The sequence below is a fragment of the Amia ocellicauda genome, chromosome 11 (assembly GCF_036373705.1).
Source record: "Amia ocellicauda isolate fAmiCal2 chromosome 11, fAmiCal2.hap1, whole genome shotgun sequence".
NCBI classification, from domain to species: Eukaryota; Metazoa; Chordata; class Actinopteri; order Amiiformes; family Amiidae; genus Amia; species Amia ocellicauda.
The window spans coordinates 18,193,627-18,337,805 of NC_089860.1; the positions used below are offsets into that span (position 1 = coordinate 18,193,627).

Below are 144,179 nucleotides of genomic sequence, written 5' to 3' on the forward strand. Positions count from 1 at the left end.
AAAAATCAGTTTATACGGTTTCAACGTATATCTAGTTTTAAATAAAGGAATAATAATTTAAACAGTAATCAAATATGTAACGGTAGTATTTACTTCCCGGTTACGGTTCATGCGCCGTGCATAGCTGAACATGCGCTGTCTACAGTATATGTGAATAGCGGATGCTTCAATATGCGCGGTGTTAGTATTTCTGTGCGGCTTTTTTGGAAAAGTGACTGGGTTAGGCTTCTTGAGGGTTTTCCTGGCGAGTATTTCATCATAGTGTTTCAGGCAATATGCTTTACAGAAACACCGACTTTCCTCTACTTAATTCATATCATATCATACCATTAAATTGCAAGCACACACACATTTTATTTATATACTGGTTTTTAAGTATATATATATATATATATATATATATATATATATATATATATATATGTGTGTGTGTGTGTGTGTGTGTGTGCTTTGGCACTGTTCACATCTATGTATATCTAATTCAGTCTACATCTCCAATTCTCACACTTGCCATTAACTATTAACACAATCCCTCACGCCGTGTCCAGCAGCCCTTCAGGTGAGTGTAAAACTCTAATGCTAAGGTTTATTTAAGGATGCAGGTGAAGGAGTTTATGATCAGTTACAGTTATGGTTATTTTAGATTCATATGGCCAATTGCATTAATTTAGCATTCAGACTGGGGCTGATAGGGTTATAGGTAGCTTTCCCTTCCCAGAAAATGTAGGCATCCATTAGGTCATGGTTATAATTAGTTTACAAACGAGAGCAGGCCATTCGACCCATCCAAGGATCCAATCCAGTCTATTTTTAAATTTTCCCAAATGTTCAGCTTCAGCCACATCGCTGGGGAGTTTGTTCAGATTGTGACGCCTCTCTGTGTGAAGAAGTGTCTCCTGTTTTCTGTCTTGAATGCCTTGAAGCCCAATTTCCATTTGTGTCCCCGGGTGCGTGTGTCCCTGCTGATCTGGAAAAGCTCCTCTGGTTTGATGTGGTCGATGCCTTTCATGATTTTGAAGACTTGAATCAAGTCCCCACGTAGTCTCCTCTGTTCCAGGGTGAAAAGGTTCAGTTCCTCAGTCTCTCAGTAGGACATTCCCTTCAGACCTGGAATAAGTCTGGTTGCTCTCCTCTGAACTGCCTCTAGAGCAGCGATATCTTTCTTGAAGTGTGGAGCCCAGAACTGTACACAGTATCCAGATGAGCTCTAACTAGTGCATTGTACAGTCTGAACATCACTGTCCTTGTTCTCAATTCTACACTTTTGACAATATACCCTAGCTTTCTGTTTGCCTTTTTTTTTGCTTCCCCTCATAGTTTGGATGGAGAAAGTGAGGAGTCCACGTAGACTCCTAGGTCTTTCTCATGCGTTACTTCATCTAGTTCTGTTCCTCCCATAGTGTAATTATAGTGGACATTTTTGTTACCTGCATGTATTACCTTGCACTTGTCCACATTGAATTTCATCTGCCAGGTGTCGGCCCACAACTGAATATTATCTAAGTCCCTCTGAATAGCCTGTGCTGCCAAGATTGTATCTGCTGAGCCACCTATTTTAGTATCATCTGCAAATTTGACAAGTTTGCTAACTATCCCAGAGTCCAGATCATTAATATAGATTAGAAAAAGCAAAGGCCCTAGTACTGATCCCTGTGGAACTCCACTAACAACCTCACTCCAGTTAGAAGCAACTCCTCTAATCGACAGCCTCTCTTTCCTAGACATCAACCAGTTCATAATCCATCTACTTACATTACCCTGAATGCCTGTAGCTTGCACAACACAACACCAACCCTAATGTAATGCTAATAGCAGTTTCCATCTTTAATTGTTTTCCAAAATGTCCTTGGAATTAATTCAAGTTCTTCTATTAGTATGCAAAACTAAACGCCACTTAATAATAACTTGATTTAGCTAATGTTTTTTTTTTTTTTTTTTTCCCCATAAGGGTGATGTAAAATAACAATTTGACCTTGGATGTTCCCAAGTAATCTGCCTAGAGTAATGCAGTGAGGTAGCACACCCTAGAATACCTAATCTCCTACATGGGTCGTTCAAATTTATTATAGCATGTATAATACACACAGTAAAGTACAAATAGAGTTTTCCTGCTACTTAACATTCTCTGGGGGGAAATTAATTTTAAATAAGTTACAAGTATAGATATTAATGCAATTTAGAAAAAAATACTGACATAGTATTTTCTGAAAAGCAACAGCACTCACACTCCAGCAGGACACGAGTAAATATTAAAGTATTTAGGAAGGGACTCTATCTTTAAGAACAAAAATGCACGCAAAAGTCTTTATCGAGGCAAAACTGTCCAGAGACCACATATTATGCTTTGAACTTTGCTATGTAAATTTTAAATCCAGAAAGATGGAGTCTGCTAAAGCAGTCCCTTTTATCTCCACTGTGTCTCCTATAATTGAATGTAAATTCGGGCTCCATGACTAAAGCACTGCACATAGGCTGCATGGGATCTTCAAAGGAAGAGGAATTAAGTGCCACACTTTGTAAGTTAAATAAATCATGTGCCTGGTTTTCGTGGATAATGAACCATAAATTATCATTTTTAATTTAATGTAATGTACAACGTAACATTTAAATGTATGCCAGACACTAATTACCAAACTTATTACATTAAACACTTACTGAGAATGTCAGCCACCTATGTGTCACATGAGACAGAAATTAAAACCAAAGAAAATCTAATAACTAGTAAGGGAGTAGATTGGAAACACTTATTTTGTCAACGTTTGAAATTTTTTACTTCGATATACTGCATAAATGCACTTATGCACTTATGTTGTAAGTCGCCCTGGATAAGGGCGTCTGCCAAGAAATAAAAATAAAAATAATAATAATAAAAAGAGAGTAGTAAACAAGTTCTGATGGTGTATTCCCAGAGACATTAATCTTTGTATCAGGTATTGGAGAACACAGGAAATGTAGACATATGAGATATATACACACTGCAGAGCACATGTATACAGAAGTAGTTTCCCCAATGACTTTAAATGTACCTCTGTTCTCAAGAATTATTTTTATATATATATACACTCACCTAAAGGATTATTAGGAACACCTGTTCAATTTCTCATTAATGCAATTATCTAACCAACCAATCACATGGCAGTTGCTTCAATGCATTTAGGGGTGTGGTCCTGGTCAAGACAATCTCCTGAACTCCAAACTGAATGTCTGAATGGGAAAGAAAGGTGATTTAAGCAATTTTGAGCGTGGCATGGTTGTTGGTGCCAGACGGGCCGGTCTGAATATTTCACAATCTGCTCAGTTACTGGGATTTTCACGCACAACCATTTCTAGGGTTTACAAAGAATGGTGTGAAAAGGGAAAAACATCCAGTATGCGGCAGTCCTGTGGGCGAAAATGCCTTGTTGATGCTAGAGGTCAGAGGAGAATGGGCCGACTGATTCAAGCTGATAGAAGAGCAACTTTGACTGAAATAACCACTCGTTACAACCGAGGTATGCAGCAAAGCATTTGTGAAGCCACAACACGTACAACCTTGAGGCGGATGGGCTACAACAGCAGAAGACCCCACCGGGTACCACTCATCTCCACTACAAATAGGAAAAAGAGGCTACAATTTGCACAAGCTCACCAAAATTGGACAGTTGAAGACTGGAAAAATGTTGCCTGGTCTGATGAGTCTCGATTTCTGTTGAGACATTCAGATGGTAGAGTCAGAATTTGGCGTAAACAGAATGAGAACATGGATCCATCATGCCTTGTTACCACTGTGCAGGCTGGTGGTGGTGGTGTAATGGTGTGGGGGATGTTTTCTTGGCACACTTTAGGCCCCTTAGTGCCAATTGGGCATCGTTTAAATGCCACGGCCTACCTGAGCATTGTTTCTGACCATGTCCATCCCTTTATGACCACCATGTACCCATCCTCTGATGGCTACTTCCAGCAGGATAATGCACCATGTCACAAAGGTCGAATCATTTCAAATTGGTTTCTTGAACATGACAATGAGTTCACTGTACTAAACTGGCCCCCACAGTCACCAGATCTCAACCCAATAGAGCATCTTTGGGATGTGGTGGAACGGGAGCTTCGTGCCCTGGATGTGCATCCCACAAATCTCCATCAACTGCAAGATGCTATCCTATCAATATGGGCCAACATTTCTAAAGAATGCTTTCAGCACCTTGTTGAATCAATGCCACGTAGAATTAAGGCAGTTCTGAAGGCGAAAGGGGGTCAAACACAGTATTAGTATGGTGTTCCTAATAATCCTTTAGGTGAGTGTGTATATATATATATATATACACTATAATTTCCATTTCCAGTCCACTAAAGGTTTCCTGCTTTGATTGTGTTTAATGATTATACTGACTAAAGCATTAAAGCTGTCCAAATAAGACCGGAAAATGTTATTAATTTATACCCATATTATTTAATTTTCTTTAGGCTTGTATTTGAACAGTTAATGTAAAATCAACATTTTAACATGGTTAACTTGTCATACAAGAGTCAGGTAAGCCATATTTTGAAATGTGTTGTATACTTCACTGGGGAAAGCTGACTGTCAAATGCCATGGGATAACAACAGAATACACATCTAAAGGTCAAAATGTAAATGTTTTATTTACATTTGAAAAATCTTCAAGTTCCCCTTGATAATATTCAGTTACCATTTGCCAGGAAAGGGAACATTGAGAGTCAGTTTTGCCTCCTTGCAAGCTCACAGCCTGTCCAGATCAACACGAGGAAAACCGCATAGCTGGCAGTCCATTAACTGTGAATTTTACGGTGACGGCGAGAAGGGGTTCGATTGAAGAAAGCTCTTCCACTAGAAAAGCACTAAGGCTGACTAATCTGAAAGTGTGGAGATTAGAGTCTCCATAAGAACTGCTTAAAAAACCTACCGCTTACTAGATCATTTTACACCGGCTTACTGTCAGTCATCCACTGCCTGATATGGAGACAAAAAACAAAGCAAATCCAGATGAAGATGGCAGCTTTGAAATGCTGGGTCGTCTTTAATGAGCCTGAGACAGTACTGCCACTCCTCACCTGGCAGACTGTCTTCGGTATCTGCTGGGAATGAAGATCTCTTAAGAGAATACTTGATGTCATCTGTACATCTCGTTATTGCAATGCTCAGACAGGGTATATTCATTTGTGTATTCCATTTTAATATTTGTTGTAGTTTCTCAGATTGTTTATGATAGTAGATAACAAAACTAAAAGAACTAGACAAAAGTAGCATGGGAAAAAATATAACTTGGACACAAGAATACAGACGTGCTCAAATGTGTTGGTACCCCTCCACAAAAAACGAAGAATGCACAATTTCCTCTGAAATAACTTGAAAATGACAAAAGTAATTGGCATCCACCATTGTTTATTCCATATTTAATAGAAATCAGACTTTGCTTTTGATTTTGTTTTTCAACATAATATTGTAAATAATAAAACAAATGAAAATGGCATGGACAAAAATGATGGGACCCTCAAACTAATATTTTGTTGCACAACCTTTAGAGGCAATCACTGCAATCAAACATTTTCTGTCACTCTCAATGACACTTCTGCACCTGTTAACAGGTAGTTTGGCCCACTCTTCCTGAGCAAACTGCTCCAGCTGTCTCAGGTTTGACGGGTGCCTTCTCCAGACTGCAAGTTTCAGCTCTTTCCTTAGATGTTCGATAGGATTCAGATCAGGACTCATAGAAGGCCACTTCAGAACAGTCCAATGTTTTGTTCTTATCCATTCTTGGATGCTGTTAGCTGTGTGTTTTGGGTCATTATCCTGTTGGAGGACCCATGACCTGCGACTGAGACAGAGCTTTCTGACACTGGGCCGTACGTTTCGCTCCAGAATGCCTTCAAAGTCTTTAGATTTCATTGTGCCCTGCACAGATTCAAGGCACCCTGTGCCAGGCACAGCAAAGCAGCCCCAAAACACAACCGAGCCTCCTCCCTGTTTCACTGTAGGTATGGTGTTGTTTTCTTTGAAAGCTTCATTTTTTCATCTGCGAACACACAGACTGGCCACAAAGCTCCAGTTTTGACTTATCTGTCCAAAGGACTTCTCCCAGAAGGATTGTGGCTTGTCAATATTCAGTCTGGCTTTATGTTTTTCTTTCAAATGTGGAGTCCTCCTGGGTCTTCTTCCATGGAGGTCACTTTCACTCACAAATCGATGGATGATGTGACCAGAAACTGATGTACCTTCACCTTGGAGTTCAGCTTGTATCTCTTTGGCTGTTATCCTTGGTTCTTTTTCTGCCATTCCTTCTGTTCAATCCGGGGTCGATTTTCCTCTTGCAGCCGCGCCCAGGGAGGTTGGCAACAGTTCCATGGACCTTGAACTTCTTAATAATATTAGCAGCTGTTGTCACAGGAACATCAAGCTGCTTGGAGATGGTCTTGTAGCCTTTACCTATACCATGCTTGTCTATTATTTTCTTTCTGATCTCCTCAGACAACTCTGTCCTTTGCTTTCTCTGGTCCATGTTCAGTGTGGTGAACACAATGATACCAAACAGCACAGTGACTACTTTCCTCCATGTAAATAGGTTGAATGACTGATTACAAGATTGGAGACATGTGTGATACTAATTAAAAAAAAATAATTGGTTTGGAATATCACTATAATCCAATTATTTATTATCTTTTCTAAGGGGTACCAAAAAATGTGTCCAGGCCATTTTAGAATACCTTTGTAGAATGAGCAATAATTCATCTCTTTTCACAGCTTCTTTGCTTTATTCTATGACATAGCAAAGGCATGCAAGTATACATGATGCAATAGCTTTTAATGTCATCATTTTTCAGGAGGAATGAAGCATTATTTCAATGAGCTGTAAGGGTACCAACACATTTGAGCACGTCTGTACTTCATAAGTGTGAGACTGAACAGTCAGTCTTTCAGGAACGATTGTTTGAATGGTTACTAATACAGTAAAACAAGTCCAGGAATCATTCAGAACACTAGATTCAATAGATCATTCATAAGAAATACAATAAAGAGAATATGTATTACTCATTCAAATATATATATTCAAGTATATATATATATATATATATATATATATATATATATATATATACACACACACACACACATGCACACAAGTATATAATATGGATACATTTAAATTTATTTCAATTTTGTAATTCCTATTCCTCTCAAATTGCATAGTTTGGATCATCAGAATAAAGTGGAAATAATTAAGCCTTATATATAAATGTCAAGGAATACGTGTAATTGCTATTTAAGCAAAAGCAAAAATTGCAGTTTCAATTAGAAAGAAAAAAACAATTAAGCCTGCCTGAAATGAAAAGTGTTGGAATCAGAAATGGAAAGAAGAAACAAAGAGACAAACCTGTCCGAGCATAAAGAGTGGTTTCAAGTGTAGTGACAGCTTCTTGACTTTGCTTGTAGGCATTAACACATTTAATCTGTACAAACAATCACTACTAAACCATGAAAAAGCACACAATGTATTCCGAAATGACATGCTGTATTATTTATTTAATAAAAACATGCATAATGACAATTAAATTCTATTCTATAAATTATATTGCCACTTGTCTTTTAAAGCTTCACCCATTGTAAAATGTTGATAGTGTCTTTATTAATAATTTATTCCTGTATTTGATTTATTTTATTAAACATTAATCCTACATAGCTTTTAATAATGAATCTAGTATGGACAACTTGCATTTCTTTATATGAAAGCACTAAGAAAAATCCAAGAGCCTTGCTTTAGGGTTGAAGTGCTTTTCCTCAGTTTCTGACAAACATATTGTAGTATTATAAATATTTTACAGAAATTGTATGCTCTTCTAACTCGGCGAGCCACATTGTTCTGAATTGCAGGGCTACCCTAAAGTTGAGCCAGATGCAAAATGTTACTCCAGACAGGAGGATGCTGAAGAAAGCTGCACACGCAATAGCACAGGACAAAACAAGGCATTGTAGCCTTAGATTCAGAAATCCCATTTTAAACCGGTCTTGCCTAGAGATGCATTTGGCCACACACTCGAGTACTGAGTGTCTCTATTTTAGCAGCCATGACATGTGTACAACAAACCAGATCAAATCTATACATAAACTAATATTTTAGCACTACTAAAATAGGAACTTCACTTTAAATGTCTCTCATTATAATGAAAATTAAGACTTTTTAAACTACAGTGTTAGGTTTAATTTGTTTTAACTTTTATATTTTATTGAAATGCATGATATAATCTTCACTCTTTCAAATACAATGTCTGTACGAGTTTGTTGTAACAGTGTTACTAGAGAAGTTAAAGTAGAAGCTCTTCGAGTCCAAACCTTTTGTTCATCTTCAGGTGTTCTTCTACTGAAAAATATTGAAAAAAACCCCAAAACAATATAATAATAGTAAAAAAAAAAAAAGAAAACACAGCAGCCAGGCTTTTGCTCCAATGTCTCTTTAGTCAGTTCTTAGTCTCTATCCATTTTTTAAAAAAAGGAAATAAAAATAAAAAAAGACAGTGGTGTTTTTATTTGTAAATTAAAATCACAAAAATATTAGTTACACAATAAAAAATATTAACAACAATTACAGTCTTTGATTGTACAGTCCAGGTGATTATTACCGTCATTATCATCATCATTATTATTATTAATTATTAATACTCAACATTAAAATACAGGACCTTTAAAAACGCAAAGTTGGCAGTGTGCAGTGTTCAGGGACTGTGAGGAGGGCTAAGGGTTGAGAAGCTAAAGATGAGACCAGAGGAGGAGCCGAGATCAGAGTCACTGACTTCTCCCTCTTAACCCCCCAAACCTGGTCCCTGACTCTCGAAAGTCTGCTGTTCCCCTTGGATGTCACACTTGGAAGAGCGGCAGCAGAAAGCAGTCTGTTCTCTCCGGGTGCCACAGCCCTGCCGGAACAGATCACCTGCTGCCACCTCTTGCAAACCGTAATGGAGACTTTACTGAAAGACGACAAGATCCAGAATAGAAAGCAAGCAGTACTGTCTAGTGATTTTCCAGGGTCACCCCAGTGATTATAAACTTCTCATAAACACACACAACTGTCTAAACCAGTTGAATGTGCTTTTAGAGTAAAATAAATAAATTAAAAGGGGAAAAAAGCAATAGTTTACCAGACGAGAAGCTTTAAAAATGAATATAAGCAAACAAGACTTGCAGGTTATTTTTGATAAGCAGATGTTTGTCCACTATTAATACCCAGAGTTGATGACACCTCATACCATGACAACACTGATGTCGTACCACTGCACATTTCTTGCTACACTCTCCCCTGTGTAATAGAAGTGATCATTGATGTCATAAGTATAAATAGGTTTCACTGTTATTTTATTTCCTATGTAGCATACACAGATAACTTGACATTGTAGGATTTTGGGATAGCTTATTTCCCCTCTCCTCCAGTTCTCCGAGGTTCAGGTTTTGAGGGGTTACATCGCACATAAAAGTAGCACGGTGCCACCTCTTGTCGTTTTTAATAACTTAATATTCTAAAAGATTAAAAAAAAAAAAAAAAAATCAACATGGATTATCACATTAAAAAAATACTTTCCTATTGAAATGAGCAGCCGTTCACTGTCGACGCAATACAATGTTTTCAGGCCAGACTTCCTGGCACACACAGAAAGAATGCCTTGTGTTCTTCCATCAGATCAATGAAATTAGTACCTTTATACACAGTGGAACTTACTTTTGCCGTAGTAAGAACCCCGTTAATACAAATGTAATGAGACGGTGCCCGGAGCTCGACTCTGCATTACACCCTTTCCTCTGCACAATCGGGACATCCAGTGGTGTCGAGATTCTTTGCATAATCTAGGTCTCAAACAAGGTATCGGATTGTATTTAAAGAAAAATACTAAATAAAATATGAGCATCTCTTTTGATATATGAAAATGCCAACTCGTTATGTATCCACAAGGTTTTGGTTTCATTTTCGCTAGAAGAGCAAGAGCAATTAGCACAATTCTTTTGTCAAGCAACTTTGAAGTGCTCTTTCAACTTGGTTAAGAGCAGAGGGAAGGGGAAATGGTTGTCAGACTCTGGGCAGCACAAGTATGTATGTACAGATTAGTCCAGTAATACAGCAAAGAGAGGTTTAACTTCCAGTCACTTTCAGCTCATTATCTGGTGCCAAGTTGTTTTAAGAAACACTGAAACTAGTTCTCATTTTTGTCCCTTAACAGCAGAAACAAATAAAAATAAAACATTCTTCAAGAAGTAAGAACCCAAACACATGCTTAGAGTTCTTTGTGGGAAGATTAACTTCCTTGAACTTCTTACAGCTTTAAATCCAATTAAACCTCCTTTTATTTTGAAACATCTTTGTAGAACAAGCAGGACTTTTCATAATTGAACCCTTTGAACAACGTTGGGCCACACAGAAAGATACTGAATAATTCATTCGAAAAATTAGGAACAGAGAAGGAGAATTCAGCTACTTTTTACAGAGGGAGATAAGAGAGCCTTTACCCATTGCTGGTTCAGCTACTAAAAGAGCCAGTGGTTTGCTTTCAAAGGGCACCTTAAAACCATTCTACACAAGTCAATCTTGGGTACAGAAATAAAGCTGGATTAACATATACTTAAAAGTCCAGTCCATTTCCATGTTGAAATAAAGTAGAGCTGCTGTGAAGATAAAACATCTTGCCTCCTCAGTCTTCCTTTCCTAGTTTGTTCTTAAATAAGCAGACAGCGATTTGTTTTCCTCACCAGGTCGGGCATGGCAAAAAAGCATCTCATTATTCTATTCACACACACGTGCAAAGATGCTCCGGCAATTTTCCACTTTGGGGTTTAATTTACTGCCCTCCTTTTGTCTGTGTCTGCTTCTTCTGAAGATACAATTCAGAGCATTTCCTGTCTGTGAAGAGATGCCTGAAGTAGCCATTTCTGTCCAATTCACTTCAGCTACAGGTTATTATTGCAGTTTACAGAGCATTTACTTAAACATCTCCATCTCCTCTCTATAATCTACTTGCTCCGCAGTGCACAGCTGCACTTCAATTCTACAGATCCAATAGTGAACAGAAGGGGGCAGTATTTGTGCTGCAGATGCGGACGGTAAAATACACTTAGTTTTCAAACAGGCCTTCTGCAGATGTTCAAATCAGACAAACGTGCAGTGCAGTGGTGTGTAAAACGCATTAGATTACTTCAGCACATCACAGAATTAAAACCGTTTTGGCTTGTTTTAGATATGACATTAAATTCAGAGTATTTCCTACCATAAATGTTGCCCTTTCAAGGCACCGTTGCTAAATTCCCCATTCGGTGAGACGGAACAGGATTGGCGGTGGGCACAATGACATCACGTGTTCTGCAGGACGCCTAGTTTTGTTTTCTAGTTATTTCATAGTCCATCACAACTGTTATACTGAAGAGTGCATTACTTAGTGTTGCACAGCAATCTGCACTGCAATTTAGTATTTTAACTGCAGGGAACCAATTACCTAAATTAGTCTGGCTAAGTGCTGCCAAGCTTATTCTCACTGCGAGACGGCAGAACCGAGTAAAATTAAGAAAGGAAAACATTTGAGTGGTTCTGCGGAAGCACATTCTGAAAACAGCTCCCTGCTAATTGCAGTGAGACTCACACGTGACCCACAATTGTCCAAATGAATGTGATAAGATTCTGGAAAGCGTTACGCTAGGCTTGTTCAAACTTTTATGTAAATGTTCTTTATCCAACACACTACACTGTCCTTTAGAAATGTAATTTGAAAGTATAAATATAGTTGGTGGTCCTTCTCTATTGCATCATTGCATCATATCATCTTATAACTTCAAGCCTTTTAAATATCTGTGCGCTGCAGAACCTCAATAAAATCAATGGAGAGGAGAAAACAAAGGGAACACAAAACTAGCTCTGAAAGAAATGATCCTGTGGATAATCCTAATCCATTTAGTTGAAAAACTATAATTTTTGATTAGAATACTAATAACACAAATACACTGTGGATGTATCCCCTAAACTGGAATTGCATAAACGCCTTCATTCTTAGCTCAATTATTCACCCTATTTTGTGCGTTTCATAAATTGCATGTTTATAATGCATCACAACACATTTTGTTATGCTGACCTCATGCAATACCTGCACAACCTTTACAGAATGCTTGAACAGTTCCTCGTTTGTCTGAACTTGATACATATTTGTCCTTCATGGTCAAAACATTATGCTTGATGGTTAAAAACATACAAATCCATCTATGAACAATTACTCTAAGCCACTTCTGTCCATTTTGTGAGGACTTTATAGATCAAACAATGTCCTTGGGAGAATTGTTGAAATTGGCTTTAAAACTACGCTAGACTGTGCCTCGGTGACCACCACAGTGACCAAGGCTACAGCCAGGGCAGGCCGAGGGTGGCACTAACCGATTCTTCTGCATAACAGTGATATACTCCAGGCTGGAGATTAATATTACACACTTCAAATAATGTCTGCCGAAGCATGTCAGGATTAACTCCTGACAGTATTCCTTGATCCCGACTCCCCCCCCCTGCATTTTACGGTTACTGAAACTCTCTTGGATCATCACTGCTGCGTTTCATCTTTTGAAGTCGTTCTGCAAAAGTGCCTCCTGGGGCGTTTTGATGTGCTATTATATAAAACTCCTGCCATGCATTCTGCCACTTCTTGATAATAATAATAATGATAATAATAACAATAATAATAAAAACTACAACTTTAAAAGTTGAGGCTCTTTAAGGCGTACAAAGATTCCTTGAATAATTGTGACCCTGGGGCGTCATCTCAGTATTCCCATGGTAGCTCTCTTGAAACACTTACGAATGTTTTAAGTCCTTGTTTCATAACTAGAAGTGAAGACACAGCAGGCCCCCTCGCTGGGATCTGTTTTCCAATCTCATCTCTCACAGGCGATGGCACCGAGATACAAGCCAATATTGTTCAATACAAATTCTCCCCAATATACATACTTCCCTAGTGATTAATGTGATTAGAAGAGACATGACTTCCTCAAGCCTGAAAACACAGTGTGGGTTCTGCTGTACATGCTTGTAAGAAGGAATACAGTATAGGAAATAAACCTAAAAAATCCCTACACAATACGGGTTAATTCTCAATGTGGTACGAGTGTAGGGAAGATTATAATCCTTCATGCAACAGATCAATTATCAGGTATTCTTGCCTTTTTAATTATAAATTCACTCGGAGGTAGTAATTTAATTTCCAATGATATTAATCAGAACCTCTTTCCTGTTATTACAGGGATTAAAAAAAAAAAAAAAAAAAAAGACAGACTGTGCTAAATGTTTTGAATGATCTGTGAAGATCAAAGTCAGATTTAAAAAAAAAAATCTTATCTTAATAAAGGGAAATTAAATTCGGAATCTTGTGTTTTTTGACCGTTTTCCAACCTGCAAAGACTGGACCCAATTTTCACTGTAGGCAAATTAATCTCTCTGTATATATCTACAATGCCCACAGTGAAATTTACAGCCCGTTTTTTGGCTGTATACTCAGATAGGCTTCGCCCAGAATACTACTTCAAATATCAGTGTCTCTGAAATAAAAAAATAATCCAAAATCAGTGGATCACCAGGTGTTTGGTTGCATTAAAACAGTCTAGACTGACTCTCTTTGCAGTATCACCACTTCCCATTCCTCTCATACATGCACTTTTGCTTTCCTTTTTAATACTCTATAATAAAAATATTCTCATATTTAAAAAACCCACTTTTGAATTATCCCGTTTCACATTGTGCTGACATTGCTATAATTTTTTAAAATCTTTTGTTGTTGTTGTTGTTGTTTGCCGTGATAAAAAAAAAAAAAATGCCACTTTAAAATCTTGTTTAAAATAATAATAAAAACTCACCAACTTTGTTTTCCAGTTACCTGAATACTCTATGGTACTGTACCTATAGCACTACAGGCTTTGATAATTAAGAAAACAGAACAACAACAACAACAACAACAACGCTTAAAAAAAACCTAAAATAATAAGAAAAAACAAAACAAAAAACCTCTTATTGTCAACATTATCAGGGAATGAACATTCCATCCTGGCACTTGTAGATCCTTAATGGCTAGTGTATATGCTAGGCTGGCACTCCAGAGATGAAGATTCAGTTGCTCTGCTGACTGAAGAGGGTAAATGGGGGAGTTTGGGCTGAAATGCATCCTCCACTGCCCTCCCCTTGGTCTTGCCTGCTCCTGTGCTATCCAGGTTGTTTGTACGTGTGCCTTTCCCCCCCATCGCAGCTCCTTTACACCCCGGGGAGGAGAAGGAGGAGGACCGCAGCTCTACAATAGTAGAAGTACGACCGAGTTCTCAGCTTGTTCACCAATTGCTCACTCTCCCCCTCATCGCCATTCCCCCAGCGGCCCAAATTGTTCCGTCACAAAGCCAAGGCTTTGGGCCAGTCCTTGGTACCAGCCTGTGTCTCTCTCAGGTCCTGTCAGTCAGGTATATCAGCGTATGAGTTCAGCAGCTGGCAGATCAAGTACCCGCCCCCCTCTCTCTCTCTCTCTCTCTCTCTCTCTCGCTCGCTCTCGAGTGTCCGTCCTTGCTACCTCGCATTCACCAGCTCCTCCCGAAGCCAGCTAGGCAACGACTGTCCCATTTTGTACAGCAGCTTCGACAGCTCAATATTGTGCTCCCGGTAGTGGTCTCTCAGGAAAGCTCGGGACTGGGGAGAAAGGAAAGGAATAAAATAAAATGAATAACCTGGCATCCAGAAATAAAGAACCTACAAGAATGCCGATATTGTTCATCTCGTCATATCTGGGTTTCTCTGAATGCCTCAACATGGCATGCATTGTTTTCATGTCTGCATTTCGCTTGTAGAATTCATCTCCATCTTTCTGAAGAATTAAGACCTCTCAGTTCAGCAAGCAGACTTTGAACAACATTGCTGCCTGAATTTGGAAAGCTTGATTGACAGATTGACTGAGAAGTGATTCCACAGGCACTGCTTTGCAAAATGGTCCAAAGAAATGATTTCTGCTCTCGATGTCAGACCTCCCTAACAGAGAAACCTTGCTTTCAGGTCTAGTGAAGATGCAAAGCAACCCCTGGCTTTGAATGACTGCGTGGGTTCCTGTGCAGGGAGGAAGAGATCACACAAACCCACAGAAAAGCTCCACAGCAGCCGAGTTCTGATGGAGAAAACAGGCTGCTGGGACTTGCAGGGGAGTGTGTCATCAATTTACTTAACAAACCTAAAAGGATAAAAAGGAGCATGCCAATCCACTTATTTTCTATGTTTTCCAGCTATTTTATATTATGTGAATCATTACAAATTATATTTTAAAAGACAATTTCAGAAGTCTTGAACTATTTCAGCAAAAAACAAAACAAAAAATCATGGGGATGTATGTGGAGGCCTTCTACCATTTGTTATTAATGTTCTTATTTAAAGTGTATGTGTAAAATGTAGGAATATTTATTAAGAATAAACCAACAGTAAAAGCCTTACAGTTTGCAGAATATACCTGCATCTATATGACAAGTCTCATTTGAGGAAGCAGTCCTCCTACAGTTATAGCACAGTAATACAAATCGGCCAGATCTTGACCCTAATTAACTGGTTTCAAGATAGCCAAGAACAGTTGAGGTAATTCCAATGACAAAGGAAAACAAAATGTCCTAAGCACCCTACACATATCAGGAGTCTGAAACGTAATTCCTGGAGCATTGTGGTGTCTTTGGGCTTTTTTTCTTCCCAATCCAGCAAAAACTAATTCAATTGGTCTGATTAACTGATTAAATGGATAAAAGGAATACTTCTCTACGGACTGCAATTGTTATTAGTTGTGCATCTTGAATCAATTGCATATGTTAAGCCATCAACTTTAAGGAACTTTAAAACAATGCGTCATAGATTAAGCAACTAGAGTAAGTAGTTGGGATGAAAAATAGAAGATGTTTCGACCCTTCAAAGAACTAACTTTGAGAATGCATAGTTCTGGTTCACAGAGAGGTTATATATAAAGATACAAACATACATCCAAGTCCATCTCGGGATACTTTCTTCCTTTGCTCTTCCCCAGACATTTGGTCTTCCCTCCTTCTAGAAGTTGACACCAAAACCCTTTCTTGGGATCAAACCTAGACACCACCAACAAAATAAAATAATGTAATACAAAAATGAATTACTGTGGAAATATTATAGTCAGAAACTCCTTAAAAACTGATGCAACACTAAGGTCCACAAGGGTTTGAGCAGATGGATGGCAATTTACATAACTCTTCGAACAGATGTTACTGTTTACAATGTGTAATTGCGTGGTCTTGTTCTCTGTGGCAAGGATAATGTTCACAAGCCATACTTTTGTTTGTAAAGAAGACTGAAAACCTGTGCAAAGTAGGGCTGCAGCTATCGATTATTATGATAATCGATTATTCTATACATAAAACAATCGATTATTCAAATATTCACAACAATAAATTATCAATGCATTCTCATGGGGTCCTGGTGCCAACATGGCATCCTATTCTCGAGTTTGCTGAAAAAAAAACTCACAGCCGGGGCTTGCCCTGAGGAGGACAAGAAATTATACATTATACTTAATCACTTCAACTCCAGATGAAAAAACAAAAACCTTCTCAGGTACCACATTTTGAAAATAATGATAATTTAATTTCTGAAATTGCTTTAAAATGTAAATACTGTATATGATGAATGAAATACAAATTGTGTTTTTCATTACCCCTTTATGCTCCTGTGTACTACATATCCGTGTTCAGTAAAGAGATAGGTACAAGTTTGTTTTCTTATGTTTGAACAAACAAAACAATGCAAATGCATTTTAATATAATATTTTATAATAACGAACTTTTGTAATAAATACAATACACTAAAAATAAAAATATGAAACAATACACTGAAACACTAATAATATGCAATACACTGAAACTCATATGAAAATAATAAACAATGAACCGTAATTATCAATTAAAACTCAATCTCTATTAAAACTTGTGCCATCAGCGGCTTGTTCTGTGCAATGTCTTGAAATGTTCAATACAATAAAAACACGGATAAAAACATGGCATGATCGCCGTCATTCAATTCACATTCTACAGTATCATCACTGGCTTTGGGAATGACATGAAACTACATGGTATTGAGGATTTTCATTTGACGTGTGTGTGTACTTCATGGTATTGAAGTGGTCAAATGCTCAGTCCTGTTGTCCTCCATAGCGCCCAGAGTCTACGTTTCAAAAGTCTACATCTAAAATTGTATGTAGAATTTGACATGCCTGAAACATGCACATAATCCACGTGTCTTCCATTGCGGCACACATATGTTCAATATCCCACGTCTACAGCATAACTGAATAATGACTTTACACGGAAACCTGAGTTTCCCAGTTTAAACCAATTCATTTGTTCAATGCTGCGGCTGTCGGTGCACAAGCATTGGCGAGAAACCAATTAATTTTAACTGGGAAATTCTGGTGTGCTTGTATTCCAGGCACTTTTAAGTTATTCTTTACATGTGGCAAATTGCGTCTATGTGTGCCATGACTGATGACAAGTGTAGGGTTACGTGCATGTTTAGGTATGTCAAATTTGAGTTCTAATTTTGGATATAGACTTTTGCATACATTAGCATGAGAGAAAGCTTACATCGGAGGCAAGCAGAGTAAATGCAACACTTTCGTCGGCAGTTGCCATATTCCTAGCAACGTTGCAAAAACTTAGCATGCGTTTTGTTTCTGAAGCTCAAGCTTGTCGGTTGTGCTCTTTTGGAAAGCTAATTCTGATTCACACAATCCACAAAGCACCGTACGGTTATCATTCTCTCGCTTATAAATACTCCCACAGTTTTGATGCTTTCACCAGAGTTTTGTTTTGCGCGGTAGGCTGGCTGCGACATGCAGGTTCAGACATTTTCCCAGTGAGACGCACAGGTGGATGACAAACCAAGTGATGCATTACTGCCACCTACTGCTGTTTGGCATGAAACCGTTGCTCTCACACAGAGCTAGGAATACAGGCCAAGGATATTAGGCGAAAGGGCTCAGATCAAGGATATTAATAAGAATGGCAACATAGCTAAATGACTATTCGACGGCTGAAATAGAAGTCAACTTATTTTACTAGCCGGATTAGTTGAATAATCGTTGCAGCCCTAGTGCAAAGAATTAAATATTTGGTGAAACAGTCATATGTTTCATGACATGAAAAAAGTACAATACACATAAAACAAGAAATATGTTCCCATATCATTGTACCTTTAAGCCTTTTTAAATGTCAATATTGGTGCCAGTGAACACTTGATTATCAAGGTCTTGATATAGAACATGTAGAAATAATGGCATATAGCTGGATGTAAGCAAACAATATAAGAAATAGATAAATGAATGGATAAGCATTCATATTTGATGTGTTGTGCATTATGTAGGCCAAAGCCAATGCATGGGTAATACCTCAATAACCTTTAAAAATGCTCTACGCTTAAAAAAATGCAGTAGGTGTGTGCTTTCACAGAGATGCTGTTCAGAAACATTTGAAAAATGCAAAGCCACGTCCCACAGGATTCACAAGAGGCACTTGGCCTGCTCTAGGAACACTGAGGAGAACATTCATAAGTCCCACAGTCATCTCCTACAGCATTTCTGTTCAGGTACATTTTTAAGCCCATCTCCTGCAGAAAACTGCTACTTACGCCAGGATTTTGTGGTAATTAATGATATTTGTCAACCCCAGAAATTTCTGTATTTTATCCATGATCAGTGCTGGCTCAGTTCTCAACAGCTGTCCATCCAGGACCAGGATCTAAAAACAAAGAATAAAACCAGCTGAAATCCCTCCTCACACCAAATCAAGACACAAGAGGTAGGTGCAGAAGTACAAGTCTGGGGAGATTTACATATACAGTATAAGTAAAAAATGAAAGACTTTTGCACCAATTGTGAGGTAATCTACAGCAGCTGAAAACCTATAGCACAGCTAAATTTAAAATAACTGAAGTTAAAGAAATTAATTGGACAAAGCCCTACTGCAAGTTATAATTTAATTCAGTTATGGAGTCTGGAAATTAATGATTCATCAACATTTCTCTGAGGAAAACCTTTATGACTAGCTTGTTTACAGTATGTTATAACATTAGAAAGATATGGATCTGTACACAACACACACACACACACACACACACACAAGATGGCAGGTCAAGTGCAGGCAATAACACACACCTGGTTGGAGTGGTAGTAGTTTAGCCATCGCTCAAGGTGGGTAGCGTACCAGCCTGGCACCAAGCAGCGGTTCTGTAGGATGCGGAGTTTGAGGGGGGCATCGTGGCCGGCCGTGATTACCTCATGGAAAGTGTACTTCAGTGCTACTGGGTCGTCATGAGCGCGCTGGTGCTGCAGACAAAGCAAAAGCCGGAAAGTGTGAGTCGGGCAGACCGAGCCTGGAGCGAGTGGGTAGTCAGTGACAGCTGGAGCTCAGCCACAGCACAAAGCAAGGTAACAGCACAACAATATGGGAACCATGTGGCATGCCAACTAATCTCTAGTGCAGCACTTGAGGTTTTCAGAAATACGACTGTGTTGGTGTGCACAGACTGGGGATTGGAAATAAACAGATGTAGATTGAGACAGAAACAATTGGAGCATTTCAGTGTAGCGCTTTATGGTTAAGCTGCAATCTCAATGCAATTAATATATTGGCACATCGTGACCGTTGATCACAGGGGACATCTTCTGTCAGCAGTCAACCTACTAGGTCTTGGTACGAGGAAGCCTCTCATTTAGAAGGTTTGAAAGGTTTTGCTTCCCTTCTCTTAAAAATCTTTTCTGTGCAAAAATAAACTATTTCCATAGTAACAATCATAACTCAGTCAATCATAACACTTAATGACCTTGTGGGTTTGACAGTGGCTTACCTGGTACCAGGAATAGGCCCGGTCTGCAGGGTTGATGAGTATAGTGATGACCTTGGCCTTGGGTAAGAGAGAAGCTGCCCTCTTTGGTGCCACCTCCGAATCAAAGTAATTGGCACTCTTCTCAAAGTAAAAATCTGAACTGGTGTTGGAGGGAAGGGGAAAGTATTCCATATACCTACAGGAGGACAAATGCAAAATGTGATGCATTATTATCGATTTATTTTAGTATTTATTTTATTCCTGTTCAGAAAACATAGTAACGATAGTAATTAAGTAAAATGTGTTTTGTTCCAACTGAGGTCATAATTGCTTAATTGAATCCTTAATTGAACTAACAAAGCAATATACCGTTAAAAATCTAGTTAAGACCTCGGTTGGAATAAAAACCAGCAGGGCAGGGGGTACTGCTGGACCGGTTTGAAAACGACTGCTCTGCATCTTTCCAATGCTTCTCTGACAACTTGTATATGATTCCAGCGTGTTACATCCACTTCTGAATCCTGCTTGTTCTCTTGGTTGGGTGAAGTCCAGTGTGTCTTGAAGGCGATGTTAATATCTCTAAATACTTTGTATAAGATGGGCAGTAGACTAACGGGACAATAATTCTTCAGATCTTCTATGTCTCCATTCTTGTGAAGGAGAATGACTGAGTTGTATTGTTCCACTCATCTGTATATATCATCAAGATATATACATTTAATATTGGATAATATATAGGTCAACCTATGAATGGTTATGCTCATTTTGCAAAGGTCTTACAGTTAAATCAAAAATACTCTCCTAGTAATATAATTACCAAATGTTCTCAAAATTAATGAATCGAGAATCAGAAGCTGCCGACATTAATGCTCATAGCACGTTCAATGCTAGGAGAAACAATAAAACTTTCTAATTACTGGATGCAGTTACTTGAAACATTTGATAAATTGAAGATTTGGACTTGCAGAGATAAACTGTGTCCGTAAAGTGAAATGACTCAGCCAAGTGAAGCGAATCAAACACTCAAAATCATGAGCTGTCGTTAATATAATTACAATTCAGATTATTGCTAGTATGAAATGCTTTGATCCATCTGCCAGGGCTTCCTAGTTATTATGGAAAGCCCAGATAAACATTATCTTAATACAAGTCGTGCAGTTTTAAATGTTTATTAGATTTGAATGGAAGCCGTTTATGGTATTGAACTGTACCACATATGTACGTAAATGGACAAAAAGGCAGCAAACAACAAACAAGTGAACAGTTTGCATTTAAGCATTGAAAGATTGCCCCTAAATATCTATAGATGCATATACATACACCTATTATATATCTGGGGCAACAAATAGCGTTATTTTTCCATCCTTTCTTGCTCTGATCTATCCCAAAATGAGACTGGATTATATTGCTTCTCTTGCATCACTACATTAGAACAACAAAAAAGAAAAGGCCGTCCCTGATTAATTTAAAGTGACAGATATTAAGTCCAAGTCACTGGCTTCATGGTGCAAGTTGTATTTATTTTAATGGTTTCGTGCCACATTTCACAGCTTCAGCACTCCGAAGCACTAACCCTTTAGAGATGGGTGATAAATACTATTTATTCGCATTAGAACGGAGGAGAAGAGGAGAGTGCAGCTATATATAGGACTGGGATTCTTCACTGGGGAGTTCCATAGTGGAAAATGCTCACATTCCTTTATGGTGCAGGGTTTCATTAGTGATGAATAGCTAGGCTGAGAGGATGTCAGCCCATTGTTAGCTGGAAAACTCAACATGGCACATTCTGAAACTGTAGAAGTGTCAAAGACTTTACGCCCCTGCTTTGAAATTTTAATATTTGATGGTCCTCTTGTAAGGCACTAAAAAGATGAGGGTAGTTATTTTTATATTATTTAGTACTTTTATACATCTTTATTACTGCACATATATTTGAACCTTCTCCTCCTAATCAAATCGCCTCATCACAGTCCCTGTACACGGCCATGAAATTAATGTAATAACTATAGAGCTCATACCAGTCTATTCCTTTGTGGTAGTTGTGTCCATTGAAGAACTGGATTTCTTCAAAGGTTTCCTTGCTTGGATAATTACTGGTGAGATCAGGATGCATACCCAAGAAGAGATAGAGAGCTGTGGTACCTTCATAAACACATTTTAAAATGAGTGTTAACATTAGTGGAAGCAAATAGTAAAAAAAACAAACAAAAATAACTACTAATAATATGTAACAGAAAATAGGGAAAACAATCATAGTCCTCTATGGCAGGAATTTAAAGTTTTAAACACTAGCAAGTTCAGGGTCTAATACAGAGAAAAATAAATCAGATTAAATCAGTTAGAACATTCAGATTACAATCTTACACAAGCAATACATCGTGTGGCCTGCAGAGGGCGCCTGCTCCATTTCATACCTGTCTTCTGTGGACCGATGACGAGTAGTTTTGGAAATCGGTCACAAGTTTTTTCTTTTGACCAGATATCTTTGTGCCTTTTGTCTTCACAAGGGTCCTGAAAGACCAATCAGAGACGTGCAAAACAAATAAATAACCCACAAACTACAGGACAGAGTTTTTCCGTTGGTAACCAACAGCTCTTTATGGTTAGGAGCGGAACTGCATGAACGCACAAATCTCAATACCCTCCAACCGACAACGGGGACTGTATGGATTCCTGCTGGTTCAGTGGACAATTTTATAAGTGGTAGGCCTCCACAGCAATTACTCCCAAGACAAAAACTGCAACTAAATTGTGCTCTGTAGACGGGTCTTACATGTTGCCAAGCTTAGCGTAATTATCAGCCCAGATAAGAATGTGAGCAGCAATCACAACCGATTACAAAAACAGGCCAGAGGAAAGACAAATCTGGAGGAATCGCCCAAAGAAAAGAGATCCATATTACAGGTTAGGGATTTCAAATAAATAAATAAAAATATGGAATGAAAGACTTAAAACTTCTCTGAATTGCAGTGCTGACTCATTTCACATTCTGGTCCACAGCTGCGGATCCATAATTACATTTATTCTGATTACCCTACGACTCATTATATCTCTGTGGTTCCAGGCCGGCTGCATTAACTGTAGTTCTCTTTATTGCCGTCCTTGCATTGATCATTCTTGTTTCATCCTCTGGACAGTAACTATCAAAGTGCTTTGGGTCAGAACAAAAAACACCTCTGTGATTCAGTGTGGTTTCATCTGCTCTTCACTTGTCAGATGCCCTCACAAAGAAAATTCTACGTTCATTTGCATCAGCACGCTACAGATACAACAAACGATCAAAGATGGGATTTCATGTTTAATTCTCTCGTGTTACAAGGGTCATCATCCGTTTACGGTTAAACTGTACTGGATTCAGATCAACAGATTATGAGCGCAATTAATACAGGGATAATAATTAACTTACATTGCATAAGCCTTTATAAAGAGCCCTTGTTATACATCACCACTGATATTCTATAATGAGTATGATTAAAGTATAGTGCAATTTGCAATTTCGTCCATCTTGTGTAATCTTTGGGTTTCAATATAAACAAATACATACATAAATCCGTATCATTTCATTCTATTCGGGGACAAGAAGGTAAATGAAAAGTAATAAAGTAGTCGTTTTTGATTTTTGTATTCAGGAAAGCTTAAGGCTTACAAAACAATTACAGACCTTGTCAGGTAATGATTATTACAGCATACTGGACAGATGGAGAAACAAGAACAGAGATGCACAGGGAACGGGAGGGTCAGGCAGACAATAGGGCGTTTGTGCCAGGAGGGAGAAGACAAGACTCGACCTGTTTGCCAAAAGACAGGGCAGCAACATCCAGGGAGGCATTCACAAAGCAAACCATAACCCAAGGCCAGCGGGCAGGGAGGAAAACAGCTGTGTGTTATGTGGAGAGTATTTTAATGTATTAAAGAGTTTTCTGCTTGTTTTAAATCAAGAAAAGAAAATCACAACTTAAATTATATGTGAAGCTTGACAGTTACAGATATAAAGGTTATTTAATAATACAATAAATAGCCCCTCCATAAGTATTTTCAGCGATGATCAGCAAATTCAAAACTGGAACCTCTTCGGGTTGTGCAGTCCATGAAGAGACCATGACATTTCTACAGTTATTTTGGTTTTATTTGTATGTATATTAATCTGTATTATAAGAGAAGTACCTGTGGAAATGTGTGCTCAAATATCCTGCTGCATTTAGATTTTAAATAACTTAAGCAAAGGTTACTGCATTGTCAGTCAGGAAAATACCAGAACAAAGTGTAAAATTACAGGCCATCAATACCAATAATTGTAGCAGGGAAAGTTGTTTTATGGTTTTACTGGACTTTACGGTTTTATAGCTTATTTGTCCACAAAGTTAATAAGCTCCAACCTATTGATTGTTTTGAATTCTCGAAACGGCAAATCGATGGTGGATGGCAGGGGAGAATGAGAGGAAAAAAACATAAAAAACCTCTCTGCTGCAGAGTGTAAAAGTGTACCTCTTGAAAATCTTGATTGAGTCTCATCATGCTTGTCAGATCACTGGCTTAGTGGTTTAGGAATCTCTCTGGTTGCTTTATACTTGAATCAATGTATAGCCATTGAGCCTCTGGAATTTATAAAGTTTCCTTCAAGAAGTAGTTTTATAACCTTCTATATCTAACGACATCCATGAAAGCATTTTTTTTTATTGCCGAGACTTCGTAAGTAAAGTAAAGCTTTCTGGCAGAAAGAACATGAGAGTCCATAAATTATGTACTTCACTCATAAATAAAGAACAAAAAATAATAATAAAATAATTCCCCTCTGAACAGACAATATCAAATAACATGCAAATCCTGGAGCCGACTTCTAGATTTTCGATTTTTAAAAGACTATCCTAGATTTGCTAAACTTCCAACTCTACATTTGAACAATACTTCGGTTTCTTACTGTCTCAGATTTCCCATCACCACATATCTTATTGTGTCTCACGCTTACCATACTTCCAGGAATTGCCTTCTTCACAAACCCAGTGCTTTTAAAACCCTCTTGGCTCCCAATAATCAAGATGGATAAACCAGAGAACAGCCTTGTATTTAGATGATACAAGTGTTCTACATTTACTAGGAAGAGGTACCGAATTCCTATGGCTGAGGGAACCCCAACTGAATCGATCAAATGAGCCTTGAACTATACCTTTTAATATTATATGCTTTTATATTCTATAATGTAAGACCTTATACTGTATCTCATATACACATGTCAATTGTGAATTTGTAAAATGTATTATGCCTGAACTGCACTGTATTATTGCACTTTGTATTGCTCATATATTTTGTAAGTCAGCCCCTGGACAAGGGCATCTGCTAAGAAATTACTACTACTACTACTACTACTACTAATTATTAAGAAAAGAAAGAAAAAGAAAAACTGCAGGGCAAAAGCCCCACAAGCTCAGTCAAGGCAGTCTCTTAGTGAGTCAAACCCCCACAACTCAGAAATAGGGCCAACACTTCCTGGCGTTGCCCAAATTGTCTCTGATCTTACCGAAGAAAAAGTACACACCTGTCACTCTTGATTCAAGTGTAACTGAAACATTTAGAAACTTGGAAATGGGTGAGTGCCGTTTTTTTACGTCCAAATCTATCAACTATTAAATTCAAGTGCAAAACCACACAATTATTTTTTCATAGTCCAAAACTGAAACAATGGCTGACTTACTAGCTTACCTTATGCATACTATAATTCATTAGAAAAGGACTGGGTTCATCTGTACGAGCTGCAGTACATGCGTTTCAGCAAAGGAGCTTAAATCGCCATAAATCAACACAGTTTTGGTTATCATTCCGCTTGTTATGGTTCAGATGTGGATTCATTCAGTGCAAAATGGGAGCAGTTTTTTACCTGCCAGAGGGGGTCTCTCTCCTCAGGGAAGATCTGGAAGTAGCGTTGGGCGAGCTGGACGGGAGGCAGAGTCTGCAGCTTCAGATTGGTCCAGGACTGAGTGAATTTGATGAGGTTCTTGAAGGTGTACAGCCCGAGCCGATCATTGCCATAGTTAGACAGGTGGGTCATGAAAATGCTAATCTGAAAGGAGCAGAAAAATCTATTGTTTACAGTTCTTGTGCTTTAAGGTGTAGACCACATACCCCAGACATCCCCTTTACTGTATTTCAGACACAATTTAAAGTATAGAACTTAAAATGTGTATCAACATATACAACATAAAATAGAGAATTTGTTTTTAACACATTTTCATAGCAGCGCTCTGGGCAGAACATTGATCTGGCTGATAAAGTTTGCTGCAAACACAGATCACAAGAAAAGGTTTTAATAATTGGAATAGATATAATGATACCCTGAAGGGGATATGGAAAAAAGAAATGTATTTGTGAAAAGCACTCAGTGTACGTCTTCCACACAGGAGCCAAATGGAACTGAAGCTCACAAGGAAAAGTCATTCCACAAAATAAAGAATGATCGAACAGATAAATAGTAGCTGTACACTTTGCTGTACGTCTTTGTTCCCTTTCTTGGTTTAACAGAAAGTGAAAAAGACATGCCTTACAAGACGCAGAACTGAGGCAGTCCTGTGCACAATGTATTCAGGTGTAACTAAACCAGTGATTGAGTTACAATGATGTGAAGGGGCGTAGGAAGGGAGAGGGGAAAAAAAAAAGGCACTTTCAATAGAGCACATAGAGAGCAAAATAATACAAAGAAATAAAAACACCAGGTGTGCTCAGCTGAAAGTGATAGAAGGAGGTTGCATTAGAGAGTTGGAAGGTTTTCATGTTAAGGGGTGGTAAAAGAAAAAAGCTTCCACAACAATGAAAGGATGCTGTGTTTAGTCAGCTGAGCAAGAAAAAGAGCTGTAAATGGAAAACGAAAATGGAACAAGCAGCTTTTGTTTGCTATTAACATTTTCACTATGTCTTTGAACAGAGAGATTTTCTTCATTTTTTAATAGACCACATACAAAAGTACCAAAATACCTTTCTATACCATTAAAACGTATATACACACACATACACACTTACATCAGCCTTCCATTTGTAGTAAAAGTCAGATTTTCCACAATTTTCATGATTTTAAACTATCTAATTGTGACACAACCCATTTTATTTGTCCTGCATGGTCCTTGACAATTGCTTCTGCATGGATGATTTGTCAAATCAACTAACTGTTAAACAAACACAAATGACTGTTGCCACCTCTGTTGGTGCATTTAAAATACATGTACGTATACAATAAGTTAAAGCATCATGGTAACTTACAGGGTTCAACAGGACTGTGAGGAAGAGTTCCCCACCATTAATGATTTTATCGAGCTCCTTGGGGCTGCCTGGGTATTCATTGTAGAAGATCGTGTGTGTGAATAAGCCACAGGTCTGCCTTGGGAGAACCTAAGAACAGAAAATGTTGGTTTAGATGCAGGATATGATAAACACAGATGGTAGCATGGTCTGAAACATGCATGGAACAATGTCTTTAGCTTAACTACTGGAGTATAAACCTTACATAAGATTTATCTGGGATAAGTTAAAATCTCATTAGTAGTAGTAAGATGTACAAACTACGCTAACAATAATTCATTAACGAGGTTTGAGTTTGTAAACATCTACATCTCTCAAAACGAAGCATGGTGTGGAGCATATCGGCAGTGAATGAGTTAATTGTAATGGCTAGGAGATGAGATGCGGAGAGACTTTTCAAAAGACAAGAAAATGCTTAAAAAGTTAAACTGCACAGTTGCAAGGAGAGCTGTGAAATGCTGATTAAGGGCAGAGATATCGATCTTAAAACCTTGGAGATTTTACCACTAAGTTACAGCTTCAGACTTTCATTAGGAATATTTCACTAGGAAGTGTCAAGGTTGCTGCAGATGACGGCATCACTCTTTAGCCAAGAGCTTCAAATGTGGAAATATTAAAAAGGCATAGAAGGCCATATTTCTTAAGGGAGGAAAAAAATAATGCAAACTCACCCCGTTATTTTTCTCAAAGGGAAAGAATAAAATAAAATGCACACGGACCATTCTATTCTTAACTAATACATGTAGGAGCTCTTAAGTAAACCCTTGAGGTTATTCATATGAAGCTTTCCAATTTCAATGTAAAGCTTCAGAGTCGAATTCATGTTGTGGCAAGTGTGTTGTGAATATGGTTCTACATCCACTGAATCACTTGTTTGCCAGACACAGAGCAATATCCATAATGCTTTTTCATCCAATTTGTTCTTAGCACAATTTATTCCCAAGGTATAAATAGAGCCATGAATAATACAAGACTTGTCAGAAGCAGCTCTCGAATGCCAGTCCTGAGATAAACTGGGTTATTCGCTTGTGCTCTGTAAAATATAATGCGTGCCTTTCTTCCCAAAAAAATAAATAAAAAACGGAAATGAATAAATAAATATATATGTAAATACATTCAAACATAACTCAAAGTGCAAAAAATGCAAAACCAAAAAAAATGCATTTCAATCTATAAGTAATGTTCGTTACAGGCTTACATGGGTTCTTCACAGGAAAAGCAATGTCTTAACCATCAAAACTTTTAATGCCTGATAAGTAGACACACCTGGCCTCTATTTCAACAATGCACTATCTTTAAGTACACCGTCCAAGGGTTTAAAACATTTCAACCTTGCACACTTTCCAGCTCAAAAAAGAAAATCAGGAACATACCAGAACAAAGTGTTTGGAAAACAGCTATAGTTTGAACTCACAGTTTAGTAAAAGGGACTTGGAAAAATGTATTAACACAAACAATTTCAACAAAGCACTCTAGCACTTCAGTGGAAGGCTGAAGTTCTCCTAATAATAACAACTCCCAACTGGCAATGTGCTACAATCTCTTCATTTTTACGGTCAAGTTCATTCTCTCAAAGCCACATTTTGCACTTCTTAAATCAGGTTTACTTTAGGAGGTAAACATGCATCTGAACTCCGGCCCTTGTGATCCACTACAACCATTTTAAAGTCCTCAGGTCTTAGGAACACAATAGAAGAGACTAGGCCCAGGTCACAAATGAACCTCAAAATGATCGTCGAGTCTTTCAGGACAGCTACAGTACCAATTTTGGCAGATGTCCGTGAGCTGCAGGGGTACAGTGGCACAGAGTGGGGCGATGGCTCTTACACTTATTCCACTGTGGATGAAGCCGCGGCGGTAGCGGGCAGGTTTCAGGTGGGGGTATTCCTCTGTGCTGGTCACCTTGATCCCCCAAACCTTCTTCCAGGCCTCATAGAGCTGCACATGGACAGGATACACTCCAGAGTGATGGGGGGCCACTGCATAGCCCATATTAGTGGGGATACCATGCTCCTGAAAGAGGTAAAACTTTATATTTAAAGCATGTTATAGGTATTCATGCTATTTAGAGAATATATCAGGTGCATAGTGATGTGCATGTTTGTGCAGTGAAAGGATAAATGATTTTGTACCCTGGGGTAAAAAAAAACATTGTGCCATTTAGTTAAGAAAAATAAAGTAATGAAGTAAAATGTAGGCTAATACTTTGTTTGGGATGATCATGCCGCCTGCATAGGTTTCCCTTCTATTAATTGGCCCTGAAGAGTTTGTTGTTGCTTTCATAATTGGGATTAAGAAACAAGGTTATCTTCTTGCTACTTAAACAGCTTGTTGCATGGTGTGTGGTTTTAAAATATCAATGTTGTGGTGCCACTTGTGGATAAATTGCTAAACCTCCACAGAAAAAAATAATGACTCAGCTATAGAAGATAATTTCTCATTTCATTGAGTTACATTTTATTCTTCACTTGGCAAAAATGCACTCTTCCTTTTGTTCTGAATGCTAAATTAGGCCATTCAGTCAATAGTTGATATTTTGTAGGAGCAGAGTTTTGAGTATTTACATCAGGTAATGTACAGACTAGCTACTTGAGTTGTCACCAGTCTTGAACACCATTCCTTTTAGTAATGGTGCAAAGCATTGTAGTCACTCTGTAAACACTCAACTCACTTAAATGATTTTGAGGATGAAAGGTTTGGTCTTTTGAAACGTGTTTCTATTATTCTAAATCTGACAGAGACATTTGTCATTGTTGCTTGACAAGTTATACCTTTTTTCATGAGTGACTTTTCCAGGGTACCAACTGGTGTGATTGTCGTTTATTATTTTGTTAGAAGCTTAGGTGTTTATTCCAAGATTTTATTATTTATTTTAAATCAAGCTTGTCTGTCTTATTCCAGCTCTGACAGCACTGTGAACAGCAATCTGTTAAACAACTTAAACACTCCAGAAAGAAGTTCTTGAAAGAATGAAAGCGATCAAGTTGCTACTTAATATTCCAGGGATACCCATAGATGTGTGATCACGACTTCCCCTTCACAACAGGGAGAGCAACAGTAGTGTAAGCATTCTGCAGCCCCAGACTTACAGTGGCAAAACGCTTGTTGAGCATCATTTGTTCTGCTAGCACGGTCTGATTGTGGAAAAGATGTGGCTGCATGTGACTCCACATGTGCGGGAACCACCAGAACTCCTTCACATAAGACAGCAAAAGGTCGTCCCCCTTGTCCTCCTCATCCGTACCTTAAAACATGGGGCAGCACAACCAAGAGGTTACAACCCCCTTACACAGATGAAACATTCATTACATTTCTTTCTACATTAATTACACTCATACTGACTTGCCATGCAATGTTACAGCTCTCACCGTCACTAAGAATGTCCTAAAATCTCAGTCAAAGGTAGACAAACTACAATTTCTGCCCCTCGCTCTCTCTTCGGTTATATTTACAGAAATACCTGTCATTCTGAGAAATCTTACTTCTGGGAAGATGAATCACACTGTACTTCCACCACACAAGGAAGACTTTGAGACTGTGCACAGAGATGATTGTGTGTAACCTGTACACTGTAGCTGAATATACAGAAGCTTTGACCACTCAGAGACCTCGCATCTCACATCTACTAACCACAGCATTAAAGATATAGTTCGGATACAAGTTATAATCTCATGGACTTACCAGTGTGAAAAAACTTTCCTGAGAAGCCAAGATTGAAGGTAAAATTGGGAACATAGGTGCGTAGCTCATTCTGAGTCTCCAGCAGAGCCTTGAAAATACAAAACACATCTGGTGGTCAAAGATACAACAAAATGCATATCACAAAGGAAAAGCCCAGTGCTCCAAACAACCACTGTTATCGTGCCAAACCACTTCCGTCAGACTTCAGTCAATAAAATCACTATATTAAATAGCCTGGCTTCTGCTTCAAGTTTTTTTTTTTTTTTTTTGTCTTGATTGTTCCGCTTGATCTCCATAAGGATGTTTGCAAAATCTGCAGTCTAAAGCACATTTTATTTCTGTCCCATCAAGGCATAATTCATATTTAACATCGAGAACAATAAATTGTCAAACGGTTTGCTTTGATTTTTTTTTTTAAACCCGACTTCTTTCCCCTCTTGAACATTTATTTCTGGGTGCTACAAAATAGTTTAAAAAAAAGCAAAAGTACTTAAAATATTCATGCCCATGGCTAAGTTTATGAATATCTTTGAGCAATAATATTATCCTCTCTGTCAGATTCAAACATTATGTTATAGGTGTCTAAAATTCTTTCAAAGGTAACAAATACAAGGCATGCATCAAGGGCATGAACTGATCAATAGCTTCCCTGTAGGGAAATGCATTTTTTATTTTTTATAAATGGGAGTAAGAGGTGAAATACGATTTTAAAAATGTATATATTAAAAAAATAAAACACATGAAAGCAGCCAATGGATTCATGCCAACTGCAGTGCACACTTTATACAGTAAACAACACTGATTTAAAATGTTGTGCAGAACATTTGTTTTTGTTCTTTGGTCAGAGGGGAAAAAGGCATTCTGGGAGCATGATACAAAGATACCTGGAATCGTCAGGCATCTTTGTATCATCTAATTGCTTGATATTTAAGCCTGTCAGCACAAAACCAGGCAAAAGAATACCACTGCCCTCTGCAGAAGGACTTTATCATCACCACTTGGCATTCATAAACCTGGGGGCTATATTTATATAAACAAAAAATAATTCATTTTAGAAAACTAACTGAAGTTCTTTAATGGCTACAAGGGGAGAGGAAAAAAAAAACATTTCCCCCCCACTCTGTTCCATGTTCCCCCCCAAAAACATAGAGAAACTCAAATACCTTTACATCCGGGACCTTCATGCGTGTGCCCTCTTTGCCGACAAAGATATCATCAATGTCCACCAGCAGGTAGCGGTCCAGAGACAGGGAGAGACGCTTGCCTGTCAGGAAGGACACGGCGTCCACAAAGACCAGTTTGTGCAGCCAGAAGTTGAGGTTGTTGCCGAAGAGGACACGCTGGATGCCGTCGTGGAGCCCCAGGTCCTGCACCACGGAGGTGTGCAGCGCGGCACTCACGCCCAGCTGGGGGATGCTCTCTGCAGACTTGGTCTTGGCCAGCAGCACGGGCTCGTAGGTGGAGTGGTTGGACTGGAAGACGGTCCAGTCATCGCCAGGCAATAGGCCCTGCTCGACCTCGTGAGCTTTTGTGATGAACAGGAGGGGGGACTTGGAGTTCACACTGCAGTCCTTCAAGCCCAGGTTGGAGTGCAAAAACAGCGGGAAGCCCTTTAACTGGGCACTGAGCAAACTGTTCTCATTGGCCTACAGGAAAGCAATTTAAAAATCAAATCAATAGGGTTTCAATCAGACACAATTTCCAAAACTGGCATATTCAAACTTTTCCCAAATAAAAAGAGTTGTAAAATAAAAGGCTGTTCAATTCTACTAATATTTAATTAACAGCTCTTCGCTTTGGGCTAAATAGCAAGACAACATATTATCCATTTTCATTTTCTGCAACATTACATCCAATAGTGCTTGTAACTTTAGGAGCGTGACGTTTTTTTAAATGGTAGTGGTACAATACTAACATTGTCACACTTCCAGTAAATTGAGCTCACATTTCAGATGCACCTTCAAATGTGTGAATTTAAATATAATGCATAGTTTCAAGGAGACAGAGAGAGAGAGAAAGTAAAAATCTTCCTGTTAAAAAAAATATGAAAATTCCCATATAAGGCTGCAAACCATTTTAAACAACTGTGTGTGTGTATGGGGGAGGTGGGGGGTGATAAACTATTTTCGCACTCAAGATGATAAATTGTGTAGGGAAAAATAAATAAACGGTCTTCGGGGAACAGATCATGATGCTTTTATGTTCTCAGAAATATTTCACTTTTCTCTCTTCTACATTGTTACAATTGTTCTGTGTAGAACTAGAAATCATGACTTTAAATCCAATTTGTTCAAGTCACTCGCTTCACTGGTACTACACTAGGAATGGAAAAAAATCATTATAAGTGGGACAACAATGACAATGTCTAATTTGTTAGAATTCAGAGGACTGAATTAAACAGTTTCTCACCGTTATTGTAATTCAGTTTTTCTTCACGCAAAAATGGGCAAAAGATGGTGTATGAAAGTAAAAATGCAAGACATTGTTTGATTTATGATAGTCAAGCCAAGCATTCACCACAGAATAGAGGTTTCTTTCTGCAAATGACATGGGGTCCAAATGTGAAACTGAAATGTCGTTTCTTTCTTGAAAACTATAGCTTATTCAGCCCGAAGAATCCTGCTTCTACCAGCGATGACACTCCACTGTTCAGTCACAATTACAAAAACTCTCACAGGAAATCATGTTTCTTTCAGCCATGCTTTTTGAGACTGCAGTTTTTCAAGCCTTACAAACTTTTGACACTACAGTCCAGAAGACGAAAAGCAGCATCACGTCCACGTCACGGGAGAAGAAACAAAATGAGGGAGATTTTAACCTAGTTCTGCACAAAATATTTGGAAAGATTAAACATCAGCTTGCAACTAACCAGTGTACAATGTTTCCCGGAGAGTAAATTCGATTTTATAGGCTAATCAAATATAATAAGAAGAATTGAAAATGTATGCATTTCAAGATTGGTGGAATTACAGTAGTAAAAAAAAAAATTACTTGATACACACTGTTATTTGTCTTCGAAGGACTTCTCTGATGTTGTTGCTGTAGATAAATGATATGCCAGTCTGATTAAGTACTCCAGGAAAAAAAAGGCTATTCACAGTTGATTGCAGGAAAGTGTTGGGGGGGTCATGTTAGCACTGCGCAAGACTATGAAATTCTTTGGTGCAGCACAGAGGGAGAGAAAAAAAGCATTTGGAAATGAAGCACCACTGGAAGAAATCAAAAGAGCTTCCAAAGGCATGTATCATATGCGATCGTTAAAGTACATCACAGGAACAAACAGTGTGTCATCTTTAGACGGCCAAGTAGCTTTCCACTGGCTACAACACAAACAATACAGCGCTTCATTTAGTACTCATATTTTAATGAATATTTTTGGTCTCTAGTTAAACTAAAAATGTGTGGTATGTCACTATGAAAACTGAATATTTACAGGTAGTCAGATCACTGTGATTTAATAAAACGGAGCATGACTGAATGCTTATTATAGGTGTCAAGTCTAGTAGAGAAGATGGCAATAAAATATGGGAAAAAGCCATTCATGAGGAAGTTAGAGACCCCTTTACCAAACGGATAGTAAAGCCAGGAAGGGGGCAGGATGTGAAGTTGATGGGCTTGTGGAAAGCAGACCAAAAAAAAAAAAAAAAAGAAAGGGGTAATGTAGCTATTTTAAAGATTTTTGGCACAGACATCTCAGCAAATGGAAAAGGTCTGATACAGCAGTCACAACAAGTGTCTTGTATACCTCAACAAAAAGCACATTGTAGTATGTTGCACATGGACTGTGGGATGCAGTAACAAAAAACAAAACAAAACTGAGACACTGTTTGAGAGGGGCCCAATTTATCAGCCTACTCCGAGGTAATGATACAGAGATTTGTACTTCTGTATAATGGAGTAGAAACAGCCATACAGTCTACAGACACTTTCCTATGGTCCATCAACACCTTGTGTATGATTATGTTGCCACAAAAAAAATGTAAATAAAAAGGTGTCAGAGCAATCATACATTACAAAATTAAATTATAGGTTATGAACTGGAGTGAAAGTTAGTGTGTGTGGGGGGGTTAAACCAAGTGCCGCATCAGATAATTGGACAAAAGTTACCACAGCAAACCACCACACCGCAGTCAGTTTCTCTATTGTGCCTGAAAGCAATTATGCAACGAATCAAGTGGCAGATAAAATATTTTATTCCAATAACACATCAATACAGATATGGGATTAAGCACAAGGACTAACAGAAAGACAAGTAGGCTTAAACATGTTTATACTTGCATGTGTAATTAAAGCGAAAGTGCTCACGATTGCTTTAAAGCTGCGATACCCCTTGTGGATCTTGTAGGAACGAGGCCACTGTGAACAGAGGATTGGAACCAGAGCTGCGAGCCTGGGCTTGAGAACAGACCTGCAATTGAGCTGCAGAGGGTCCATGTGTATTCTCAACAGACAGCTCGTTTGCATTACCACAGGATTCTAGGTCCATTATCACCTACTGATGGAGTCGAATTCGGCAAAGGGATCACTGGAGTGTGAAAGTCTTTTAGGTTGTAATGGGATTCAGACAACTATACAGCAAAGAACATTACACTGGCGATGTTGATGTTCCTCTCCACTGAATTCCCACAATGTGTTTATAATATTCCTGATTAAAATATACAGATTTTAAGTTACAGAATGGAGGCTTGCTGAATAACACCCGAATTTAAGGCCACCAGCTCGGAATCCGGTTCTTGTTGTTCCAGAATTCCTTTTGCTAAATCCATTTCCCTGAAACATTCCCGTGCCTGGAATGTGAGCATTACACCCCAGCTCAATCTGGTCTGAGGTAATGGTACTGCTTGTGGTACTGTCAACTCTCACCTGCATTAGCCAATAGGATTTTCTTACAGAGAATAATTAAACTCCTGGCCTATGCTCATCTGTTCCTTGAGGTTTTAAAATATTATAAATGTATTTTTGGAAATCATGGCTCTATGTGTTGCCTTATGTCCTCTGGAGCTATTAATGCGACATTTCCCTTTTCTTTGATATTTAATTGCAATAACAAGCATGATAAAACTATCAGTATTTCCAGGCAATCAATTTCAGCGTCTGATGCATCAGATTAAATAGGACTCAACTCAGTTTAGACTCATGAAAAAAGGCATGCAGCAAACTATCTTGCGGTGTACGATATAAGCCACAAAAGAGCCTTACCTTGAAGAAACCGATTATTCCCACTCCGTATTCCACACAGTATTTGTCTAGTAGCTCTCGGTTCCAGGCATCCAAGTTAACGTATTTGAGGATGTTTTCGTAGATGACCAGGGTGAAGCGGCCCCTGTCCTTGTCCGTGAGGGTGGGCATGTCCCCCTTTCCCGGGGAGATCTCGGTCCTATATTTGAATCGGCTGGATTCCAGGATGGCCACGATCTCCTGGCCAAGTTGAGAGTACAGGCTCTCCACGAAAACCAGCACCACTGGGTCTGTGCGCGAGGTGTCAGCCGGCTTCATCGTCTTCAGGGGGAGCAAGCGTGAGGGGGTGACCTTGGGGTCGTCGCAGTCTTGCGGCGGCCCGTCCCCGGCCGGCTCCAGCTCCCGCTTGACCCCGTAGAGGAAGTAGGCCGAGACGAAGACGCTCACCATGCAGAAGGCAAAGAGCAGCAGCAGGCTCGTCTGGAGCGTGAGCTGCCGGAAGAGCCGCCGCACTCTGCCGCAGAAGTTCATCCTCCCCGCTCAGTACAGAGTCTTTAAGATGGGCTAAAAAAACCCCAGCAGCAGCAGAAACAACTTGGAAAAATGTTAAAACACAGCTCGCCCCACCGCATGCTCTTCATGTCACCATTGCAGACCGATGGTGGGTTGGGCGTGGGAATGGTAAATCATCAGCTTTGGCGTGTGGATTCAGCGAGCCTCAGTGTTCGCCCCACCCGCCCCCCACTTCCTAAGTTCTTGATTTCCTTGCAGATTTTTTAGATGGGCTCGTCTGATGGTTATCTGCAGTTTGCTCTTGCAGGTAACTGTAGCCTTCAAGCGGACACAGGATCTTGGCTCTATCTCTGCAGGTCATCGCCAAAGCATTACGGTCTGTACTTCCTGCTGATCTGGAATACAATAAAGACAACAGCAATTAGCAATTTTGATATTGTATTCTAGCAGGTCTACGCCACCTTCCTTTTTCTCTCTCCAATTCCGTGACATTTGGTCGGCAAGAGTGGAAAAAGACTACCAAGAACGGAGTAGGATAAAGTAAAAGGCAGATTCACCAGATTCCCTAGGGTCAACGCCTTAGTCCTGCGAGAGGCAATACCTATACACTGTAAATAGCACAAGCAGCATCTACTAAAATGAAGCCCATGTCCTTGATGTACCCAGAGACTTAGAATTAAAAGCCAGCAAAGGATTATTCTAAAGAGGCATTTCAAGGAAGATTTAAAGACGAATTCTAAGTAGATAACATGGCCTGTGTGAATTTTGTGTAAATGCTGTATTCCCCAACCCCCCCGACCTAATCAAGTCATTTACAGAATATGTTTTTATAAAATAAGTGTACTGCTTGAACATAGTCCCATTGAATTATAGGGCAAAGAATACGAGAAAGAAACATGAAATAGTTTCCAAAGACAATGCTTAGTGTATCTGATAATGCTAACTGGTTGTATTGATCAGGCAAGACTTTAAAAATAAAATTGATCTTCGTACCCATCTATTAACTTCAAAGGTACAAAATCTTCTTATCTTTCATCTCTGAAGGTAAAGCTTTACAGACAAGTGTGAGAGAAACTTAAATAGAAGGGGGGGCGATGACCTCTGACAAATTAAACTGCTTGAGGTATTTGGATACAAGAGAAGGAGAACTCGCCACAATAATAATGGAAAGTATAACCAAAGGTAAAAATTTCTTGATAAAAAAATACTTAAACAGACGAGAAACAGCTACATATAACCAGACATCAATAGAAGATTAATGTCTGGAGAGCAGATGCCTCTTAAATTGCAGTCCTGTCATTTTATTGAAATTGGAATAATTTACCTCAGTTTAACTGGGATATTCTCCCTTTTTATACAAGATGGAAAAGAAAATCTGACAATACCGCATATCACGTGAAGAAGTGCTGCTACTGCAATTATTTCTTTCTAACAAAGAAGGCATGGTGTTGGATTATAATACACACATCAACCATTGTGGAACAATGCTGTGACTTAAATGATGATGGGGGGAGATGAAAAAAAAAAGTAGTTTGGTTTTACAATACTTTTATACAAAGGTCTGCTTATTCATGTTCTGTCAGCATCACCATCAATATGACCATTGATATCAGTTATCTGAGCATGCACCAATAAAACACAATACAAAAGCAGTCAAATGGATTTAACCACCCTTAAACAAGCATCATTTAAGGAGTAATAAATAATCTAAAATGGAAGACTAAACAACTCAAGTTTTTACCAGAGAAAACAATCCATTATTTAATTTAAAAAGCCAACCATAGCTGTAAGAAGCAGAATGCACACACAAGGAGACTGTATTCCCTCAGGAATGAACAGATCTAGAGTCTCATTTGCTCTGAGGTGTGGGTTAGTGGCAAGCTAAGGCAGGTCTGAGGTGTAATACGAGCAATTCTTCAGAACAATTTGATATGGGGGGGGGGGGATGGACAGACAAAGAGAGAGACAGACACTCACAGTCACAGTCAGAAAAAGGGCAGAAAGGACAGAAAAACCATGAGGTTAAAGGAAAACAGGAGTACAATATAACGGGGGGAAAGGATTTTAAAGCTTCAAAAGACTAGTGCTAAAGCACATGAAAATCGACACCTCTTGGATCGTTGCCTTTAACTTGCTACAGTCTATCCGAGGTATCCAATATCCCCCCAGGAATTTGAGGAAAAAATGTTTTATGAAGTGAAACAAAGCCAGAAAGAATTCCACAGGGGGTTGTCAAAATGAAATGCAGAATCCCAGTCCCTCCACCACAATATCTGTCATTTCAGTTCTATTGTTTAGAGAACGGTTTGCCAAGAAATAAATAATAAATAATTAACACAATGAATCAAATACTTTTGGAATATAAATTTAGATACAATTTTATTTTCCAGAACACAAATTATGTGGGAGGGGGGTGACAGGTTATGAAACAGATACAACATTCAAATAGTTTAATTGAATGACTCTACTACACCTTTAGACATCATTCAAAGCCCTCCTACAATTAAATTTTGATCATCTCATTCCTTTAAATTCAGCTTTGCCACAACATGCAAAGTGTTAGTAATGTGGTATGCCCTCAGGAACAAACATATGTCAGCATGTTTTCTGATGTTTTTAAACTCTGCCCTTTTTGAAGAAAAAAAAATACTCCCTTCATTTTACTACATGATCTTCGCTGATGTCTTAAATTTATTAACTTTGAATTATTCTGCAGCTAAAAGCTCCATTTCAACCCACATCACTGTGCCATATTAAACCTGTCCTGGGGTGGCACAGTCCTGCCGGTTTTATATGGAGATTATGACACATTTATTACATTTATTCAACCGGGTACTGAAGAAGCAGAAATGGAGTGAGAAGCAGGCGCTGCCCCTATGTCACACAGGTACTGGATATGCTGTTGTATGTGATGGCCTTGTCAAGCACCCTGCTTTATGTGTATCTAGCTGGATCTTGTCGATTTCAGGAGTATAATACTCACTCATGCGTTTCTATAAACTCTTTGTCTATGCATCCATGTCAGCTTTTACAATACCTTGTATTCGTTACAGATTTTCACTTTCACAAGAGAATAACACAGTCGATTGTATATTTCTTGGTTCCGTTATTAAGTAAAAAAAAAAGTCACTGATCTTGTTAAATCCATAAAGCCCCAACAATTTAAAACTGATCTCAAAACCTCTTCATATCTCAGCAGTGGAAGCACTGGCCATCAGCAGATGAAGAGATCGCCACACAATCTGTCCCAAACAGAATGGGTAACCATATGGGACTTGGCTTCAGCTCCCCTTGCTATAGTAAGCATACTAGAGCTATTTACAGCTGCGTATTCGATAATTACAGAATGACAGGGTGCAAATTACATTAATGCAGAATGACATTAGAACGGTTATACAGTAAGATGTTCTTGCCAGTTTTTCCACCAAGTCTGAGCTACTATGAACTAAACAAAACTATATACAGTAGCCTATTATGCGTGAACTCTCCTACAGTAATGTTGTAGAGATGCACCCAAAACATAATAAGACTACATTTCTGGGAGTTTAATTATTCAGATGCATTTTTCAGTTGGGGATAGACAACAAAAACAAATCCCCCCCTAAAAATAAGCTGTAGAGCCAGCAGAATCCACCCTGTGCTGTGGTTGCTGCAGCGCACTGACAGTAATAAATGATGCCCCTCCATATTCTAGACAAAACCATGGCAACAACACACTCTCCATGGCAACTCCATAGTAACAGCTCTTTCCATGGCAACCGCGTGACAACATTACTCACCCGGCAGCGAGACGCACGGAGCTGCACAGGGAAGCACTTTGAGTAAAAGGACTTAATAATACATTAATAAACAAACAACGCGTACAATTCTAAAATAGTTCAGATTTATTCTCAATGGGGATTGCATGGTTTTGTTTTTCCTCTTTTTTAATAGCTTGCATCTACCTTTTTGAGAAGAATCAGGACAATTTGGTTCATTGAGTGGAATGCATGGCTGGAGCTCCCACTAATCCATACTATCAAGTCAGCTAACAAAATATTTAATGCTAGAGACTTATATAAAGTGGGTCAAAACCATAGAAGTGAATAATCTGAAATCAATACTTATTTTGATGTAATATACATTAGTTTTAATGAAAAGCTTTTATTTCCCCACTGCTTTTATATAATTATTTAAAACTATAATGATCTACAAATAGTTAGTTCCATACATTTGTGTCACTGTCCAAATTTGTTATAATTTTGGCTCTGTACGCCACCACAATGGATTTGAAAGGAAACAATCAATATGTGCTTTAAGTGTAGACTTTCATCTTTAATTTGAGGGTAGATCCAAACTGGGTGAATAGTGTAGGAATTACACTTGTATATGAGGTCCCCACAATTTTAGGGGCTCAAAAGTATTTGGACAAACTAACAATCATGAATTAAATTGTGAGTTTCAATACTTAGTTGCAAATCCTTATGAATCCATACTGCGAAAGCAACCCAAGACTTTTTTAAGGCGAAGAAGTGGAATGTTCTGTAATGGCCAAGTCAATCACCTGACCTGAATCCAATTGAGCAGCATTTCACCTGCTGAAGGTAAAACTGAAGGCAAAACGCCCCAAGAACAAGCAGGAACTAAAGACAGCTGCAGTGCAGGCCTGGCAGAGCATCACCAGGGAAGAAACCCAGCATCTGGAGATGTCTATGGGTTCCAGACTTCAGACAGTCATTGACTGCAAAGGATTTGCCACCAAGTATTGAAACTCACAATTTAATTCATGATTATGTCAGTTTGTCCAAATACTTGTGAGCCCCTAAAATTGGGGGGACCACATATATAAATGGGTGTAATTCTTACACTGTTCACCCAATGTGAACTACCCTCAAATTAAAGTTGAAAGTCTACACTTCAAGCACATCTTGATCGTTTCCTTTCAAATCCATTGTGGTGGCGTACAGAGCCAAAATGATGACAACTGTGTCGCTGTCCAAATATTTATGGACCAAAATGTATAGTACCTTAAACCAGTACTTTTTTCAATTTTATTTTATTTTAAAGTACCTGGCAGTGAACAAATAAAAATATTGGGCAGAATGTCAGATGTTTGAGTTTCTAACTCGTATTTTGTTTTTGGCAACAAGACATCATGACTGTCTTTTTGTGTATAGAAGATCAAAGCGTTCCACAATGCTTTGTAGGATTTACAACCAAAGTCTTGCTTACTGCAGCTGTGTTGTGTGATGTACATATCAATGCAATTATTTTCGTCCCAAACAAAACAACAGTTGTTTGGGTATTTCTGTTTACATGGTTTGAATTATTAAATATTGGAGTTAATGGGGTCATTCCTTAATACTACAGTCACATTTGATCTATTATAAAGAAAGACTAATAACATAGAAATACAATTTACTTAAAAGACTTGAGTCATGTGTATGCATTTACTTTAAAACTATACAAGATTAAGTTTGTCAACTACTGTATTGGAAATGTGCATTTCCAGATAGCTTTATTTTCTTATCAGATGCTAAAAGAAAAGTGATCCACAGCATTATTATTATTATTATTTGTATTATATTTCTTAGTGCAGTATTCCAATGCTGAATTCTCTCCTGCTTTTTCAGTGTATTATAACCACCAGAGTAGAAAGCTTTCAGACGTTTCCATATATCAGATTGAACAGTCCCTGCTATTCTACATTTTCCTCATCTCTACATGAAAAATAGAAATGTGTCAGTACACTTCTTTACTGCTTTTTCAAATAAACAATGTAGGTTGACGTTACTCCCAATACCCACAAATAAAGCTTGTTATAATTTAGTAAACTTCTTATATTGAACACAGATATTGTAATAAAAAAAAAAAACCTGTCCTCCTTGGCCAAGATCTTCATATCTTTAATATCAATCTCTCAGGTGTTGTACATTCAGCAAAAACACTCACACACTCTAAAGAACACTCAAGAAGAACGACACACAGAATACAACTCACATGGGATTGGGCTGCAACTCTTACAATCTGGGAAGGTCGTGGAATTGTAATCCTAAATCCATAATCCTGTTTATCTGGACTCTTCCAAATGCGCAAACAGCCAAAGACGAGCTTTTAAAACTCATGACCCAGTCTGACTAGCACTGCCACAGCTTGCCTTTTCTGACATTAATATCTAAATAACTTAATGCTCATTATATTTAGATTACTGTGTCCACAGATGCAGAAGTTAATTGGCGTCTATAAAATACCGTATAGGCCTATACAAATTCATCACTCCTAGAAGAAGTTTGTTTCACACCCTCCCCCTTCTTGTCAACATTTTCTATACTTCATGAAAAAATAGAAAGAATAATAATTAACAAATAAATAATGATATGAAGATTCTATGAAGAGACCTACATTCATTCTGACAAGAAACAGTTGTCCAGCCTTTACATATCAAAAAAGCCCCCAAGTACTGAAACGCTAATTTGGCAAAGATTTGTCCTGCAGTTTGGGCATGGGTAGTAGCCAATGAGAGTGGAGCACTCCCAATTCCCATTATCTAATATCATCAATTTCTTTAAGGCACTAATCTCTACTGCACCGAGACCCCGCAAGGTCTGTCTGCCCCCTGCTATGAATGTAAGTGGATTATCGATGTTTCAGCTGTGGAGGCAACTGGCGGTCTTTGGCAGGGGAGGTGTAGGGGGCAGTAGGGTAAGTGCCTGGCTTTTTTGAGATAAGAGACCGGCAGGTTCCCTGAGGGCTTGTACCCCCAGGCAGCTCCAAAAGCACGGTGTCTGAACACTGCTGGGGCCAGAGAGAAGGCTGTGCAAAGCAACATCAAAATGTCACAAAACATAAACCGTGCATATGCTTTATTCACTTCAGAACCAGGGCCTAATTTGTTTTATGTCTTGGATTTCAGACAGCATAACAGTATGTCCTCTCTTTTTGATCCCACCCCCTCCTCCTCCCTGAGGACACTACATGAAAGAATAATAAAGGTGATGACAGTAATGATGACCATAATAATCACAATAATAATAAGTGTTTTAACAGATTTTATACAATGTGATTTATAAAGGACTACCGTGTGAACCATGCATCAAAATCAGCTGCTGCAGTCTTGTATAGTCAGTTTTTGATCTTATCCAAAGGAGGGAGTACAAGGGGATTATGCAAAATACAATTAGTCAGTGACAGAGGCAGAAGTTAAACTAGGAACCTCCTCCTAGTAACAAGTCGTTTTCCTCAGCTGCTTCACCATTTCTGGTTTCTAAGGATTAGATATGTGTGGTCTTGTATAACGTATGTGAGTCATTCTTCTCAGAGGGAATGCTTAATCACAGAGCTACATGTTACATGTTCGAAATATGACAAAACATCCACTACTTCAAATGGTCAAAGTCGGACAGCTTTGTGGCCCTACAGGATACGTCACTAGAGTTAAAGCTTTTTACCTCTGAAAACAGTAATAAAATCTACCTCAATTCATTCATTCATTCATGTTTCTCCCAACTCAGCTTACCCCCGGCAGACATCAATTCACAGCACAACCCCACCAGGGATCTGAAGATGAAAAAAAAAGTTCCAGCTTTTCACGCTCGCTGACAATTACATCTTGTGTGTTAGAAAACACTTCACAAACCCATCAAAATAGCTCAAGAAAATCAAGCATTCTTTACTCTGTACTATACTGCTTCACCTCCATTCGTTTCTGAATACAGAGCATTTGTTTTGGACCACATCAATGGTTTGGACCACATCAATGGCTGCAAGATTCATCATTAATTTCCAGTAACCCTTTCTTCCAGTTGCCTGAAATACTATATTCATCTATTAGAGCATTTACTGTAATTCTGTATTTCAAACTGATTGTTTTTTTTACTTCAAATTAAAATAAAAAAAAAAACAAAAAAAACAAACCCACATTATTCAAGATGTTCAAGTCTGCCAGAATTAGATCACTGGTATATAGATGTCATTCTTCGTGCCTCTGAATGCATATTTTACAGAGGAGGGTGCTGTTGAAATGCCTGGATCTCAAAATGGGATGCAAATTAAACATTATCACTGTTCACTGCTCCTCCATGGACTCCGAGTTGCTAATCAACTATAAAGGTTTCCACAGATTGCTAGGCAAAGATTTGAAGCAATTTGCTCAGTGGGTTATTGTCAACCTGGATTATAAAACAGCAGGGCGCCCATGGCAGCAGGTTGGTGAGAAATAACCCTTTTATTCCATCCCCTTCATTCTTACTGCAAAGCTGCATCTTCTAGAAAGCGGTTGGCAGTTTGGCTCAGGGATTAAAATAAAACAAAAAATAAAAGTAAAAATATAAAAGAACAAAAACATGAATTCATCTGAAATGGAATATCACATTTGCCTGAACAATTTGTGCCTCAGTTTTGTTTTTGCCAATGCCAGGCAGTAATAAATCTTTATCTACATTTAGAATTCTGTTTCATGCATCTATTGTGCTCAAACGATTAAAAGCTTAAGTCATGAAACAGCGGAGTGCCATCTCTCTTTTTCTTTAATTTTTTTTCGTGCCCAATCAGAATGTGAAATGTGATCTTTTAAGCGGCACAGCAAATATTTACTTTAATTTACTTTTCTTCAATTGATTTCATGCTTGTGAAGGACAGAGAAGTCAGATGAGATTTATTTCAAGTTGGATTCTCTTATAAGTGACTTTCACACTTTCAGTGTAACTGTGGAATTATCTTTTTTCTTTGGCTCACAAAAGACGCAATGAGTTCTAAGACGACAAACATCTTTGTACTTTGATTTAAAAATAAATAAATGTACAGCCCAATTCCGAGGAATACTCCCCTCCTGCCCATATCATATCCAACTGAAATTTCACTCCATAAAAGGACCAATTAATTTTAACAGGCTTTCTCCAAACAGTTACTGGTGACTTCCTCTCTACAACTCAAACAGCTGGGCCTAACCCATCTGATCTTCCCTTGGCTTTAACAGAGACCATAAAGTAATTTAGTGGGCCACAGTCATAGTCTTCTGACAAGAAAACTACTTTTTTAATTATTCTCTACAATGTCGTTAAGGGAATAAAATGTAGAAAAATACTTCTCTGTAACACTGAACTGCAGGATTAACCCATTTCCAAGTTTTGCCTGGCACAAGGGATCTTTTAACAATTCACGGGGTGTGTGTTACAATGCAGAGGAATGATACAGCGAGTCTGTAAGGAATTGTCAACATTATGTAAATTGTAAACGATTGACACAATATAAGAACCACTCATTAAAATCCCTGAGCTGGGGCAGCTGTTACAGTGAAATACCTTCATTTTCAAGCTAATTAGGCTGCCTACTGTAGGAGCTGGATCTATTTTTAGACTGTTAAGAGTATTTAAGAGGCAGCAAAATATCACCAATTTGTTTTGGAAGCATTTCTTTTTCTCCTCTTCTTGGAAGATAAGAAATCACCAGTGGGAAAGAAACAAGAGATTTGATCCAGTAAAATACTGAAATTTTAACTGACTATGTAACTTTAATTAAAACACACAAAACACCCACAATTATTGATAAATCTACATTTAGAGTAAAACTACTGCCTTACATGTCCTAATCATCTTCCACACTAAAAGAAACTGAAAGCTCTTCAGTACACTTGCAGCACCATGCTGGACTTAACCTGCAGTTTTCTGGGCAGTAGAAGTATTTTATCACCTTTTGTACCTGTTGTATACACAGCTTTAATATTTATCTCACAGACAAAGGAAAAAAACCTGCAGTTGTGCAATGGTGAGCACTCAGGCAGCTCTCCACAGCACCCTGAAAGGTAATCATTAGAGGGGCTTGGTTTACACAGCTTGATGGGGCCTTCAGGCAACAGAGAATGGCATTCTAGAAATGTGGAACCCCAGAATTCGGACGGCCTCCATCGAGCCCAACTCAAAAACATGTCAGGTCAGGGCTGGGGCAAGTGAACTTACAATTTATATATATGAGGTGAAAATGGATATAAAATAAAAATAATAATACGAAAGCCTCCGATCTGTACTGGGTATCCATCCAGCCTGCAAATAACACCGGCTAAACCATTTTCTGCAGCTGCAGCACTGCTTGGTTTTATTAGATTTGATTAGATTAGATATAATATGATTCAGACAAACCGGATTTCTCTTAGTGACTGTGTGCTTTTCCACAGCCTTCCAGCATTACAGACTAATAGGCCTAGGTTTTAGAGAAAAGAACTGCCGGGGCCGGATAATAAGCATATTAAACAGAATTCCACTCCACTTCCAAAAGGGGAGTTTCCTTTTCTACCTTACTGTCTATTAGCAACGTCACCGTTTGTTTATTTTTGGACAGTGGGGAACTCTCTCGCCACCAGGGCTTAAAAAATGTATCGAAGGCTCAGCAATTTCTCCATCGGCCAACGCAATAAGCCCGTTTAGCATAAGCTCTTTATATCTTTAGCGTTGTGTAAATACACATTTTTATCTAACATTGTATTATCCAGGGAGAATACAGAAAAAAGGGATGTTCCATTTTCACTTCTTTACCTTCCGTATATATGCTTACTAGACACGCCACACACAAACGCAAAATGAAAGTGTTCGTCTGCATGTGGGTGCATCTCTAAGAGTAAACACACTTGATACATTTAAAATACACCGCTACCTTACCTGTTATGTTTCTACTTTCTCATTGGTATGGCTTGCACTGAAATTATACACTTTTCCCCTAAAACCTAACCTTATACAAGGAGAATCTATTAACCTCACTGCCTTCAGTTAATACCCAAGCCTTGCAAACAGAAGGTTGTATTTGTCTATTTTCTGGCTTTTCCACGCTTCAGTTGTCCTTAATGACACATCTTCAATCTAGATGTGAACAGTAAATATGCACTCTCTTCCCCACTGGCTTAATCTTGTGTTAAAATACAACTAGAAGACCAACATCACAGTGTGCCATTATTTACCTTGAGCTGTATAATTTTCTTCTCAATATTTACTTTACCTTTTAAATTGAGCACTCTTGAGAAAAACAGAGTAGAGTTTGCTGCCAGGGCAGAACCTTGTCTTCACACACACAAACCCCTACACCCCCGAGAGAAGCTCAAGTGTCTTTTGGGAACAGAGATCTGCAGTATGAGGCCCAATAATACAGCTAGACTCAAGATTTTTTCCCCATAAATTGTTTGGGGGTGGGAGGGTGAGATGTTTATTTATTTCCTCACAAGAAAAAAACACTGTCACCATTTAGAAGGTTTGCACACCTAGAGATAAAATTGTAAATACAGTAAATAAAAATAGTTGATTTGTGGAACATCATATTCCAAGACCTCTTACACAATGGAGAGAAAAGGTGAGCTTAAAGCAATGCATTATCTGCACACACACACACACACAACCCAGCAGGCAAGTTCATTTAGATTTAAAGGGAAATAAATAGGTTCATCCCACCACCATTTATCTAATCACATTTCATTGAAGGGGCAGAGCATTTGAAGTAATCGATCTTTTTTTGTTTGTAAAAACTCTTCTCTTTATATTAATCAATGTTTTAGACAGTACAGAAACTGTTGTCAGAAGAATATTACATTATTGGCCAAAATGTCACCAGAATAAAAGTACAAAGATAAAATGTCAGTGTTAGGAAGCTAGTGCCAACTTTAGACTACCATGTGATTAAGTATTTCTGAAAGATATTTGAAGGATTTATACGATAAGCTACTATTTTTCTGCAGTTAGCTCACAGAAAGAAAAAAAAACATCTCCAGTGAGAAATGGATGGATTGTTCCAGAGTGCAAATGAAACATTTCCCAGGATGTTAAATTGACGAAATAGAACCGACGTGTTTAGGAGGGGAAAGTGTATAACATACATACATACATAGTTAATTGTGCTCTGGCCATAGAAACCTTCCTGTATCTCCTGGAAGTCCTATGAATCTCTATAGCTGTAATTTTGCAAAAAGTCCAAGTCTTTTTTTTTTTTTTTTTTTTTTACTTAGAAATTTAGACACACACAACAGGTAGAAGTGCACGTTTTCCAATTATGTATAATATCTTATAATACAAATCCTTCCTTTGTAGACTAGATGTTTTTCTTTCCATTCCACTTCAATTAGACAGACAGTGAACTATCTGTTGCTTTTCTTTCAGCATTTCTTTGATTTCCTGAAAGGAAATGACAGTATCTGTAGTAGCTGCTGGGGTTGATAAGAGTCACCTACAATAGCACGGATCCTCAGAGCTGAGTGTATCGAAGGGACCCCTGAAGCTCTCATTTTTGAGCACCAAGGCCCCGTGACCTTCATACTTTCAAAGCCACTCGTTCTGAAACCTCACATCTTATCTTCCGTTTTTAAACACAAAGTTTTATCAAAACTTTGATATGATGGTTCTCCCCCACAAGTGGTTTTCAAAACTGTACAGCACAGACTACAAAAGCCAACAAAAAATGTTTTTCATTCCAACTGTATTTAAGTCTCCATTCACTACAGTCTTCAATTATTGATTTTAAACAATAACAGAGACAATGCCCAGTCAAAGCATTTTAGCATTATTGCCTCACTCCTTTCCAGGAATCTGAATGATTTCATGTGGGTGTCATGGTTCACCATCATGAACTTGCACTTCAACATATTTCCACACTAATGTCAACTGTTCTGAAAACAGCTGTAACAGCTTTACTTTAGTCCTTGCATGACAGTGGCAGGATAGAAGCGTATACAGACACGTTGCACAGTATAACATGGCATTTTTTTTTTTCGTGGCCAAGGAACAGTGCTCACACTCCAGGTAACAAAAACCATGGGGTATTATCTTTTATTATTGTTGTTCCAGCTGAGTTCTTAGCTAACTAAGCACGTTTATTTAGTTATAGAAATGCAATCCTCCCCCCAAATGATTTACCATTAACAGACCCCCTCAAATAATAAAATACAAAATTAAAACATCTCTGAAATCCTAAGGAATAGCTTATACTCCTACCTAGAAAATAATTAAAGATCACACAGCTGAGAAAGATGAGATCCTAAACATTTAAAAAGGGAAAGTATAAATATTGTATTGAATTAAACATTTCTGGTAAAACATGTCCATCCACCCAAATGGCAAAGGAAGTATGAATGGCCCTTTCACTTGAGAACACTCTAAAGGTACAGTATGGACCAAATGGTACCACAAATGCATAATTTTACAAGACTGATAAAGAAACAAAAAGCCATAAAGCCATTATGACCAGTACACAAGCACACACATTATTCATCATCATGTTTCCTTTGTAAAATGGCATGATTGTTTTCAGATGAAAGCGATACAATAATGGCCATATAAGGAAGGCAAACTGAATAGTTCGATAAGACTATTGTCTCATTCTGGTTATTTGTGAAAGGGCTAGTTTACCCATGACAAGATGTCTGGCATTCTCACACCTAGACAAAATTCTTCATATTTAAAACACTATATTTGTGAAAGTGTTTCTAGTGATGGCCTCCACTTGGAAATTGTATTAATTAATTTTTTCCACCTTGAACAGGCTTGGTAAAGGCATGTAAGGTAGCATATTTCCTCCATCAATTCAACTGCAGACCAGAAGAAAAGTCCCTGATGCACACAGCACTTAGTGGAATCCAATTGCAGACTAGATTAAAAAGGGCCCATCTAATGTGAGAAAAGGGGTGATACATTTCCTATTCCCTTGACTCAGTAGTCTATGGGCCATATGTAATGCACTTCCAATTCTCTCTCTCACTCACACACACACACACACCACTTAATTAGGTACAGTGACCTAATAGTGAGTTGCTCCCTCTTTTGCCCTCAGACCAGCCTGAATCTGTCAGGGCGTGGACTCAAAAAGGTGTCAAAACCATACCAGAGGGATGCTGGCCCATTTTGACCATTACTCTGCACAAGGTGTGTCAGTCTCCATGTGCCTCTTTCTGACCACAGGGCCGCCATGTCTGGATGTTGTTTGGGTGGTTGACCAGTCTCAATACACCCATAACACTGCCTTGTGTAATAATACCAACAGGGTTGCCATTTGTGACACATTCAAACTGGTGGCTCTGTCCCATTCAAAGTCACTTAAATCTTTTGTCTTTCCCATTCTCCCTCTGAATTGCACACACACAGAATCCCTAGGTACCTGCCTACCTGCTTTAAATAGCACAGTCTGAACACGTGATGCTGTCACTGACTGCACACTCTGTTTTTCATGGAAGGGGGAGGTGTACCTGATAAAGTGGCCACTCAGAACACATGCACACACACACCTTTACATCTTCTAGGCCTCAGATATAGATGTATTATTATTATTATTATTAATAATAATAATAATAATAATAATAATAATAATAATAATAATAATAATAATAATAATATTTTTATTTCTTGGCAGACGCCCTTATCCAGGGCGACTTACAACATAAGTGCAAACAAAGTGCAAAAATACAGCGAAGTACAAGGCATGTAGCCCCAATATATATGTGCAGTCCGCACCCAGGGACTTAGTGCAAGAATAAATGTATTTAGTGTGTAAGCAATGTCTCCATTATATGAACAGCAACTAATCTGGAAATGTTAAACTTAAGTCTGGAAATGTTTCCACTGGAAGGAGTGAAGAAACCTACTATAATTCCAGTCCCTAAGGAAGATCTGTCTACTGGATACACCTACAACCCTACTGACCCCCCCCCCCAACATTAAAAATAATAACTATAATAAACTGGCTAACTATGCCCCAACCTCTGTCACTGGAGAAAGCAGGGCCCAAAAGCAGTCAGTGGATGCCTAGCTCTCAAGCTATGACACACAAAGCTACTCCAGATCTAATTTGATTTACAGTGTCTATTCAGCATGTGATAGAATGGACTTAACCCTTTCATCGCCGTCTTTCTAGCCTGAAGCCAGCTGTTAACACCACAAGCACACCCATCAATCTTGAACCGCACTCTCACTGGGGTGAGGTAAGAATGCAGAAATTCTGATACTTTCTAATCCAGGGATCTGATATTCCTGAGCACCCTTCACATTCATGTGCTGCTTTCTGATAATAAAAACATCATGTAAATGAATGAATAAATGACAACTGTGCACCAGAATGCTCCAGATGGTTAAGTAAAGTAATTGCTGCAATGAGAATAAAAACAAATTATGCAAAAAACAAATGTGTTTCTCACCATGAGCTTGTGCTCTTATCAGTAGAAAGAAAGGGCAGGCATAAATATGAACATGCCAGCAATACTTTTTATACAAAGTAACATATTATAGTTTTCTTTACAGCATGAAGACAAGCTCTTTAGGTCCATCCGGCAAACGATTCCCATGATATTCAATATTTTGTCAAGCACCTCCAAACATTCAAACATTATGAATATGCATGAGCATCCATATTGCTTTCAACATATTAAAAGTCCTTGATTCTGCATAAATATTAGATAACAGGTGATACATACCAACCAAAATAAGAGAATCTATCTGGTTTAATATACATTCTGAGGTAAAATAATTGTAAGTTTACATTCAGGCTGTATAAATCAGAATTCGGAGAAACCATTTTCCTTTAATCATTACTCTTCATTTTGAATGTTCATTAATTTAGATATCAATGCTCAAATATGTGGTCAGAAAGAGAAGCCTATTGAATAACTACACCAATTCTAACAAAAGCAGGCAAATATCTGCTTAATACAAACTATTATTAACTTAATATATGTTTTTAAGAATGCAGGGAATTCCTTAATTCAACACAACATTATGAACTTTGTTGAGACAAGTCAGTGATTCAGATAATTGAACACAACTGCAACAAGAGGATAGAAATGTGAAATCTGAGGCGGATTCACATTTTAAAATTCAGCTTATTGAAAAATACAAAATAAATGATATACCACACTACTTATGTACACTACATAATATTTGAACATCAAACACATGCTATCAATTGTGATATGGGTGTACTTTAAGCAGATCGAAAATAATTTTTAAAATGCCTTTGACTCAAAACGATAAAACGTCTCAAACGTGGACCAGTTTCCACTTTGTACACTGTTTTTACAGACACTAATTAACCAAGGCAATAAATCACACGGGAAAATCCCAGCAACATTAATATTAAGCTAGGTGCTGGCATTTTGTATCTGCTGCTCAAAGCAGACAGTCCTGTATGAAATCAAAGTCAATCATAAAATATATGCTGTATGCTACTGGGGAAAAAATAGTGAAGTATTCAAAATCTTTACCCAAAAATAGACATGATATCATATTTAATGCCCACCCACAAATTAGTGCCCATGTATTTTGGTCAAGAAAATAGGCCCTGTTTTTGTTCAAGGTAAATTAAACATAATTATTTCACAATGACATTTTATTTTTTTAAATGTCAAAAAAGTTTTCAGATAACAAATTAAGAGACATTGTCTAAGGATGTAGTACAGAAAACCCTAGATCTTCGTCAGTGTGTATATGATATACACTCACCTAAAGGATTATTAGGAACACCATACTAATACTGTGTTTGACCCCCTTTCGCCTTCAGAACTGCCTTAATTCTACGTGGCATTGATTCAACAAGGTGCTGAAAGCATTCTTTAGAAATGTTGGCCCATATTGATAGGATAGCATCTTGCAGTTGATGGAGATTTGTGGGATGCACATCCAGGGCACGAAGCTCCCGTTCCACCACATCCCAAAGATGCTCTATTGGGTTGAGATCTGGTGACTGTGGGGGCCAGTTTAGTACAGTGAACTCATTGTCATGTTCAAGAAACCAATTTGAAATGATTCGACCTTTGTGACATGGTGCATTATCCTGCTGGAAGTAGCCATCAGAGGATGGGTACATGGTGGTCATAAAGGGATGGACATGGTCAGAAACAATGCTCAGGTAGGCCGTGGCATTTAAACGATGCCCAATTGGCACTAAGGGGCCTAAAGTGTGCCAAGAAAACATCCCCCACACCATTACACCACCACCACCAGCCTGCACAGTGGTAACAAGGCATGATGGATCCATGTTCTCATTCTGTTTACGCCAAATTCTGACTCTACCATCTGAATGTCTCAACAGAAATCGAGACTCATCAGACCAGGCAACATTTTTCCAGTCTTCAACTGTCCAATTTTGGTGAGCTTGTGCAAATTGTAGCCTCTTTTTCCTATTTGTAGTGGAGATGAGTGGTACCTGGTGGGGTCTTCTGCTGTTGTAGCCCATCCGCCTCAAGGTTGTACGTGTTGTGGCTTCACAAATGCTTTGCTGCATACCTCGGTTGTAACAAGTGGTTATTTCAGTCAAAGTTGCTCTTCTATCAGCTTGAATCAGTCGGCCCATTCTCCTCTGACCTCTAGCATCAACAAGGCATTTTCGCCCACAGGACTGCCGCATACTGGATGTTTTTCCCTTTTCACACCATTCTTTGTAAACCCTAGAAATGGTTGTGCGTGAAAATCCCAGTAACTGAGCAGATTGTGAAATACTCAGACCGGCCCGCCTGGCACCAACAACCATGCCACGCTCAAAATTGCTTAAATCACCTTTCTTTCCCATTCAGACATTCAGTTTGGAGTTCAGGAGATTGTCTTGACCAGGACCACACCCCTAAATGCATTGAAGCAACTGCCATGTGATTGGTTGGTTAGATAATTGCATTAATGAGAAATTGAACAGGTGTTCCTAATAATCCTTTAGGTGAGTGTATTTATATAATATAAAAATGATTGAAACCTAAATACATGGAGAACTAAGGTCATGACTGTCATACTCAAACTGGTGTTTTCTCCAGCTTTGCTCAAGCTTAAATGCGGTATGATTAATTTAGAAGCCTTTATGCAACTGTAATAGCAGTGCTGCTGGCTGCAGAATTTCTTTCTACATCGTCTTCAACCTTTCCTGCATTGAAATATTAAGCCAAACAGGACAGGAACTCACAACCATAGACTGCAGCCCCAGCCTCCTTTTTGCTGCCCTGTTTTCACTTTCAAACAAAAATAGGGATGTGAAACTCTTGATGTCAAAAGACGAAACTCAAGTCTTTGTCTTGTTAAGATTTAGAATTAAGTTATTTATTCTATTACAAAGGTTCCATGTCACAGGTAGCAATAATTATTGTACTGTACTGTGAAATGAAAGATTTCCAGGACTGATAGACTCTAACCGTCACGGTCGTCAAAACACTGCAGACAAAGTTTGCTCCTCTTCATTTGTTAATTAATGCATGCCATGTGTACTGGAAAAAGAAATAGGCCCATTTACTTAATAATGCGTATTGATTTAATAAAGAAAGCTGCTTTTCCAGAAGTTTCTAAAACACTACAGCTGATCTCCAGAACACATGGGCCAGTTGCTGTCCCAATTAAAATAAACCAAATTAAACTCTTTGAACTTGTCACGTTTGTATTTGTACACCGTGCTTAAAGCTTTAGATTTTCTGTTGTTTTTGCATATCCATGGACATGGGCACCAACAATTAAAAGAGAGAGGAAGTAAACTAAATCAATGCTGATTAGCAGCCCAATAGAGGAAATGAATACATGGGCATGATTTATTAAGCCATGGCTATATTAGTTCTTGGAGAAGCAGAGTCAGAACACAAGTCCACTACCGTCAGGTCAAGTCTTTTCATTTTAATGAGGACCCTTTTTTTGGCAAGTCTGAGGATCAAAAATGATCAACCAACATCTTTTATAAATTATCTCCATAGGTCTGTACATTTCAGAGGAGATCTGTGATTTGTCTAGGCGTAAAATAGTCAGATTTAACGTAAAAATCATTTGGACCCATTTAGAGTTAAATGTTTTACATCAAAACATGAAGAATATTTACATCAAGTAAATAGGGTCAGGACCATTTATTGGACCGTTTATAGGTTATGTTTCTAAATGCATTTACTCAAGGATGAGAATATGGCCGATTAACAGATTAATGACTTGGACAATTTGCAAAGCAAAAATAGAAAATAACCTTCTTAAATAAATACAATCTGTAATAATTATTTAGAAAAAATAGGATGCATACTACAGGGAATTAATTCATAGGAAAACAAAAATCAAGGTTGAGTAAGTTTTTCCATTGCGTAGGCATGCAGATGTGAAGAACAAGTCAAGAACTTCTGAAAGACTTCCACTTGATTTATTTAACTAATTCTTGTCCTGCCCCACATTTAAAACATTGAATTTCTCTCTCTGCCAATTTCCTGGGTGTCAGACTCCAGTTCCATTTGAGGGGCATCAACACCCTAAGCAGAGGATGCTCAAAATCAGTAAAATCGGGTGACCATTCTAGTTAAAAAAATAAAAAGAACCTACATTTTTTTACAGTATCCCTGTCCAACAAAACAGGGAAAAAGTGCCATGCCTTAATAATTAATTCCTAGCTTTTGAACGGTATTAATAATTAATGAAAGTTTTAAATTACCCCCCTCGAAAAACATACATATAAAAAAAAGAAACACCCAATCTGTTTTTTTTTTTTTTTAACCATCATTAAGATATGAAATATTAACTTTCACTCTAATTCAAGATGGCGGGTTAACCATACAGCGTCCAATAGCCAGGGACCTGCATTATTCAGAGGTCTCTTCCAGCTGTTTTCCCTGATCTGACTCAGTGTAAGCTGGGGACAGCTTCTCTGTCAAAGCAGTTCCACTCCCTTGAAATCAGAGCTGGCGTGAGCTGCAGCTGACTTGCTGAAACAATGAAGGGGACCCACAAGGGAATCCATTCCATCATGGACAGTCCTTTCTTATTTGTCAAGTGAAAATGACATTTTTCCACCCCATAATTAAGGGAAGTATTTATTTATCTTAAGTAAAGGCCTCATACTGCATTCCCTCATCTCATCGATTGCCAACCCAACACAGTGAAACCAAGAGACAACCCTGAGACCATCTGTAGTCCGTATCTGCCGTATAATCCGTATGAAAGTATTGGGAGTGCCAGGCTTTATCCAGAGATGTTGCCAGCAAGCTCCTGCATAACAGTATGGGAAGAGAAGGGAAAAATAATAAGCAATGCAAAGTGAAACATTTTGGCTAAAAATGTGGAATTTGAAAATGATCATAATTGTTAACATAAAAACAAGCCAATTGGATATAGCATCATTATATAAAAAAAAGTCAAAGGCCACCTCTTCACTGCCATTGTTTTTAAGACTATGTTCACAGATTCCACACGGAGAGCCCAATCCATCTGAAAACCAAAGAGTCTCTCATTCACACAGTGCAGATCCACACACACACACAAATTCACCTAGTAGTGTCATTTTGTATCGCCCTGGCCTCGTCTACTACTCCACTCAAAGGTATGAAAAAGAAAGTGCCGGTTGTTTGGTTTCCCATAAATGCAATTACATTTTCTTAGTCCATCACCTTTTCGATTATTCTGAAAGGCTAGCTTCTCAAATGAAGAAAACAAATACATATATCTAATGTTGACATTTAGTTTTAGGTTGCGCCAAAATTGCGTTGTATGCAAATCCAAAGTTTAATAAATATGAATACTCCATTAAAATAACAAAATCACAATGGTTGATCCTTCCCCCTGATATGAACAAGTTGGCAAATCTGAATTTATCAGAACATGACATGATAACACTGCTTGTGGATTTCCCTATACATGTGCACATTTTACTGAAGCTTTCCCAATGCTGTAACAGTATTTTCAGAGTATTGGCACGAACATTAGCACTAGGTATATAGAATTACATTATGGAAATTCTGCATAGTACTGTAACTCAGTAGGGAGGGATGGGTGGGCTAGATGTGAACATGTTGGCAGCTTTCTGCACTTAGCCATGAGATCAATCCCAGACTTGAGAGAGGGCAGCGAGGGGTCAGCTCCCAAGGGAGGATCCTCCTTGAGGCTGAAATCGCAGTTTTCAGTGTCTGTAGTGGGCCGGAGGGTACAGACAGTCAGATGAGGCTGTTTCCCTGCAGTGTGATCACGCTAGCTAATCTGTTCTTTAGGAACAACATCCAAATGGTTTTAGACAAAGCTGTAATAAGGTTATGAGACTAACAGTACTGGGGGGCAGTAATAAAAAATGTTTACTGTCAGGCTCATGATATAATATCAAATTCAAAAATATCCTTGAAAACAAAAATCGATGCATGATGCTATATTGTATTACATAAAAACTCCCCCCTTGTTATCAGGTTTCTAATGTTTTCTTCTATGCTAACCCATTTCCCATAGGTATAGGTATTGGTAGCAGGACAGAGAACCACAGATGAACAAATATTAGGTTTACACCATGTACATTTTTTGGAAAGGGAGTCTTTTTTTTTTTGTTCGTGACTGGTCCGAATATTGTGTTCTGAATCTGCAACAGCCATGTTACAGAAAATACCTCTGGATGCAGGCATTCTCCACATAATATAACATGACAAACAACAAAAGACAACTCTCTCATGAGTATGGAAGGGGAGAGAGGGCAATGCAGCAGCTTTGGAGGTAGACAATCTTTTTCAACAGCTGTCAACTTAAGACCATGGGAAAAATACAGGAAGGTTGGGGGAAAACAGCCAATAATAATAAAGTTTGACTGCTCAGATGAATGGCTCCAGCCTGTGTCAATAAGGGAACAGGTGAACCGAAATTCCAGAAAGTTTCTGAAGAGCTGACATTTACCCTTTGGTTTAAGGTTTAAGTTTAAAAGTTCCTACTTCTAGTAATCCAACTAATTATTTGTGATTGAAGGATGGGTGCTCAGAAGAGGAGGAGGCTGAGGGCTTTATGTGCTACACCACATAACCCTGGTCCTCATGTTTGTTCAAAAAGGTCTTGATTGCACACAATAACATCAGATCTAGAATGACGGGAAGTTTATGGTGAGGAAATAAGCTGAAGGCATCGTTTCCTAAACACAAGTAATCAAATTATGGCTTCCTTAGCTGGTCTTCTTGGGTAAATCTTCCTAACAGCATTACTGTAAAAGGTTTAATTGTAATGGCAGATGGAAAGATAAACTTACGTTAACTGGAAGAAGACCTTGAGTAAATTATGATTTTTTGCTTTTTAAATGTTTGAAATTCAGAGAAAACTTTTTTTTTTTTTTTTTTGTTCTGAGGTATTTTCCCTGAGTAGCATTGACAGAGGTATAAAGGTACCCTACAGTCAAGGTAGGGGGTTTTAAGTCAGCAAGGACTTCCTCAAATTCTCTGCTGCTTTTCTAAATCTCAAAAAATATTAAAAATGTTTCTTATAATTTCTTTATGTGTAGACTTAAATATGAATAGCATATGGTATTTCTCATCTTTGCACTAGTATGCAGATACAATTCAAGAACTTACTTTTCAGTCAGCCAAGCACGGAGACCAGACATTTGGAACCACAGGAGCATTTTACAAACTGTCTAGAGGGAGATCACTTCCAAAACGGACTGTAGCCTTGTTGAATCCATAGTCGTACGGTGGGCTTATTTTTATTTTTTCTATTTTTTTGCAGCGTTATGGCTTCTTATCTATTCCAGATTGGATTCTGCTTTCCAGCAAAATGTTCAGGTTGTCTGAGCCCCACTTTATCACAACTAACCAGACCCTTTACCTCACAATACGAGCACATGGAGCAGAATGTACAGAGCGATTTGCAGGAGCACTCAGCTGGAGAATTTTTGTGCAGCTGTGAAATTTATACATCCAATATTGGAGGGGGGGGGAGAAACCCCACGAAAACAGAACTTCTGCTCACAACAAAAAAAAAAATCATATTAAGCCAGAAAAATACTTTTAAGAGAAACCAGCCTCTGAGGAAGATTTTACAGCCATATTTAACACCCAAATGCAACAGCAAGGAGAATCAGAATATGTAGTATGTATACTTTTTTTTTGGCTATAACAAATACAACTTATCGCAATTGTATAGTGCACCTTCTCAAAATATGACCACTTCCACAAATCCCTTTAGTGCAAGTCATGTTGAAATGTATAAATATAAATGTGAAGAAACAAATGTATTCTTTAAAATCTTTCACCATACTATTTTATTATCAGGAAGTTATTTTGAGATTTTAGCTTGACCTTCTATGATTTAGTGCAAGAAATAACAGAGGGCTGATTAGGAAATCTCCAAGATAACCTCACCCATAGATTTGCTAAATATTTTCATGTGGGGATGAAGCCTTAAAATCTCTGTCATGCTGGGGATTAAGCATGATTCTCAACAGCGGGGGGAAAATCCTAATTATATAAATAATGTGATCTCTTGGTGCAAAACAATCCCTAGCCATGACTTCCAAAATTGTAACTTGTGAAGTATGATGTCAAAGTTCAGAAAGATAATGGCACAATGTGTTCCATCAGTGTGCAAGAGAGAAGAGCAATGGCACTGTAACTGGGCATATATAATATTATTATTATTATTATTATTATTATTAATAATAAAACCCACATACATAATACTAAGCAACTAATCAGGCATCTAACAATCTGCAAGATGTACACAAGCAGGACGAGGAGGAGGAGTAATTTAACGAGGAGGCAGGAGGTATGTTGGAAACTAAATTTAAGTGCATGGATGACCTAAGAAATAAATGTGCTGCATCATTAAATAAATATTATATTTGTTTTAAACCCTTAGAAGAATTCAGACCAAAACCAAAGGACAATATAAACATCCAACTGAACTTGCATTACAAAGCAGGAAAACCCTACAAAACATACATTTTGTTTTATAAACAATCTAATCCCAAATTTGTTCTTAATTTCCCCAGTGTTTAACACCTCAATTTTAATACTTCCTTCCCACGCACACACCACAATTTAATATCCCCCAAATGCCTGCGTTTTGTATTTGCGATAAAGTGAAACATTATAAAGACAATTTCACACTCAGTTTTAGCAGACCAGGACAATCAGAGGAAGTGTGGAATGGTCAATTACATCCCAACGTGGTGCTTAAAAGATTCAACATGACAGGTGGTCCTCGTGCTAATCGAGACATTAGATATCTAATCAGTCTGGTTCTGACATGTTTGAATTCCATTGTGTCAGCGTATGTCTCGCTATATAGGTCTAAGCAAACTAAAACTCACATCCAACAGCAGCTTTGCCACTTTCCACAAACTGCACTTCCATTGCCTACAGAGTTCATATCTCCAGATGAGTGGGTTGCAAAGATTCAAAGGCCATCAATAATTAATATAAAAATAAAAGTTCAATAACCATGTACTGTGTCAGCTCGATCATTTTCTTTATTTTTTTCCTCTCTCTAGAAGTACAATATTCAGTTTCTGGGGAGTAATGCAGCAATCTATATTAAATTAATAAAAAAAACACCTGGAGTGAAATTGGTTTAATACAAATGTTTCAATTGGAGAATGTGTAATTTTTCTATAAGTCGCCTGAATATACACTCAATGGTAAAAGTGGAGCCTTTTCTTGCTAATCCACTTGGACCCCTCCATCCAATCTCTGGATTGTTTTAGTTCAATTAGCAATGAACACATCATACCCACTTCACCAGCACTCACACAGAAGAATCTGTCAGCACCATCTCCCAGGGGACACTTCCTACTTACTATGTGCAGATCAATTATCCCATCTTGTCTGCTGCTTACAAGTCACTATCAGCCTGTGACAAATTATAGACATTAGTTGCCAGCCCAGTTAAGATCTGTATCATTGCCCACTTTTAAATGGACAAAGGAATGTTCTTGTTTTAGTTTTTGCAATACCTCATTTCCCAGCTTCCGATGGAGGCCAAATGTTTGGCTACACATCTAAATTCCATCATCATTTTTTTATTTTTTTGATGTTGACCCACAAAGTGAACATATGGAGCAGTCATTGTGAAGTCATAACAACTTCCATATTACCCGTAGCTATGTTATGACCTGAAGTAACAGGCTTCTCTGATTGAAGACATTTGCCATTTTAATTGGTTGCTTCTGGTCTGTTTTGCAGGAGTTAACCTTTCAGTTAATATGAACTATTGCTGTAAGGTGCGTTAGCAATCTTTACCACACATTGCCACATGATTGGCCAGTTCCGTGTCTGTGAGAAGCAGTCTCAGCAATAATGTTATAATGTTGCAATTGATTGAGCTGGTAAATCAGAGCAATCAACTCTGGAACGCGTGAAAATCAACTGTGTGCTGGAGAACAAGTTACAAAGGGATTTTAAAGCAGGACTTTCAATCTATAGACTAAGAAAATAGCCAGGCTTTTGCATACAAATGTAAACGGATAACTCATTATGGAATGCTTACTCAAGGCATCGAGTATAGTGAGGTATAACCTTGTGTATTTTCCTGTATTTAGTTCTGCCCTCTTCCGCTACAAAGTATTATGTAGTTCTACAAACAAGATAATTCTTCCTCTTGCTGGAAAACAGAACCCCCCTCTTTATGTATACAACAGAGATAATTGAAGTCAGTATCATTACGATTTATGCTGAGGCCTAGACACCTACACACCGACACACTGGAGGGGGGGAGGTAAATAATTATGAAATCTTAGGTTTCTCACTGCGAGGCAAATTAATGAGTGATAAGTACAAAGTGAAGAGATTCCCATCGTGAACAGTGGTTGGCAGCCAACACTTCCACCAACTCTTCAGGTCTTTCTTATGTAGTTCCTTTGTAATAATTTAGCTAGAGGAGACATGAAAACAGTGTCTATAAACAGCTATAAGGAAGCTTCTATGGGTTTCATAAGCATATTGAAAACACATCCTGCGTGTTAAAGCCCTACTTTAATTGCATCTCCCTAAAATTTGTCTACCATATAGTCAACGCCATATGTTTATGACCAAAAATAAATACATAAAATAATTTGTAGTTGGTGGTTCAAGCTTTTGGGCAAATGCAACTAAAATAATTATACGGACACTAATAGTTTAAATAATGTCTGTACAGAAGGAAGGGTCTTTCATTTACAATCTTAGATATTAGAGGGTTTTACAAGTTCATACAAAGATGTTCCCGACCTGAACGATAATTAAGAAGCAGAAGTACAATTTTTCAAGCAAAATTAATTACACTTGGAATCCATGGAATGCAATACATTCAAACTGAATTAGAAACAATAGCCTCCAAAGTGCACACTGGTAAATTTCACTCCATTCCCATGCAGATGTCTGAATTAATAGAATCCACCCATCTTCAAAAATAACCAAGAGGGAAACTGGTTCCACATTTGGGTGCATTGCCCCCACCCCAACCCACTCCCACAATAAGCACAGCCTTAAATGTTATTGTATTTCGGGAGACTTCTCTAAGCGTTTCTCGACTTAATTGCACTGTTGCATTTAATTTATTTTACAGAAAAATAGTTTATAAACGCATTTTATAGTATAGGCAAGTTGTTACAATGCACTGCTTTTGTGGGAAAGAAAGAACATAGCCTTATTATGTTATTTGACGATAATGATGTCACCATTTTCCCCTCTCCCTCATGTTCAATTATTGATTTCAGATTGAAATTTGCTTTAGTTTTTTAAAATCAACTAAAAATAGAAATCTGTAGCAACAAATATTTGCAAATTCAAATGGATAATTGGTTTATTTGGATGTTTTTGCTAACAACAATTTAGGCACATGGTACATTACACAATGAGCACGCTTTACATAGGCTAGGTTACGAACATTTGAATATCATTTTGAATTGAATATTGAAATTTGAAAATGCCCATCACTAGTACTGTCCTGGTCTGCTAGTACTGTAAAACTAGACTGTCATTGTATAATAAAGGTAACGTACAGTATTAAGAATGATTTCAAGGCTGTAATTTTCAATTTTCAATTTCAATCTTTCACTAGTATGGGTATTAAGGGATCCAACCACCAACCTTTAAGCTCTGTTAGTCATTTCAGATTTCCCACTGCAGTATCTCTGGCAATAGTTAAACAGCCTTTTGAAACTACAGTCTTTAAAATCCCTTCAGGGTGGTCCCAGCGAAGGACACAAAACATGTAGCTTTTCATTCTGTACAGTGTTTATCAGGCAAGAATTCTTAAAGAGAAAATGATTGAATATATTGCGTGAAGAAAGAAAACAAAAAAGACCAAAATGTAATTACCACTTTGCTATGGGTTTGGATAACTTCCATGAACTTCCGCAATCTACAGAGGTCAAAATGCAATGCAAATAATTCTGATTAAGAAGGATGATAACAATGAAAACAATTATATAAAATTGCAATTTTCATCAAGGGACTTTCTGAATGATAGCCTTTATCAGATAATTCAAAGTTTTCATGGTTGCTTTTCTCCCAATTGTGAAATATCACTTTGCAATTCTTTTTTTTATTGTATGCATTTTACCCCACTCCATCCAACCCACATTTACCCCATCCATTCCACAAAATTGGAACCAAATAAAAGCTATAAAACAAAGCTATACATAAAAATAAAAATAAAAGCTACACAAAACAACAAATGGCAGGTTTAGATTTAAAATAAGTCATACCAGAAAGAACAGCATCATTTTAGAGGCATACAATCGTTAAATTAAAAGGTTACCTTACTATTTTATGCTGGTCTATTTCTTAACAAGGAGCATGTTGAGTTCATTGGCAATGCCTGATCTGAGAGATAAATACTGGCCTCCACACAAACAGTGTAAGGTCAAAGATGACATCCAAAGGTAGTGCAGAAGAGAAGAAAACCTACAACACTGATACAGGGTCAAAGTCCATTTTACAATTAGTGATAAATAAACAACCATTTGAAGTGAATTAACAGGGACTTGTAACGGTAGTTACATATCAAGAGTGTCTATAAACCGGTTTGTTCAATTAGCTAGAGCTGAAGTGGGGTTCAGATTGCAACACAGTAAAAAGCTTAGAAATTTGTCCTGACAATGCAATGAATTCAAACTTATTAGATATGCAGGTTTCCATAATACCAAACCAAAAAATATCTAAAATAACCAACAACATAACGTCAATACAGACAGTAATTAAAACCATTACTCACATTCATTCACAGCCTGAAGCAGTTACCTTTACAATGTATTAACAACTGTTTCATCATATTGACACTCGCAAGGAATGCTGACAACGAACCAAGTAATGCATCACTTCCTGTTTAGCCTTTGCTCTGCAGTTTTTAGGCTTAAAATAAAATATTATTATTATTATTATTATTAATAATAATAATAAAGTAATATTATAAAACAAATATATGAAGCATTTTGCATTCTGTAGGAAAATGGGGGCACACAGTTTATACAACTCCCTTGGGGGAGAAAGGTTAAGATCATCTGCTTACTGACATTTACATTAATGCACCAACAGTAGCCTAAAATTGAACCCTGAAATATTCAACACAGAGTGTTTGTATATGATAATAATGGCTTAAATATGACAAACAAAATATTACAAAACCACTGAAGTCCTTTGTTGCAATCCCTTGTTACAGAATGCACAGCAGATCTATTAGTTGTTCTGTTGTTTCCCTACTCACCCATGCACAATGCCCCTACAATTGTAACCAGGCCAGTCTGGACCTCTTCAAAATGAAAGTACAGTACATGCCCAAGGGACTAGAAAAAACAGAGAAACCTATATTGTAATTACCCTCATTCAAATGAGGATCTAACTGGTTGTGTTGGGGCGATAGTGCTGCCACAGTTTGGTTGCAGTCAACTGAATATTTTCCTGGCAGGCTGAATATGATAAATGGGCTCCTTTCTGACCTTGACTTCCAGCCAATATTTTAGGAGGTGTAGAATATATAATATAATATAAAATAATAGTACCTTTTGAAGTTATAAGTTATTTTATGAAGGAATTTCTGAAAACAAAGCACGGACCTCACTAAGACCCTCTGAGCCACCTTGGGAATCTGGCGCAAAGTTTCCCACCTGTGCACCCTTAGGGGACAGGAATTAATACCTTGGAAATGGCTTTTTCTGCAGCTCTTTTGTAACCTCTCAGACAATGGGAGAATAAAAAAAAAAAAGCAATTATGTTTGCACGGCTGTGTAGTACCCCACTAAAGAATGCCAGAGACAGAATTATGTCAGCTGAGGTATTCATATACCACAAGAAATACTTTAGAAAAAGGCAAAGAAAAACACCCACACACATTAGAGCTTGCAGCTTGCATAGGACCAAAGAATTGAGAAGATAGGAAAAACGGGGGAGAAAAAATAAAATTTGAAGTGATTTAAATTCTGAGAGGTGCATTTTGTGGCTTAAGAGCTTTTGTACCTGCCTGGATTTCCAGTCCCTATGTTGAGATTGTCAATTCTGAATTTTCTGAGCAGCACATGGACTTTTAGATGCTCTCGGGAGACGTGACATAAAAAAATATGCTCGAATGCTAATTAGCATTAAAACACACACACACACACACACACACACACACACATATATATACATATACAACACAACACAACACCTGGGAATTACATATTGCTACAGCCAAAGAAAAACAGAAATTATACACTTTCAAAAAAGCATAAAACAAAACCCCAAAATACACCATTGCCATTAATCATATTCCCTCCCTGCTGTTTTTAAATAAGCACAGTGAAATACAAATGCTTTTCTTTATCTCGAGTCAGATGTGAAAAATAACTTGAGCAAAGTTACAACTTATTTAGGTATTTCCAAATATTTTGAGGTCATGACGGCTGTACAACACATTACATCATTTAGATCTGTTGGGTGCTATATTTCATGGGTCAATAGCTTAGAGTCAAACACAAGGCAGTAACTCAATAGTCAAGTTGGAGATGACATCATCAACTGACCGGCCCAAGGCTGAGTGGTTTGTGGACTGTTTCCAAAAGCCTGGAGTTAAATTACTACCTTGCTTTTTATCAAGCCACTCATCAGTGGTTTATGCATCCATCAGTTATTGTGAAACAACTAATAAAATGCAGACTAGAGACCTCTGAACATAACATTTCAGCAGTTTCCAAATCAAACAGAATAGTCACGCTGCTTTTGGTGTCAGAAAATGACAAGAATCCTGTAGCCCAAGCATAACAGAATACAAAGTGTAGTCTAGCTGAATTAAAGCTGGTGCTAAGAATACTACAGTCAATTAAATTCTGCAGTGAATTAAAACAGACAACATAAAATCTAGCAGAAAAACAGTGTTATCTTATCATGGCACAAAGCATTATGAAAATGATTCAAAATCAGTAGATTAAGTTGAGATGTAAACTATTGTCTGATTTCCTCTCACCCCACACCTGCAGGAGAAAATGTAAATAATCATCATCATTATTTGAAATGTAGACCTCTGAAGTGTGCAATCTACAGCATTAAGATAAAGTTATCATTGGATTGAAAAGAAAATACAGGCTTGCGGTTTATGTTCAGCTTGTGGTTACCTGTATAGAACTATGTTTTATCGGTTGTATTTCCAAGCCCATCATTAGGTATGTAAACCCTATTTTTCACTGCAGCTGAGCAGTTTGAGAACACAAGGTTACCGCACGTTGCACATTGCATGCATAGTTATTTCCATTTCGACTGAAGTTTTAATAAATCATTGTGAATGAGGCTCATTTGTCGGAACAAGGCAGGGGGTCCTAATTCCGGCATTTGTTACTAGTGGTTTCAAACTCCAAAACAGAGAAGACTCAGTAAGGCAGGAAAAACACAAAAGGTCAAAAGGGATCTTAACTGAATTTGAAACCTTTAGTTCACCATGCAGACAACACAAGCCACCTTTGACATTCTGTGACGTAAACTGTCCTTGCACCTGTGTCCCATTAACTCACATTAAAGGAGAGATCGATGGTCTTATCACTTCAGGGAATCTGCGCTGTCCTCATCCCCCAAACTTTAACCCATCGGTGAACTTTTCATATCAACAGTTAGTTGCACGCAGAACAGGACAAAAATGCAGTATAAAGCGGATCGACCAGTGGCTTTGTTGACCGAGTTCCTGTGTGTACACTAACCTGCAATCTGTTCTTAAATCAAAATTATATAAAAAAGACAAACATAACTATTATGATAAGTTACAAAGAGAGGAACTAAATATTTAAACATGTCTGTTTCACACCATTCTAGAAAACCACAGTTGCATTTACATTACATTAAATGCATTTCAATTGCATTTACCATCCCAAAGATTACACGGACAATCAAATTTATTTTTCTTCGAGTAATTAATGGCAATATACAAATGTCAGTGCTTTATTTTAATACTTTTATGCTACAGTGACTATAGAGATTCACAAAGGTGAAACACAGTGGCTGTGCAACGATCGTTTCTATGCACAGGAGTCATCGTTTATTCTTTTCCCCACTGTGTTTTTACAAATGTATATATGACAACCTTTGGAATAGTGATACAATGGATACTTTGCATCTATTTGACATTTAATCCAATATGTGCATTTTATAAGGTTACCTAGGACCAAATAAAGTTTTTACTGTGTCTATATTAGGGGGATTAATTAGTAAAGTTCCAAATCTAATTAGTACAATACTAATACTAAGCGACTTCCTTCTACAGCACTATAGGTCATATATTGCAAGTGACAAATTTAACAGCACATGCATTCCAACAGACGTAAAGGGACTCCGCAGGGCACAATGTAATTTCGCAGCCCTGCTCAGGAATTCACCTGGGTTTACATCACATGGCTCTTTATCCTTATCGCTCTGCTCTCGCTGCCTGTCTAGGACTTACAGTTAAACCAGGGCACTCTCAATTCAGAGTGCATTAGCTTTATGAAGAGGGCAGCTTATCAATTGTTTCTCCCGCTGTCGTTTAACAAGCTAAACAGCGAGATAATTCGATATACGTGTGGCACAAGCTTTCGTTCATTTTTAACGAATGCCGCGTGGGCCTGGTAGTGACAGCCGAGCGCTCGGGAGCAGCATGTCCGGGCACCAGCAGAAGGCACTGCATTGTTTCCAGCTCTGGGAGCCAGCAGTGCACGCCTCTGCCAGAGACAGGCCATCCATCTTGGCACTCGGCTTAAACAGTGACAAGAGGGCCGCTGATGGCACCAGGAACAGGCGGTAATGGAGCGCTCTGCCTTGGCACTAGATCATCACAGTGACAGTGTTGTTTTTGTTTATTCAAGGGCAGTGGTTGTGTAGAGGACTAACTGTAGTGGCAAAAAGTTAAACACACAACAGAGATTTATTTTTCCTACTACTGCTCCAGCAGAACTGTGTTGTACTACCAAAAAAAACTAAAATTCCAAGCCAAAAAAGGGATCACAAGTTCAAGTCTGATCTCCACCAATGGCAAAACTAGAGGATTCCCGGAAACCCTTGTTGGTATTAGTACCTGTTGACAAAATATTCATCCACTAACCCTTTACGTATGAGGCTACGAAAGCAAATGCATGCTAATGAGGGGGGAAAAATGGCGGTGAAGCAGTATTTGTTTTTTCAGATATTTACCATCCCTTACAAAATATTTTAGGATTCCTTCGTTGAATTATTGAATTTGATAAATTACTGCCAAGGCCTTAAACAAGTGGGGGGAAAAAAATATAAATATATTATATATATACACACACACACACACACACACACAATTGGAGGTGAAAAGCATATACTAAAAAAAAAAACATTTATCCTGCTTTTCATAGATAAGATTATTATATATAATTATTATTATATTATAGGATTTCACATATAATTAGGAACTTAACAGGATCCTAAAGTATACAAATACAAAAACATTAAACAGACTTGAAAGAATAGAAAAACTTCTTTCACCACAGTCCCCAAAGAGATCCGATTTAAGATCACAAGACCCTGCCTTTCATTTACAGTTATCCCAATTAAATTTAAAAAAATTAAAAATACCATGTCTGAACAACAAACCAATGTTATACCCTTTCTCAACCAGTGAATCTTAACAGCTTTCTTCCTATGCCTACTTAATTAATATCTGCAGTACGGCTTTGAAGCGTGGAACCTATGTAATACAAATGTTACCTAAACAACCTCTTAACCCTCCTTAATACGATTACACAGCAGGGGTTAAAGTTCAATCATATCGCGGATTCCTGTGCATCTTGGTTTTCAAGAAACAAGATGCATGTGATATCAGACTTAAATAGAAGCCAGCAGTACAGTGAGCGAATATAAGCTATAGACTATCACTGAAAAATAAAAGGACAGCTTGTTCTGTGTTGGCTCCAAGAAATGAGCAGAAACAGGACAGGCAGCCTTGGCACTACCCACAAAGAAGACAAATTATAATGCAATACTTGAAACTGGCACAGGAAAACCAGATTAATTAATTGGTCCTCCATGCGTGACAGAATGAAGCTAAAGAAAAATGCCTGTAATTGAACAAATCACGTGGAAGGCTACTATGCACTAAGTATATTACACAGGTCCCCGTGTCACTGCTAAGAAGGGGCATGTAAAATGACAGTACTGTGCACGGGCACAAAGCCTTCCCGCAGACAGATTGCTTAGGGTTGGCAATCGGACACAGATTGGGATTTTGCAGTTGGCGACTGACCTGAAAGTGAACAATTATAACTTAACGCTAATAAAACAGCAATCATTTAAATATATTTACAAATAATTCAAGAATTATACATTGCAAGAAGATGTAATTTAGGTTCCTTCGATCCAGATTTGCTGATGCACCTGATCATTCTGCTTAAGTTGTGCAAACCACCATGGTACTGTGCACAAACAGACAAGAGATAAGTAAACCAAAAAAAAAAAAAGGTACTATTTACACAACTGAGGAAATAGCCAAACAAATACAACTCCTGTAGGTAGGCAAGCAGAGGCCAGTGACTGGAATGCATTCTTCAGTTCAGCACAGGCCTTCATCAACTCATGCTCATTCATACATGCCTCTTTCAAAACATTAAGAGCAGACCGCTAAACCCAGTTTAAACATTTTACACATTTTAATGCTAACAGTTATCACTGAGGTTGCAGCCTCTCTCAATTTGTCAAGTATCATCTCCCTGTGGTTTTCTTTTAAGTAGATATCAGAGAGCCATCCGTGTGCAAAGGATTGCATTGGAGTTGCATGCTGTAGAAGTCTACAGACTATTCACAAGTTCCCTATCCACGGTATCCTTGCACAAGATCTACCCAACAACAGACCTGCAACTGAGGTGGGAGGCCAGATAAGTTGAAATCGAGGCTGATGGATAATAGATCCAGTATGTTCTTAATAAACCATTTTACTAATGTAGTTTAAAAATCTGTGCTGCCTTTTAGAAGATAATACTACTATATTAGAAAGTCTAGAGCACAAAATGCATTAAAAGATTACTTAAAAAAAAAAAAAAAAAAAAGATTACAACATAAGTTCTCTTTTCTTTTAGGGTTACAGATATACAGAAAATGGCAAAATAAAACGGATGCATCTGCTAGCTCACCATGAATTACTGAAGACTGCGAGACAAACGTTGGACTAAATGATTTAATTCAGGTCTTTGATATGCACTCAGTGATTAAGAAAGGCACTGCCCCACACTCTTCCCTTTACTTTTAGGTTCTTGTCAATTTTAAGGTTTGAAAATCAATCATTACACAATGATTAAGAAAAACTAAAAATCCTCAGACACACAATTCCATACACGTTGTGATTCAGTTGCTGTAAATTACAGGCAAAGAAATTAAATACATGTGTATTAGAATCTTTGTCATTAAAAACTACCATGATACATTTAATCAACTATATATTAAATACTCCAATCTGTAAATAAATCTCAGGGATACCAGCTCAAAGTTAGGATTGAATGTTTTTGTGTCACTGTAAGACTTTCTTTTATAGATTATCCCCGCTGCAGATAATCTGTGCTGCTTCAGTTGTACCCAAGGCAAAACTGCTCCCTAGTGAGGTGAGTGTTCATAAGAAGTAAATGCTCCAGGTAAAACAGTATTGAAATTCAAATTTGAACGTAATGGATGGTATGCCTCAGTCTTTCTGGGTCACCGAACACGCATGCTGTACATTCAGTACACTGGGACCCTCTTCCCAAGCTCATTGTGGAATCCCAACGCTGCCAGGCTGGTTAAGGTTTAAGCTCTACCCAGCGATGCGTCAAAATTCCCCATCTTGCTCACGCACAGCAGCAGCAAGAAGGGCATTGTTTTGGCTATGCTCACTGAGAGGGCGAGGGGCTGAGAAACAAGTTATTTTGCTGTGGCACAGAAGATGCATACCACAAGAGTCTGAGCAGGACTCGGCTCAATGCACATGTAAGAGAACTCGATCCTACACCTGTGAATTCCCCCACCGTCTCTCTCCACTAAAAAGGACCAAGAAATCAAGATTCTGTCTACATCTTCCATGACTACTCACACCAAAGGGATCATAATAACAACGACTATGACTATAACTCTTTGGGTATTACAGTATGTATATACAACAAGCTTGAGAAAGAAAGAGGAAAGAGGGAAGAGGAGAAGGAAAAAATATCAACCCCTTTCCTCTTACAGATACACACAAAAGTATCACAGTCAATGCAGAAATTATTCATGGTTTTAATTATTTTTCATGTAATAAAAAATAACGAGAGTTTTGGGGGGTTGAGGGCAGGAAGCGTTCTCCTTTCTTTCATCAACACTGAAAACAATGAACTTGATCAGAGAATCAAATAGATTAATTATAGGACAAACAAGTCCCCAGTTTAAACCTGTACGAGTTTAAGCCAACCTTAATATGCTAGACTACTCAGCCAAAATGCTGTTTGTACTAGATTTAAACCCTTAAATTTAGGATAATATTGAGGGAACCACCAGTAGAATATTATTATTAGTAGCTGGATCTACAGGGCAACAGTTAAAATATGCCAATGTCCAACAATTATAGCCATTTCCATAAAATTACTGTAAATAACTACCAAGCAATTAATTTGTATTTATGTCATGCAATCAAAACGCCTTGCTTAGGGAAGCATTAATTTAGAAACACAAAGACTAAAACAGTTTTACAAAGAAGGTCTTGCTTCTAATTATAAGAGATCCAATACTGCTCAAGTCTAGCCTATAACTTGACGTGTCTGACCGCTACAGAGAATACCCTAATGTGTGGTGTCTAGAAGGCGTTTTATTGCTTTTGTAATCACAGAATCCCCTTCCTCCTCATTAAGAACAAGAAATAAGTTTTGCATCATAAAAAATCAAATGCACAGTACAAATTACATAATGTAATGTATATATTTGTTCCAATTAAACAAATACCTAGTTCAATGTAATAACTAATACTGAGCAAGAGCAAAGTTTAAAAAACAAAGCCTTTACTAGCATTGATTGGAGTTGGACAATTTGTGCATTCATGGGAAATTAATTAATTATCATATTAAGCAATGATTCATCAAGGTAGACCATCTAAAACACTGTACACTGCTCTTAAACAAGACTATACACACTACAGTTTAAACAGCAGAGTAAATGTGTATCTGGGAAACACAGATGCACATCATATGCATTCCAGTTTTCCTCCCTCCCAAAAAACATCGGAGAAAGAACACAATCCTTACCTTTATAGACATGAAACTGCCATAACACTTCTCCGGGGGACCAGGGATATAATCCACTAGTTTATTCAGTTATTCGTAAACGGTACTCAGGAGGTACCAGCTATTTAAGATTGCTTTGCTTCACTCATTTTTTTAAACACATAGTTCATTCGATTGCGCGCTGCTTTCCAAATGGAGAACACTGCCGATTATGCCATTATAATCCCTCCTTGAGAGTTTGCATTCCACTGTGAACACAACACAATCAGCAAGTGACCAGTCAATAATGTTCAGCTTAGTAAAGCTAGTATAATAAAATAAACAAACATCAAACGATATACTGGGTTAAAGAAAAAAAAAAAATCTACAGTTGCTCACAAAGACTCGATGGAATTTCAAACAGGGAACACCGTGGACTCTTGACAAGAGGGGAAACCGAGAAGCTCCCAGGGGTGCTCATCACACTGCAGTCTGAAGTCTGGCTTTCTAGAGGTGCTTCTCCAAGTCTGACTGAGTCTGTTAATCAAACTACTTGAGCTCTGCAGCCAAAGAAAAAAAAATCAAGAGCTCTGCACTAGCCTTTAATTGCATTTTCCACAAAAAAATAAAAAAAGTTAAGCTAAACAAAGAGAAGATATTTGAAATAAATTTAGAATATGAACACCTTTAAGGTACTGTTTTTACAATGCGGGTTAGTCTTGAATGAAAAGCTAAATGTTTCCCAGACCCTAAGAAATGTTTTTAAAAAAAGCAGTGATCACAAGGTAATGTGTTTTATTGTATTGTAATGTGGTTCCAATATTTATGTTAATTGTCTGTGATTAAGTGATAGGAACCAATTATATTTTTTGGAATCACTGGTTAAATGTCAAATCCCTATTCTATTAAAAAAAACAATACATGAATATGGTCCTACTTGTACTTCCAAAGTACACTAAATTAAAGTGTTGAGCCTCAGGGTATGTTTGAAATCATAAAGTGGAGTTGATTAACATTGAGCAGTTTTTAACCCATAAATAAAGTAAGGCCTATACTTTTAAAAGACAGATCTTTTTACAACTGTAGTGGCTTTAACTATAGACACAGACACATACCTATATGTGCATTTATACAAACACTATCTTTACTTTTGATTACATTCAGCTTTTGCAGACCTGTCAAAAGACATTTGGGCAATCTGTAAATCACTATGGTGTATGAACATGTTTTTAAAAATAAGATTACGTGCAATGTTCATAATGGTTTAATTAAAACTGACAGAAAAAACAAACAAACTGTCAGGTAAGCAAGGCACGTCAAGTTTAAAGACAGCTCACAAATTCCAATTCTATAGGTGTATTTTCTGGTATGCTTTAATGCTCATTGGTTGATTCAACCGAGAATGGTACAGTGTTGTCAGCTAATTTTGTAGCAAATTCAGACTGATGCTACCCTTCATCTAAACTAAATTTTGTTTTGTACTGAAAGTACCATTCAAGTAATATGAACAGTTGATAACTGGTAAGTAAGCTTGAACCAGACAAAGCATTCTCTGTCCTCAATGGAGGGTTGAAGATGTAACCTCAACAGAAGAGGGTGAAGTGGATTTCTCCATTGGGCCATCACTCACATCGAAATGAGAGCCAGAGCTTTGAAGGCAAAGACACAAAGAGGTCAAAGAACCATCAATTTGAAGTGAATGTACTGATGAACAAATCACATCTAGTTTATACACTGAAAAAGTTTAAAATGCAACAGCAGTCGGTGTGTCCAGACAAAATTGGCCGCATTCTCTTTGGAAATTAATATTTTACTGGTGCTGCTCCTACACTTATACAGCAATTATTCACTGCTCTTTCAATTTTCTTTTTTGGCCATGATTTCAAAGACAAAGCAGTCAGCATAGTTCACACTGCAAATGTAGTTATACACTCCCATAAATAAAAACCTTATGTTAAAGCCACTCACCACTCCAGTCTATACAGCAAACGACTAAGTGGTGCTGATCTCAATACAGACAAAAAGCACAGCCAGGTCACAGACTTAAAAATCAGCTATGGAACCTTAAATATGTATTTCTTAATTTCAAAATAATTGGGATACACGTAGAGAGCCAGTATTAGGTTTTGCGACTTCACTTGTCAGCAGATTAATTAAGCTTTCTGCTTGTCTTGTTAAATCTTACAGTATCTATTTATTTCGCCAGCGAGTCAATGGTATTGATTGAAGATTCACCAGGCAAGAGCACTGGAGAGCACAAGGGATTTTTTCTTTTTGGTTTAAATAAAAAAATTGAAGGGTACTGTACTGTACAGAACATATATCTTCATATTCATTATGCCTTAACCAAGCAAGGCTTTTCCATACATAGAGAGCAGGGTTTTTTGTTGTTTCTGTTCACTCCATTTTGCAGAAGTGACCCCCGATATTAATAATACACTGTATAGTACTGTACGCATGTTTGCATTTCTGCATTAAAGCTCTACAAGGACTTCGGCTTTACAGGCTGTAACTAAAATTAATTAAGTAAACCTTGAGACGTTATGAATTGTTAAATATGAAGGACAGGTCCAAGCTGAAGATTAAGAGGTCTGCTCTTTTTTGGGATTATTCCTATATGAATTCAGATGAATAATTTCCTATGCACATTTTCTTTTGGATCTAGTGAGAATGACAAAGACTACGGGAGAATACATTTGAGACCAGAATAGTAATTATGTTTCTTCTACATATATTTGTATAATGAATTTGTGATTTTCATTCATATGGGGTACTAATAAATCATATTTATGTTACTAGTTTTTACTAAAATAAGCTATAGTTAAACACTTGCAGACTATATATCCATAATTGAATCCATAACTTATTTCAAATACAGATGTGAATTTTACATAATTGACCTTTTCCTGCTCTGACCAGTCACCATCCTTTCATTTATTCCCCACAAATCTGACTACAATGTGATCCAGCACCTTCAGCAATAAACGTACATATGCATACACACAAACCCACACATACATACACACTAATTACTCAATTACTAAACTTCTATAGCATCATACTTTTCTTTTGGTTGGTTTTAACCTGAAGTCATATATAGGGACTGTGACATATTTTCCCAGTCTTTGATTGTGTGTTATATATATAAATGCCATTTACAAAAATACATCTACTTTAGCAGTATTGTAGCAGCATTGTAACAATACCAAACATCCTTGTTCTGCATGGCTCTCATTCCATATACCTCTCATATCAATGAAGGTAATGTGTAAAATTATGTAAAATCTAAATTCATATTCTGGAACATTCATAACACTGAATATAGATAAATAAATAAATAAATAAAATCATTCAATTTCCCCACAAGAGATGATCAGGAGAATTAGATCAAATCAGGTTCCCAGGCATAAAAAAAAACAAATTACTAATCCATTTCAAAATGAATTTGTAATGCCTTTCATTTTAGAAATTAGAATCCATATGCTTATTCATAGATTGCAAAGGCACGATGATTAAAGCGACCCAAAAAAAAACATCCACAGAACCTCTATGGTTTTGGGATCAGACGGAAACTTAAGCGCATTCCATTTCTCACATTCAATTTACTTGAGTGCATCTGACAGAATCCTTCCCAATCTGGCAAACCTATGTAGCACAGCAGAAACTAAGCAGGGTTAGAAAGCATCTGAATTGGAAAGTTGCCTTGGTCCAATCTCAATCTAAAGAAAGGCTTCCCATCAACAGAAAAGTCAACATCTCTCCACGGAACCACTATGGAGGAAACACAAGGCTTGGCATAGACTTCCATCAGCCTCTCTCAACTTATCAACTGAAGACATTATAGAAGTGCTAGCATGAGAAATTGACAAGAGACCAAATAATTAGGAAAAAAAAAATACTGCAGTTTTTTCAAGCACTATTTTTTTATTTATTTATGTATTATGCGTAACTGTGCCAGATCACTGCAGGGGTTATGAAGAGAACAACAATAACTCTGCATGTCTAGAAGCCCTTGAATCTAACTTAACCTTAAACTCTCATTGAGGGAATATTACAAACATCAACCTCTAGTCTGCTCCAACATCCATCAAAATCAATCTGAGCCTCTTGAGGAAGACAAACAAAACAAAAACACTGAAATGAGACTTGCAGTACACCCGATTACAATGCCAATAGCATTAGAAACAAGCCTCACACTATACAAGCTAAAAAGTCAACTTGATTCCCCATACATATTTTTAATATAACCAAGAGCAATGGCTGGGGCAGGACTGGAACTTTTCTTTTCCCAGCTAAGGTCAACTCCATGCTTTGCACTGCATAATTCAGACATGCATGGTACCAAGGTTTATTGAAAACAAAATCCACTATTTCTCTTTATAAGAAAGTCAGGGGCTCCTTTTTTGTTTTTTTGTTTTTAATATTATTAAAGAACTAAACACTTTACATTATGATAAAGGCACTATTGGTCTACAGAAAGCGATGATGTTTATATACTACTCCGTAAATTCTGTGGTAAAGTCTCCACACACACACGATCCCATACCCATTTATATTCTTAAGACCGAATGCACATTAAGTTTAAAAACTTTTACCAACTAAAAGTTGAGATAGTGGTCTCAAATGTCGGAACATGAGATTTGTGTTACACTGCATAATTACGGGATTATGATGCATTTTTAGAAAAGGGAAGACCAATGGAGAAAATGTAAAGTCCTGGGGGCTCCTACTTTACAGAAAAAGACATGTTCTGACAACGGCACCACACACCTTCTGAAGAGGAGGAGGAACTTCAAACAAGAAAAGCATATGCTGACTATATTTAATCCAGATATAAACTGTATAATAATATGTAATATCTACAAATTATGTACTGTGTTATGTACACAAATACTCATACTGAAATGATCGAACACTCTTAACAAAACTGGTTTATGGGGAACTCAACTGGTGACATTTAATGTCTCCATATCTTGTTATTGCATTATAAAACTCCATTTCAAGTTCACCTGCCTGTAAAGTGCATGCATGTATATTTCCATAACAATTTATATGACTAAGTGGTAGAGACTCAGTTTAAATCCTGACATCCAGCAGAAGAATGTTAATGTAGCCTAGCTGTAAATTTCAACCAAGCTTTTAAATATTTTAGTGGTTGTCTTTATGGAACAAGTTCTGAAGTTTATATAAAAAAAAAAAACACTTTAGACAGCAGAAAGCAGCCTAATTCATGGCACAATCCCTTTATTCGTTTCGCATCAAATGTGCTTGTGAAGTTTGTGGAGCTGTTTGGGATCAAGACCTCCAAACTTACTGTTATAACAAGTTATAAAATGTGTTTTTGGAGCTAAACATCACAAAATGTAACACATTGTTTGGATAGATTGCGTCTTGTGTGGCAATATAAAACATTTCATTTCACAAAAGTGTTTTCGAAACAAGAAACGCTAAATAGGCTCTAGTTAATCGTGTCTCTTCAGACAACCCCAAAAAAGTAAACAATACCAATCAAGAAGCAGTATGAATTGTGCCATTTTCTAAAATTACAAGACTGCATGGTGGAAGGACAAAAAAAACACCCAACCAGAAAAGTGTTTTGGCACCCGCTGCATAGTGGTGTGTGGGCAGAAACCCTTCTTACAGCGGGGAGATCACAGTTTGATTTATGATGTGAAGTCCTCAATCTCCTCATCATGTGCACTGTTATTAGTAAGCAACTATCTGAGAGTTTCCCCAAGAAGTCCATGGTGGTAGGCTCCACTATTTCAGATGCTATTCAAAAAAAAAACATTGATGTCTTTGATTGTAACTCATCACCACAATAAGCCCCGATTAGAATAAGAGATGAAAGATGTAATTTAGAAGTTACAGGTTGACTGATTAATTTTCAAGCTGTTGGATATAGTTCTGCTGTTGAGTTGGGGGAGGGTTCTTATTAAATCCAGATATTTCGTTTTTCTTATTTTTAACTTGTTTGTACTTTGTTTTCGTATATATAAATATTATTATTATTATTATTATTATTATTAATAATACAAACAAGTGTGAGATCAAGTTATCCAATGACTTTGGTAAGACTCACAGACACCAACTCCCCCCCTCCACATACCTGTCATGAGAAAGTCATTTTTACCAATTAACCAATTAGTTTTCCAAGAAATAGGCGGTTTCTCTTTCTTCCATGATAGCTGCCAAACACGGACACTTTTGTGGCCATGTCCACCTCTGATGTCAAAAAAATAACAACACACCGTGTTCAGATCCAGCACCCAAAAGTTACACTGCAGCCATTCTTTCGAGTCGGGCTGATTCCCTTGCAGAAGCAGGAGCGAAACCAAAGACCCGCCTGCCTGGGCTTTGCATTTCTTTTCACCGCTCTCCAAAGTAAGCATGCCATTTAAAATGCTCCCACCACACATTCAAGCCACGGCTGCCGTCAATCCGTGGGCTGCACGACTCCATTGGACCCCGACTCGTGTTCCCGGTCGATCTGGGCGACAGCCTCCCTTCAAGAACCCCAGAAACGGGGCAGCCCAACCAGGGGAGAAACTCCACTCGAATTCCAGGCTTCGGTTTCTCTCCAGGAGTCTGTCAGGCCGGACGATTTCTCCATCTCGGTCACACACACGGGCACAATCGGGGCTGGGGGGGGACTCGGCGCACACTAGCATACAACAGAGCCCAGTCGCTTCACAACAAAAACAACCGCACTTATGATGAATTAAATACACTACTCACCCCCTTATCTTTGTCTTTATCTACACCGGAGACGGGCTTCCCCTCACGTAAGCCGACTGGGGCTTGGGGGTGCCTGCTGCTTTTGGTAGGAGCGAATGGGGCTGCCGCCGCCGCTGCTGCTGCTAGGTCCCGGTTTTGTGTTGCAGGCTGCTCTGGTGGGAGAAATGTGAGAAGGTGTCTTTTTTATTTCTGCAGCACGGAGCAAGACAGCAAAACACAACACTCGCTAGAGGGCACCGGCGCCACCGAGTTGGGGGTGCAAACGAATGCAAAAAAGAAAGGGAGGAGTTTCTTTTAAATGATCTCTCCTGTTTCACCCCTCCCGTGTGGTTGTGTAGCACGGACACGCCGAGGAGACAAAGCATGCCCTCTTCAACACACCCCGGGCAATGTGTGGAGGGTACTGCATGGGCAAAACCAAGAGAGGTGCCCGTTGCCCTACAGTGTTGCTTGCGCCAGAGAGGGTGCTGCACTGAGACGTTTCCCCTTTGGCACATGCGTTTAGGTGTTGGTTGACTGATGTGTGGTAAGCCCAGGTGTCCTTATGAACTTCCTGCGATTCCCTATGTCTTTCAAATGCATGCATTCAAATCTGAAATGTTTTGTTTAAACTTGGCCTGATGCAAATCAGTGCTGCCTTATTTGTTTAACTGTTTGGCCGTTTTTCAACCATATCTGTATTTGCTGAAAAAGAACCATGGATGTGAACTGGACTTTGGATTCGGGCGAGGATCCTAAATCTTACAAAAGATCTATAAACAAAAATATGGGATATCAGACTCTCTCTCTAACACACTAACACAATTTACCTTTTAGATCCATCAGGTGATACAGTTCATGGACTATCTGGAGTTGAATACTTAATTGAATGAATTATTTGCTTAAGTGGAGCCTGTTAACATTTTTTTTCCAGGTCATAAGCTGTTAATGAAAAGTCTAAAAATGCTGGATTGCCAACCCTCTCTTAACCTTTCACATAACAGAGTGGTGCATACCTTTAATGACTTTGCATATATTGAAAAAATATGTCCTATAAGACAAAAACATCTGTAAAAAACAAATACTCAAATGTACATATACATGTATTCAGTGTTGACTACGTTATTTTGGAAACAGTAATTATTTTACCGACCTATGTTTGCTTTATATTTGCTTCATTTCAATTAACACCTGGTGAAAATGTTTCTAAGAAATCTACTCTGGATTATACATCTGCCTGATTAATTGTTTTGAGAATGCACATCTGGCCCAAAATATTTGTCTAACACATCACTAGATGGGAAAATTAGTTGGAAAAAAGGATTAAAAAAAGCAGGGTAATAGAGGAGGGTTTGTATGTGTTTCATGGAAACATTATATTTTTCAAATGAAGAAGAAATAGACCATGCCAGTGCACTGATACAGGTGTAAGATTAAACATCTACTGAGAATCGGGGTCCTGGAAATGAAGAAACTGTATTGTTACCAGCCCAACTCTCTGACTCGTGGCCAATTCTAGAATGCTTTTTGACACTACTGGGTCAGGACTTCCACATAATTCGTAAAAGCCTCAGGGTTTCTTCTCCCCACATAATTTGCAAACCTTACTTGCATTAAAATTGCATGCAACCAATCTGCTCTCCACCCTGCTCTGCTGTTGGTGGTGCACTGCACATTGCCCTACTTCACAATTATGTCTCCTATTACTCTTTTGCTTTTGTCAGATATTGTAAGTGTTAACCAACAGTGGCAAAATCATATAAATGTATTCCCCCATCCCTCCCTATCTAATGCGAGCTGCTTGTTTCTGCTATAAAGTGCATGGAGGAATACAGCATGACCTATATAGCACCACAACCCTCTGCTCCAATTAATCATGTTCCCCAATACAGGAAAAATAAAATTGACAAGGGATGGCAAAACTCTGCAGTTCCCTTATCTATGCAGCATATGAGCCTAAATGGGTTCTGGTACAAGCTTTTTCATATGGGAACAGAGCATCTGTCTTTAATTGGCCTTTACTGCCAATAAGTCAATGAGACCAGTTACCCTTCAACTCAGTTCAGACTTAAAGGAACTTTTTAATTAAGGTTTTGCTGGTGCATTCAGATTCAAAGATGTCGTACATGAATAAAAGCTGATTCCGTTTCTCAGTCCTAAAGTTTTATAAATCCGTTAAGGTGGCAAAGCTTTTAAAGTTTAGCCATCAGTAGTAAGAAACTTCTTAGACAATAATGTTTTTCAAGCCAGTTCTTCACAGTGAGTTCCAAAAGCAAAGGAAACATTGCTTTTAATTCTATATGCAACCTGACCTTTTTTTTAGCCACACTTTGTGTATTTAACAGAAAAATATATTGTATGACGGGAAGAAAAACCTTGAGGATTTTTATCCTTTTGAAATGTAAAACATGAAAGTTGCACCGACCGTTAGTATTTATTTATTTATTGTTTGTTTTTTAAACTATTTTATTATTTTTTTCTATGTATTCTTCTATAAGAGATTTCATGGAAAAACAAATGCCATGTGTCTTATGGTGTGTTAATGAATTGTCAACCTTTATTGAATAATTTTTCTGTAAAACCTTTATCAAATGCATTTTAATTTATTGAATGCACACCACGCAGGTATTTAAGTGTATATCTCCCATGAGATTAAAGGATTGTTTTTTCCCTCATCATTTTTTTTTTTTTTTCCTGCAGCTCCTGAAGTAACATTTGTCTGAGCTGGCAGATAGAATGAGTCATTTTTATTGGCAGGCTGTTTTAATGAAAAGCTTTTTTACAGAGCTCAGAAAAATCTTTTATGTGCTTTTTTCTAATAAGCAATGCTTAATCAGTATTGCATCGCAGCATAATACGTTTTAATTGTATTATTGGCATTATGACTATTCTGTAACAGCTCCTTTTATATAGACTGACAACTCCACATTATGTATGGATTTTTGTGATTGATCACCAAACCTTTAAAGCCATTAATGATCCTGAAATAATTTCTGAACAGGAGCCTATAAACAATGAAAAATCACATTCAGCTGTTTTGGCAGGACTGAAGATTTCTATTTGAGGACATGATGTTGTGGATTAACAGGAAGGAAACAGGAGAAGTTAAAAAGTACCGCTTGCAGTAATCCCACCTTTTTCATGTGACTGCATCACTCTTTATGTGGTTGATTCAATTTAAACAGCAGCATCTGAAGTAAGACAAAGGCCCTTTCAATTTCCAAGCTTTTTAGAGGGGGTGGTTATAAGCAGTTTTGATAGCATTACAGACAAAAGTCGGTGTCACATGAGGCAGAATAGCCAATAATATAGGAGGATTATGTTCCACCAGCACAAATTATCTTATGGATGGTTCATCCATGGATGGAGTCAAGACAAAGAAAGTAAGGCACATCTGAGCTCCATTTCCCTTTATGCTTGCATTGTTTTCTCATTTGGCATTCTTCTAAAATCTTGTAGTTTTAAAATAGCAACAACTCTGAATAATATATACCCATAGGTATTTTTCCTCCACCATTTAGACAACAACTAGACACCTAAGGGTAAAAGTGATTTCTAACAGGTCATTTGTGAAAAATGCTTATCAGGATCCAGCCAAAAGTATTTAAAAAAAAGCATACAGACTGTTTAGCCATTGTACTGAATTGTAGAGAAGTGAGAATCAAGGGATGAAGGGCCTCCTTCAGCCACACTTGCCATACACAGTGAATTGTGGGGGCAATTAGCCCATAGTTTGCCAAAAGGGAAAATAATGACCATAGTCTTATAGTATACAATGCAACGAGAGGGCTCTACTGATAATGAAATCCTATTTTATTTTGGACATTTTTATCAAGATACCAGCAGTGGAAAGAGGCCAGATAAATAGTTGAGTCAAGGGATGAGATCTGCATTGAGGTTACTCAGCTCTTTGTCCTAGAAGGGATTTAGGCGCTGTTATTTATGTTTTTGATGTTCTAAAGGGATTGAAATAGGTCATCCATCCTGTCATTTCTTGAAAATCACCATAAAGAAAGGGACTAGAGAGTATTTATATGAAAACTGAATGAAAACAGACTTTTAAATGAAAAATATGTAGTCCATAAAGGACGGTAGGCTACCAATAACACATTCATTTGAAACATTGCCATTTTGTAAGTGAAAGTCATGCATTTATAGATATTTTTTATTCCCTCCAGCCTCCAGCTCAACATTTATTGAAGTAAAATAGTCAAGAATGTTATATCCTCACATGATGACTTCAGTGAAAAAACCCTGTGTGCATTAGAGTTTATCATAAATGTTTATAGCACCATGCTTGTAAAATGACCATTCACGAGCATCATAAGTGTATAGAGATGGTTAGTCTAGAAGACAATATATAATAAATAAGGATGTGTCCTGCTTACAGATTATGGCTGGGGATGCCTACAGCTTTTTCGTATGTTTTTTGTCATACAATCTATAAGGAGTGGAGTGGCTATCGTAAGTGAAAACATCTGCCACTAGGAGTAACTCTGGCAGCAAAATGCTGGTGATAGGCTGAAGGAGAACACAACTGGACAAGCATGTAAACCACGACAGATGGCAGAGATTGTCCCATATGACTTTGCCTTATGGAAACCATGCTAAACGAACTGCTATCCACTTTTGCTGAAAATGGTGGTCCAACCTGCTGTTGGGTATTATTTCTTCTCAGCAGATAGTACACATTCGTCAACAAAAAAGGCACGGGTGACTTGTGATTCATAAAGGGGAAAACTGTAGGTAATACTAATAAAATATATTTTTTAACTTTTCTTTCTCAATGTGTCTGTAAGCCAGTGTAATTCTATTTCTTGTCTAGTATCCATCTCCATATGCAGTTTGCCAGGAATGCATTCAAAATGATCACATGGCTTTTCTCCCAGTCTTATCTTTTGCTTTTTTTATATGATGTGTTCTGTGTTGACACAGAGTTGTGTCAAGAGGCAAGAGATAAAAGGCCCTGGTTCAGTGCACATGACAAATCTCAGTGTTTCAGCAAGTTTGGGAATCTGACACATCTCAACTACAGAACATTTGTATTCCATGAAGGCATTTTATCTCCAAATCTTAATTCAGATCTTGGTTTCAGGTGACATTATGGTGCAATATAGTGCTAGACAGATTCCACTTCTTTCATTACACTTTTATTTTGATGGACCTTCTTTGGCCTTTTAACAAAATAGGCATTTCTGTAATTCATAATGTGTATTATTTATAAGAACACATATACACAAATGAAATAAAACAACACAAAGAACAAACCCATTTCCAAGTAACATTCCACAAAACAATGTTAAAAGAAAAGAGGAATAATAGAAATTTAACTCTAAACTCTACACTTGCAGTATGAATTAAATGAACTTTGTTCTTCTAACTACTTATATACAGCCTAAATTGTTTTATCTAAGAAGTAGCACTTTATAAATGTGGGTCAATATATAGTATTTCTGTACAGTTCAAGAAATTGATTTGCCTTTTCATTACCTTTTTAGAGCGGTATTTGGCTCACTGGGGAAACCTTGTTTAAAACATATTATGTTTCCCAATGTTTCTTAAGGTGGAGAGCGGGCAGTTTGTCCATACCTCAATAACTTAGAATGCAATGAATGTACTATTAATCATTTTTTGAATCATTACATAAGTAAACAGGTTTACTGTGTTCTGTGTCTTTCGCCTGGAAAAAGCTTTTTTTTTATTTTGTTGAGCGCTGGCTGTACCACACAGCCATCTAATGTCCAAGTAATACTCCCACTCTGCCACATGCTTCTGTTCAATAAATGACCGTCTCAAGACTTCGGCAGTGATAATCCCTTTCTACTGTCACTCTTCATGTTGTTCATTGAATTTAAATAAACTTAGAAGGCTTATGCCTCCATTAGTGTTGATCTCTAATCTTTAACATCATCAACCTGCTAATTGGTTTTCCAGAACAGTAGTGTTAGGAGCACCAATGTTGCTAATCACATGCAATGTAAACTAAACGAGATCCACTTAAAAGCAGAATGCGAGCACCAAAGGGCCACGGTAATCCTAGGCTTTTCTTTAAACACTTTACTCTGTGTGCCCACACCCATCTTATTTCCCCCTGGGCGTACAAACTTGATGCCTACAGTCTACTGAATGGACGCTCTGAGAACAAAGTTGGCATTGTTTGTCCCTATTGTGTGTGCACCCATTGGGTAAATGCAAGGCCCCATTCTCCACTGGAACTAATCCCCAACAAGAGTTTACAATTTAACTCACAACTGAACAGTGAACAGGCTCTTTGGCCTTCCTGTCTGGAGAATAATAATGAAAAATACTTGTATTAGTCCAACATGTAATTGCTAATGGCACATGTATGTTAAATGTTTTAGGACTTCTGTGATATAGTGCAGGTTATGAAAATTCTTCTGCAAAATCAAATTACAATACTCCACATAAATTAACATTACAGAATCCAACTGTGCTAATTTTGCAAATACTAATAAGAAGAGAAGATTTCAGACAAGCTGGACTAAATTTCTACCACATACACAATCACATTCATCTGAAAATCATCATAAAACCTGAAAAATATCAATGTTATTTAAAGCAAAATATATATGAAATCTGTTCTAACCTTGTGAACTAGAAAACCCACATCGTGAATGGAAAAGATTAAAATGTAACCTAAACAAGCTTAACAGTACTTATATGGATCATAGATTTATGCAGATCTGACGTCCTTTAATCTTTTGAATTGTACCCAAGTTATGTGGTCTCAGAAACCATGCTAATGATTATTATGTTAGTGCTTTTGTCTAAGATATGCAGGAAAGTTTCAGGTTTCAGCAGGACGTGTTTATGCGCGATTATACCACACCGGTGAGACAATGCTGGTGAATTTCGCAACGCTTAGATGCTAATGTTAAGCTTTTTTTCTTGCTAGGATATCCGCCTCTTCTCGGCCTGAGTGCCGCGGTGGCTTCTGGGACACAGCAGGCTAGTTGGTTCTTTTCCGGTGCATGCTGGGACCTCAGTTTTCAAGATGGCGACGTCTCTGGGAGCTAATACTTACAATAGACAGAACTGGGAAGACGCGGTATGTTTAAAATACAATTAATTTTCTTTACAGGTGATATGTTAAGCTTGCTTTCACTCGTATACACAAACAACGAAAATAAATGTGACAACCGTTATGAGGCCAGAGTTACCTTTGTTCTCATTAACAACATGCTACGAGAATTGGCTTTCGGCTTTGCCATTTCCCCCCCTTTCTCTTTCTGATATTGTTTACGGTTTGTGCTGTTACGGGAGTAGATACTCCAGCTTTATGTATAAATATGTGTTGCTCATGGTTAGCAGTAGTATACGGTACCACATTGAATACTTACCGATGAAGAAAAGTTTTAAATTGTGTTTGGCCTACCCTGCTAACACATACCGTTTCCACTGGGTTCACACTAATGTTATTACCAGACCACCGCATCATACATTAATGAAACTTAATTTATAAAGGTGCCTGATAATGAGCATAGATAGACGTTTCAGACGCAGTTCAATTTAGTTCAATATATACGGATTTGTGACGGAGCTGACCGAGATCCGCATCTGTCGAAAGCATTCAATCCAGACGCCGATGCGGACGTAGCGTATTTAGTTGTAGGTTAAATGAAATATTTAACACTTTATTTAAATGCTGTAAATGTGAAATAGTCCTAAAATTGAATGTAATGGTGATCTGCCTATGATTGATCAAGACTATGTTTAAATGCGAAAATTATAACTCACTAATTTCACTGCTGAAACGTCGTTACAAACGTACACTGTCTAACCAATGTATTGCAATGGTGGGATGTGAAATTTTGGACTTGATTTGTAAGAGCCAAAACACTAACAGTTGCATGTTTGTTTTTAATTCGCCACCATATGCGATATAAACATCTTGATGAGCTGTTGAAGCGTTTTGTGTCCCCCCCCACACTTACCTTCCCCTCTGACACAGTGGAAATGTACATCTTTCCATTGTTAACCACCCTAACTATAGCACAGGTATGAAGAATGCTCAAGGAACTTTCACATGAATGCCATTAAAAACCAAACACATCCCTGTTCATAAATCATATTGAGTTATGCTCTCAACGTGATATTTAAAAGACTGCATTGCTTTCCTCACAGTGACCAAAGAACAAGAATGCAATGATATAACATGGCTAAAAAAAACTTTATAGCTTGCAATATATTCACTTTAGTTGGGTGTGTAATACACCACACATAAATCAAGTCAATCACATCCCATAGCTAGAATCACAAGCATAGATTTATATTTAATATTCTTGTTGGTTTTAGAAATGCAAGGACTCTGTACTGTCTAGACTTTCTACTGCCACACTTCTGTTCTTTTAAAATAAGGTAGTTTTATATGAATGGTTTATGTATTATATTATTAGCAGTTAAAGCAAAGAGGTAAGCTTCACCACCTGTATGGTGAATAAGAATTCAATTAAAATCAAACAAAGCTATGTAATTACACATTGAACACACACAATTGTAGCGCTTGAAAATGTGCCCTTCATTTTTCAGTTGCTGTGTATGTTGCTTTCCTCTATAGATTGCTGCTTTGCATGGACTATATTTTATGTAATTGATTGCCTCCGTCTTTTTATATAACAAAAACATACTTATGTAAGCTTTCAATCTGAAGTGCAATTGAAGATGTCATCCTCATTAAACAGCTCTGAGAAAAGTATTAGTAAGATTTCAGAGAAATATGCAACGAGAATCATAATTCCAGAGTTTGTCTTCGTAGAAATATGACTTGTTCCATCGTGTCTTGTTTCTGGTACTGCAAAGGTTAATGTATCATGGTAACTAAATCTCTGAACATGGTCCTTCTCTCTATAGGATTTTCCCATTCTCTGTCAGACATGCCTGGGAGAAAATCCATACATTCGCATGGTAAGTTTAAAACTATCTCCCTATTGACAAGAGATGAGTGATATATCTGGAGATATTTTTTTCCTTCCCTCTTCATTCTCCAAGTACTGTGATGCTGACAATGTATTTGCCATCTTATTCTGATTGTATACATCTTGGTAACTTTTAGATTTTGTAGCTTTTTTCACATTTGCCTAACCTGATAGTGATGTTATGAAACAGACTACAGTATTCCAGAAAGATCCTGTTTGTTTTTGGTATGAGATCTTATCCACTTATTAGCATTAATCTGTTTTATATTGTTTACAATGTTTAATGTTTTCTTAGCCAGACAAGTTGACTTCTGAATGTTCCACCTGTTACCTTCCCATATACTATTATATGCCCTGTGCAGTTTTGTAGAAATATTTTCCATGATACCAGCAATGTAATTTCTCGCTTCTCCTTGCTGTCTAGCATTCTCTGTATTGGTTTAATTGATGTATTTCTTTATTTTCATAGACCAAGGAGAAGTATGGCAAAGAATGCAAGGTAATGTGGCATTCGTAACCACGTTTTCCTTGGATTTTATATTTTGTCTATAGTTTGACTTTTTTTTTTTATGAATTTGTTGTGCTTTGTGTAAATAAATGCATAGCACTAGGTCATAAGGAAAACTACATTACCAAATTCCTTGAAATTGCTTTTTGCCGTTCCTTTTGAAACTGTTTTTGAGTAGTGTTAGTCAGTTTTCTATCCTAGTTTCTGAACTCTGGCACTAAGCCTGTTTGAAGGATGTCCCCGTTGTACAGTTACAGAAGCAGTTTTAATGACTCACCCTCAAGGCTCTCGTTAACAAGAAAATCAGAAAAGGCTATTCAGAATATTTATGTATACCCTTTATATTTAGATTAAATGTTTCAATTTTGATATGGCAGAATTAGACCTTGAAGAGAACAACAGTGCACTGAAGCAAGTTTTAAACTATTAATCTTGATCTTCTAATGAATCTGAATATAGAGTGGGCCCATACTTCATTATACATCTTACAAAGCATTTTTGAATAAGGATTGGCAGCCTGAGATAACCACTGTAGACATTAATACTTTTAAAATCAGGAAAGAGTACATCATTTTATAACTGTTATCTCCAGCGGAAATATCTATGTATGTGTGTATATAACGATATATACCAGGACCTGAGCTATTGGTACATGGGCAGTTTCTCCCATCTCACCATAGACTGCTGTTCCCTGAGTTGTCATTGTCCTCTTGTTGGCTTTACTGACCAATGCCCTTGTTACCTGGCTGCTCAGTTTGTGAGGATGGCCTGATCTAAACTGATTCTGGATGCTGCCGTATTACTTCTCACTTCTTTCTATAGGCACTAAATATACTAAATTATATATACACTATGATGTACATTTTTTTAAGCATGTTCTTAATGCCTGGTAACTTTGTTAAAACTCACACAGCACAGGTTTAAGGAATGTGCCTGAAGCTTACATTTACCACGCGTTTGTGTGTCCGTCCTCTCAGATCTGTGCCAGGCCCTTTACAGTCTTCCGCTGGTGCCCAGGTGTGAGAATGCGCTTCAAGAAAACGGAAGTGTGTCAGACGTGTAGCAAGCTGAAAAATGTGTGCCAGACCTGTCTCTTGGATCTGGAGTATGGTATGTATTGAGGAACTATTTTATTAATTTACTAAGCAAATGAGTGATTTACAATTTGCTAAATTTAAAGAGTACACTTTCTTAAACACTTTTTTATTTATTTTTTATTTTAATCCTTTCAGGTTTGCCAATCCAGGTTCGTGACACTGGATTGTCAATCAAAGATGAAATGCCGAAATCCGATGTGAACAAAGAGTATTACACTCAGAACATGGAAAGAGAGGTATAGTTTGTTTTCTTTAGAGTATATCCTAATAAAAAAACAATTCCTTAACTTCAGAAATACACATATTGAACAGCAATGTAGTAGTTCTTTGATAATGTGCCTTTTTGGGTGGAGGGATCAGTGTCGTGTCTTTCAAGTCTTGACTGTGCTCAATGATTGTCCTAACTGCTTAGTTGTTCCTGTGTGCTGCAGATCCAGAGCACTGATGGGACAAGGGCAGTTGGACTGTTAGGCAAGGCTCCAAGCTCCAGTGATATGCTGCTGAAACTGGCCAGGACCACCCCTTACTACAAGCGTAACCGCCCTCACATCTGTTCCTTCTGGGTGAAGGGAGAGTGTAAGAGAGGAGAAGAATGTCCCTACAGGTAGCTTTGATCTTTCTATAATAGACTTCTAAAAATCATTCTTTCATTGAAGGTCAAATGGTAAATGTAACTGGAAGCCATTATCTAATCCTCGATCCTCAAGATACCAAAGTAGAGCTAGAGGAATGGGAACTTACTGATGAGCTAAGGGTACACCATTGAATCGATCACCAAGGCCATCCCAGACACGAACGCTTTTTGGACTTTTTTTGTTAATCTCCAATGTGATTATTGCTGAAGAGAACTGTAAAAGTCTTGCCTTTTGCTGAGATGTATCCCGTCGGCCATCTAAGAAGCTCATTTTGTTAGAAATGTTTCTGACAAGACCATATCCAGACTTTAAGACTTTTATTTTGTTCCCCCCCACCCCCTCCTGTTATCTACAAAAACCACAAACACAAACAAGGCGTGTTTGGATAGAGGGCTTCAGCTGAGGCTTGAAGCAGGCGAGTGTGTACAATAAGCATACTTGTATGCTTGTATGATCTGTGTGCTGTTTCTGTTTCCGTTCAGACTAAGGGTTTGATTTGCAGTACCCTTGAAATTAACACAGATGGTGCTCTTGTACTAGAAATAATCAATTGCTGTGGGCAATTAATGTAAAGTAATCCTTAGGTTACCGACTATACTGTATGTTTGTGAGTATTTTAGCAAACTTTGAAAACCAGCCTGCTATTATTTATACCTGCATTTTTAATCTATTGCATTCAAAAGGTTGTCTTGTAGATTAACATAACATTTAGATCTAGCAGTTGCCAATACAATATAAATGCTATATTTGGAAAATAAACTCTTCTTGTAACCTTTCAATACTGTCTCTGAAAACAGGCACGAAAAACCGACAGACCCAGATGATCCCCTGGCTGACCAGAACATCAAGGATCGTTACTATGGGATAAACGATCCAGTGGCAGATAAGCTTTTGAAACGGGCCTCTACCATGCCCCGTCTCGACCCCCCTGAGGACAAGACTATCACCACACTGTATGTGGGGGGACTGGGAGATACGATCACAGAAACCGACCTCAGGTGAGAGACGAAGCAAGAAACGTGCGTCAGGGTGACTCTTGACTAGAGATCATTGTAAAATGTCAACAAAAACTAACATGAATGAAACGGGCCAAGCTTTCTATGTCAATTTATAATACAAATTGTAATATCCCGATAATTCTCTGAACGGGATGACATTGATGCACAACATGTGCGGTATAGAAATGTTAGAAATGCTGCTCTGTTGTCGGCTGGTTTCTCATAGGCGATTTATAATTACAGGAATCATTTCTACCAGTTTGGGGAGATTCGCACCACAACAATAGTGCAGAGGCAACAGTGTGCGTTCATCCAGTTCGCTACGAGGCAGTCGGCTGAGCTGGCTGCTGAGAAATCCTTCAACAAGCTCATCATCAACGGCCGCAGACTCACAGTGAAGTGGGGCAGGTGAGTGATGGGCTTTGTGTCAATACCTCTTCATTCACTTCCTCTTATAAAGCACTTTTTTTCAGTACCAGGCATTTCTAAAAGCCTTTAATACAGTAAACTCTAGTGTGTGTGTGTATATATAATGTGTGTAATATATATTAATTATACACGCACAACAAGGGCAATTGTGTATTCACAAGCTCTGCATTTTCATTCTCCAAGACAATCTTTTTCAAATATTTTTACTGGACGTCTTTGTTACAATTAAGAGATTGATTGCTAGACCTACATTTAAATGTTATCCCTTTATTTCACTTGTCCTCCAGGAATTTTTTATTATAATTCACTCAGTGTTTGTTTCCCCCCTCAAGGTAACTATTCTGCATAAGTGCTGATAGCTTACATAGAGAAGCTCCAGGCATCTGGACTTCACTTGAGCTCATCTAATTATCTAATGCTAATTTCCCTCTGCTACAGGGAGGACACATGCTTTGATCAAGAGTGTTTGTTTTTTACTGTTAAAATCTGAATGTAGCCTAGTAATGGTTTGTTTATATAAATTATTTTTTTATATTATTCCATTCCTTTCTTTGCAGTAAAAAGTTTGGTATAATTATATCTGAGACAGTTGTATTGCAGTTTGTATTGTAGTTTCATACAGTACAGTACTCTCCCAGAACAGGATGTGATGTTTCACTTCTGCTTGTGTTTCAGGTCTCAGGCGGCCCGAGGGAAGGAGAAGGAGAAGGATGGAGTGAGTGAGACTGGGATGAAGCTCGAGCCGGTACCCGGCCTCCCAGGAGGTAAACTTTTTTTTTTTTTTTGGTGGCTATTTGTTGGTGTTCCACAAAGCAAAGTATAAATATCACACATTCACTTTTTAATTAAAACAGTCAACCTGAGTAACATTGAAGATCGCTCCTCTGTCTTTTAGAAACCGTTCATGAGTTAAAGGCAGAATTAAGGTGGCAAGTGTTCAGAAGTCCTGAGTTTGTTTTTCTGTCCCAACAGTGCTGCCTCCTCCGCCTGTGTCAGAGGAAGAAGCCCCTGCCAATTACTTCAACCTGGCTCCCAGCACGTCCCCTGCAGTCATGAACATTGCCCTGCCTCCCCCGCCCGGCATCGCACCCCCGCCTCCCCCCGGTAAGTGCTGCACGCCTTTCAAAATTCATCTGAGCTTAATCACTAGTCTTATGAGAGAACTAGTGTCTTAGAACAGTTTTTTTTTTTTTTTGTCCTTATATTTTGCAAAGGAATAAAAGCAACATTTTCCTGTGTTGTAATTATTATTTTCTCTGGTCAGGTTTTGGACCTCCTATGTTCCACTCCATGGGCTCAATGGGTCCTCCCCCCCCACCTCCGATGTCAATGAGGGCACCTGGTCACATCCACTACCCTTCCCAGGATCCCCAGCGCATGGGTGCCCATGCTAACTGCCATGGTGGTTCCTAATTGCTCTGTTCTGTTTGTGTTTTTTGTGTCTGTCTAGCTGACGGGCAACTCTATGTACCTTATGCAGCACAATTACTGATTTGTGGTAATTATTCAGATCCCCGTTTTAACAGTTTGTCAAATAAATCAATAATTTGACTTCAGCTCTTCGGCCGTAACATGAACCTTGTTTTAATGTGGTCATGGTAATGGACATCTAAGACTTATGTATTTGGTGCATGAAAATTCATGGCAAAATGACTGGATTCTAGATGCACATCTGTGTTCTACATTCCCTGTAGTTTTCCTGTAATACCACTTCCTTGTGGTGTTATGTACCGATTGACACATTTTAATTTGAGCAGAAGACCATATCAGAATGTCACAGCTTTGGACCATGCTGAAATTGACACTTACTTTTTAAGTAATATAGATCCCTTATTTAAAACCAAAAATAAAACCTAAAACACTTACTGTTATCCATGTTTCTGTAGTTCAAGTGAAATGGTTTGTATAATGATTGAAGTCCATGGGGAGAAGATTGTATGTTTCCCTTGGGCTGAAGTAATGGTGACACTTAATCAGTAAACTGAAAACAGTATTTTAATGTAAACCATTGCTAAAGAGATGTCTAATTTTAAGTCGGGTATTAAACCAAGGTTAGACTAGAGATCTTGTTGTAAGGGCCTGATGTAAGTAACACAAAAGGCCCTAAGCCATTGCTCTGTACTGAAGAGCACAATTTGTGTTTATCTTGTGTCAGATCCATTTTTAATGTCTTATTGGCTGCTTAGGTTTGGGAAAATCAGACCAATACGTCACTGTGTAATGAGATATTGACCTTAATTATTGGCAATATTGTCCTCATCAGGTTAGTTTTTATTTTCAGCCTTTAGTGTCTAAAAGGAAAACACCTCTATACCTATATTTACAATATATTTAGATGGTTCAGGATCAATGTGATCTGAAGGTATTTTTTTACAGACCTAATGCAGTGTATATTTCTATGACTTGTTCTTTTTTTTTTTTTTTTTTTTATCAACCAGCTATGGATACAAACAAGATACTTTATGCTTTTTTATTTTTTTTTGTTACATTGTACAACTGGCAATTTCATGTAGTTTCTTCACTTATAACATTAAAATTAGTTCCCATCTTCCATTTGACCGATTTTGCTTTGTCCTGAATTTTCTCACCTTGAAGCAGAGGGTAAGGTAATTCACAGTGGATATAACATTAATATCACTGCTATCATTTTCTCTGTAGAACAACATAACAATTTAAGTTTTAAACTTGTTAGTTCATATTTTTCTATTGTCATGCAAATGCTATAGAGGTTTTTGGGAAGAACAAGTAAGTTCCCAAATCCTTGTTAAAACTAATACAAATATAGAAGTATATTTCATATTTAACCTGAAGATTATTTTGGCTGATGAGTGTAAACATTTGTTTTGAAGCTACATTAAGAATTTGCACCAAAGTGGGTTTTGCATCAGTACTGTTTAAGTGACTCTTGTCATTGTGCACTTTGCACTTGCAGTCAATAGTCTTTTATCTGTCAGTTTTGGAAGAAGTATAGCTTTTTCTTCCCTAGAAGGAGAGTGGTACTGATGGTTGCCCCTCACAGCTCATTAGACTCGGGGGAGTACTTCACTCCCCAGCCACGAGGTGCTCGATTGAAGTTGGGTCGGTTACTGATTCGCATCCAACTCAGGCTGGGTTCTGTCTGTGCTTGGGAGAGCTCGAACCCAGGTAAAGGGAATGTCCTCTCACTGCCAGCTGTTCCTCCAAATGGTATAGGTGCTCTGAAAAATAGCAGTGATACAAGTTCTTATTTGTCTTTGTCAGTATAGATTTGTACACATTGTCAAAATATAAGTTTAGTTTTAGTTTTAATTTGACAATTTCCATTTTGGTCTGTGCTGCTTATAATTTGTGTGGGATACTCTATATATTAGTCTGTCTTAAGGGCTTGAAAGCCAAGGAGGGTGTTGAAGTGTCAGCTTTCTGTCCTGAGGTTTAAATAGAAGCTGGACTCAGAGGCAGGAGACCGCTCTCAGTGCTGAGATCATTTTTAAAAAAACAAGGGGAAACTTAATGCACCCAATGAGGGGCTAGTGGTGTGTACTCAAATTGTTTCTTATCTTGCTAAATGGTTACTTATCCAAATGTAGCAGAGAAATCTGAAAAAACTATTCTGAGGCCCAGTACGTAAACCTGTACAGCCAAACCATACCATGCTGATCCCTTTAACTTTGATCTGCTGTTCTTAATGGTGGACTTATTAATACATATTTCAAGATTTCTTTGCATAATTTGGATACGTAACCAAGATAAACAAATCTCAAGTTCACACCACTAGCCACTCATTAATTGGGTGCATTAAGTTTCCTCTTTTTTTTTTTTTTTTTTAATGATCCGTTTCCCCTTTTTTTTTTTTTTTTTTTTAAAGGGTCTCGGCACTGAGAGTGGTTTCCAGCTTCTATTGCCTTTTCTTTATTTGCAATGCAACGGTATCAGTTAAGGTTTTCTTTGTATCCAGCATGCTGTCACAGTTGCTCACCTGTTGAAGCACCGGAAGGTGGTGGCGCCTGGCTTCTGTGGGGGCTCTGGCAGCTGAATATTTAATGTAGCAAGGAGCTCGTTTTGACCCGGTGCGTCCCGCCATGGGGACCGGTACGATTTGGGGATGACCGTTACGTTAAACTTCTCATGGGGGATTTCTTTCAGTGGACCAGCGTAACCTTGGAAAGAAAGAAAATTATATATCTGATCTATATATCAGAAAATAAAGATTAAGTTGTTCAGAATTATTACAACCTGCACAACGGATGTGTATTTATGATCAAATAAATTACAACACAACAGCATGCAGCCAGTGCTGTGAATTCATACGTCTCGCTCTTTGCATTGAATGGAAAACTAAGGATTTAACATTAGCTGCAGTCAGTACCATCAAAAAAACTGCTAAACTATAAACTTGATTAAAAACCTACTTTTTATTGAATGCATTTTTGTTCTAGCAATATTGTACCAAAATAAAATATTTCACCATTAGCTCCTGTACCTGGGGCAATGAAATTTGGGCTCCCAGTACTTTTAAATGTTGTTTTTTTCAAAGTTGGATGGAGATGTTCTTTCCCAGGCTGAGGAATGAAAATCTCAGAGCGAAAATTTTCTTTACCGCCCTCTGGGGTCTCCTGGTTTTTTATGCTGCTGCTGCTCTGCACCTTGGGAATGGGACAAAGGGAAACCACAACAGTACATCAAATCCTGATTGTAATTGGAAAGTGTTTACCTGTGGTTGACTGCAATCAATTAAGAAGTTAACTGTTTTTAATTGATCTCTTCCTGATCAGTGCAGTGATACAGCCTAGTGTCTTAAAAATCCCAGTATCCAACTTTTCCCTTTCAATTTTTTTATGGAGCTAATTCCTATAATCAGAACAATAGCATACTAGTATTTGAGCTTACCATGATCGGCCTGTCTCTGATGTTTTCCAGGGTGAATCTATCTACCCTTTTCTGTCTCTCGTGGAACATCCGGGACCCCTTATTCGAGAGCAAGCCCAGCTCTTCCATCATCACATCCTGAGGGGTACTGATCTTCTTTCCCAGGTCCAAGTGCTCTGAGAGGCAAGGAACACATTCATGTGGCTTTAGAAACTTACAGACCATCTCGTGGTCAAAAACTAGAACAGAAAAAACACTTATATTTATAACAAAAAAAGTGATTTATGTTGTAACTCACGGTACACCATTCTGAATGAACTACAGCAGCACATTCATATATACAGTGAACTCGATGAGCTCAACAGTTACTGTACTTCAGAAACGGTTTCATTCCTCCTCCGTGACATTCTCTATTTACATTTTGTCAATTTATGTTCCCTCCCCACTGCTTTATTGTGGCCTCAGGGAAGCCGATTCAATGTATTACAAATACAGAATTAGAAATTAATAAGATTGAGATATGCTTGAGTAGCATCCCTGATCAATAGAGAGATGTAAATGACAGGAGAAAAAATGCTTTCCATCTTTTATTTTTGTATTTTTATTGATATCTTAGTTGAATTTATGCATATTAGCCACAATAAAATCTTATGAATACACCTGCTTCTTAGTCAGAAGCCACAATATACAATGTGTATTTGTGAATTTATACATCTTCAAAATATAGGGTCTGAATTAATAAGCTGTGCACTGCAATTACCATCTTTCTATTTGGTCATATTATCTATTCATATGTATTTTTCAGATGATTATTTTTAAATGTTACTGTAGTGCTAGAAACCGGGCCTTTAATCCTGACTCAAAAGTATATAGCCAAGGGCTTCATGTTTGTTTCTGAGTGGTTGTGATGGTAACATGAGTAAAAATAGAAATTTTGTACGCACCCTCAGTTCTCTTTAAATAAGGAGTGGTCAGTGATAACATATTTTTGCTTCTATGCAGCACATGTTAGGCATGGCCTCAGCAGTCTGATATAAAATTCTTGTCTGGGTCACATTTTGCTGAGTTAAGCTAACCAACGTCCAGAGGGGTATCAGACTCAAAGGAGATCTATGAACACCCAACTAAAAAGGCTGAACGGTACCAGTATGTTTCTGATTTCTAGTCATCAAAAGGTAAAAAGCACAGTCAGTAGAGTATGTCCTTGAGTAGGAAAAGAAAAAAGCATGACTGAAGCTCTTTATTCTTGCTTTTCTAATTAAGAAATGCAAATGTAATTTTGGGTAAGCTTCAAAAAGTAGTCAGTTTAGAGTATTCAGTTCAAAATTATATTCAAATTATATTTTGTATCATTTCACGCATACAGTTGTTTATGGGTGGTGAGTCCTACCTCCCATTGCCTCCATGGACAGTGCCAGGGCCTTTGCTTTATTTTCTTTGGCCAGGGTGGAGTAAGGTACCTGTATCATCTTCCTTCCTAAATATGTCTACAGTCCTAAAAGAAAAAGCAGAGTTGACAACATGAGTAGACCCACCATTCATATATGAACCATGTATTGGCAGGTATTACCTGTAAGATATGAACTGAAAACGTGACTGCTATTGAAATATGTGTGTTATTTTGAAAGAGAAAAGGTTATTTGTTTCCATCAGGTCAAGAATGAATAGGAAGGAGGTGCTTCTTACAAGAATGTGCATGTGTTGCCAAGAATTAGAAATATTCAATGACAAAAATATCAAGAAAACAAACAAAGGCTTTTTAATTCCTATAATGTTGGGTTTTACAGCTAAGATTTTGCAGTAAGGAATAAATTATTGTTCTAGTCCATATGTTTGTCATGTCTGTATGAAATTTACGCAAAACACAAAATTAATAATCAGCAGTCAGATGACATCCCCAGCAAAAATGCTAGCTTCATTACATAAAGTATTACACCTGTTATAATTGTTTATAATTGGTTATAAGCCAAATTATAACCATGTTTTTCAGCTTTATGTGAAAACTTTGAAGCAAAATGCTCTATCGGTCATGTTTAGCATGTAGAATGACAATGTACCACTGTTTCATCTTATGGACTGAAATTCAACGCTGATAGGCCATTAAAGATTTTCGTGACAGGAGTTTTACTCACTTTATGGAGTGTAGGTGAAATCTGTGACACCGAAATTAACAATGTTAACAGTGATGATGTTAAAACTAACACATCTTTCAATGCCATAAACCGATACCAAAAGTCACCATTTCTTAAAATAATACATATACATTTTGTAATTGTGAACACAATAGTTCCCAGTGAAAAACAGTATTAAACATATAATGTGATGGTATTTCAAGATAAATAAGTCTGCACAATACAAAAACAAAACAAAAATTATTTAAACAGTAAAACAATGTTTCCAATCATGAAAACTAAATAAAAATCTGAAATCTGAAACAGGACATGTGTTGAGATGTCATCACCAACACATTTATTTTTGCATTGTATCCAAATTTGTCAAAGAATCCAAAATTAGCTGTATTCTGGATCACTTAACCTTCATGTAATCTTCTCAGGCACCTTTAATCACCCGTGTGACTTTTGTTTGGATCATGTGATGGGTTTTAGAGCCAAAAACAGTTTGAATAAATCACATCAGCCAATTGAAACAAAGACAGTTATTAATTAAGTATCCTGCTAAAATCCACACATGCTTACCTTCTGCTTCAGGGTAAATATGTGTGAAGTGGGTGTTCCTTATTAGCTGCTGTCCCTTTGGTCTACTTCACGTCCCACGTCTTGCTGTTATCCTTTCCTGAGACCCTCTTTCCATTGTGGAACAGCTGAGTTGAGCGAACAGTCTTGGGCATCTCCACATTACATCACTGACTTAATTTAGCCAAGCTTGCATTGGATTGGAAACTTGCAGGATGCTATAAGCAGAGATTTACAGCACTCTGGCTCCATAACCTGCATAATAAAAATATGATCTGCATTCTCTACAGTGTCGGTGTGGTGAGAGCTTCTGGTAGCAGAAATGTTACTGTAATGCTAATTGCCAAGCCAAAACACCAAAACATAGTAATTATTACGGCTACTTTTGCTTTTTCCTTTTACTTTCCTTTTTGGTATTCTTAAATTATCAGTGTAAAACAAAAATGTATCCACTCACTTTTCAAATATTTTGACAATGGCCTTCTAAAGTCTTAAATCCATATTGCCAAGGTCTGACATCTATTTTTCTACAAATGTTTTAGTCATATAGCTACATTTATTATTATATATCTTTTTTTACACAAATTAATCTTAGTGTCCAGATCAGAGTTAGGACCGTACATGTTTAGGGTTAGGCGAGATATATGTATGTATATTTTTTAGCTCTTGCTTATTATATATTACTACAGTACACTATAATATCTGAATGACACACGAGATTACCACGTAACTATGTTTATCAGATAAACACTTGCTAAGTAATAACTCCCTGGGTCTAACACTTAAACAATTGAATGGCTTCCAAAGCTAATTATAATTCTCTGGAGCTTACTTAAGAAACTATTTTTGCTAATAATATACACTTAGGTCATGATATACTCTCAGGTCAAACCTTCCAAATGTTTACAACGGCTAAACCGCTTTTAAGCCTGTTGCAAAATGTGAACTCTGAGAAACACCCCAACTCCCATGTACTTAACAGAGCAGCACTTGACCAGCATGACATCTGCATGTGAATGTTGACTGGCAGTCTGTTTGTGTCATATGGGACTATAAGTGAACAATGCTCTGAGATAAAGGGGCACCAGGTAGTGACAGGTGACATGTGACAATGACTGAGTATTGCTTCTCATGTGTTTATAAGTGTGATGCCTCTGAGCAGCCCGCAGCTGCCTCCCTTGTGATGCATTATCCAAATCAGCGACAGGAAGCAGCAGACTGTCTTCTAAAGGTATTTGTTTAACTTGATTTTTGGGCAACATTTCTTGGAGAAATTGGGGTCTGGTATATGTTTTTCTTGTCAATTTAAAATGACTTCTTAATCTTTAATGTTTGTAGTGATACTAAAGCCAGTTAATTCCAAATTAGCTCTTACAGTGTTGTTAATATTGAAGGTTAAGTGTGGCTTGGGTCTCAAGTTAAATAATTTAACTGCCTCATGGAAAGACCCATTGTACACAACAAAAACACAAGCCAAATGAGCTGCTCTACGGCAGCCGCTGGGAGATTCACTCACAGTTATATATGTGTTGAAAGTGTGAGTTTTCTCTTTCCAGGGTGAGGCAGAGGGAATTGTTGGAACCGATTCAGGAGCTTCATGTTGCTGCTGTCTGTAGTTTGTATACTTGGTGGATAAATACAGAATCAGTCTCTGGCTGTATGCTGCCAGAAACTTTCTTGAGCACAGCTACTAGTTAAATGTATCAGATACGTAAATAAAACAGATAATAAGACAATTGGGCAGTAAGAAACACAAAAAAAGACAGAAGCAAGCTATTATAAGTTAAATACTTGCCAATTGCAAGTTTGAGATTGTTTGCCACCTGCCAAGTTTCAAAGCTGTTCTCAGTACAGTACAGTAAAGTGATGTGATTTCTATTCAAAGACAATTTACAAGGAACGTATTTGGGGAATTTAAATAGATCTTTAAATCTTTAGCTGTTCTACCCTCGCAGCCTTCAAATAAGATGGGCTTCTATTCTATTAAATAATACTTTTTCTTTTTGATGATGTTTACTATATGCAAGGTCATTTGCACTTCAAATAATTTATTGTGAACATTGACATGTATCATATATATATATATATATATATAGCTCTGGATTTAAAAACAAATTGTAAAAACATGCTCAGAATAGTGTAACACTTTCCTTGCACAAAGTATACATATTTATTTTGAACATCTTTCCTTCATTTTCTGTCCTGACATTTCTGTGATTTGTTTAATTCTTTGGCTTTAGCCTGCTTGGCTCTTCTGCCCTGATTTCCAGACCAGCAAGTGTCAATGATGTATGGACTGCTTTGTGAGAGTCTGCACGACTTCATTAAAGAATCCTACGGGGATGATGTGTGGAAGCTGGTCCGTGAGAGGGCCGATGTCAGGCTGCATTCCTTCGTCACCCATCAGGTGCCTTTTGGGATCAGGGCTTTGAGAAGTGTGACAAGAAAGCTGGCCGCAATCAAACTGTGTAAAAACAGTGTTTGATCCGTGCGATGAAAGAACAATTTAAAACAATAAAAGAGCTGTAACTGCATTTTAACCGATGGACAGCAGCAGCTTCTTTGAGCTTACAAGGCAATTATCTGACTCCCAGTATTGCTGATTTCAGGAGCCTGACCCACATATTGAACACTATTATAAAACAAGTGCAGCGGTATAAAGGCTTGGGTGAGATCTAGGGTTTGAGATGATAAATGATAGATGGCTTTATGTTGAGGGTGCACTTGTGCAGCCTGTACGTTGTTTTTCTTCTTTAGTTTCAGGCATGGATTGCTTATAGCATCTCAGTCAAGTGCAAGAAAACTCTCCGTGTTCCTGTTGATCGGAAGCTGTTTCTGTCACTCAGATTTCACAGTAATTCAGATTTAGCAACATGTCCAGCAGATTGGAGTTAAATTACAGTGTAGCTGCTGTCTCATCCCAGTTCTGTGAATGTCCTGGTTGATTGTTGTAATTTCCCTGTCAGGTTTACAGTGAGAGTGTCATTCCCCGCATCGCCAAAGCTGCCAGCGGAGTAACAGGAACGCCATACAATGAGCTGATGAACTCCTGGGGTGTCTACTTCCTGGGTTTTGTAGGGAAGTACGGCTATGACAGAATTTTAAAGGTGGGTGGAGCATTCAAGAGTTAAAGTAAAGCATAATTCAGTAGTTGGTTTAAAAGGCAACAATGCACAGTTCTAATTACCTGCCACTACAGGCTTAATTACTTTTTTTCTTCCAAATATAAATGACAGATGGCTCCTCTACAACACAGTTCAATTACTTTCTCATTAACCTTTTCAAACTGAAGCTAGTCTGTAAACGAAGGGCTGAGACATGGTATCTGTGTTGCAGGTGTTGGGTCGACATGTCAGAGACTTCGTCAACGGGCTGGACAACCTTCACGAGTACCTCCGCTTCAGCTACCCCAAAGTCCAGCCGCCCACGTTCTTCTGCCAGGAAGAGTCGGCCACTGGAGTCACCCTGCACTACAGGTCTCCCACAGGCAAAGGGCAACTCCGCTTTATCAAGCAATCTAGGGGTTTTGCCTTACATATCTGTTTGCCCCATGGTTTTTAAGTTGTGACTCACCAAGTTTTTGAGAAAACTGTGGGGCACCAGGAGGCATTTGTTTACTGTAAATATTAATGTTATTTTACAGTGTCCTATTTCATATTCTTTTCCCTTAAAATGTTCCCTTAAATTGTAAGTGATAGTTTAAAGCAGTAAATGTACATTAAGATATGGGTAGAAATTCTAATATAAGAAAATAATTGGAGCCACATTTTGCTTTTGCATACTTTTGCGTGATACAGATAATTATTTCCTGATTCTTCTTATTATTATGATGATACTTTTCTTTAATCAAAGGTAAGAATATCATAACTAAGTACCTTCATCGTTTGTTTTATGCTAAATTATAGGTAAACATATCTTCATCATTATCAAATATTGTTCTAGCTATGCAATCGTGATATGTGTTTATTGACGAAGTCTGTACCCCTCTGCAGATAAAGAAAGGTATCTTTATGAAAAACTGAATGCTGTGGTTTGCTTTCTGCAGGAGTAAGCGCAAGGGTTACCTGCACTACGCCATGGGTCAGCTGAGGCAGATGGGAAAGCAGTTCTACGACACGGACATCCACGTGGAGGTTCTGTCGGAGCAGCTTGTGGGAGACTATTCACACGTCACCATGAGGTAATTTATTTATTGGGATACAAATCTGTTTCCCTTTTCCCTCCATATATTGGAGGTTGTGATTGATCTCGGCTCCTTTTGCATCACTATTTATTCTTAGGTTGAACTTCGACAACTCTGCCTATCGTTACATCCAGAAAGAGGACGAGGAAGAACAAGAGATTCTGCCAATCACCAGCGACTTCTTCTTCGAGGTTTTCCCTTTTAACATTGTCTTTCGACAGGTGAGCGTAAAACTGAGGAGAAATGTGTTCTGCCAGTGCCTCTCTGGCTTCTTGTTATCTTAATCCTGTATTTTTGTTGGAACAGGTCTTTATAACAATATATTAACAGTGAGAACTTGTTTAAATGCTCCTGAATGTAACCCTGATGACAAATCTTGCAATTTCTTCTGACTGTGTCTCCTTAGACATCATTGTGAATCATCTTCTCAGTCTCCCTCAGGATTTAAAAACCAAGCCTTCAACAATGTGCTAAAAAGATTCTGTTGTACCGTGATGAGCCAGCTCACCTCATATTCATTTTTTAGTCTGTGAACCAAATCATGCCTCTCAGAGCAGTCCATCAGCATCTTACACTTAATTAATTACTACACTTAATAATTAATTACAAGATCCTTCATTGTATTTTGAAGCAAATGAGTGAAAGACTTTCAGAAACTAAATTTAAAAAGCCCTCTTAATGACTGTGAAAGATGTATTGCCTTCATGTGATAACTAGTGATCGTGTGTAGTGATTATGCAATGAGGAGGAGAGTCTATTATAGCGGATTGATTTGTAGCAAAAAGGTAATCGATAGCTTTTTTGTGTGCTACCTAAACCTCTAATGACATTGGCACAAGCAAAGACATGCTAAGCAGAAATCCACTATCTGCCAAAGGTTCCACTTTCCATCAAATCCTATCCTTATTAACTCAGTAATGCTGAACTCTGAGCAAAATGATTACAATGTACAGTAGAATACATTTTAATTACCAAACAAAAAACAACAATTAAAAAATCACACAAATTCAAAATCCAGTCCCACACCCAAGACTTATATAAAAATAGGGAACGACCAGGGCCATATGACCATTTCAGAAGTGGCTTCATCAGATATTTTAATTGGCTAGCAGCATCAATGTTGACTGTGGATGTTTTCTGTTGCTCCTGCAGGACATGGTTGTCCACAATGTGGGCTCAGGGCTGGCCACAGTTTTTCCAGATTTGGATGGAAAGAAAATCAACGATGCATTCCTGCTTGCCCGTCCGCTGGTGGAGTTCACTTGGAATATGGTTAGCCAGAGTCCTCAAAGTGCTTCTGAAAACATACATGGATTCAGGATCAACCTATTATCTCTTACATAGATATCTCTTAAGACTGAGGGGAAAAGTGCATTGTCAGCAATTCTAAAGTCTCCACTCACATGCACATACATATCAATATGTCTGATTGCTATTCTGTACCAGTTGCCCCAATTCCAGATAATTATTAATACATTAATTATTATGGATTTAATATGATTATTGATTAATAACTTCCCCCTTTCCCTCTGAAATGAGAACAATGATTTTTGTCCTTCAATGTCTTACACATCTCATCCACTAGATGGAGCTGTAATCCACATAAAAGTAGAAGAAAATCAGGATAATTAGGATTTGGAGAGAAAAACATGACACGTGGATTTTATATCCCACATTATATATTGATGTAGTTATACATTACAAAACATTTTAGAGTCTGGTTTAAACAGCTTGAAGGATTGAATAACACATCATTATTAATCTTTACCAATACTGCAGATGTTGTTTTTAATGCTTTATAACTGTCATTAATTATGAACAATATAAATGGGAATGCAACAATTTGATATAGATTAATTTATTCAGGATTACTTGTCAAAGGTTAACAAACTCTTGTCCATATTTATTAAATTAAGATCAGTCATGTAATATTAATCTAGTAATATATTTAGTCAAGTCCAATCCAGTTGGTTAATATCTTTGTTAAGAAAATGACTAATGTAAAGTCAACTTTATATTTGTTGCAGATTATATCACACCCAAACAACTTGTTTGAGATCATGTCAAAGGAGCCGGTGAAAAGAGAGAGGAACCTCCACAATCGAGTGCAGAGTAATTCTCCTTGGCTCCTGCCATTTCCCAGAGCTCTCTCTTGGCCTTTTCACAATGGATGTTTTATCTGCATTGTAATGTGCACTATATACATTTTCAAACCATCTTTGATTCATTTTCTTGATATACACACATTCAGAAACCCATTGTCGACACATTGTTGATGCTCATCTTGATTTTTGCAGACGCCGATTATGAGAATGCTAATCGTTCTGCTGATGTAGACGTGGAACTGATGGCCTTTCAGTCAATTATCGGAGATGATTATAAAGGTAATTTGCCTTCATAATGTCACTTACGTGCAAGAACTTGGATGCAAATTTTGATAATTTCCCTAAATCCTGTAGTGCAGAGGTCAGTGACTGCTCAATACCAAACCTATCTTTTTTTAAATAACGTTTTATTCTTTAAGAAAAATCTAATTTTTAACCATTTCACACCAAACAGAACAGACTTTTCAGAACATCTTTGAAAATGATGGTTTGTTTTGTATTTATTCAGTATTGATCATTATTCAGATGTACACTTTAATTTACACAGACAAAACAACAACAGTCTGCTGTGGCAGTTGGATTGAATTGTTGATGCTATTTTCTCCCCAGATGGGAACAGCTCTAATGCCATGGAGAGCTGGGGAGACGGGAGCCGTTGTCTGAAGCTCAAAGGGCAAATGAGATACATGCCAGAGTGGGAGTCCATTATCTTTCTGGGCACACCTGTGTAAGATACAGACATTTAAAGATGCTTTTCACCCGTTTCAGCAATCCTCTATACCCCATCAGTGCCCATCAATAGTGCATTGGCCTCTTGACCACACAAAGTAGAAATCATGGTCAGCATCAGGCTCAGAAAAGTAGGAGTCATTTGTTTTTAATAATTGATTGATTAAGAAGATCTATATGTCAATAAGTTATATAGTTTTTATCAAATTACTGGTATTGACTTTCCCCCACATTTGTTTAGGATGGAAAGCTTGAGCGCCATGTTTAAGACTGGACTGTATATCAATGACCTCAGCATGCATGACTCGAGTCGAGATCTAGTGCTGGCGGGAACACAACAGTCTGAGGAGCTGAAGAGAGCCCTTATACAGGTAGCGCAAGAGATGATGATAGTAAAACTGATAATAATAATAATATTCATCACCATCATTAATTGTATTATCCTGGAATTGCTACTTTAGGAACAGAAGAAGTCTAGTAAACTGGAGGAGAGTATGAAGATGCTGGACTATGAGATGAAGAAGACCGATGACCTGCTGTACAGAATGATCCCCAAGCCAGTGGCCAAGCGGCTGCGCAAAGGGGAACCTGCGGTCAACACCTGTGAGGTCAGTAGTGTCACTCAGCAGTTCCAGTCCAAGAGAGCAGCTTTACTTTTTCAGTCTATCATTCAGTCGCCTTCTCACAGTCATTTATTATTTTCTAACTTCCTGTCCCTCCTTGGTACTCCATCACTTCTCCCATCCTGTTTTGCTGCACAGATTAATCCTGCTGCCCGAACATGACCTGTCTCTTTACCACCTCTCTGTTACTCACTCTCAGCCCTTGAGCTGAACTCCTCCCCTGCCATTCTCCTCCAGGTGTTCCCAGATGTGACAATTCTCTTCAGCGACGTGGTGGGCTTCACCCGAATCTGCAGCCACATCACTCCCATGCAGGTGGTCTCCATGCTGAATACTATGTACACTCTGTTTGACACCCTCAGCGAGAAGCACAGAGTCTTCAAGGTGAGCTGGGGATCTGTGTCCATTTAGGGATCGACCACACATTTTCGATGGTAAATTTCTTAATGAAGCAATGGCTTAATAGTGGACAATAATCTACAAGACTTGAAAAGACACCAGGTATCTAGGGCTGAAATTATGTTATTGTCCCCCCTGCCACCCCACCCCACCCGCCCCTAGGTGGAAACTATAGGAGATGCATACATGGTGGTGGCTGGTGCTCCTGAGAAGACCAAGTATCATGCCCACAACATCTGTGACATGGCCCTGGATATGGTGCGCTCCATTGACCACCTGAAGGATCCCTCCACTGGGAACAACATCCAGATCAGAGTGGGTGAGTGGGACTGTCTCCTCATCAACAACGGGGCACCAGGAGGACACTGATCCTGCCTGTATAAGCATTACACTGGCATCCACAGTGTCAGTGAGATGTGATTATGTGAAGCACATGTAAAGGGTTGAATAGAAATAAGTCATCCTTTCCATTCACAGATTAATGTCAATGTGTGACTTCCATTCAGGAATCCATTCAGGAATGGTGGTGGCTGGAGTGGTGGGACACAAAATGCCACGCTACGGTCTTTATGGAGACACAGTGCACACAGCCTCTGCCATGGAGAGCAATGGAAAGGTATGTACTTATAATTGAGTGTGCATTCTTCAGTGGTTATTTATGACATAGGCAGAACATTCATAACAAATGGATTCAAATGCCAGTGATGATTGCTCGTGATTGGATTGACCTTAAAATTGGACGAGTAACCTATGGATAAAATACAATGGGTTGTAATGAAAAGTCTGCAATGCAGTATCATTGTCAGCATAAATATTATGAGTAATATTTAGCTGTAAGGCTAATTAATGACTGTGAAATTAAAATGTGGATGTTTATGAAAAAAAAGGATGTGTCAGTTAATGTGTCAACACTCCAGCCAAGTACCACAGCCGAGAATATAGACTTTGATTATTAGTTTAGGCTTTAGGGTCTTCAAATGTTATGCCTGTATGAAGCGAAGATTTCGATTTTTAGGCTCGGTCAGTAACCTATTGATGGCACACCTACATAATATATAATACTTTCAAACCAAGGTTTGTTTATTTAATACATTTTTATTTACATTTGAAATCAATTTTATTTATGTATTTTAGAATGTATTTTTTCTCATGTGTGACATTCCAAGACTTCTGTGGTTGATCTTTTAAGGCCAATTAATTATTGGCCTACTGCATGAAAACCTCCCATGAGAAATATCTTTTCACAGTTTATTTGATCTTTTGCTCCTATCTTTTCTGTCTGTAAGGAGGATATGGTAATATCTGAGAACATCTGATGTTTCCTGAAAATGTAGAAAAATATTTGATGTGTGCCAAAATGTCATTTGTAATATTACATAATAAAGTTTGATTAAGCAATTTTCTTCTGGTACAGGAAATGCATATCCAGTTAAGCAGTGCTACCTATGAACACCTCAAAGGAAGCCATTTTATCTTTGAAAGGAGAGGCACAATCACTATCAAGGTACAGTTTAATTTCCAATCAATGCAAAACATAATTATACAGCAACCTCAATAATCTGTTTTTAGATTTAAACAATCGTACATTCATTCATCAAAGGCAATTGCACCTAATCTACATTATAATTAAACCATCACCAGGTCTTATATAATTGAATTGGATTTAGTATTATCATACAAACCATTATACAACTGTATTTGATTTAGATCTTCAGTCCATTTTTCCTTATTATACAACAGGTTGGTTCAGTTCACTCTTAGTAGTTTGCTAAAGCAGAATGTCTGACTTCACTGAAGGTACTTGTAAGTCTAAGTGTTCCCAAATGTGGAAGGGAAATGAGCTTCATTGTGATACCTAGGAAGAAGCTGCTGAGCAAGACATATCTGAGGAGCAAATGAAGTTAATGAGGTGAAAAACGTATAGGTTCGTGGAAACATCAAATAATCTCTATTGATCTTATGTCCCAGTTGGACCAGTGCAGTGAAATCTGATGACATGAATATATAATCAAAGCTAAAATCGTGTGTTTCCTCTAGTTATATACTGGAACCACATTGAATGTATCATACAAGTGACTCTTTCATGTATTACTCAGCTAGGACCTACATTCACATTGTGTGCTCCTTGTTACAATTTGTAGGATTAGAAGAGAGTTTGTTCAAATGAAATTGGACATTAAGAAATTAATGGCCTGCTTCCTTGATGCTTATTTCAGTAGATATCAACAGCCTAGATGGATCTTATTTATTTTCAGAAATCAACAGGGGAGGAATGCAGCTCTTCAAAGCTTTCTAGCTAGCATATTTTGTTCTTAACCTCAAATGTCAGACTGGTTGCCATTTCAGATACTGACCTATTTTGCCAGTCTAGACAATTTTCTTAATAATACATATATACTTTATGTAGTGGTGAAGCATTTTCAACTGCATATTCTTGAATTCAGACAAGGAATCTCTCTCAGAAATAAATTAGTTTGTCCAGACGATATGTCAGAAGCAGCGATTCACTATTAATTTATCCAATGACATATCAATACAGAAATAATAAAACAGGAATCTGTCTAGTCATTTAATATACCCTATAAAGCCAGTTGAGTACAAATGAAGTAATTTACTTCAGATAAATGGTTTGGCCTATAAAATCACTGTGAAATATACTATTTCACAGTTACATAGGCCTGTTGAATTACCAATATAACAAAATTGTGCAATGTTATTACCATGGTAAAGGTTACTTTGTAAGTAAGAGCAGAGACAATTTTTGTTTTATTTGTGTAGAAACATTTATGAGATGCCTCACATTATTAAAGATATTACCCTCGACCATTGGGAAATTCAATATTATAATAATACAAAACCAAACAGAATAAATACAGATGCTACTAAAATAGGTGCAATAGGGAAATGTGGTGATAACAAAGAGACGGCCTAGGGCAACAGCCGAGAGTTACTGGACAAGCTCTGACATTTGCGGTAATTCATGCTGTAGTAAATTATCATTTTATGATATTTTGTAACGATGCCCAGAAGGTGTAAACAATGGAAAAAAAGCCTAGTTGGAAATGAGAGGTCATAAACATTGGGATTCAGTTTCCTTCCACCTTCCTGAGCAGAGTGATGCTCTCTGTGGTGTTACCTCTCCTGCAGGGGAATGTAGAAATTGAAACCTATTGGCTGAAGGGGAAGAGAGACAAAGATGGCAATGCCCAGGCAGCCTGCCCCCAGTTTGAGACTCAGACTATCAGCAAAGCCACTATCTCCCCGCCAGACACCCCCATCAATGAGGACGAATTGGTATGAGCCCCCCGCTTTTCTGCATGGTGATATTCACTCAACCACACCCTTCTACATGTATGCAAAAGTACTTTTTTTAATGTTCTAATTCACTATCAGGTTTTCTATCCTTACTGTTTTATTTACACAATTTGTAAACTGTATCCAGTCCTAAATGTATCTGCTTTAAATTAGAAAATGTAAAAGTAGCCTAAAAGTAATCTAAAAGTCACCTAAAGTAACCACAGTTAACTAATACTATGGGAGCATGTCTACTGTAATCAAATATAAGCAGTGAAACTGAAAGACAACTTCCAAAGGAACATCCCCCCAATTAATTCATGAATAATTGCTACCATTGTGATAGGTCTTTCCCGCAGTGGCAGGAGACGATGAAGATGATATCAAATCCCTGCGATCTCATCGGATTAAAATGGAGGTGACTGGGAACTCACTGGAGGAGTCTCTGGAGGAGTGTGGTGTGGAGGAAACGTCAATGAATAAGGTGTGGATGATGGCAAAGAGGTGATATTAAGATGAGAGACAATTAGATGCAGATGTCTCAGAGACTGGTGCTGCAAGCTTTCTTCTTCTTCTCTTTTCTTTTTTAAGTTAAGATATTATAATATGATGGCTCCCATACCCAGGTTCATGATGTCATACATGTGTGCCAGCGTTTCTGATATGCAGTAGTTTGTAAGATGGTTTATATAATTTATATCATTGCCTGTTCTCTGCAGCCTCACTACAAGGACTCGCTATTGGACACCAGACTACAAGCTGCACACAATGAGCTGGACTCCCCAGAGTTCAACGGGAAAAACGCCATCCTCGAGTCCTCTGACAGCTCAGAGTCCTGCCGCTCACAGAAGAGTGTCCTGTGTTCGGTGTGTTGATCTGGGAAACTGCAGAAAGACACCTTACAGCTCTAGGGCATGAAAGGTTAGTTTTGTATTGTACAAGTGTTGATTAAATTTCATATGTTATTCTAATGAGTGACAGAAATCCTGTAGTGGAATAATAATTTAATTGCATATAATATCAACACATGTCTCTCACAAGGAGATTAAAAGTAATATTTTTGTATTTATATACCAATGTTCAGAACAAAGTTGTCAGACTTTGAAATATACCTGTTATTAACTTTTTGGTCTTGGAATAACTGGGTTGATGCTGATTTTTGTATGATGCGCTTTAATATTTGAGATATAAATACAATGTGTACTAGATAATGTACAGAAAATTATACATAAAAAAGTCAAGGATATGACTAAACAAAATGAACAGATCAACAATACATCACATTTGTAAGTGTTGTGTAGACTGATTGTTTTATTGAAACACCAATGCAATGCCCATAGCCCTAATAGTAACCTTTAAAAATATACATTTGAAAAACCTCAGGTTCTGTGTGTGCATTATTTTCTTTTTTCTTTTGATTTCTTTCTCCCCATCCTTTCTCCCTCCCTCTCTCTCTCTCTCTCTCTCTCTCTATATATATATATATATATATATATATATATATATATATATATATATATATATATATATACACATACATATAAAAGATGTATTCAATGAACAAATGAAATGTAATAGAGATACATGTCTACCTCCAGAATACCTCTGCTTGGTTGGTTGGTCAATCAGACATTTAGCAACCTGGATATGACACCACAGCTCAAACAGGACTGTTCTTTTGAATTAATGTACTGTTTGGTATGATCTTGTTTCATGGGTTCATTTGGTATTGTTGGTCTAACTATCTGTGTTCTACTTATTGAAATATCTTAATTGTTTACAATGTGTCATTTGACCGTCCCCAAGTTCACCGCCAGATGTCACTGTTTCCCTTGTTTTGTTATGTCTCTCCATTCACCTTCACATTATCATTGCTTAATAGATTCCTGCCTACTGGCTAATTAGCCCACCTGTCTCTCGTTTTACTGGTTAATCAGCTGCTTCATATATACTCTTTTGTCTCCACCACTCCCTGCAAAGTCTTGTTTGCTTTCCAATGACATTTCTGAGCATGTATTCCTGTTCTAGATTTCCTGTGTTCTTGACCTTGTACCCTTGCTTACCGACTTTTGGATTTCCTACTCTGCCCTGTTTGCCTGTTCCCTTGACCACTTGCTTGTCTCTTTGACCTTGATTCCTGGATTGTCCTTTTTGCGCTGTTCACTGGGTCTCAGATGAGAAGATGTTGTTCCCATTAATTTGTGTAAGTGTGTAGTTTGGATTATCATTTTGTATGACATTGGAAATGGTATCCACAGTGAAGCCATTATCTGTTAGACAAGACAGTGTCCATTTGAAGCCTTCAGCGTGGTAGAAATACACCCCAGGATTCGGGCTAGTGTTGAGACTGTAATTGTACTGATTATTGAAAGAACTGTACACATTTGCTGGTAATATCTCACACTTGACTGAACTCTGCAGTTTGAAAAAGTTTTTGATAATTGGTATTGATAATGTGATGAGGAGAAAATCTGACAATTATAACCAGGATCACAATCAATATGGTTCTTTGAGACTTAGTTTTAATATGATGCAGCCTAGCAATTTCTTCCAATGGATTGGTTAACATCACAGTGCAAGCAAAAAGAAGGCCAACACAAATCCCCACCCACACCTCATCTTAAACAAGCTGTCTACCACTACCATAAACTCAATATCAGACAGCAGATGATAGAAAGGTGAGTAATAATAATGCCTGTTCTTAGGTAGTTTTTAATTATAAACAGTAAAGAGAATGGGCCTCACACCATTGCATTGAGTAGTATGTCATTGCTGAACCTCTGCAGTTTAATTTGGTATATGACACTTGCAAGTTAGGGAGCAATACACACCCCATACACATACACATAATACACATAGGAAACAGTTAAAACAGGTAAAAATTGCTAGACAATTAGAAGCTTTTATTAATGAAAGCATATGAAATAGGATTTGTGTGTATGTATTTTGTTTATTTTCAATTAAACCAATGATTGTGTTTTAAATGGTCATAGGTGTAAGCTGTTTATTCTAGTCTTATGAAGCAAATGAGTTTGACTTAATTTGTTTGGGCAAATGCAGCAAAAAAAATTCAGTGCACATATCGTTAGAATATATTACATTTATCTCATTTCTGTAAACAACAAATTCACATTATCTTTACATTACACTTAAAGCATATGCATTATTTCTACATTGAGTTTTGCAATGTGAGAGCTGCGAAATAAAATAAGTCAAACAAAATACATCCTCTTTTATTTAACATAGGCCTCGTGGCCTTCTTATAGCTTAAGACACAGACAAAAATCCCTCAATGGAATAAACCAGAGAAACACATGCATGCATTTCAGCAGATGGAAGTGTTATGAAAATGGATGTTGCTCTGTGAAGCACAAAATTAAGAGCTGTAACTTGGCAACACAGTAAAATGTATGGTGTAATACATTCAATTGCAGGAGGGTGACAATCAATTGAATCGAATTGATGAAGAAATAATATTCTGTTAACTACAAAACAGACAGCCTACCTTCATTGACTTTGTACAACAGTGGAAATGGTTGATTACTTTGCCCTCAGCTCTGCTATATATGCTACAAGCCTGATAAAAGCAGAAGCCAGAGTGTTTGTTGCCTGTTAGTTCCTTTAGCTTTAGCTTTAGCATTATTTACATCCTGAAGAGACTGAATGCTTCAAATAGAGTTGACTACGGAGGGGGAGGAGCTCCTGCAAAAGGTGGCGTCTTCCCGGTCCAGACTGCACTTGGCCTGAGACTGGCTGTCCTTAGGCACGGGGGCCATAGTGCAATGGAAACAGAAAGCATAGAAAAAAGCCATCAGCAGGAGGAAGCAGACAATGCAGAATATTATGACAATGAGAATTGTGTGTACTTTCATGTAAGTGTCTTCCACTGGGAAGCCTAAGAAATCTGTGGGAGTGGGGGACGCTGGGAACCCCAGGGCTGCTGTGCTGAAAACTGTGGTGTCGGTCATCTTCCAGAGCAGTTATTTACTGGTGATGGGACACAATCAGGATACCTCAGTCACCTGGACAGAAAACAGCAACTCTGGTTCAACTTTACTATGATACAGGAGAGACCAACATAATACACTTATATATTACTGGATTATATAATTTGAATAAAAATCTAACAAAACCACGCAAGCATATACTCATGCTATTCTTACTACAATTATGAGATCGTTTAACTTATAAGTATAACTGACAAGTAGCGTGTATACTATATTTTTCAATCTGTTCATTCAAAATGAATATAAAGCAACACGTTTATTCACTGCAAAGGTGTTTCAACTGATAAAAATAGTATTCTGCATAAGCTGCTTTGTTCAGACTGTAAAAGCACCTCATTACCTCAGTACTTAATGTCTACTTTGTTTATTAATAAGAAGTGCTTCATGCTTCATGTTATTAATAATGATCCTCTTGGGAAAGAAACTGTTTGCTAAGGGTAGTTGTTTTCAGCACAGTTTAATTACAAGCTTGTAATCATTATTAATTATGTTTCCTTTGATCTTTCATGTTGTAATTGCATGAAAAGCATTATTATTAATTGCGTCCTACAGGCAAAATGTAAAATTCAATGGGCATATGCTACTACTTGTTTCTGCTGTCATACAAGCACTGTTTAAAGGTCTTGCAATGTAATTGAGTTTTACCATTAGGCTTTACTTTAACATTAGGCTTATAATATGATTCAACTTTTTGAAATTTAAATTCCTTACTATAAAATGATCACTTACTTCAGGTAATTATTTGTATTAAACCCAAATCTCAGATAATATATTAATAAATAAATATACAGCTCTGGAAAAAATTAAGACACCACTTAACATTGATGTCTGGACGGAGTGGTCTAAATTTTTTCCAGAGCTGTAATATATATATATATATATATATATATTTTTTTTTTTTAAGAAAACACAGTTTTATGGTAACTGTCTATTTATATTTGCAAATAAACAGACATAATGCGTTAATTTATTGTAGAATACACAATAAAACCAAACATTTATCAAAAACATAAAATTAAAAACAGAAAATATTGTATTTTATATGTGTATTTTCCAACTCTCTATATCACTCTCCTATTATTTATGTTATTGTTTCATTTCTATAACTGATTAGAAGAGTTCTAGCACACCAAGCCGAATTGTAGTTATCCATCGCTTTTGTTAGCACTTTAAAGAAATCATGCAGGGAGGAGTTGGGTATACATTCACAATCTACCATTCAAACAGGTTTCAAGTGATGTCATGGAATGATGCATTCATAGATTTAAACTAGCAAATGATTATATGATGAAGAATGGAAGAACTAAACTCTGTGATGAAAGTACAATAATATTTCCACCTTCTTACCTTCTTCTTACCTCTTACCAGCACAGAGCAGTGTCAGGATGAAACGACAGACAGTCACCTTTCTGTTGTGTGAGTCAAGTATTCTGCTTTCCACTTGCTTCCAGGTTACCGGATAGCAGATTTTCCTTCAGTGTGACTAGCCGTCAGAATCTCTGCTAGTTTCTGTCATCTCAGGCAGGAGTGGCGCAACGCAAAAGAAAATGGAAAGCCAGAAAAGAAAAATAAGCCCAGGCCTTTTACAGACACGGTATCCATGGCAACCACAGCCAAGAAACAGGCCAGCGGTAGAGAGTGAGTGACATCAGAGGTGAGACATAGAGGTCAGCGCAAAACTGCAAGTTCGGTCTTCCATTCATCCTTAAAACAGTAATAAAAAGGAAACACACTCAATGCAGTGCAGTCTAGCAATATTTGTATGGTCTTAGAAATTGTCCAATGGGTGTCACCAATTAATGAGAGCAAATTCAATTCAGGTCAATTTGTTTTATTTTTTATTTGTGTATTATTATTTTAAATCGAAAAACTGTATCTACTATACGAATAATCAATATTTACCAGAATAAATATCTCTACAAAAAAAAAACTTTAAAGGTTCCCTTTGAGGAAGTATAAATAAGAAACAGTCAATATTGTCATTTCATCATTTGAAGTAATCCGTGGGATGTTTTTAACCTTTTCATTATTTTTTAAGCAGTGGGTTTTAAGGGATGCTTCTGAAAACAAACAAGATAATAATGCTCAGTATTTATGCATCAAATGTTAACACTGCTATGGGTTTATGTGTTTCAAGAAGCACTTAGCACTATCATTAGTAGTGTATATATTTAAGCAAAATGGTGAAATATAACAATGATAAATACTGTTTGCTTGTCAATAAAGCATATATCAACAATGATATTTAACTAATAAATGAATCTATACATTGTTATGCGTATACAACCAAACATTTGTGAATGAATTAGACATGCTGTCAAAGACATGCAGGTGCTGCAAACACGCTTCAGTCACTGTGCATTTTAATGGCGTGATGAATCAGCTTTGCAGATTTGCTTACTGCTGGCTCCACCTCCTGGAAATAAACTGGTATTGCAAAAATAACCACAACCCAAAAACAAAACCAACAAATCATGAACAGGGATGGGATAAGCAATATTTATTTTGTTCCATTTAAGAAGAATAAATAAATGCATTAATATTGAATATTGTCCTGGAAATATGTTAGCTATGGCCAGCTTCAATGAAGGTACAAGCAATTCACCATTAAAGATTTTCAGATTCTGGAAAAGGTCAAAAAGGTATTTTCTCAACTAAGCCCCAGGACATCAGGGACCATGCACTAACACTAGACAGTGGGTTTCAGCAGCTAATACAGGGTGATATATTATTACAGATTTAATTAGCCTTATACTGTGAATATCCAGCCTGATTGCATTCTGCCCTCACAGAGACTGCTCAGATAAGGAAGGATGCAGTTTAGCTGAAAAAGTGAAAATCAGTATTCCTCTAGGATATTCATCTTTGCATTTTCCAATGGCACTGCAGCCTTTTATTGTATTTCTGCGCAGCTCCTATATTCAGCCACCAAGGAGCATCTGTACTATAATTTCAAATATAAATTCTAGAAATTAACATTAACATTTTAAAGTACACTTAACGCTAGAATAATTCCCACCTGAGGCTTCTGGCAACAAATTGAACTGATAAGGCGAAGGTTTGTTTTCATCTACTTATGTTCCTTTGCAAATCTGTTACATATCTGTCAACCATATAAATAATACATATTCAGTAATATATTATGCAAAATGTAGTCACATGCGACAACATATCTTCAGATACTTTAAATTCTAGCTAACATTTGAATGTTTATACTTTCCTTTCTTCCGAAACAGATTTTTAGATTGAGATGTGTAGCTTGTCACTGAAAGCTGTAATGTAAGCTGTAATTCACACCCATATACAATCTTTAGAGCTTTTACTGTCCTTGCAAACTGTCTCATGGTGAAAAATGCAAATTATAGTCTGATCAGTCTACACTTAGCATAGTATATTCACACACCATTTATGACATGAAACTCTACAAAAACATCTCCTTGTGGCTGAGATGTGCAGTGTCTGAAAGGCTGTGGAATGGCTGAACTGTTTATCCTGCTGAAATGAAATGAGAACAAACAACAACAAAGAACTAGTGGTTTTATTTTAAAATCTGTCAAACCATCTCATGCAACACAGAACACAGTGTGTACATTAGTGAACTATGTTAGGTAGATAACCTTGAAAACCTTCCTTTGTTTTCTGAATATTAGTAGTCAGAAAACATGGTAAGACACATTAACGTCATGCATTTGTCTTGGGAATCTCAGGTTTCTCAGAAAATGCTCCTGCCACGATTACGGGAAAACATAACAGGTTATTTATAATAACACATCTCTGTTTTGTTGTTCATTGTACTTGACATCTTTAAGATGTATACAGGGTTGCAAGAAAATCTGGGAGTGACATTATAATTGTGGTGTTATTTCTTCTTATTTACAATGTTGTTACAGATCCAGTTCATGCCATCCTGTAGCAATAAAACAAACACACCATTATAAACAGAATATTACACATTGTAGAAGATCATCTTTATTTTACTTACGTGAATAGATTACTTACTATTTCAAAATTACAGTTTCCTTATAATTTCTTATAATTTCAACTAAACACTCTTTATTGAATCTAGGTTTAGATCATTTATACCGACCCCTGCTTATTTTATTAATTGTTCATTAAATATGAAATTGTATCTTTAGGATGCATTACTAAATATTCAAAGGTCTTCAGGAAATAAGAATAAACTTAAACCCCAAGAAAAACATTAGCACTGCCGTATGGACCCGGCTGCGGACTTCTCATCATTAGACGCTCCTTTAAATCTCCCGCACTAACATCGTTGTGTGACCTCCCCCTGACCCGTCTTTGTAAACCCATTAAATCAAGTCTGCCAGTCAGTGACTTTACCTGCACTCCTTCGCCCGACAGTGCTGAGCAGGCCTGGATTTGCCACTCTCGGTCTCGGTACGTGTGCAGGTTCAGCCCCTCTGCGATTTCGCTCGCTGGAGCTGCTGTCACCAAGTCTTGCTTGTTAGCAAAGATGAGCACAGGGACGCCTTTTAGGTTCTCCTCTTCTATGAGTTCAGAAAGCTCCTGGGATGAGAAAATACAAACAAAGGCGAGGCCAATGAACAGGAAAGTCTATTTTCAGGCACATGAGTAATGATATGAAGTCTATAGAGTGGTTATAATGTAGAATGGTTTATAGTTTTCTGTTTTAATTGATTACAAAATACATAGATATGTAGGTTAGAAAATGTATAGAAAATGGTGTCCGTAGAACAATGTCATCATACTGTGGAAATTGTCACTTTTAACTTGAAACACAACCCTCCCCTCCCATAAAGAAAAAAAATAATGTTACCTGTCCTGTTTCTTCAAAGCGCTTCTTGTCTGCACTGTCGATTACATAGATCTGTAAGATAAATAAATAAATAAATAAATAAAGTGTATATCATATATATATATATATATATATATATATATATATATGTATATATTATCATTTACCAGGAACTCACAAGGATGATGAGTCTAACCCTGAGCAGGTTGCAGGACTATACAATGCACTTTTATTTTGAGAACAATTGTTTTGAGATTGCAGCTACTCACCAGCAAGTCTGTGTTTTCTAAATATTTCTTCCAAAAAGAGCGAATCTTCCTCTGTCCTCCAATATCCCACACATTCAGTTTCATACCGTTAGAAGCCACACTTTTAATGTTGAAGCCCTGCAAGAAAGAGAATTCTAGTAACACACTCTACTTAAATAAAGAACATTTACATCCAGAAAATGCCAAGAAAACAACACAAGCAACCAAACAAACACAGTAATTGACCAGGTGATCCTCTTTCACAGCTGATACATATTTCACATTTGGTTCAGTACTAGCAGAACATAATGGTACAGTATTTGTTTTACAGGAAGTCAATAAGGATATTTTTAGACTTGTTAAAGGCAGTTGTAATTGGTGTGTCCTTATTTAAAAATGCAACAGTGTGTACTTGCAATCGATAGGAGAGATGCATCTTTACAGACACTGGTCTGAATCATAATGTAATGACTGTTTTGGTTTACTTAACTATTTTTAGCTTCGTTTGCAAATAGCCTCCTTGTCTGTGTCTATATGATAAAAAATTGTCAGCTGAAGGATTAAATTCACGTCTCTCTTCTCTTGAGTCACATGCGTTGTCATCTCTGACATTTTAAGCATTAAATCCCCCTTTGCCAACAAAAGCCTAAAATAGGTTGTTGTATATGAGTTTCATATTGTAAAATATATATTTTTATACATAGTAAAATGCTCCATTTGAGAAAAGTGACATTTAGCAAATTGCAGTAGATCTGTATATGTTCACAGACAGGTAAATGGTCAGACAGTCTATGAAAGCAGTGACCTGTGTGCCAGAGTCAGGTATTAAAATAAACACTAAGCACTTTGTATGTATGGATGACAGTTAGCTAGGCAGTTAGATCAATATCTGGACAGTAACTGAATCCAGCTTCTGTACACGACAATTTTATATTCTAACCTGTAACCATGCCAACTCTATCTGTTCTCAACGGCAACCACACATTTAACAAAATCAAAGTGTTTCAATCATTTTCACAGAAACAGTTTGTTTAAAATGAGATTAATTTATAGGTTTATCAAGGTCAGGGTTAAAATCCAGGCTGTGCCAATGATATTTCCCTGGTGAGGACAGTTAGCGAAGACCTCCTACCATCTTATTAACACTGAGGCTAACCATGTGATATATCAGCGTACTTCCAACACAATTCCTATGAGACCCAATTGAAGACAAGAGGTTAATAAATATTATACAATACCAGTGCTACACAAATCTTATTAGTTGTTTACTTCACATAGCAGCTGAATAAGCGACACAGCAAGTAAAACACGTTTTCCAAATGGTCAAGTACTTAATTAATAGACAGATCTATTTATTTCCTACCAGCTTAATTAGCAACAGCACTTCTTAGGAGCATACTGTTATTATTATTTTGTGGGATTCATAGTATGTGTGTATTTGTAGTTTCATTTTCTGGAGTTCAGTTGAAAAACATGTTCATTACTTTAAATTAAAAAGCATTAAAGAAGGTCACACGCACAAACTATACAGCTATATAGCTGTTCCATATATCAGCTGTTGTCTCAGGTCTCTGCTTAGGCTGTGTAAAGTGTTTTAGAGTATTTTTCATAACACTGCTCCAAATAGACCGAGCCGCCAGGTTGCATGACCTCATTATTCTCAGGACACATATGTAACACGCTATGGATCCCAGTCAGGGTTCTTTTTTTACCTGTGTCGGAGTGATGGTGCTCACATCTTCTGAAGCAAGTTTCTTCAGTAATGTCGTTTTTCCGGCATTGTCCAACCCCAATAGAACTATCCTCAACTCCTGCTCAGTGGACCCTTTCAGCTTCTGAATGACTGAAAATAGACCCTGAAACAAAGTAGAAGAAGGACATGTGATCGTTTTTAACTTGAGGGAGTGTTAGGTGGTGTTAAAACACTTCCAGTTCTATAATCAAGCATTTTACTTGGACATCATATAATAAAGCCAATGGGTTTTTAAAAGTCGTCAGAAGAATAATCATATTTAATCTTTTAGAATGTTTAGGGTTAATTTCTCATTATGGCACATATAATTTGAAGGTACGGTATATGGAAAAGTGCTTATTGTATAATATATTAATTGTGTATTTATTGTGCTTTACTTCTATTGTGTCTACCAGGGACGGTTCTAGACTTCAAGTTTTAGGGGGGCTTCGTGGGGCTGATGTTTTTGTTTCCGGTCTCAGAGCGGGGGGTGGAGGGTGTTGATGTTTTTTTTCCCGCTAAAGCCCCCCTAAATAGAGTCTAGCTCCGCCAATGGTGTCTACCCAGAATGAGTGCTTACAAACCAGATTCTGACATGATGGCTTGTGTTTAATTCAGAACGATTGTGTTTAAGGCAGAAAGGAGTCATTCTGCATTTGTTAAGTAATTAATTTGGTTGATGGGTTATTTTTCAATAAATGAACACATATAGTGGATAATGCTACTGCAAGCAGAAATACACAAAACTACAGGCCTTATGCACAACAGAGCTCTGACCCACATAGCCGCCATTTAATCTTTGTTCTGGTGCCTCGGAAATCATGTGCCACTGTGAAGCATCAAGACTGTTTGTAAAATATAAGTTTTATATAAATAGTTGTCTGTCAATGATTATGAGTGTCAGAGGATGTTAACCACTGCAAAGACAGGTCTAAAAATAATGTTAAATATAACTGCAGGGGAAGAATAATGAGTGAACAATTTGGTAGGAGGAAATTATTATTACTTTACATTTTATATTCACAAGCTTTCTGATTCTAAAAGTGACACTAGTAACACAAGCACAGTTACTAATTAAATACACAAATTAGAAAAAAAACATGTACACAAAACAATGTGAGTTAACCTTTAGAACAGTTAATAAAGTAATCCGATAACCTTTTATTCTTATACAAATACATTTTTCAATGGATTCCTTGAAGCCTTTGAACTTGTGATAGTAATTTAGCTTTCTATCAAGACAAACTTCGAACTCTCCCTTACCTCTGTGAAATAATATTCTATCATTCAGCTTTCCCATATCCCACACTTATAGGTGATTCTACAGGGTTAATTCAAATATTTAATAGCTGATTACAATACTTAGCTTTACCCTGTGTAGGACCAAAATATGTATTTAGAAGCTGTTCCATACATGGATGAAGATTTTCCCTACAGCAAAAACAATCTAACACTATATTTTGCAATAGATAATTATCAAAATTAACTAAAAAACAATGAACAATGAAGAAGTAAATGTCATACACTTTTTCATAAAGATGACCAAGCTTAAAGGCCGAGCTTGTTATACATTTTAGTAACAAGTAACAGAACCCCCTGGCTGCCCATTTGTAAAAATACCACCATCACACCCATTCCAGCCAAAGAGGCCGTGCATTAACAACAGCAGCCTGGACAGTAACATTCAAATACGCACCTTTTGCACTTCTCCCATTGTAGCTTGTTTTTCTTCAGCAACAGGAAGGAAATGCAGCTACATTCTATTGAGCGCCTAACAGTGATTAATTGAGATGACCTGCCAGACTGTATAGATAACTACTCCTCTTGTGTCTCTTGTGCAGTATTTTAAGTCTGCTGGGATTGTCTTCTGTCTTCTTGGCTCTCTGGGGGTTGGGAAGGATTAGGACTCCAGAATTAGCTGCTGTCTTCCACATATACCTCCCTCCCCACTGCATTAAATAATTACCTGGATTATCCTTTAGCCACCTGCCACTCAGGAAGTCATGTGGTCTCACTGACATTCACAGCACATTGGAAACCAGGGCTTCTTCCTCGATTGCCGTCTCTCTTTTTTTTTTCAAAACTGTTTTCCTGACAGCACTGCATTTTTGAGACCCAAGGCACAAGGTAACCGCAGTTGAATGGCTTTGAGAGTGAATGAGAGAACAACAGGTTCTTGTCTCTGTGAAACCATGCTCTTGAAAAGGGATGTGGGATTAATGGTGCAATAACCACAGCAGAATAGGTTAAAGAAGAAAGAAATCACAAGCAAGTCAGGGGTGGAATCACTGCTTTATCCGGGAGTTACAAAGAATTAGATGTATTAAAACACAAATCAAAATTACTTGTTTTTTGTATTTTATTTTATTTTTTGTTTCATCCCTATTATGGAAACATAATCATTAATGTTCATTCTAATGCATATTAATGTTCTATGCATATTTCACAGGTCCAACCTCTGGAATGTGAGTACATATCCAACACAGTTGTATTATTCTATTTACAATATAAATACAGTATATTTACTGATTTATTTTACATTTAACTCAATAGACTTTTCATGCAGTTTTTATTATTTTTAGTATTATTATTTCTGAATATTTCTCTGAAATGTAGGTATATAAATGTCATTTTATAACTTTATTTTACAATGTTTTGACAGCATCCCCTAGAGTCTACATATTTCAGTTGCCACAGTGTCATAGTGTTGCCTGTTCACTTTATTGTAATGTTGCCAATAATTGCATCTTGAATAATAAACATAATTTCAATGTAAATTAGATCCAGAATTGTTCCAGCATGCTGTACAAGAAGGATTATATAATCTTGATAGCATAAATACATATTCCATAATAATATAAATATAAATAAAATGTAAACAGAGGTTGTAATGATTCTTTTAAGGGTTGACTTGGAAGATGAAGTGAGGAAATCTGGTGAAAGTAAGATAGATACAAGATATTAAATTAAATGTAAAAAACAAAACAAATCAGTGTTTACAACATCACTTAATATTAAGTTCAGCAGCTGGCTGTTGTATAAGTATGTATTTAAAAATCAATAATGAAAATAAAGAACAACAATAACAATTATAAAAGTGAAAGCTGCATCTTTAGCATCTCTGGGCTGATTCCATGTTTTCCACAGTTTCAAAGCATGGCTCCATCCATTATACAGTGTCAAGCGCTTTCCTGGAGTCCACAAATCCAGCAAAATCAAAGCTGGTGGGACACAGTTTAACATCTAAACATAAAATCAGGTAAACATTATTGGAAACTCCTCACAAATACAGTGGAAGGAAACGCATCACACCACTGGCATTGTTTATCCCAACACCTTGTATGAAATGAAACTTCACTTTTTGAAATGGGAATTCATGACACACACACATACATAAGGAGATCCAGTTAAATTGAAATTACAAACACATTTTCTTTTAAATTGTAGACATACAGTACTTATGCATTGCTTATGCTATGGCGTAACCCTGTCCCTTTGACCATTTCAAGTTAGGGATCATGTATGTAAATGTCTAATATTTTACCTGTATGAATCCTCAGTAGTTGTGGTTTGCATAGTGTCTTACAATTCTGGTTTGTTTTGTTCTATTGAGAAAAACAGCACATATTTGGATAGATTAATTACACAAGTCTATACATGTGTTCCTCTGACTTAATTACTTAGTGACTTCCTGACGTAGCCTTAGTGACCTCAGACTACAAGGAAACAGTGAAAATACTATCTGAATGTTACCTTTTGATCTTTTAAGCACGCATTTCATTATGAGTGCCAGGGCGAAGAGAAACACTCCGGCACCCACACCGCACAGGAGAATTATTACAAATCCAATCTCTTTTGCTTTTTTTCGTCACAGGCGCACACACAGACAAAAACACAAAATGAAATTGAAAGACATAATTTATCATTTCTATTCAAAATGTTTACACCTTGAAAATAAATATATACGCACATATATGGAGATAGACATACTTATATAGATATATATATATTGACATACTTACGCATCACAGTAATTTGTTGTTGGGCAGATGTAAAAATTCCGCATGGTGTCATTACACTGCAGTTGTAAAACCCAGTGTAGTTCTCTTTTATATTGTAGAAATTGAGAGATTTTTTGCACGTCCTTTTCAGAAATACTTTATCTTTGTACCACACAAAACCTTCAATTCTCCTGTCAACATCATTTATGCAGTTCAGACTGAAATTACCACCTTCATTTAAAGTGTCTGCTGATGCTATTACAGAGACATTATAGACTGCAAGTGAAGAATAAACAGACATTGTTAACCAGGTCTTTAATATATTTAATATATATAATATCTGACTGGAATTCACTAACTGACAAATAAGCAAACTTCACATTTTAAAAAATCAAAAGCCTGTGAGTTTTTCCTATTCCTTTTCCCCTAAATATGTGTATTTTAAAGTAGGTGTACTGTTTTATTATATAAATTAAGCAAATGTCTTCACTAAATATCTGATCTCTATTTTAACTTTACTATGTACAATTTTAAGCAGTTCTGATTAAATATATTACTTAATTTATTTAACACCCTATATATGTTCATTATGTTCATTATCATTAGCTGCGGATATAACAGATGGATGCAAAAATACCTTTTTGGCAGTTATCAGTCCTGTCTAAAAAGAAGATCAAACATGAAGTTAAAATTTGAATTAAATATAGCTTCCTTCTGCATTTTAAATTGCTTACTGTGGCCAAGAGCACAAGCAACAGGTTGATTAATTATAAATGCTTTCTTGCATTCTCACTGACATCAAGCAATGTCAAACGAAGAAAATACTTTAAAATGGTTGTCAAAATTAATGCTAAATTCTGTCTATATCATAAGGGTGTTCAGTACAGTCTGAAGTACTCACCACTCATACAGGCCATCATTGATAGTGTATGAATTTTTTGTTCATTTATATACATGCAGACATCTTTGTGATTTTCTGTGTTCAAAATCTTCACGCATTGAGCTTCAAAAATAATATTATTGGTGTATTGTATGACAGGAATTAGCACAACACAATTGAACTTAAAATAGAATACAACATACAATGAATACTTACTTTCATTCAGTTTAGGCATAGGCAGGCAGTCTGCATCATAAATATCTTTTCGTTGGATACATTTAGTATTGTTTTCACAATCACTTGCGCCACTTCCTTGAAGATATATGAAAAAATAAGTCACAATGTGTGCAGAATGTAATGTGTGTTTCTTTCTGTTAAAACACCACAAATCTTTCAATGTGATGTGATAATATTGATAATCTACTAAAGCACTCACCGCTAATAGAGTACTTTTCTGATTTCATATTTTGTTCAGTTGTTTGAACTCTGCAAATGACTTTGCATGGCACTGCAAAACAGACAGTGAAGAATACAATTGTGGTTGGCTTGTAATAATGAGAGTTTTATTGAAGAATATAAAAAAACAAGGACAAGTAGAAATGGCTCACTGCAGGGGTTGTATTGTGGTTTGTGGTCACTGCAGTTGCACAGAGTGTTGGCATTATCTGCCTCTTGGATGCCTATAGAAAAAAGTCTCAGCATGAATGGTATATCAGTTATCTGTAGCAATTGATCACATCTTCAGGAGCAACATTACTCTGCTGCATGGATAAAAACCTTTTAGAAATTAATGGTCCATTTCAACTCTCTGCTCGTGGCATAGGCTGAGAATTACATCTTAAACACATTATTGGAAATTTGACTATATCAATCACATGTGTTTCAGGGTTTCTGGGAGTTAAATTATTTCTGGCTGAGCTTCGATTCAGGGTTTCTCACTTACAGAGGGATTGAGGAAGCCACAAAAATGCAGGTATTTCAATCAGTGATTAAATGTCTGAAGATTTACTTACTTAATAGGAAAAGCAATAACATCACAGATGGAAGAAGACGATAAGCTTTCCTTTTAAAAGTATTCAAACTGCAAGAAAAGATGCTAAATGAAAACACTGACATCCCAAGATGACCAGCAGAGTCCAGAAAAGAGGCATTTAATTGATGCTTAAAGATAATATGTCTGGAAAACTATTTCAATACATAGTTAAACAAAGTACCAAATTATCTAATCATCTTATTAAAATTAACATCAAATGAAACAACTGAAACAGAAGGAAACCATGTTATATTTTATTTTGAAAAGCTTTACATATATATATATATATATATATATATAAATCCACTGATATAAATCAATAATTTAAGTCAGATATGTTACACAATTTACAATGTTTTCTGTCTTTTAAGTCCAATTATGCCAAAGATGATCTCTTTGTAAATATACCATAGTAATGACAAGGCTATACAATTAAAACATATATAACAATGTAATCATAGCATTAAGTTCCAAATATACAAAGTGTCAAGGATGTTATGTGTGTAATTATTCACATTCGCTGAGCAAAATACACATTAGTTAATTCATATTTAAAAAAGAACTTACATAATACAGAACATGTTAGCATCTATTTTGTTTCCCCTGTAGTGTGTCTAGGTAGGATGGCAGGGATGTTAAAAATACAGAAAGAAAGGTATGTTTTAATAGCCTATTTACACACACACATGGACCATAATAACACATACAGTCAATACTACAATGTTAAAGAAATCACTGAAATAAAAGATGAAATGATTATTATAATAATTATGCAGCTCATGAAAATACTGCAGAAGAGAACACAAATCACCGATCTATACAATGAGGAGAGACCTGAGAAAAAAGTAGGAGTTGAAAGAAGCAATAACATTGAGTTTCTATCAGTTGGTATCTTAATAAATACTTGTACAAATATTGTTTTCTTACCTAGTCTCTCCTAAGCATTTGCTTCAGTGAAAGAGTAATGACTGAATGTATCTCGGTCCATAATGACAGTATTGTTCTGCACCACTATGTCAATGCAAATGTGTTTCTAAAATAGTTGTTCCTCATGGTGAGTGTGGCTGTCTATTAAGATAGTTAATTCAACATATATGAAAATGATTTGTTCAGGTTTGGCTCTTTACTTATTTTGAAACAAGGTGTCATTGTTCAAAATGTGATGCTGATCATTAGCAAGCTGAATGATGCCTTAGACACCACCGGACTTTGTTTTTGTGTGGATGAAATACAATAACTGTAGTAAACATTTACATTTGCAAAATAAATTGAACAGTTCAAGAAGATAATTTGGTGTAATGGTTCCACATCCGTATGGTCTCGTCTGAGGAAGCTGTGATGTACTAAAAAAGAGACATAAAACATTGGGAGAGATCGTGTTAATGTTCCCTTTTCTTAATCAAGAGCATATACCTTTTTATAATAATCCTTGAAACAATAAGAGGCTGCTATATCAGAAAGTTATAATGCCACTTATTAGAGAAAGAAAATCATTTACCATGATAATGACAAGGTTTGGAAGGTGACTGAAGAATGTACATGTTTAAGTGGGAGATTGATTTGCATGTAACTGACCTGCTCTCTTTCTGGGACGTGTAAAACAGCACGGATGGAATCTGTATGTCCGTGATGAGTTTGAACTTGTGAGCCTGACTCCGTGTCATACACCCTAAACAGAAACGGGTCAAAGAGTTTCAAAACTGTCTCTCAACGGTTTCAGAGCAGAAAGCAGTATTTCTTGTTGGTATTGATTCATGCATATTTATTGTGAGTCTCATATTTTAAGTAAGGGGATAGAACTATAAACCTTAAAACATTGAGGACTCCAGCCAGGATGCAGCCATTGAGCTGGTCAATTGCCAGGCAGCCTACAGTCCCATTGGTGAATACAATGTGCTCACACTCACTGCCATCTTCACTCTGGTGGAAAAACAATACAAAAACGTAGATCCATCTGTCAATCACTAATTACAAGATTCCCATTAATTAAAATGAAACCGACCCAGGATTTACAGTGATCAATTTGAGCATGGTTTCAAGTTTAGTTTAATCCAGGGCCTTTTTATTTTACAAACAAACAGATAAATACAAATAAATAAGACTACTGACATCCAGAAATGAAAATCCTAAATACGTAACTTGGTTTTACAGTTCTGAGATTAATTCAACCACCCAAAAAGTTATTTGTGCCCGTCTCCAGGCAGTACACAGAAACGATATTGCTGCTTGTACCCATATACGTATCGTGCCATCCTCAGACCCGCTGATCCACCGGTTCAGGTGATGATGCCATACAACAGCGGTGACATCACTCGTGTGTCCCTGCATCACAGTCATCAGTTTCATCTGCCTGCCAACGGGGCTGAACTGACGCACGTAGACCAGCCCATCGCTGGAGGAGTAAGCAAACTCATTCCTGCAGTAAGAAGAGCGTAACTGTTGACAACATTGATTCAATTTACCTGGGCATGTATATTATTTAAAATATTGACAAGTTGTTGGATATTAGGGTCTATTATTTATATTTTGCTATATGCATTATTCTATTATCTTGTTTTGATACTTACATTTGAATGGGAAATATAAACACACACACAAACAAAAACTTTAGGGCTAGGAACTCCGACATCTGAAGACTGACATTTGCATGAATTTGTTTTTCCTCTCTGACGCAAATACAATTAAGGGACAGATTGTGGGGATAACATAATGGGCCTCTGTGAAAAATGAATATCTAATCTCACAATTGTTCTCCTCTATAAAACAAATATTATATTTTTTTACAGAACAAATGAATAGAATTTAATGTATATCTTATTTGTTCATTGATAAGGAAGATTATAATTTTTTTAATAATCAGGATCTTGCACAGAAGTTAAAAATACCTTTTTGAAACTCAAAATTAAATTACATCAGTGTTTCAATTAATGATGTTTCAGTGTTTGCCCCCTAGAGGTCAGCATAGGTTTAATATACAAATAATATGTATGTATGTATGTATGTATGTATGTATGTATGTACGTATTTATACATGTATTTATGTTTTTATTTTTCTTATAACATATTGCTAGGCATTCATGCATGCTGATACAGATAAATAACAGGAACAACAATAAGAGCACACTGTTTTATGCAAATCAAAACAGGCAACCTTACATTGCTGATAGATAATCAAAACCTAGAAACAAAACCTTTTGTATAAACAAAAATGAAAATGTTAAATTCTCTAATGAAGGCCAAAGTAAGACAAACCATACTTCTAAAATACATTCTTACTAAACATGTCAAAACAGAGTGATAAAAAAGTGATAATATTTCACAACAAACACACACAAACAAACACACTTCCCATTTTCTCTACAATATCACTTCGGATTCTGCGATAAACAGAGGAAAACACATTGCAAAGTCAGTTTAAGTCTCTGTTTTGAATACAAAGGTGAGGCGGGTGATATACCTCTTTTGAGAATAGGCCAGGTCTAAAATAACTCCATCACAGGCCACCTCTTTCAATTCGTGCCAGCCCTCCAAATCAGGGTTGCTGAAGGTGTCCACTAGACAGCCTTTCTGTAAATCCCAGACACACAGCCGCCTGTCCCAGCCCCCGCTGATCTGCCATTGAAAAGGATGGCACAAAATCCATATGTTTAGACATAACAGTCCTTGCAAGATTGTTCTCATGCAAACGCTGCTATTAGTCATTAACCAAAGACCTTCTAATAGCTTCTTCTAGGAAACAGAATATAATGTAATTAAAAAGGAAGTTGTTTAGACAAGGGTTTATTGAAGTGACTTATGGTATGTGAATTTTATGAAAATCGTATGTAAATGTTAATCAAAGCAATCCACTTAATATTGCTGTGCTTTTATGAAGGATGCAGAATCAAATTCTTACCAGGTATAGAGTGTCATGAGCACTTTGTCTGCCAACTACTGCAAGCGCAGAGACCGCCTGCGTATGCCCAGTCAAAACACTCTTACAAAAAAACCCTGGAAGAGAAGGCTCATGTTTATACTTGAAAACATGTTTATGCATGCCTATACTTCTATTTGCAAAGGTATAATGAGACATTAGTGGAAATATAGTTCAGAGAATAAACATAAAGACAATTATTAGCACTGAAAATATGTTTTCTAGCAATTACAGCATTATCTGCATAATCTCCCAGTTGTTTCCAATCTTGTTCCCTCAGATTGTAATTGATGTTTACATGATCTAATCCTCACACACTACCCAACAGAAACCCCTGACTTATAACAAGTACATGTGACTTCAGTGTATGGTGAGAAGAAAGAATGAAAGGAAGAGCGAAAGAGAAAGAAAGAAAGAAAGAAAGAAAGAAAGAAAGAAAGAAAGAAAGAAAGAAGTAACAGACAAGTATATTGGTCTTTCTTACCAGACACTCGGATAGATCCAGTGTCTGGAGTCTCTTCCTCGCTAGATGAGCCACTGCTCTCACTGGTTCGGTCCAGCAGGAACTGAAACTTCTATAAAGAGGGCAAGTCCATTGAGAGATGAAGGAGAGAGCAACTGAATCTACAGTGACATATATTGATATACATTTTGCAGAGTACAGAGCACTTCCAGTATTGATGGAATTTTATTTTGAGGTCCTGTAATGTATACCTATTGCCAACTTGGTGACTACAGCTATTGGCCTAAACCCTATTAAATGCATTGTGAACAGCTGACGTTTGGCATGTGTCTGTTACAGCAGAAGCACATTCACAATGATTTCCTTTCACTTCTCCATCTTGGCTGCAGCCAATTATTAGAAGATAACTTTGAATGACCTCCAATAAGTGCTGATACCAGAAACCTCAATGGTCAGCTGTGAGGCCCTGTGAGAGAAGGGTTTTCCTTTGAGTAGTTTTGCTGTGCTGTCTGCAATCCCTGAAATGCCACGATAAATTGTTGTGGGTGCAAGACATGTTGGGGTAAGAGCAGGAAAAAGACAGAAATCAAGTCTTGCCTTTCTTGCATCTGGAGAGACATTGGACTGAGGTGGCATCATCTTCATAATGCTGGAGAGGCCATCATCGAAGCCCCACAGATACACATGGCCATTCTCACAGGACACAGCCAAGAGGTCCAACTCTTCAATAAACACACTCCTTCACAGAAGCAACAGAATGCAATACTGTCAAACATCCAATGAACAAACTAGTGTGTTTGCTATTGCTATGCAAAAGGAAAGGAACACTCACAAAAATACATCAATCATATCTCAGTCAACAGCAGAAGCTGGAACCTAGAAGTCTAAGGACAAAAGAGCTCATCCTTTGGACTGTTTCTGGCATCACATTTGTACACATTTGTAAACACTGATCATTAGGGCTTTTACCTTCTTGACAAATCAGTAATGGAAGCACCTTGTTAGACTTGCAGCCTTGTTTCCTTGATCTTCAGCTCTGGCATCATTGGATGATTTTCTTCTCCTCAGTGATGTCCACTCTCTTAATTTTTTTTCACCCGTGTTTGTGGTTCTTTTTGCTTTCAAGGTCAGTGACTGTCCTTTCGATTGTTTGGCTCTTTCAAATACACTGAAGGGCTCTTTACTAACACAAAAGTAAAGCACAATAGCATTGTAATACATTACTTTACTGATCCCCCCTGTTGCAGGAATGATAAATGCATCTGTAAAATATAATAATAATAATAATAATAATAATAATAATAATAATAATATAAACAACCTGTGAATGTATTCAGATGAGCTCAATCTTTCCCATTTCACCAAGGTTCCATCGGTGTGGCCACTGAAAAGCAGAATAGGTTCTTTCCTAGCTGAAAAAAATATTTGGCGGGTTATCATACTAAAGACACCTTAATAAATGTATTTGTAGTATCAAAATATATAGATCGAAGTTTGAATATATACAATGAAACTTCATATATACAGCTCTGGGAAAAATTAAGAGACCACTACAAAATGATTAGTTTCTCTGGTTTTACTATTTATAGGTATGTGTTTGGGTAAAATGAACATTTTTGTTTTATTCTATAAACTACTGGCAACATTTCTCCCAAGTTCCAAATTAAAATATGAATGGAATGGAATGGCTGCCATACATGTAGAGATGCTGATTTAAGAAAAATTTGCAGTGGTCTGTTAATTTTTTCCAGAGCTGTATATAGATCAAAGTTTGAATATACTGTATACTGTATAGATTGACTGGGCTCAGGCTCCTTCTAAGACAGTCTAATGCATCGACCTATATATACACTCACCTAAAGGATTATTAGGAACACCTGTTCAATTTCTCATTAATGCAATTATCTAACCAACCAATCACATGGCAGTTGCTTCAATGCATTTAGGGGTGTGGTCCTGGTCAAGACAATCTCCTGAACTCCAAACTGAATGTCTGAATGGGAAAGAAAGGTGATTTAAGCAATTTTGAGCGTGGCATGGTTGTTGGTGCCAGACGGGCCGGTCTGAGTATTTCACAATCTGCTCAGTTACTGGGATTTTCACGCACAACCATTTCTAGGGTTTACAAAGAATGGTGTGAAAAGGGAAAAACATCCAGTATGCGGCAGTCCTGTGGGCGAAAATGCCTTGTTGATGCTAGAGGTCAGAGGAGAATGGGCCGACTGATTCAAGCTGATAGAAGAGCAACTTTGACTGAAATAACCACTCGTTACAACCGAGGTATGCAGCAAAGCATTTGTGAAGCCACAACACGTACAACCTTGAGGCGGATGGGCTACAACAGCAGAAGACCCCACCGGGTACCACTCATCTCCACTACAAATAGGAAAAAGAGGCTACAATTTGCACAAGCTCACCAAAATTGGACAGTTGAAAACTGGAAAAATGTTGCCTGGTCTGATGAGTCTCGATTTCTGTTGAGACATTCAGATGGTAGAGTCAGAATTTGGCGTAAACAGAATGAGAACATGGATCCATCATGCCTTGTTACCACTGTGCAGGCTGGTGGTGGTGGTGTAATGGTGTGGGGGATGTTTTCTTGGCACACTTTAGGCCCCTTAGTGCCAATTGGGCATCGTTTAAATGCCACGGCCTACCTGAGCATTGTTTCTGACCATGTCCATCCCTTTATGACCATCATGTACCCATCCTCTGATGGCTACTTCCAGCAGGATAATGCACCATGTCACAAAGGTCGAATCATTTCAAATTGGTTTCTTGAACATGACAATGAGTTCACTGTACTAAACTGGCCCCCACAGTCACCAGATCTCAACCCAATAGAGCATCTTTGGGATGTGGTGGAACGGGAGCTTGGTGCCCTGGATGTGCATCCCACAAATCTCCATCAACTGCAAGATGCTATCCTATCAATATGGGCCAACATTTCTAAAGAATGCTTTCAGCACCTTGTTGAATCAATGCCACGTAGAATTAAGGCAGTTCTGAAGGCGAAAGGGGGTCAAACACAGTATTAGTATGGTGTTCCTAATAATCCTTTAGGTGAGTGTATATATATATATATATACACTGATAAGTCATAACATTATGACCACCTGCCTAATATTGTGTAGGTCCCCCTTTTGCCACCAAAACAGCCCTGACCCGTCAAGGCATGGACTCCACTAGACCTCTGAAGGTGTGCTGTGGTATCTGGCACCAAGACGTTAGCAGCAGATCCTCCATAGATCGGACTTGTTTGTCCAGCACATCCCACAGATGCTCGATTGGATTGAGATCTGGGGAATTTGGAGGAAATCAACACCTTGAACTTGTGATTCATCAGACCTGGACACCTTCTTCCATTGCTCCGTGGTCCAGTTCTGATGCTCACGTGCCCATTGTAGGCGGTTTTGGCAGTGGACAGGGGTCAGCATGGGCACTCTGACTGGTCTGCGGCTACGCAGCCCCATACGCAACAAACTGCGATGCACTGTGTGTTCTGACACCTTTCTATCAGAACCAGCATTCACTTTTTCAGCAATTTGAGCTACCCACGTGCATCAATGAGCCTTGGCCGCCCATGACCCTGTCGCCGGTTCACCGCTTTTCCATCCTTGGAGCACTTTTGATAGGTACTGTCCACTGCAGACCGGGAACACCACACAAGAGCTGCAGTTTTGGAGATGCTCTGACCCAGTCATCTAGCCATCACAATTTGGCCGAGATTAACGAGATTATCAGTGTTATTCACTTCACCTGTCAGTGGTCATAATGTTATGGCTGATCGGTGTATATTGAGCCTTCATTGTATATATTCAAACATTGGTCCACATATATCAAGTTTCATTGTATAAATATCAAGATTTAATGTATATATATATATATATATATATATATATATATATATATATATATATATATACATATCAGATCATCATTATAACATTACAGTAGCCTTCTGCTCCAAAGTATTGTGTTGATTATCTGATTTTTTGTCTAGAAAATCGAATAATCCAAAGCACAGTATAGTTATCCATCCATCCATTTTCAAAACCGCTTATCCTGGTGGTGATAATAGTTATCTACTTGTTTATCTGAATAGTCATTCACCAGTCACTAAATACATTGACTTAATACTTACTATAAGCCATACATTCCACTGGTTGTCCATTTTGAAGAACAGTGCTGCTCTTGTTTCTTTTCCATTTCCATATCATCACATGACTCTGCCCTGCAGTACCTGAAAAGCACACTGGTTTTAAAACAGATAGCAGCCTATAGGCTGATTATAAGTATACTGTTTTTTGTATGTATAGTATTTTGTATAGTATGTATAATGTAAGTATACTGGTATGCTGGAATGATATCATATGCATGTATGTATGTATGTATGTATGTATGTATGTTCAGATGTTCAGTTAACAGTCAGATGTTAACTATGGGAGTAATCCTGCCACTACATGTTTCACAGATTTTGTTTTAATGTACAGTCTCAGTCGCATACACTTTCATTTACAATCTTTATTTTCTTACCAATAACAGAGTTTGTTTCTGGTAAGTACAGAAGTTTTTCAAGTTTATGGCCAGTTTCCTTATTTTGGAAGGTATCAACAAAATCAGATGCCTGAAACACAGTAAAAACAATGAGGAGAGCCATGCGGGTGCTTTAAATGTTGTTTGAAGACTGTTTATGACCAGAAGTGGGAATGACATTCATGTTTAATAGTTTTCATTTGTATACAGAAGTTTATTAGGATAACCTGAAATGTGGAAGACATGGAGGTATACATTTAATGTGTCTGTTATTAAAGGCTACACACAGGCCAGAAGCTATGTACCAATGTTCAGGTGGGTCAGTTCACAATTGTGTCCCTACTTACAATCTCTCCTGATTTGGGATCAAGTATTGTTGCGGCTGGTGATCCACATGCAACCCACACCAGTCCGACACAGGATGCATAGCACAGCCCCGTTATAACCCCCGAAAAGCTCAGCCTCTGAATGAGCTGGCCATCCTGTGACCAAACACACACAGTCTTGTCGAAGGACCCTGTCAACAAACTGAAAACAACAACAGTGGAAAAGCTTTAGGACGGATTTGTAAAAGCCATGTCTAAATGTGCATAATACTGTACTGAAACACATTGCCGTTTAGAAGATAAATCCTTAAAATGTAAACATCTATTTCCATGACTTTTGACCTCCAATACAATGTGAAGGAGCTAAGAGTACCATGTGAAGTATGTCAGTTGAGTTGAACTGCTTCCTGTTTTGGTCTCTCACCGTGTGTTCTCGCGTTGCTTAAGCAGCAGCAGGGTGGTGATGCCAGCCTCGTGGGCACTGGAGTTACACTGCACTGCTGTCAGCCCGCTGGCATTGGGGTAGGAGCTGGTGTCAAAGACCATGAACCGTTTATCATAGCTGTCGAAACAACAGTTTTAACCAGATTCAGTCAGGGCGTTGCCGATGTGAATTGGTGTCATTTGTCTCCTTTCCTACATTACCTTTGTCACGAAACACAGAGGAATGCCAAGGTCAGGCGGATACTAATTGTATTCACTTTACATATCGGGCAGATGGCGAGGCATGCGGGTATCATATATTCATGAAAAGTACACATTCTCCCACACATCAATCAAGCATTGTGTAATCATTTCCAAGAGGATTTCAATTATCTCAGGCTCTCGGCATGTTCCTAAATAAGAAAGAATAGGACATGTTCCTACTTTTTTTAAACGACTGCTTTTGTACTGAGAAAAGATTGCTTTTAATTATTTTAAAAAGGAACAACCCTCTGAGGACTTCCTTGTCTAGACTGGGCTTCATCACCTTCAATGGTCTAGTTACCCACCCGCCTGTGTAAACCTGAGTATCATGGCACACGATACATGAGACAATGTCCTTGTGCCTGTGGTCCGAGTTGCTCTCCGAGGTCTTTATGATGTGGCCGCACACCCTCTTCTCGTCCAGGGAGTAGACGGTGAGCCGGCTCTTAAAACCACACACCAGCTGGTGCCGGCGGTGATTCATGGCCATGGAGAAAACAGGCCTACCCAGCTGGAAGGAGAAACAGGGTGAGAGATAGATGTTTAAAGCTGAATGAGCTGTAGCTCTGAAGATTGTGTCGAAAGTACCAGATATATTAAGTTTGTACAGAAATGTATGTTATTTTTAGAATACTGCAAGTGCCATTAATGTTAATCTGATAAAAAAGGTACAAAACTGTTGCTTGATTTGATGTGTATATATGTGGTATTGTTGACAAGGGCCCAAGTCTCTCTTAAATTCCAGTAAGTGCCTCTACCTGTCTGTTTTGGCAAAAGTATCAGTAATGTGCAGTTGTTTCAGAAACTCAGTGGAGAAAAATCACCTGTTCTGCAGATAGAACATGAGATATAACAGAACTGATGTCACCTTCCTTGAATTGTACAATTATTTGGGAAGCCAATGCCATCAATTACATGATAAAGTGGAAGAGCAAACCCTGGTAAATGAGACTTATGAAGAGTCTGTATAAGGGTTGGGAATTTGCATGTGATCCACACTGACAAGTGACAATATGATATTGTAATCTCAGAACTAGCAATCAAAGTAATGATCAAACTGTTAAATAATGTATTCGCTACAGTTACTTTAGAGAGTGTGATATGGGATTGAGATTTATACAAAATATTACATTTATTCAAAATATATTAGTAGAATGGTACTTATATTATTTAAATTAAGATAATATGCCCCATAAAGCTCAGCTGTCCATTTATTCCCATTACATGAATCCCTAACTCCTTGATTGAAATAATGTCTTGAGTGTAAAATGTGACAATATTACTGTAAGATTCAATTCAGTCTATTCTGTTGTATGCTTATGTTATATTTAATCTACTACAATTGAAGTAATAATAAAAAGTAAGGGCAAAATACCAATTATTCTTCTTAGTCCAGCTAAGCAAAATATTGGTCCTCATGGCTTATTGCTCTGGTGGTTTGCTTCCAGGTACACTGGCTCAGCAACTCTCCTGAGACTTAACTGTACATGAACCCTCCTCATCTGTGCTCACAGCCTAGCCTACCAATCCTAAACATCGATTTGGGGATTATATTCTTCTCCTTCCAATACATAGATAGAGAGACAGATAGATCTGTTACACTGAAATGTAGTTCTTTCAACAAACTGCATAAAGTTCCTTAGAAAGTCTTAAAGCCTTCCTACCTCTATCTTGTCACATACAGTTGCCCCTGTGGTCCATGCCAGGACAGTTCCATCATTTGAGGCAGAAAGAAGGAGCTTGGCTTCTGCCCAGTACAGGAAACTAGTCACCATCCCAGAATGCTCAGCAGCTGAACTGGACATCCTCCCACTCTCTGCATCCCACCATTTAATAACTCCATCTCAACAGAGGGAAGCAAACCCCATGTCAGATTATCTTGGTGCATGGCAGAACATTAGTTATGGTCTTATGATGCAACTCTTGCACCATCACTATCTATCTAGTAGCCTCAGATTCATGCAATAAGTAACTAACAACTAAAAGATGATTTAGTAAGAAATTCACTTTTGTGTAGTTTTCACATGTAGATTTTTTTTTTCAGTTTATGCAACATATTTTCTATAAGATTGAGGTCTGGAGAATGTGAATGCCAGTCAAAAACATGAACCCTTTAGTTTGTAGTTTTAGACTTGTATCTGTGCTTCCGATGCACTTGTGTTGGAAAATGAGATTCAGTTCCAGCTCGACAGCACCTCATTCTTTCTTGTAGTCCCATCCTTTCTACATATTTACTCACGTAGAGATATGCATGCCAGTGATGCTAACCAGGATGAACCTGCATTTACAGATATCTGAAGCTTATAAAACCTGAGTGCACACTTGTTTTATAACCATTAAAGGTTCCATTAGAATCAGCACTTTGCTAATATATTACACAGGATGATGTAATGGCAATCAGGTAAGACAAAAAAAATGTGATTAAACAAAACATCTGCTAATTTTCTGCATATGTTAAGAGATTTATTTATCCTTGTTTTAAACATTTTATATGAGATACAAGAACATAACGAGTAAAGAATGCAAACCTTACATTAGACAAGGGAAACTGTAGTTTTGTTTTTTTCTCCCTGAATTTTAAATACTTTTCTGATAATTGAATGATGGGCACTGTGGACTTTGCTGCTTACCAGCACAACCAGTCACAAGCTCCCTCCGTGGGGGGTGATATCCCAGGGCCGTGATGAGGCGACACTCACTGTCCCTGATTGACAGCTGTTTCTGCATTGACATCACCGATCCAATGTCACTTGGTGTTCACACTGAACTGTCACCTCAAAGACTAGATTAGAAATGTGAATAAGAACAACCATACATTACATAATAATAATAATGATAATAATAACATCTTTATAGGTACTATCAACAAAATCAGAAGAATACCTACAACAGAAACTAATTTATGCAAAAAAGCTCAGTAACATTTCAATATAATAAAAAGTTGAAATTGACTTTCTTTTCCAAATCAAAAGTAATGAATCACTAATTTAATAAATAGAAACTGACATGCACTGGGTGGATTTAGGCCTCATTTTAAACTTCCACTTGTGAGAAAAAATTGATGTGTGTTTAAATACCTCTTGTCATCTCCCCTATATTTTAATAAGTGAATAATATTTAAATATTTAACAAGTAAGAGGTTCAATATAAACTGAACATCTTGTTTATGTTTCAGTCAATAATCCCTAGAAAATATTTTTAATTGGTCATAATTTAGCCCCCCGTGGCTACGAAGTCAGGTAATTTAATATGCTATTATTAAGGCAATGGCAAGGGAGTAAACACTGTATTAGCTACCAGGTTGTCACTGGCAACTATTCTACCATTTATTTAGATTCATTGTCTAATAGCCTGAACAAGAGGAGAGTAAACAATGATTTCCAGTGGAAGGTATGCTTGCTGGAACATGACTGCTTTACTCTGCTGACTAACAAACAAGTGCCATTTATTTTCACTTAAAGGTGAAATTATGGAGGAGCTACTTTGAATAACTTCCATGACTATTTAATTACATTAAGATCTCGGAGATCAGAGAGAAATAAACACCAATCCTCGGCATGATTAATGTTAACGTTTGTATTCTTTTAAATATTTAATGAGACAGCTTTTTGTAGGAACCATTCAGAATCAAATCAAGGTTTTCTCCTCAGTATACCAGGAATATAAATGCAAAAAAATATGAAGTCAGGCATTTTATGCAAATCAGCTTTCCTTAGTGTACACGTCTTTTAAAAATGAGAAACTGTCTTTTTTGTCTCAGAACCAAACTGAATTTGCAGTATACTTCCTATTCAGAAAGCATTTGAGAAAAAGACTGTAATTGCTTACTCATTTAAAAGACAGTTTCCATCAAGCATCACAGAGAGATTTAATCTATGAATCATTTCCTGGGTACAGCCAGCTAACTACACAAAGGATTTTATGCATCTCATACTAACTTTTTGTAGCAGTGCTTTATAACAATCCGAAAACATTTTATAATTGCAGTTGTTGGTTATTACTGTGTTGTTTTATTAGTGTGCATTTTGAAACATTCAGACTTTGAAAAACAGATGATTTTGTAGCTTTTATCCTTGTTTTAAACATTTTAGATGAGATACAAGAACATTACGAGTAATCACATTTTTTGTACAGTGGAAGATCAAGGGATGACATACTTTAACAAGGCCTTTACTCTTTGCCTCCTGCCTAGTCACCGCCAGTATAACTCAGAGGATCACTGCCTTAAGTAATCATGATATATACAATATAACCCAAATTAAAACTCGAACGTGTGTTTTTGAGGAAAGTGAAACTGTCCTACTGTATTATATAGCACTGTGTTTGTTTTTTGTACTTGCTCTTTTAGTAATGATGCAAAACAAACATCAGACAATTGCATGCTTCCTGATTGATTGATTGAATCCCCACTAGTGACCACAGTGGCTGCGGTGGCAGATGGCATTGCAATCCCAGATCTGTTCAAGGAATTTCATATCAGGTGAATCGTCATTTTAACTCTGCCAGAGCTTTGTAGCCACATTTGTGTTGACATGAAAAATGTGCTGGAATTGAACTAATCTATCAAGAGGCTTATTGTGGGAGACTTGAAGCTTGATATGAACTCAATAGACAGTCCTACCTGGGCTTAAAATGGCGGAGGGTAGTGCTGCTTGACACCCTATATGCCTTTGAGAACGTATACGTGAACTGTGTAACCTTTTCCTTATCACACCTGCAGTCAATCCAAACCCAGGCATGTTCTCATTCTTCAGAAACCATATTCCAGATCAACAAAAACGAACAATTACAATGGTATCTTGTTTAACAAAAAGTGTGCCCTTTTATCCCTGCCCTTTCACCTTATACAGACCCACAACTAACCAATAGACAGAGGATCTGAACAGTATTACAAATGATTATTGACCTAACCCTAAATCTTACAAGAAAGAATAATAGGATTCAAAGCATTTAATGAACACTACACCTATTTTCATATGGGAATTTCAAATTTGAATAGAAACAGATGGACATAGGGTCGGAGTGCTGAATGGCTTCTGGAGGCCCCATTAACTGGAGATCAGATCAGGTATGCAGGTTAGAAATGGTCTAAAGTGTCCTTGGCAATCCTGCTCCCTCTGTCAAGTAAACAGTGCTGGTGGTGAGGTAAGCCAGCATTAAGAGCTGTCTTAAAAAGCTGTGGAATATTAACAGAGGAGTAAATACTGTCGAGCAACTCCAGTCTCACCCAGCCAATGAGCAGAGCAATCAAGCCTGAGTCCGGGGCTCCATCTGTCCCTGTCATTCCATCCTGTTCCTGATGAGTAACTCGGAAGACGGTGAAATGCACACAGCCACCCTCTCCTGTCTGCTCTTAGTCACGGCGCTGGCTCTCTCCATCCGTTTGTTGTCTTTGCTCACAGCTTCCCTGTGAGGCGCTGGAGCCATAGCAACAGGAGAACAGCAAGTCACTCAAAAGTGTTCGACAGTGCATGGGCTGGACACACTCTGGGTCCTAGTGCCAACACGTGTTAAAAATGGTTTCTTCTTTAAGTTTCTGTTACAGCTCTGAAAAGACAGACTAGGTAGATGTAAAATGATAAATGATAAATGTAAAATGGTTATCCGCTGGTTATGAAATCTAAGGAGGTCATCATGTGACTGTTTCGCAGTCTGTGGTGCAAAGTTGTGGGGGTGGGGGGGGGGTAACTGCAAAACTGGAAGGTAATTCTTAGGAATCACAAATTTATGAATCACACAAACAATTATTTCATTGTAATACGGTTTATTACCGTATGTTACAAAGTCTCTGGCCATATATATTTTTAACCGATTTGCTAATCTTAAATGAGTCATGTTTCCAGTTTGATTGAAGTGTCAGGAACAGTAAGTCTATCTGTGAAAACTGTCACAACATTCAACTAAAGAAATAGCAGAATAGAAATATCTTGTTGAGGTCGGTCTCTTCCTAATATGGTGTATGATATGCAGGCTTATGTAGTAATAAAGTCTACAGCTGATGTATAGACTTACCAGTAACATTTAAGTAAAGTGTTGATTTAATATCCTGTAATAAACTAACACGGGACAATATAGTTAAACAATGGTTTGGACTTTGCATAATATCATGATTTTCGAAATTATACTTGACTTTGTTTACTACAAAAACAACAACAACAACAACAACAAGGAATAAGAGTTTAAGTGTTTCTCTTTTCGTAGGGATCTTAATAGTTTTATCAGGTTTATTTATTTTTACAGAACATTACTTATCAGATACATCCTAGCATTGAAAACTGACCTAAAAGGGAAGAAAAAAAACACACACATACATAAAAAAAAAACTTGAGATAGCACCAGCCACATTAAACTGTGAAACTGTCTGGCCAAAAATGAACATGTTTCCTACGATGACGTTTCAAGAATCACTAAGGTTGAATAGTAAAGCTTCCATGGAGCTGTATTTAGTGAAAGACTTTGCAACTTTTTGTGTATATTTGTGAACCAAATGCACTCAGCAATCACTATCTCTCTCATACCTGTCTTTTTGCCACCAGATTTGAAACCTACAAAGGTTTCTATGTGTTCTTC

General features: G+C 37.5%; 6 protein-coding genes and 1 long non-coding RNA gene across 9 annotated transcripts; 2 read left to right on the forward strand and 5 right to left on the reverse strand.

The window, feature by feature from the left end:
- Positions 1 to 8,426: 8,426 nt before the first annotated feature.
- Positions 8,427 to 80,076, reverse strand: ndst1b (N-deacetylase/N-sulfotransferase (heparan glucosaminyl) 1b). Its single transcript, XM_066716799.1, has 15 exons — positions 79,551 to 80,076; positions 36,021 to 36,907; positions 31,985 to 32,467; positions 30,822 to 30,909; positions 30,230 to 30,384; positions 28,968 to 29,153; positions 27,102 to 27,230; positions 25,729 to 25,911; positions 22,271 to 22,367; positions 21,875 to 21,998; positions 19,878 to 20,052; positions 19,186 to 19,356; positions 18,660 to 18,769; positions 15,988 to 16,090; positions 8,427 to 14,669 (listed from the first exon to the last, which is right to left on the reverse strand). The coding sequence occupies exons 2-15, from the start codon at positions 36,528 to 36,530 to the stop codon at positions 14,550 to 14,552; spliced, it is 2,634 nt and encodes an 877-aa protein (XP_066572896.1). The 5' UTR covers positions 36,531 to 36,907; positions 79,551 to 80,076; the 3' UTR covers positions 8,427 to 14,549.
- A 6,416-nt stretch (positions 80,077 to 86,492) lies between these two features.
- rbm22 (RNA binding motif protein 22) lies at positions 86,493 to 94,690 on the forward strand. The gene is made up of 11 exons (XM_066716800.1): positions 86,493 to 86,598; positions 88,401 to 88,454; positions 88,935 to 88,964; positions 89,951 to 90,083; positions 90,206 to 90,306; positions 90,502 to 90,674; positions 91,503 to 91,703; positions 91,947 to 92,111; positions 92,808 to 92,896; positions 93,105 to 93,236; positions 93,397 to 94,690. Exons 1-11 carry the CDS (start codon positions 86,545 to 86,547, stop codon positions 93,543 to 93,545), a joined length of 1,281 nt encoding a protein of 426 aa, XP_066572897.1. The 5' UTR covers positions 86,493 to 86,544; the 3' UTR covers positions 93,546 to 94,690.
- LOC136763078 (myozenin-2) lies at positions 94,536 to 99,816 on the reverse strand. The gene is made up of 6 exons (XM_066716801.1): positions 99,674 to 99,816; positions 98,368 to 98,472; positions 96,999 to 97,153; positions 96,592 to 96,754; positions 96,088 to 96,268; positions 94,536 to 95,329 (listed from the first exon to the last, which is right to left on the reverse strand). The coding sequence occupies exons 2-6, from the start codon at positions 98,444 to 98,446 to the stop codon at positions 95,146 to 95,148; spliced, it is 762 nt and encodes a 253-aa protein (XP_066572898.1). The 5' UTR covers positions 98,447 to 98,472; positions 99,674 to 99,816; the 3' UTR covers positions 94,536 to 95,145.
- Positions 99,817 to 100,669: 853 nt separating this feature from the next.
- On the forward strand, positions 100,670 to 112,444 carry LOC136763079 (soluble guanylate cyclase 88E). 2 transcript variants are annotated; one of them, XM_066716802.1, is made up of 19 exons: positions 100,670 to 100,901; positions 101,911 to 102,077; positions 102,637 to 102,777; positions 103,007 to 103,146; positions 103,716 to 103,850; positions 103,951 to 104,074; positions 105,006 to 105,125; positions 105,881 to 105,965; positions 106,151 to 106,237; positions 106,568 to 106,685; positions 106,929 to 107,058; positions 107,149 to 107,295; positions 107,548 to 107,694; positions 107,872 to 108,028; positions 108,216 to 108,325; positions 109,124 to 109,213; positions 110,857 to 111,003; positions 111,350 to 111,487; positions 111,723 to 112,444. In XM_066716802.1, the coding sequence occupies exons 2-19, from the start codon at positions 101,955 to 101,957 to the stop codon at positions 111,876 to 111,878; spliced, it is 2,295 nt and encodes a 764-aa protein (XP_066572899.1). In that variant the 5' UTR covers positions 100,670 to 100,901; positions 101,911 to 101,954; the 3' UTR covers positions 111,879 to 112,444. The 2 variants fall into 2 exon arrangements, with proteins under 2 accessions (XP_066572899.1, XP_066572900.1); XM_066716803.1 differs by lacking the exon at positions 100,670 to 100,901 and having other exon boundaries at positions 101,805 to 102,077.
- Positions 112,445 to 118,530: 6,086 nt separating this feature from the next.
- arl3l1 (ADP ribosylation factor like GTPase 3, like 1) lies at positions 118,531 to 123,661 on the reverse strand. Its single transcript, XM_066716804.1, has 6 exons — positions 123,467 to 123,661; positions 121,751 to 121,894; positions 120,060 to 120,176; positions 119,812 to 119,862; positions 119,355 to 119,540; positions 118,531 to 118,917 (listed from the first exon to the last, which is right to left on the reverse strand). Exons 1-6 carry the CDS (start codon positions 123,482 to 123,484, stop codon positions 118,870 to 118,872), a joined length of 564 nt encoding a protein of 187 aa, XP_066572901.1. The 5' UTR covers positions 123,485 to 123,661; the 3' UTR covers positions 118,531 to 118,869.
- Positions 123,662 to 124,115: 454 nt separating this feature from the next.
- Positions 124,116 to 126,522, reverse strand: LOC136763081 (uncharacterized). Of its 2 annotated transcripts, XR_010820955.1 has the most exons (5): positions 126,409 to 126,522; positions 125,793 to 126,047; positions 125,524 to 125,628; positions 125,315 to 125,375; positions 124,116 to 125,013 (listed from the first exon to the last, which is right to left on the reverse strand). It is a non-coding gene; the product is annotated as an uncharacterized LOC136763081 (long non-coding RNA). The 2 variants fall into 2 exon arrangements; XR_010820954.1 differs by having other exon boundaries at positions 125,793 to 126,522.
- Positions 126,523 to 127,969: 1,447 nt separating this feature from the next.
- LOC136762730 (uncharacterized) lies at positions 127,970 to 142,980 on the reverse strand. Its single transcript, XM_066716290.1, has 18 exons — positions 142,837 to 142,980; positions 140,240 to 140,391; positions 139,274 to 139,452; positions 137,915 to 138,120; positions 137,347 to 137,484; positions 136,944 to 137,124; positions 136,597 to 136,687; positions 136,205 to 136,303; positions 133,382 to 133,472; positions 133,058 to 133,243; positions 132,505 to 132,799; positions 132,082 to 132,172; positions 131,580 to 131,674; positions 131,142 to 131,296; positions 129,917 to 130,100; positions 129,492 to 129,604; positions 129,260 to 129,353; positions 127,970 to 129,027 (listed from the first exon to the last, which is right to left on the reverse strand). Exons 2-18 carry the CDS (start codon positions 140,340 to 140,342, stop codon positions 128,962 to 128,964), a joined length of 2,367 nt encoding a protein of 788 aa, XP_066572387.1. The 5' UTR covers positions 140,343 to 140,391; positions 142,837 to 142,980; the 3' UTR covers positions 127,970 to 128,961.
- Between the last annotated feature and the right edge of the window lie 1,199 nt (positions 142,981 to 144,179).

Coding starts and splice junctions, on each gene's coding strand:
- ndst1b (XM_066716799.1), bottom strand. CDS start 36,530: ATGAACTTCTGCGGCAGAGTGCGGCGGCTCTTCCGGCAGCTCACGCTC. Junction 20,053..21,874: donor TACCACAAAGGAATAGACTG/GTATGAGCTCTA, acceptor GTCCTCCTGTAG/GTATATGGAATACTTTCCCC. Junction 14,670..15,987: donor ATCCCGAGATGGACTTGGAT/GTATGTTTGTAT, acceptor CTTTCTCCCCAG/TCCCGAGCTTTCCTGAGAGA.
- arl3l1 (XM_066716804.1), bottom strand. Junction 120,177..121,750: donor GCACCATCACTCCGACACAG/GTAAAAAAAGAA, acceptor TCTTTCTTGCAG/GGCTTCAACATTAAAAGTGT. Junction 119,863..120,059: donor TAGAAAACACAGACTTGCTG/GTGAGTAGCTGC, acceptor TTTATCTTACAG/ATCTATGTAATCGACAGTGC.
- LOC136762730 (XM_066716290.1), bottom strand. CDS start 140,342: ATGTCAATGCAGAAACAGCTGTCAATCAGGGACAGTGAGTGTCGCCTC. Junction 132,173..132,504: donor CCTCACAGCTGACCATTGAG/GTTTCTGGTATC, acceptor CCCTCTTTATAG/AAGTTTCAGTTCCTGCTGGA. Junction 130,101..131,141: donor CTGGCCTATTCTCAAAAGAG/GTATATCACCCG, acceptor TTCTTACTGCAG/GAATGAGTTTGCTTACTCCT.
- rbm22 (XM_066716800.1), top strand. CDS start 86,545: ATGGCGACGTCTCTGGGAGCTAATACTTACAATAGACAGAACTGGGAA. Junction 92,112..92,807: donor CTCACAGTGAAGTGGGGCAG/GTGAGTGATGGG, acceptor CTTGTGTTTCAG/GTCTCAGGCGGCCCGAGGGA. Junction 93,237..93,396: donor CGCACCCCCGCCTCCCCCCG/GTAAGTGCTGCA, acceptor TTCTCTGGTCAG/GTTTTGGACCTCCTATGTTC.
- LOC136763079 (XM_066716802.1), top strand. CDS start 101,955: ATGATGTATGGACTGCTTTGTGAGAGTCTGCACGACTTCATTAAAGAA. Junction 103,147..103,715: donor GGAGTCACCCTGCACTACAG/GTCTCCCACAGG, acceptor TGCTTTCTGCAG/GAGTAAGCGCAAGGGTTACC. Junction 106,686..106,928: donor ATCTTTCTGGGCACACCTGT/GTAAGATACAGA, acceptor ACATTTGTTTAG/GATGGAAAGCTTGAGCGCCA.
- LOC136763078 (XM_066716801.1), bottom strand. CDS start 98,446: ATGATACAGGTACCTTACTCCACCCTGGCCAAAGAAAATAAAGCAAAG. Junction 97,154..98,367: donor GTCCATGGAGGCAATGGGAG/GTAGGACTCACC, acceptor CTTGCCTCTCAG/AGCACTTGGACCTGGGAAAG. Junction 96,755..96,998: donor TCAGAGACAGGCCGATCATG/GTAAGCTCAAAT, acceptor CCCATTCCCAAG/GTGCAGAGCAGCAGCAGCAT.